This window comes from Gymnoscopelus microlampas (genome assembly GCF_963454915.1).
Source record: "Gymnoscopelus microlampas genome assembly, chromosome: 24".
Lineage (NCBI taxonomy): Eukaryota > Metazoa > Chordata > Actinopteri > Myctophiformes > Myctophidae > Gymnoscopelus > Gymnoscopelus microlampas.
In genome coordinates this window covers 8,098,731-8,242,909 of record NC_139961.1, presented here as the reverse complement: position 1 = coordinate 8,242,909, position 144,179 = coordinate 8,098,731, and the positions used below count along the sequence as shown (strand labels likewise).

Here is a 144,179-nt window from a genome sequence, read left to right as displayed (position 1 = left end):
AGTTTTCATCAGCTCAAATGTTTATTTCACTATTCTTGTTAGGTACCACTCAATAACCGAGGCAGCTAAATGGATTGCCTTCCAAAGGAAGCCATGGAAGGCAGAAGCGCCGGAGCTGCATCCTCCGGCCTCAATCTTGTTGCGCACCCGAGGGCGAAAAGCAAAGTGTGGAAATATTTTGGCTTTGACACGGATGCGGATGGGTGCATATTGCACTGGAAGAGGATATACTGTCGCATATGCATGAGCCAGATCGCGTACTCGGGGAACACCTCCAATCTGTCCTACCACCTCGAAAAGAACCACCCTGTCGAGTTCAGCGAGTTCGTGAAGAGCAACACGGATCACATGCGCGAGGTGTTCGGCACGTCATTCCCCAGGATCAAGCCCGAGCCCTCGGGCCTTTCTCTTAAGCCACTGCCGGACACAAACCTGAGGCAGAGCTTAGGCTATGAAAACAGACGACACAACGATCTGACGCTCGCCGTGATCAACTTCGTCTGCGAGGGCATGTATCCGGTGTCCGTCGTCGAAGAGCGCACGTTCCGGACCTTGCTGAGAACCGCCGATCCGAGGTACTCGCCCCCGAGCAAAAGCGACCTAGCCGTCAAAATGCTTCCACAGATGTACTTTCACGCCCGCGACGCCGTCCTGACCGAGGTGGCCGGGGTGATGAACTGTGGCGTCACCACGGATCTCTGGCAAAGCCAGACCCAGAACAGAACGTACATCTCCCTTGCCCTGCATGCTGTTAATCATAATAGTGCGACTGGCTTCTCCGTGACCAGCAAGTGCCTCAAGACCTTCGAAGTGCGCGAGGACAACGCGGCCGAGAACATCACGAGAGCCATGTACGAAGCCTTCGTCGAGTGGGGGATAACCCACAAGGTCAGCGGCGCCACCACCGACGGCTCCCTGGACGTCGCAAAAGCGTGTTCCCTTCTGGAGCTCTCGGTGCAGATGCCCTGCCTCGGGCATGCCGTCAACCGCGGAATGGACGAAGCCTTCGAGCTGCCGCGCATAGACGGCTTTCTGGGACGCTGCCGCAAGCTCGTCAATCATTTCCGAGAGACGGCCGTGGCGATGTATCTGCTGAAAGAGAAGCAGAGGCAGCACGGCCTCGCTCAGGTCGCGCTCGTCAAGGACAGGAGCCGGTGTTGGCTGTCGACGCTGGCGATGCTCCGGCGACTCAAAGAGCAGCAGCTCGCCGTGACCTCGACGCTCGTGGAGTGCGCCGAGAACCTCCACTTCGTCTTCGGCGCCGGCGACTGGGCCATGGCGGAGGGCTTGATTGAAGTCCTCCAGCCTTTCAAGGTCGTGGCCGACATGATGACGTCCTGCAAGTATCCCACCATCAGCATGGTGCGGCCCGTGCTCCACATGCTGCTCAACACCACGCTCAAGCCCAAAGACGGGGACCTCAAAGAGGTCGGCATGACCAAAGAGGTCGTTTCCAAGGTGCTGTCGGGCACCTACTCGCAGACGCAGGAGATCTCCACGTTCCTCAACATCGCCACGTTCCTGGATCCCCGCTACAAGAGGCTGCCCTTCCTGTCGCCGCAGGAGCGCTCCCGCGTCGAGAGCAACGTCATCGAGGAGGCGAAGGCGATCCTGGAGAAGCAGAGCTCCGAGCAGCCCTGCCCCGACGAGTTCTCCCTGTCGTCCGACGAGCCGCCCAGCAAAAAGCAGGCCGGGGCAGAACACGCGAGCGGCGGCGGCGGCGGTAGCAGCGCGGCCCCGGACAACCCGCTGGCCGCTATATTCTGCCAGTCGGACTCGGACCAGAGCCAGGCGGAGCTGCACGCCCAGGTGGTGGAGGAGCTGAGCAACTACAAATCCCAGCGGATCCTGGGGCTGAACGAGGACCCTCTCCTGTGGTGGTCCAATCACGCGGCCTTGTTCCCCACGCTGCCCAAGGTGCTGCAGAAGTACTGGTGCGTTCCCGCCACCAGCGTCCCCTGCCACCGGCTCTTCAGCTCCTCGGGGACGGTCCTGTGCGGGAAGAGGAACCGCATAGCGCCGGCCCTCGTGGACCAGCAGGTCTTTCTGTACGAGAACTCGCGCAGCTATTACGAGCCGGAGCCCACCGAGGACGATTTGGAGGACAGTGTGTGGGACTGTAACTACATTCTGGGTCAGCCATTGGAGTGACTGTGTGCGTAACCGTCACATTAACCCATTAATACCTGGAACGCGTCGGTGTCACTTTAGATTTCTTTGGGCTATTCAAAAATAGCAGATCTACAAGCTCATAGCGCGGCACCGAGTGCCGCGCTATGAGCTTGTAGATCTGCTATTTTTGAAAAATCTTGAGAACATTTTTTTGGGTTAAGATCTTAGGACATTACGAGGGGGATTCCACTTTTCTTTGCATGGGGGGAGGGGGGGGTTAAAAAGACCCATGTCGTAAAATCTGCACATCCTCCCATCTCCACAATGTTCATGTATGACAGGGGTCTTCAATGTTTTTTTCAGGCCAAGGACCCCTTAGCTAAGAGGCAGATGAATCAGGGACCACCATCCCCCCCCCACCCACAACATATTGGATTCATGTTAAATGTGTTTTTTAAGACATTTAACCACTTAATCCCTCGATGCTTTGTAAACTTGACCTTTGGCTCGGTACTTGGTCTGCTCTTTTTCCCTGTACACCAAACCTCTTTGCCGAAAATAGCAGAGCTTCAAGCTCGCAACGAGTCAGACGTGTTGTTAGCTTGTAGATCTGCTATTTTCGGCTAATGTTCGGGGTCCCCTCCCATAATAGGGATGTGAGGGTTCAAGTGGTTAATGTAAAAACACACAAAGATTTGGGGTCCCCCCTGCAGTATCTCTGAGGACCCCCTAGGGGCCCCGGACCCCCTGTTAAAGACCCCTGATGTATGATATCACTTAACTGCAGATAGATGGATACAGTAGACGGATAGATACCTTTATTGGTCCTGCTGCGGGAAATTCAAGCGCCAGTGACAGCACAGCAGTAAAAACGTTACAGCTACAGGGCAAAGAATGTACAATAGGTGTAGAAGAATAACCTCACAATAAAGACACCCACAAAAAATACAAATTATGGTTAAGTATACAGATGTATACACCCTATACAATCATCCTGCCTGGTGCAGAACAAGAGACACCGTCAATAAATATAAAAGTATATTACAGACGCATATACACTCTATACAATCCTCCTGTCTGATGCAGAACCTGAAAAGAAGTAGCACGGTAAAGCCTTTGATGTTAAGTTTGACGTTAAGAAGTAAGAAGAACCTTTTCCATTGGTGTGAGGCACATGAAAACGGGCATGTCCTAATCATGTAAAACATGATTAAAAACTAGGGATGGGGCAATAATCGTTATCGTTTACAAAACACTCAAAAATAATCATACCGCAGAGATTTGAATTGATTATGAAATTGTCCTCCGTCTATACCCTAGGATAAATTAGCTTTTGTTGAGCTGTAAATTCAGTACCACTTAAACCCCTCTATACTTGATAAAACTGACCTGTAAAGAGAGCATTTGGTACGCTCTTATTTCACTCAACCAATCGATTCGCCAAAAATTCGACAATAAATTGATTCGCCAAAAATAGCAGATCTACAAGCTCACAACGTGTTGCGTTGCAACACGTGAGCTTGTAGATCGGCTATTTTTGGCGAACATCCCCCCCAGAATAGGGATGCTGGGGTTTAAGTGGTTAACAAAATTTGAAGTTTGAAGCATAGTTTTGATTATTGCGATAAGATCGTTAATCGCACTTATTTTTGCCACAATAATCGTGACATGTCATTTTCACATCATCCCATCCCTAGGTGTGAGGCACATTAAAAACAGGCATGACCTTTCATGTAAAACGTATGATTAAAAAACATGTTTTGTTATTAGATCGAAGAGATGCGTACTGTAATCTCGGGACTGAAATAATGCTAGCTATAATGTACAGGTGTCATTTGTTGCTCTTTCTTTATCGCTATAGGCCTTCGTCCAATGGTGGTTTATGTCTACAATGTGTATGCTTCATCATGCTTATATGTGTTTTGTTTAAAGGAGTAGTTCACCCAAAAAAATGACTTATTTTCTATCAATTACACACCCCATGAAGCCTTGAATTCATGGAGATGTTTTAGTTTTTGTCGCATTCCTGAGCCAATAATTTGATGACCAGGTGTATTTCCGGTAGGAGACACAAAGAGTCTATTTTGTGTCTCCTACCGGATACATTAGCATCTTTCCGCCGGCAATCAAATGATAGGCTCAGGAATGCGACAAAAACAAAAACAAATCCATGAATCCAAGGCTTCATGTGGTGTTCAATTGATAGAACATAAGTCATTTTGTGGGTGAACTGCTCCTTTAATGTGCACATAAGAAAATTGTTATTTTGATTTAGATATTATATTTTACATTTTTGAAGTGTGGAATATTTGTTATTAACAAATTGTAAAATGCATCCACAATAATATAAAGACATTATTATTTGCGTTTCTGTTCATAGTGTCCCAGACATAATTACAGATATTGATAATCACTGAATTGCCTGCTTCCATTTTGGTGTCTTATTTCAATGCTGCATGCAGATGAATAAGGTCTTTACTCACCAGGAGCGTGACAAATTAAAATGCGTCTGCAAATATTTTTTGCATCAAACTATTCATACGGTTAGTGCCTCATTCATACAGGTGGATCATGCTTTTATTTGTGGTGAAAAAACTACTTTGTTCGCTCCGTGATATTAGTGACAATATTAGTGACTAATAAATAACAAATATATATATATATATATATATATATATATATATATATATATATATATATATATATATATATATATATATATTGTTTTTGAGGGGTATTAATTACATGGGGAAATAAAATGCTCCTGGTGTCTAAGGACCTTTTTATATTAGAAAAAAACAAGGTCTTTAATCCCCAAAGAGTTAACAAACATGTTGCACCATGATACGTTGTTAGCTTGTAGATCTCTTCTTTTTTTGTTGTTGTCACGTGCCATCTCATGAGTCAGTCTTGGGGGCATTGATATAGCACACTGGTGTAAGAGCCGCCATTATTGCACCATATGATTGCTAAAGGCCTGGACATGGGGTAAAAAAAAATACTTTGGAAAGGTTTTGCAAATTCATTGGTATAGAAAATGTGGGAAACCCTCGTTGAACTTGGAAAGGCAACTTTGTGGACGTTCTCCCCTCTCTCTTCTCACACAGCTTTGCCCAAGCAAAATGGAAGGGTTGCCATAGTGACAGGGGGTGCCCGTGGCATGGGCTTTGAGACGGCGAGACACCTGGCAGGCCTGGGCATGCATGTTGTACTAGGTAGGCTGTTTTTTTTAAGAACAACACTGATCAATGAATTTCTGCTCCACTAAAGATTATAGGGCTGTCACGGTCGTCGTGACATTTTACTATTAATTGTCACTACAAATTATTGTGATTTAACGGTTTTAACGGGGGGGGGGGGGGGGGGCATTAAAGGTAGGCTAAGTGATATTTTGGGGTATTTTTTTTGTTGAAAGGTTAAAGTACTATAGTCTGATAGTAATCATTGCTACAGAGCGTTTGTTTGGTCACAGGAGTCTCTCAAGCTCTTAAACACAATATAGTACATTTTCAGATAGGTGACAACATTTAAGCCAATCAGGAAGGAGGACTGAAAATGTATTTTCTGTTTAATAAAGAGCTGGAGAGACATGATAGACTCCTTTTACTGAACAAACACTCTATAGCAATGAGTACTATCACAATATAGAGCTATTTAACACTTATTTTGACCAAAGTAAATCACTTACCCTACCTTAAAATATTGGAACATTTACAAATCTTTTAGGCTTCGTACACAAATTATTTTGTTCCAGGGACCCCCAGAAGCAAAGATTTGAGTTAAAAAATGTTAGCTGTTAAAAATAGAAATATATATATACAGTATATTCAAAGATTTGCACACATTTTCATTATTTTTCAATAATAGCTGATCTACAAGCTCATAGCGTGGCACGAAGTGGCGCGCTATGAACTTGTAGATCTGCTATTTTTGAATAGCCAACCAATGTGCTATAGCTAAAATCTAATGCTTTCCCGATTTTAATGGGTTAAAACAACACTGATCAATTAAGTTCTGCTCCGCTAAAGTATAGATTAGATGTTTGAGAGTATGTTCAATATATTTATAATTAAAAAAAAGTATGCTTTCCCCACCCCTCCTTTTGCTCACACCTGGCTCGACCCTACTATAATAGTGCTTATATTTCTATTTATATTAGCATTTTTATGTTTTACCTTTTTATTCCTCGTTCTTATATTTTATACCGTCTCAATTTCTGCTGTAGCTTAATTGTTTTTGTTCTGTGTCTGAGAGCAATGCATCGAGTCAAATTACTTGTGTGTTTAGCGCACCGTACTCGGCCCATAAACAGACTCTTGATTCTCACTAATCATTTCAAGTGGAGCAGAAAATAATTGAATCACAAAACGCACCTTTGTAACTCCTGGTTTTTCAGATGATTTGTAAAAATTCCATGCCCCCCCACGTCTCCTCAAATCGTTTGTTGTTTTCCAGACTCCACTCAGTAACATTGAATTAAATGATTAATAATTTGTCCTTTTTTAATCACATTATAATTTACTAATCAATATTACTAAAGAGAGAGCTACCATCTGATTGTTTACTTAATGGATTATTATGTCAATTACTATTGCTTAAAGATTATGAAATGACTATCTGAGTAATTTAGAATATTCATGGTTATTTTTTTGGCAGCGGTTACGGTAGGAGATACAAAGGAGACTTTTTGTGTCTCCTACCGGAACCCCTGCCGGTCACTAAATTATTGTCTTAGGAATGTGACAAAAAACAAAAAAATATCCATGAATTCAAGTCTCCACGGCGTGACTAATCGATAGAAAACAAGTCATTTTGGGGGTGAACTATCCCTTTTTAATATGACGTTCAAATACAAAACATGCTCCATCACAAGCTATTTGAACTATTTGCTTAAAGGTGCTGTAAATGAAAATGTACAGCACCTGGGGTTAATTGACCCCATGGCTTTATACTCATTTATCAACCCATTAAGGCCTGAGGCGATTCTTTAAAACATTCTAAATCCTAACCGTTTTTGGAAAAAAATCCCCCAAAAAAATCCCAAGATTTTTCAAAAATAGCAGATCTACAAGCTCATGACATGAGCTTGTATATCTGCTATTTTTCAGTAGCCAAATCAATCTTAAATTGACACAGATGCGTTCCAGGTCTTAATGGGTTAAAACAAATGTCTTGTCAGACACAAACATGTGTCTGAAAATAGCCGATCTACAAGCTCGCAACGTGGTGCGACGTGTTGTGATCATGTAGATAGACTATTTTCACCACATGTTTGCCCCAGAATAGGGCCGCTAGGGTTCAGGTGGTTAAAAAGTTACGTTAAAGTTCTGCATTCTGATAGTAATCATCACTATAGAGTGTTTGTTCATTGGCAGGGGTCTCCCTGTCTCTGCTGCTCTTAAGTAAACAGAAAATACATTTTCAGGTCGGGACACCACCAGGCTATTTCATCCAATCAGGAGCTTGGATTTTATAGTGTTCCAGTCAGCTCAATTATTTCTGTTTCTTTTTTTTCGTGTTTGTTTCATCACTTTCTTTTTCATGTGTATATCCTGTACGTCATTGGTTCTCAAAGTGGGGTCCGGAGACCCCCAGGGGTCCTTGAGGGAGTTCCAGGGGGTCCCCAGCTAAATGATAGAACCAAATGGATCCTAACGGGTCCGTAAAAATCTACTCTTATGGGGGTCCCTGGCTTATCTTTTGATATGGGGGTCCGTGGGCTAATAAGTGTCAATTTGGGGGTCCTTGACATGAAAATGTTTGAGAACCACTGCTGTACGTGTTCTGTCTCCTGATTGGATCAAATTGATATCCCTACCTGAAATGTGTTTTTCTTTTTACTAAAGAGCTGGAGAGACGAGGAGACCCCATAGTTACTGAACAAACACGCAATTCATTTTGGACTAAAGAACTATTTAACACTTATTTTCACAAAGAAATATCACTTAGGCACAGCATCTTTCGATATGTTCACCCAGCAGCAGTCAAAAACGTATAGCTTCACATATCGGTGAAGTTGCCACATATTTGATTTATTCACATGATAATATCACTAAACCGATTATTAAAGCAGCACTACGTAGCTTGGGGTATCAGTGGGCACTTTGGACGCAAATACCATGGCAGCCAACGTCTTTGACTACATTACCCAAGATCCTCTGCAAGCATGTCCGGCGAGGACACACTGTGATTGGCCAGTCGTTGCTTTGACTGGCAGTTCTGCCTTGGTCAAGCCCCTAGCAGGGACCCCCCTGAGTCTATACATTTATGGAAGGATTATTGTTATTGCCTAAACATGTAACTTTATAATGTTGTGGGACATAATATGCGATGTAGTTAAAAAAGGTTGCATAGTGCTGCTTTAAATTAAAACAAAATTGCATGGCGTTTCATGCCTATTATAATACCGCTTCAAAAACACAATGAGCGTTAGTGCTGTGATTGGTCGAGGCGTTTTGATTGGAGGGTGGGGGCTGTGTCTTGCTGGACGTCCCGCCCACCCCGGCTCTCTGGTCTTCATCATCTTTAGCTGGGAACGAGGAAGAGGAGGGACTGGCCGCCGTCAGCAAGATCCGCGAGGAAGGCAGCCAGCAGGGGAAAGGTAATGATGATCTCTCTGTTTTTGTCTTTTTCTCCCTCACTTGCCTCTTTACTCTAATAAAGGACGTCTTCACCCATTTTCAACCTATCTTCATATAATAGGTCCTCACTAAAACTAATGATAAAATGGTGCTATTCTTTTCTACTCAGTCTGTCTCATAGGAGGGCTGTGGACAGTCCAGAAATCCGTCTACCAGTGACATCATCGTTAGGCAGGATTTTTTTTTCCAACAAGATTAAAATTTTCTTATTTAGATTTTTATTAACGGGAGAACAATGGCTTCTATTATTGAATTGCAACTTTCAAGGAATAGAAAGCCTGCCGTTTCCATTAGCTTGGATCCCCCATCGATGATGTCACTGGTAGACGGGTTTCTGAACTGTCCACAGCCCTCCTCTGAGACACAGAGTAAGTAGAAAAAAATGGTACCATTTTATCATGAGCTTTAGTGAGGACCAATTATATGAAGATAGGTTGAAAAATGGGTGAAGTCGTCCTTGGGTGAAGCCATTAAGACCTAAGGTTCCATTTCTACAAAATATTTAGAATAGTTTTTTTTAATAAATTGAAGAAATATATATATATTCAAATATTTGCACAGATGTTCCTAAAATAGCCAAAGAAATCTGAAATGACACAGATGCGTTCGTGGTCTTAACCCATTGAGACCTGAAGCCGATTCTACATGTCTCCTAAATCCCAACAGTTTTCTAAAAAAACGTATGTTTCTATATCAGTGGTGCTCAATCTTTTTCATGTCAAGGACCCCCAAAATGATTTGTATTTGGCCGCTGACCCCCATCAAAATATTTTGTTCCAGGGACCCCCCAGAAGCAAAGATTTGAGTTAAAAATGTTCGCGAATTTTCAAAAAGCGCTATGAGCTTGTAGATCTGCTATTTTTGAATAGCCCGAAGTGTAAAATAATGCTTTTTTAACTCAAATCTAAAAATGACACAGTTCCAGGTCTTAATGGGTTAAGACCTAGCCTTGGATTCTTTATTCTTTATTCGGATCCCCATTAGCTTCCGCTGCCGCGGTCGCTAGTCTTCCTGGGGTCCACATAAAACATCACAACATAAAACAACATACAATACCTTTTTCTGGGTGTGTGATCCGGTCAGGAGCGGAAGCGACCCTATATGCCTCACCCCCAAATATAACCCCGGCCGCGATCGAAGGGCATTGTCATTCTAGGGCCTACCTAATAAAATCCTTGATGCGGCGTAGTTTAGCTTCTTTTTGAAATACAAAATAAATATAAATGTAAGTGTACTTTTTCCGGAGACTATTTAGACTAGTCTACCTTTTGTAATCAATTCAGCATTTAAATTGGGGAACCAAAACAAAGCGGCTCCGCAAAACCGGAAGCAGCAAAAAAAAATGAAGCCGAAAGCTATTTATTTTCTCTTTTTTTGTTGTTTTTTGACCCCCCCCATCTCAAAATGTTTTGTTCCAGGGACCCCCCAGAAGCAAAAGATTTGAGTTACAAATGTTCACTTTAAAATAAAAAATGTATATATTCAAAGATTTGCACATGTTATGAGCTTGTAGATCTGCTATTTTTGAATAGCACAAAGAAATCAAAAAATGACACGGATGCGTTCCCGGATTGAATGGGTTAAATGAATATCCCCTCTATAGTCTCAACAGTCTGCACAGAAAACAAAAGTTGACCAAAGTTCATGGCCAGCCTGGGGAGAGTAATCTGTCTCTCAAAGCACAAACATGTCTTTGTCTCGGTATGGTTGTGTTTAGCTTGACCGCAGCAGTGGTTCTTAACCTTTTCAGGCCGCGACCCCCCCAAAAATAATCATATTTGAAATGGTGACCCCCCAAAATAATCATATTTGAACTGGGGACCCCCCAAAATAATCATATTTGAACTGGGGACCCCCCCAAAATAAATATATTTGAACTGCATGGACCCCCCCACCCTGACAAGCACTTGGAATTGTAGGAGTTTAGTTCGTTAGATTTAGTTTGACTCTGTTCCTCAGATAAATATTGTGGAAATAGCCATAACGCCTCATAACGCGAGGCTTGTAGATCGTCTATTTTATTGTTTTGGTCAATGTTTGACCAGTTTTTATATAGTATAGTTTGTTGATTACTTTTGATGCAGTAATGGTCTTTTTTCCATTTCATTTATTTATTTATAGGTATTAGAAAGTCTTAAAATCCTTACATTGTAACTTTACTGTCATCTGGGGACCCAAAAAAAAAAATCTCGAGTTACCACAGGTTGAGAACCACCTGGACTACATCACTGTGAGTTGCTGAGTGAGGCTTTAGTAATTCAAACGTAATTCCGTTGAAGCTCCGTGCATCATGTGTTGCGGTCTACAGCTCGTGTCTTGTTTGAATGTGGGAATGTGTCTGTCTGAATGAATTGACTGCCGCGCTATGAGCTTTTAGATCTGCTATTTTTTTTGCAAATCTTTGAATATATATATTTTAAAGCGAACATTTTCAACTAAAATCTTTGCTTCTGGGGGATTCTACAAATGTCTTCTGAATCCTAACAGTTTTTTGAAAAGACGTATTCTGCTATAATCAGTGGTTCTCAAACGTTTTCATGTCAAGGACCCCAAAATGATATGCATATGGCTGTGGATCTTTTTCTTTCACAGCTGAGTTTCTGTTCCTGGACTTGGCCTCCCAGAAATCCATTCGACAGTTTGTTCAGAAGTTCAAAGACAGAGGGCTGCCTCTCCATGTCCTGGTTAATAACGGTAGGCTGGTTCGTTACGTCAACTCCTAAATGTCTTGTGTATTCTAGCTGAGCGAGCCTAAACGTTTGCACTCTGTTTTGGTCAAGCGTGTTATCATCATCAGTAGACCAGTGGCTCCCATACAGTGGTGGAAAAATTACTCAAATTCTTTACTTAAGTAAAAGTATCAATACTGCAATATAAAAATACTCTGTTACAAGTAAAAGTTCAGAATAAAAAAATTACTTGCGTAAAAGTACAAAAGTATTGGCATCAAAATGTACTTAAAGTACCAAAAAGTAAAAAGCTCACAACGCGTCGCGACGCGTTGTGAGCTTTTAGATCTGCTATATTCAAATAGCCTATGTATAAAATAGGGCTAAAGTGGTTAATGTAAGTTTCATTATATCATCATTTATATCTGAAAAGTAACTTGTAACTAAAGTTTTCAAATAATTGTAGTGGAGTAAAAGTACAATATTTGCCCCTGAGATGTAGTGGAGTAGAAGTAAAAGTATTGGAAATTGGAAATACTCAAGTAAAGTACAAATACCTCAAAATTAAAGGTTACTTAAGTACATTACTTAAGTAAATGTACTTAGTTACGTTCCACCACTGCTCCCATATATACATATATATGGGAGCACTTGGACTTTTGGGGTAAGAAAAATATAAGCCGGTTTGTACACTCCATTGATAAATGAGGGCCACTGTGTTGTGTGTGTGTGTGCGTGTGTGCGCGCGCCGTGTGTGTGTGTGTGTGTGTGTGTGTGTTTGCGCGCACGCAGCCGGCGTCATGCTCGTCCCCGAGCGGCAGACGGAGGACGGCCTGGAGCTGCAGTTTGGTCTCAACTACCTGGGTCACTTTCTGCTGACCGGCCTGCTGCTGGACGCGCTGAAGAAGACGGGCCGGCCGGGCGGCTGCGCCCGCGTGGTCACCATGTCCTCGGCCACGCACCGCGGCGCCGTCCTCAACATGGACGACCTGCTGAGCCGGTAGGGGAGAGAGAGAGAGAGCGTAAACCAGGGGTCTTCAACGTTTTCAGGCCAAGGGACCCCTTGGCTGAGAGCGAGATAAAGAAGGGACCCCCCCCCCCCCATTATATATTGTATAGAATATTTATTTTTTCATAGATTTCATAGGCAACTTCAAAGACTTGTTTCACAGCACTATCATGTTGGATTCATGTTAACGTGTGTTTCCAGACATTTAACCATGCACTTAAACAATGCTTAGTATACCTGACCTTTCACTCTGTACTTAGCCTGCTCTTTTTCCCCCCCTATACTAAACCACTTTACCGAAAATTGCAGATATACAAGCGCACAACGCCTCGCAGCGCGAGGCGTTGTGTGCTTGTAGATCTGCTATTTTTGGCTAAAGTTCTCCTCAGAGTAGGGATGCTTGGTTGAAGTGGTTAATGTAAAAATCACACAAAGATTTGGCGGACCCCCTGTAGTAACTCTGAGGACCCCCTGTTGAAGACCTCTGGCGTAAACAATTTACAGTTTTAGTCGTCTGGCAGACGCTCTCAACCCATTCAATCCGACAGCGCGTCTCTGTCATTTTATACATTTCTTTGGCTATTCAAAAATAGCAGATATACAAGCTCATAGCGCCACAGAGCCTAGTCCCTCCACGTGCCAGAGCCTTTCCTCTCCCCCAGTCCCGGCAGAGTAGTTCCGGAGAAGCGGACTGAGGGGCACTGTCTTGTCCTAAAAGGACTGACCGTGGGTAGCTACCTGGGACGTAAGTCGGGGGCTTGATCAACCCCGGCTGGGTCACCTGGGCGAGGGTGTATGTTGTTGCGAGACCCAAAACACCTGTCGACCACAGATCTGCTGTTTTTTGAAAAATGTGTGCAAATCTTTGAATATATGTAATATATTTAACCTCTTTGCTTCTGGGGGGTCCCTGGAACAAAACATTCAGTTTGGGGGTCTGCGCGGCCAAATGTATAGCATTTTGGGCGTCCTTGGCACGGAAAGGTTTTGTATCTACTCTGCCGTACAAAGCCAAAGTGCAGTAACTACGTTTTTTGGACACCGACTTTTTTTTGTATCCCAAAGGTCAAAATAGCCATCGTGATTTTGGGGGATAAACAATTACCTCAAGAACAGATACCGTTGTGATCAAAAGTTTACAAACATTTGTAGAGAACATGTATGTCGTGGCAGTTTTGACTTTTCAATCATTTCTAAAATTCTTATTTTTCTGTGATGGGTTGATCAGAGCAAATACTTCTTTCGTCGCACAAAAAAATCACAAAGTTTATTTTATTTTCATGAATTTATTATGGGTTTTCTGAAAATGTGACCAAATCTGCTGGGACAAAAATATACATACAGCAATGCTAATATTTGGTTGCATGTCCCTTGGCAATGTAGAACGTTTTGTCAATCAAATAGCAACGGTGCAGCAATAGTTTGTAAGTATAGACCGTATACTTGAGAACCAACCCACTGCCTTATCTGATGCCCTAACCTTTTACACAATAATTCCCCCTGTGGCCTCTAGGCGGTGCTACAGTGCGCACGGCGCCTACTCCCAGAGCAAGCTGGCGCTGGTGCTGTTCACCTACCGCCTGCAGGAGCGGCTGACGGCCGGGGGCTGGGCGGTGACGGCCAACGCCGTGGACCCCGGCATGGTGGACACGGCGCTCTACGACAACCTCTGCAGCCCGGCGCAGGCGGCCAAGACGCCCGTGGCCAAGCTGCTCTTCAGGGTACGTCAAGTGACACGTTTTTTAACACACATAAAACACGGCTTTTAGCAAAAGGAATGCTGCTCCATGTCAAAGTGCTTTATTCACGCCGTTTTGACCATCACGGTATCTTCTTCTTCAGGGTCACTTTTTGTACTGTAGAACTGTAGGGGTCTTCAATGTTTTTTAAGGCCGAGGACCCCTTAGCTGAGAGAGAGAGATTAAGCAGGGACCCCCCCACTTTATATTGTGTTGCAGATTAATCCATTAATCCAAGACCGGGAATGAATCTGTGTCATTTTAAGATTTTCTTTGGCTATTCAAAAACAGCAGATCTACAAGCTCATAGCATGGCACAGAGTGGCGTGCTACAAGCTTGTATTGATTGATCTGATATTTGGAAAAATCGTGAAAATGTGTGAACATTTTTGAATATATATGTTTTTTAAAGCAAATCTTTGCTTCTGGGGGAGGGGGGGCGGGGGGTCCCTGGAACAACATATTTTGAGATGGGGGTCCGCGGGCCAAACTCATATCTAAAAATGTTTTCTAAATCCTAACCCAGGGGTCTTCAACGTTTTCAGGCCAAGGACCCCCTAGCTGAGAGAGAGATGAAGCAGGGACCCCCTCTATATTGTATAAAATTGTGTTTCAGATAAACGTTTGCTGCTTTTTTCCCTCTACAACCTATAACTCTTTGCCAAAAATAGCCGATCTACAAGCTCACAACGCCTCGCGCTGCGAGGCTAACCCTAACCCTCTCATCAGAAAAGGGATGCTAGGGTCCAAGTGGTTAATGTAAAAAATATATATATATCACAAAGATTTGGCGGACCCCCTGTAGTAACTCTGAGGAACCCCTAGGGGTCCCGGACCCCCTGTTAAAGACCCCTGTCCTAACCGTATGTTGCTATATCAGTGGTGATCCAACGTTTCCATGTCAAGGACCCCCCCCAACCAAACTGATATACATTTGGCCACTGACCTAACTCCATTGGATCCTCAAACTGTCGTTCAAACCACCTAACTCCAACTTTTGGAGTCGTTTTTTCCTCCAAAAAAACTCCACTTGAGCTGTATTTGTGTGAAGTGATGATAATATATGGACACATCAACATACAAACTTTGATGAGGCAGTGTTTGTGTTGTTCTAAAAAAAAATCATTTCCTGAAAAGTTCATTTTTTGGGACATTTTCTGCCCGACAGCAGAGATATATAAAATATACATGATACATACATAATACATCATGAAAAGCTTACTTAATACAATAATTCATGTGTTATCTTTCAGGATTATCATTTTTAGCTCCCCTTTAACCGATTAAGACCTGAGGCTTATTCTAAAACTTTTGACTGTGTGTGTGTGTGTGTGTGTGTGTGTGTGTGTGTGTGTGTGTGTGTGTGTGTGTGTGTGTGTGTGTGTGTGTGTGTGTGTGTGTGTGTGTGTGTGTGTGTGTGTGTGTGTGTGTGTGTGTGTGTGTGTGTGTGTGTGTGTGTGATTGTTTTCATAGACCTGATTACTTGTTTTTTGGAATAAAAAAAATGTGCACAAACTTTCATGATTTTTCAAAAATAGCAGATCTACAAGCCCATAGATCTATGCATCTTTAACTCTTGAGACTGTGGCTGCTGTGTTGTTGTTTTTTAGCGCACAATGAATTTCACCTGCCTTTTTGCTTTGTAATTGGTATTGCTGACAAACAAAGTTGAACCTTGCACCTTGACAGTGGTGGAAAGTAACTAAGTACATTTACTTAAGTACAATTTTGAGGTATTTGTACTTTACTTGAGAGTATTTCCAATTTCCAATACTTTGACTTCTACTCCGCTACATCTCAGAGGCAGATATTGTAAAAAACAGCATTGTTCTTTGTGTGTGCATCGCCCCGCAGACGCCAGCAGAGGGCGCCTCCACGGCCATCTACGCGGCCGTGGCCCCCGCGCTGGAGGGCGTGGGCGGCTGCTACCTCTACAACGGCGCGAGGACGGCGTCCGCCGACCTCACGTACGACGCCGACCTGCAAGGCGAGCTGTGGAGACGGAGCTGCGCGCTGGTCGGACTGCCGGAGGCGCCGTGAGGTACCCGGGGGGAGGGGAAGCGGGGGGGGGGGGGGGGTCGTCAGCGAGGGGGGGTCCTGAACTGGAGCGCCCCTTTGACGCGTGGAAATGGAACTAAATGGACTTGTGTAGATTAGGGGCATTGGTTCTCTTAAAGTGGGGGTCCGGGGCCCTCCAGGGGTCATTGTGGGGGGTCCCCAGGAAAATGTGTTAATATAGGATCACAATCATTCTAACCACTTTAACCTTTAATACATTTGGCTATTCAAAAATAGCAGATATACAAGCTCATATCGCGGCACCGAGTGCCGCGATATGAGCTTGTAGATCTGCTATTTTTTTTGAAAAATCGTGAAAATTTGTGAGAACTAACCCTTTTTTGAATATATATATATGTTTTTTAAGCAAACATTTGTAACTCAAATCTGTACTTCTGGGGGGGGTTCCTGAAACAACATATTTTGAGATGGGGGGTCGGTGGCCTTTTTTTTTGCACAAATCGGGGGGTCCCTAGCACAAAAACATTTTCAGATCCCTATCTGAAAATGGTGCTTAAAAACAATGCCAAATACATATGAATTTGGGGGTCCTTGGCACGAAGGGGGGCTCTTTGTTTCTCCTACCGGAACCGCTGCCGGTCGTCAGATTATTGGCTTAGGAATGCTACAAAAAAAAAAGAATATCCATGAATTCAAGTCTCCATGGGGTGACTAATTGATAGAAAAAAGTCCTTTTGGGGGTGAACTATCCCTTTTTTTATGGGTTCAAATGGAAACGTGTGCGTTTCAGTGACGGGAGATGCGTGATTATGGCGACCTCACCAGCACGCCAAGCGGCTCGCAGACCGTCCATCACGTTTCCATTACAGGTGAAAACTGTCGAGAGGTTTTCAGACCATTTCAAAACATTTCAAAATGTTTCGATAATGGCTCGTTGAGCTAGTAGATCGCTGTGTTCGCTGTTCATCGTGCAACAAGGTTTATAGGGCTTAAGACAGTGGTTAAGTCAAGGAAAGAGAGGAAGAAATATTTTCGCTGTAGTGATGATTGAAGATAAATGGTAATACCTGGGTGTCTGTTAACAGAATGGACAGTTACACCATACCCAACCATCCATAACTCTAAGATTTGGAGTACAGTTCAAGAGTGAATTAATATAAAGGTTTCTATAGTGTATGTCTGCAGAGCAACAACTGCAGTCAATAGTGATGAGCGGGCCGACCTGTAACCCGCGGTGCGGGTGGTCGAGTCAGGATTTCAGAGGCAATTATGCGGGCTGCGGGTGAGCGGGTCAACCGCTCTCACACGCAAAAAACAACAACAACATGCTTGTTTATTTAGCCCATGACAATGTTGTGCTACTGTAGACATTTAAAGCGACTTTGGGTACTTAAAAGAGCGCAATATAAATATGAGCTATTATGATGATGATTATCTTTTTTTTCCTCACAGAGGGTCACGGGGCGGGTTGAGCCATAGATTTATATATGGGTTCGCGGGGCAGGTTGAGGCGGGTTGGGTTCCGAGGCGGGTCATGAAAAAACCCGACCCGCACATCATTAGCAGACAATCTCAGTGATTGCAGAGCCAAAACAGATGGTCAGTTTTCTGTGGTCTCGACAACTGGCATCTGGTATCTGTCTTTTTTTGTCATGCCAGACCTACAATTGTGCCCAAATTGTGGCGAGTGCACACAGACCCACCTCCCCTGCCAACCCCCCCCCCCCCCCACACACACACACACACACACACACACACACACACACACACACACACACACACAGCTTGCCATGCCAAGGCTAGCCATTATGATACAATAACACATGTTGTAATAACTCAAGCTCGAAACTAGCTGCTCTATTTTAATGTGGCTAATAATTATGGACAATCTTAAGCACATATCGATGTGGCCTTTGCAGTGCCTATAGTTAAAGAAATGTTTTGGTCTGTAGAACCTTGAGCTGTGTAGCTACATGGGTGTATGTATGTCCATGGCATTGGAATTGGGGGTTTGTTTGTTTTCTTTGCATTCATGTGCATTCTTTAAGCTTCAACATCTTAAAGAGCGTCCTTGCCTTACAGTGCAGTGAGAAAATGTGTTCTCTTAAACCCATCCTTAACCTTAAATTTGCGTTGGCTATTCAAAAAAAACTTCGTGCCACGCTGTGCTGAGCTTGTATATCTGCTATTTTTGAACATTAAAAAAAAAGGTCTTAATGGGTAAAGAGATAGTTGAAACATCGGCCCGATTCACTAAGCTGGTCGTAAATATCAGTGTAAATATGGGTGTAAATAAAATATCTAAAGGAGGGTGTATTTTCTCTAAGCAAAAACCGACGTGCCATTCACAGCGGGGTGTGTAAATCCCTGATATGTGCGGATCACAGTTGTTCCTCATTTTTGCCTGAAGGTCAGAGGCGCGTTCATATGGAAGATCCTTTGCATTGCTCCATGCCCACATTTAAGACCACATTTACGACCACAGTTAAGACCACGTTTAAGACCAAAAAGCTGGTTACACTCAAAATATGGGTGTACACAGCTTAGTGAATCGGGCCCATTGTCTCTGTCTTTATGTTCTAAACCGTCCTGATTGGAGCTTATAGTACATGACTGTAATACAATGAGGTTTCCTGTAAGTTCCAGGCTCCCTCTCCAGCCTCCCATGTATATTTTTCTACTTCTAAAACACTGTGTATACAGTACATTGCAGTATTAACGGTATCTACAGTAGCATGCTGGGTAATTGTTGCCAAAAGGATGTGTGTGTGCCCTCCTCTGCCATTCACTGTGATTGGAAAAGCAATTATATTCTTATTTCCTGATTTAAATAATCAACAAGGTATTGTGTTTACATGCGTATGAGATATTATTTAGATGTTCAGTCACTTGTGAAATTTCAATCTGTATATCATAGAGAAAAAAAAACAATGAATGTATTGTGGGTCATCTTGTATGCTGTGGCTCAATGATTTGCTTAATTATATATGTTTTGATCATTTGTATTTTTTTACATTAACTGTAGAAACCACTTTTTTTTTTTTGCACATTCTTTGATTTATCTAAGTGGCCTCGGCCCACCCTGTAATTAATTGACGCCTCAGACAGGAAAGATATTGTTCTGCTCTCAATAATGTTGTCCAATTTATTGTTGATTTAAATTGGGCGTTAAAATGGTTTACCGATATCCCTGTAAGTGATGCCTTTGCCCTGTCATGTGTCTTTGTTCGCACTGAGTTTGTGTTAAATCTGAGCACGCTGATCTTAAACAAAGATGTACCACACTATGTGAATGATGAATAAAACTGATTTTTATGCTGTACCTTTGATCTTCCCTGCAGGCATTTTGTCACGTCAAATCTGTGTGTTTTCTCATAATGCAAAATGTCAACCTTACAGAAAGAACACGCCCAAAGTCGCTTATAATAAGCGGACCTGGCAACACTGGTCATTGGATGTGTTGTTTACACTGCATGTGTAGTTTACCATGGGGACTGGGGAGAGCCAGGTTTGAGTCCACGTGGTGATGGATGCCCCATCCAAGAAACTCAAACTTTCTCAAATAATGACTTATAAGTATCTCTTGTGCTTGTCAGGTGGATGGGGGGAGGGTCCCCAGGTCAAATATGATTATTTTGGGCGGTCCCCAGGTCAAATATGATTATTATGGGGGGGTCCCCAGCTCAAATATGGTTATTTTGAGGTGTCCCCAGGTCAAATATGATTATTATGGGGGGGTCACCAGCTCAAATATGGTTATTATGGGGGGGTCACCAGCTCAAATATGGTTATTATGGGGGGGTCACCAGCTCAAATATGGTTATTATGGGGGGTTGCGCGGGCCTGAAAAGGTTGTGAACCACTGGGCTACAGGCAAAAGCAGAATGACAGTTGGTAGTTGATCACTGGCTTATAGTGCCATCTAGTGGACTCTCTGGCAACATGTTTGATTGATTGAATACATTAGCAGTTTGGCAAAAACAAAACACAGGAAAGTACAGTTCAATACAAGGTCTGCTGAGAGGACTTTAAACCCAAGAAAGTCATTGGGGTCCATTGTACTCTATTCATCGAAAAGTTACAATTTAATGACTTTTAAGGCCTTTTTAATACCAAATTGGCCACTGATGTTCACTAAATATGTTACTACTTTTTTTTTTGTCTCATGCATCATGAGAAACATTAAAATTGTACTTCCATTTATGTCATAAGCACAGTGAGAGAATGCAGAGGAACACTTCTTCATAACTATTGATGTCTGCAGGTTGAAACAGGCATACAATTAATTCTGCAAACGAGACGTATAAAACAAAAGTCTCAACGGCTTTATTTCTCATGTGGAAATTGAGTTTTAATGGACTGAGACATTCTTTATCAAAGGTTAATACATTACTGCAGGCTTTTATGTTTATTTTTTTGCAATGAAATTCAGTCACTTTCAAAATTCAAGACAAAGGAACATTATTTCAACCGATTCTTTCGGGTGATGTAATTAGTTGCACTCATTATCACATAATAGTTCTATTTGCAGTGGTGGAAAGTAACTAAGTTCATTTACTTAAGTACTGTTTACTTTACTTAAGTACAATCTTGAGGTATTTGTACTTTACTTGAGTATTTCCAATTTCCAATACTTTTACTTCTACTCCACTACATCTCAGAGGCAAATATTGTATTTTTACTCCACTACATTTATTTGGAAACTTTAGTTACTAGTTACTTTTCAGATATAAATTATTACATTATAAAACATACTTTAACCATTTTAGCCCTATTTTATGCATAGTCTATTTGAAAATAGCCGATCTACAAGCTCACAACGCTTCGCAGCGCGACGCGTTGTGAGCTTGTAGAGCTGCTATTTTCAAATATTTTGTACTTTTACTTTTGATACTTCAAGTACATTTTGATGCCAATACTTTTGTACTTTTACTCAAGTAAATTTTGAATTCTGGACTTTTACTTGTAACAGAGTATTTTTTATATTGCAGCATTGATACTTTTACTTAAGTAAAGAATTTGAGTACTTTTTCCACCACTGCATAATAGTTCTATTTGTAGCAGTAGACCTCTTATAATCAGCCTTCGCCGGTGTTGCAGCATGTATTCTGTAGCCTTCACAAGGAGCAAAGTTCACATCCCAATGAGGATTTGGATGAATGGGGGGGAAAACGAAACAAAAACAGACCCTGTGACTTCCATAGAAGAACCTACCCACCCTGATAAGAAGCTGATAAGCACCGACAGGCTGTACTGTCATCTTGTCTCAAGATATCCAGGAGAAATGATGTGCAAACGGACAGGAAATCAACCAGGTCATAATGGCAAACCACCCTACTGTGTAGTCTCTATAGCAGGGGTCTTTTGCAGACCCCTTAGCTGAGAGACGGATGAACCCCACTACATATTGTATGACATTGTGTTGAAGATTAAACATTTTCATAGATTTCATAGATAGTTTTGTAGACTTGTTTGACAGCACTGCCTTCAGTGCCTGTTGCATTCATGTTAATGTGTTTTCAGGCATTTAAAACCGTCACTACTTAGTAAACGTGACCTTTCACTCTGTACTTAGACCACTCTTTTTTTTCCCCCTCTACACCAAACGTCTTTGCCGAAAATAGCCGAGTGTGAGCTTGTAGATCGGCTAATTTTGGCTAAAGTTCTCCTCATAATACGGATGCTATAGGCCGGGTTCAAGTGGTTAATGTAAAACAAAAAAGAAAGAAATCCTATGACACAAAGATTTGGCGGTCCCTCCTGTAGTAACTCTTGAGGAACGCATAGGGGTCCCCGGACCGCCTGTTGAAGACCCCTGGTCTACAGTATTGTCTGTGATAGCCTATACTCATCCCTGAGTTTAGAAGATCTAAATGAGAAAAGGATATTCAGCCTGATAAATATATTTCCATACTGTATCTGCTGCCTCTATTTATGTAAAGGTACAGAGATATGATATCATGTGGTAGGCCTACATATTGACCATGTGCGACCATAGACTGTATAAATGAGAGTGTGCGACGTCCCAAAGTGAAAACCTGTGAATAATCAACTCGTAGTACGTCGTACGACGGTGTATTAGACGACAACTCAGACAACAGACAACAGAAACAGTAGTAGCAGCAGACGCATGTTATTCTCTAGGGCTGAGAAAAACTTTAACCCATTAAGACCTGAGGGCGATTCTTAGCTAATGTCTTCCAAATCCCAACAGTTTTGTGTTGGTTTTCATGTTTCTATATCAGTGGTTCTCAAACTTTTTCATGTCAAGGACCCCCAAAATGATATGTATTTGGCCGCCGACCCCCACCTCAAAATATTTTGTTCCAGGGACCCCCCAGAAGCAAAGATTTGAGTTAAAAAAAAATCACTTTAAAAGAATATAAATATATTAATTTGCACACATTTTCTCGATTTTTCAGGGGTGCCGCGCTATGAGCTTGTAGATCTGCTATTTTTGAATAGCCAAAAGTGTAAAATAATGCTTTTTAGCTCGAATCTAAAAATGACACAGATGCGTTCCAGGTCTTAATGGGTCTAAAAAAGTCAAATTTAACACCTTGTTTGAACATGTATTGTGTGTTAATGCACATCATCATCATGATTAGCCTTTAGCCTACTGTGAGCTATCACATATGTACATATATGTACATGATAGGAGCACAGCCTACTAGCAAATATATGTGTACATTTATGAAGGCGACACTTATTGGTGTGGAAAAAAAAGTACAATATTTGGATCTGAGATGTAGTGGAGTAGAGGTAAAAGTATTGGAAATTGGAAATAATCAAGTAAAGTACAAATACCTCAAAAGTGTGCTTATGTACAGCACTTAAGTAAATGTACTTAGTTACTTTCCACCACTGGTTAAATGACAGTGTTGAGAGCTTGAGGCTACACTGTAATGAGCTGAGACAGAGAGAGCCGTAATTATAGAGCTCCTTCTTTACACAGCAGACTGAAAATAGTGTTGTGTAGTTAGAGTTAAAGAAAACGCACTCTACCAAAGTCCCCTCACAAACAATGACAATGACGGGGGAAGAAAACTGTTATGTGGAAATAATGAGTCAACACGATACTGCCTGACAATAATACAATGGCAGAACATAGTTGAAGTATACTGCCGATTAAAGTATTTTGACAAACGCTAATCTGTTTACGACGTGTCAAGGAAATTCGGAATGAGACTCTTATCATTTAGATAACTCTGCAGTATGAATGTGAGCTGTGCGTGTGGAGCTATTTTGGAAAATATATTCTTGACCAGAATTCTTTGGCTATTAAAAAATAGCAGATATACGAGCTCATAGCGCCACTTTGTGCCGCACCATGAGCTTGTAGATCTGCTATTTTTGAAAAATCGTGAAAATATGTGCAAATCTTTCAATATATATATTTTTTTAAAGCGAACATTTTTTACTCAAATCTTTACTTCTGGGGGAAACAAAATATTTTGAGATGGGGGTCCGCGGCCAAATACATATCATTTTGAGGGGTCCTTGACATGACAAAATTTGAGAACCACTTATTTAGCAACATAGGTTTTTCAGAAAGCTGTTGGGATTTAGAAGACATAATGTAGAATGAGTTCTTAATGGGTTAATATGTGTTTTCTTTTCTTTTCTTACCACCCATTGTTCAAACAAGTCTCTTCCCATCATTTCCTGGTAAAACATTGACAAGAAACAGCATGTCACACTGCTTTAAAGAATGTGTTTGCAGGAGCTCTAAATGCACTTAGCTTGGCCTCAGCCAGTAAGCTTTGGTCTTGTGACACAGAAATCCTTCCTACGGTGATCCAGATTACTGCAGTGGTGGAAAGTAACTAAGTGCATTTACTTAAGTACTTTTGTACAATTTTGTACAATTTTGAGGGATTTTTTTACTTTACTGGAGTATTTCCAATTTTCAGTACTTTTACTTCTACAATCTACTCCACTACATCTCAGAGGCAAATATTGCACTTCTACTCCACTACAATTATTTGAAAACATTAGTTACTAGTTACTTTTCAGATATAAATTATGATATTGTGAAACATACATTAACCACTTTAGCCCTATTTCATACCTAGGCTATTTTCAAATATGTTAGTACTTTTACTTTTGGTACATTTTGATGCCAATACTTCTGTACTTTTACCCAAGTATTTTTTTTATTCTAGACTTTTACTTGTAACAGAGTATTTCTATATTACGGTATTGGTAATTTTACTTAAGTAAAACATTTGAGTACTTTTCCCACTACTGTTTGTGACACAAATCTTCCTATACAGTGATCCATAACAGATTACAGACTCAGGGACAAGAAGCTTTGCTTAGTGCCGTCCAACCAGAAACACACACAGCGTTTTCTGTCGCGTCACTCCCCACATTCACTGCATGAAAGAATGTTGCCGTCCAAGATTACACAAGTGTTGTTTTTGGAAAACAGGTTTAGGCAAACAACGCATTTTGCCTTCCACTTTAACTCTGGCATGTTGGGCATGTCGATAGGCTAATAGCTGAAAGTTTTAGAAAATGTAAAAAAAAGATCTACAAGCTCACAATGAGATTATTGATCAGTTTTGTCCCCTGAAAAAAATTAAATGAAATAAAAGTCGGCCAACAAAACAGGCCTATGACTGGCCACAGTGTTCGTGACATGCACACTTGACCAGTGGTGACCAAGTAAATGTACTCAAGTACTGTACAATTCTGAGGCTTCTATTTTTACTTTACTAGAGTATTTCCAATTTGCCATTTTAACTTCTACTCCACTACATCTCAGGGGCAAATATTGTACTTTTTACTCCACTACAATTATTTCACAGCTTTAGTTGCTAGTTACTTTGCAGATTTAGATGATTATTACAGAACGCACATTAACCACTTAAGCCTTATACTGCATATATGCCGGCTATTTGAAAATAGCAGATCTACAAGTGCACAATGTGTCGCGATGCAATGCGTTGTGAGCTTGTAGATCTGCCATTTTGAAAATACTTTTTAATACATTTTTGAACTTGTGAAATGGGGCATTCTGCAGTATGAGTATAATTGTGTAAGTATATTTTGATGTCAATACTTTTGTACTTTTACTCAAGTACATTTTTAACACCGGACTTCTACATTGTGGTATTGATACTTTTACTTGAGTAAAAAGTGCGAGTACTTCTTCCATCACTGCACTTAACACTATATCAATAACATTGTCTAGAGGTCATGATCACATCTTCTTTTTGCACCGTCATGTTTACATTCTAGGTAACGGTCTAATGACACACCAGTGGCTCCCAGTTGTGACATTAAGAGACATTCATTGTTTGGGTTCTGGATAGTTTTGACTTGAGTAAGCTTAATCATAATAAAGAGCAATGTTCATGTTTTCAACAACAGACATCACTTGCGTCATGCCATGCCATCCATGCTTGACCTCGAACCTCATATTCAAACTCAAATCTCATCCACTGTGTAATGCCAGTAGTGCATCAAAGACCCCAAACTATTATTCTATCTAACAGTATAGGCTAGATTTACTGCTAATGTGAATTTGCATTCGCATCTTTGCGTAAAGGCCGGGTACTGTTAAGGTCAGTGGTCTTTTCAGGCCACGGCCCCCCCAAAATGATCATATTTGAACTGGGGACCCCCCAAAATAATCATATTTGAACTGGGGAGGTGAGGCGTTACATTTAGTTTGACTCGGTTCCACAGATGCACATTGTGAAAATAGCAGATCTACAAGTCAAAAAGAAAGAGAAAGAAGCGCTGCAGGGATCATTCGAGTGGCTCTGAGATAGGTGCTCTTTGGTGACACAGGTAGGATCATATAAGTAAAAAGGATTTCCAAAGAAGTACTGCTTGCCAAAAAGGTGTGAAATGCAGACTTAAAAAGAAAAGAATTCCAAGGAACTCCGTCTCATGTGAAAAGATGTATGAATCTATTTAGAGCAAGGCAAATGTTTGCCTTGCTCTAAATAAATTCATACATCTTTTCACGTGAGACGGAGTGCCTTGGAATTCTTTTCTTTTTAAGTCTTCTTTTCTTTTTAAGTCTTGGCAAGCAGTACTTCTTTGGAAACCCTTTTTACTTAGCAGATCTGCAAGCTCACTAGGCGGTGTAGGTCGGCTATTTTCAAACATTTTCTTATATTATTTGACAATTTGGCCAATGTTTCACCAGTTTGTATAGCATAGTTTGTTGATTACTTTTGATGCAGTGATGGTCTTTTTTTTTTTTGTATTAAAAAGGTCTTAAAAGTCCTTAAATTGTACCTTCACAGCCATCTGGGGAACCCCCGCCTCGCCAAGCCCCGCCCCGCCCCAAATCAATGGAGAACCACCGCCGTAGGGTTTAACCGACGGCTCTGTTCAGCAAACGACTCCGGTGACGTTAAATGTCTCTCACCCTAAAAAGTTGGACTTGGGTCTACTACTACTACTGGACTTGAACGAGCCTCTGCTACGGCTCGCACGGAGGTCCTCGGCGTCGTGGAACGACACGCTGTGGACGATCTGCGACGTGCGGTCCCTGAGCCGCTGCAGCTTGGGCCTCATCCTGTCGCCGAGGGACGACTTCCTGCGGACGGGTTTGCTGCGCCTCTGTCCGTCCGTCGGCGTCCCGTTGTCGCCGTCGCCCTCGTTTTCGTGGTGGTGGTGGTGGTGCAGGTGGAGTTTAAGGGGGTTCAGGTGCGGGTGGAGGAGAGCGTTGGAGAACCTCCGGCGGGCGCCGGCGCCGGTGGCGGTGGTGGTCCCGGCCGCTCCGTTGACCGCGTTCTCCGAGTCGGGGTCCCCGGCGCCGCCGCTTGACGACGCTCCGGCGATTTCTCGTATGTCTATGGTGGAGTTGCCGGTCAGATACTGACAGGCCTTTTAGGAGGAAGAAATGATATTGTGTTATTATGATTGGTTATATTAGTGTATGCAAGCCTTTTATTTCCAGTACATTATGTTATCCATCTTTGTGCCTTTATGATACGTTATATTTTACACAGCATTAAGAGCCAAGATGTCTCCCTTAGGCCTGATAGCTATTGTTTATGGTACAGCTTGTCCTTGTAACATGACAGTATAACTATGGTCTGATTCCTCGTGGCATAACTACTGTACTGTATTAAAGCAGTGGTTCTCAACGTGTACAGTACATGTTTTTCTTTTTTTGTGGGGGGGGAGATGACAGTGAAGTGACAATTTAAAGACATTTTTAATACCTTTTTTTTTCTTTTTAAGAAAAAGAAAAGGAAAAAGGCAGCTAATTCATCAAAAGTAGTCAACAAACTAAAAACTGTTCCCCAGTTCAAATGTGATTATTTTGGGGGTTGCGTCCTGAAAAGGTTGAGAACCACTGTATCAACCCTTTAAGACCAGGAACGCATCTGTGTCATTTTAAGATTTCTTTGGCTATATGAAAATAGCAGATCTACAAGCTCATAGCGCGGCACTCGAGCTTGTAGATCTGCTTCTTCTTTTTTTAATCGTGACAATGTGTGCAAATCTTTAGTTTGAATATATATATACTTTTTTAAAGCAAAAGTTCAAATCTTTGCTTGATTTTACAAATGTCTTCTAAATCCTAACAGTTCTTTTTTCCTAAAGTGTTTTTTGTATTTCTTTTTTTTTTAACTATATATATACTATTTTTTGCTATATTATCAATGGTTTTCAAACCTTTTTCATGTCAAGTACCCCCAAAAAATAATGTATTTGACCACGGACCCCCTCCCATCTAAAAATATTTTGTTCCAGGGACCCCCAGAAGCAAAGATTTGAGTTCAAAATGTATATAAAGGATTTGCACAAATGTTCACAATTTTTCTAAAAATAGCAGATCTACAAGCTCATAGCGCGGCACTCGGTGCCGCGCTATGTGCTTGTAGATCTGCTATTTTTGAATAGCCAAAGACATCTTAAAATGACCCACCTGCGTTCCCTTCCCGGCCTTAAAGGGTTAGTTAAAGCACCAACAACATCACCGCCTTCTATCTAAAGTAGCGCCTCTGACCCCGTTCATTTCCTATGCAACCGATTCCTATTATACCTTCTTCCCGCTGTAGTCCCTGACCTCCACGTCGGCGTCGTAGGCGCCCACCAGCAGCTTCACCACGTCGGCTTGGCCGTGCATGGCGGCCAGGTGCAGCGGCGTGTACCCGCCGGCGCCCGAGCGCACGTCCACGTCCACGGCCACGCCGTGCCGCTTGGCGAAGTTGACGAGGAGCGCCAGCAGCTCGGGCCGGCCGTGCTTGGCGGCCCAGTGGAGGCACGTGAAGCCCGTGACGAAGTCCCGCCGCAGCAGCAGGGCGGGCTCGTCGGCCAGCAGGTGCTGCAGGCCGCCCCATTCGCCGTCCGACGCGCACATCATCCAGGCGTGCTCCAGCGGGTCCAGGGCCACGGACGCCCGGTCCTCGTCCGCCATGGAGGACGCCAGGGAGGCGGAGTCGTCGCCGTCGCTTCTCGACGAGTCCTTGCACCTTTTATGGACGTGAGGCGTGTTATGGACAAAATGATATCACATACCACGATTATTTTTGACTAAATACCTCTATCGATGTTGCGATAATATATCATTGTGAAGATAATACACAGAGATCATATCTCGGTACCTTTTAGATCAGTGTTTTTCAAGCTGTAACTCCCCAAAATAATCATATTTGAACTGGGGACGCCCAAAAATAATGATATTTGAACTGGGGACGCCCAAAAATAATCATATTTGAACTGGGGACGCCCAAAAATAATGATATTTGAACTGGGGACGCCCAAAAATAATCATATTTGAACTGGGGACGCCCAAAGATAATCATATTTGAACTGGGGACGCCCAAAAATAATCATATTTGAACTGGGGACGCCCAAAGATAATCATATTTGAACTGGGGACACCCAAAGATAATCATATTTGAACTGGGGACGCCCAAAAATAATCATATTTGAACTGGGGACGCTCAAAAATAATCATATTTGAACAGGGGTCCCCCCACCCTGACAAGCACTTGGAATGTAGGAGTTGAGGCATAACATTCCACAGATACATATTATGAAAATAGCAGATCTACAAGCTCGCATCGCCTCTTGTTGCGAGGCGTTGTGAGCTTGCAGATCTAATATTTTCACAATTTTCGCCTCTTATATTATTTGACAATTTGGCCAATGTTTGACCAGTTTTTATAGTATATAAAAACTGTAGTTTGTTGATTACTTTTTAGGTATTAAAAAAGGTCTTAAAGGGTCTTAAAATCATGTGCCGACCCACAGATTGAGAACCCCCTGCTTTAAATAACGTTTTCAAACATAGCAAAAACATATATTTCTATTATATATCATTATTAATATTTGGCTGCAATTTTTTGACATTTTGGACAATTTCTAAAAGACCCAGACCTTATCACGTCTCATATCACAATTAAATAATAGATACCCAGCAGCCGCTTTACCGTGACAGGTGAACAGAGTTTCTCAGCGCCATGCTCCGGCGCACCTGCGGCGAGCTGTTCATCATGAGCTCGATGAAGTTCTGGCGGCTGGCTCTCGGCGTGGCGTTGTCGTCGCTGCCCGACAGGCTGCCGCGGGACGGGGACTCGTCGTCCTCATCGGACGGGTGACTGGACCGCAGGCTGCGCAGGGACCCCGTGGAGTTCCGCCGGCGCGAGCCCTGCTGTGGTACAACGACACCGTTATATAGGGCAGTGGTTCTCAAACTTTTTCATGTCAAGGACCCCCAAATTGACTCTTGTTACCCCACGGACCCCCATTTGAAAAAATAAGCCAGGGACCCCAATAAGAGAAGTTTTTTTTTTACGGCTCTAGCAGTGATTCTCAATCATTGTAATTTAAGGACCCCCCCAGTTTGACGTGCATTAGGGCTACAGACCCCCATTTAATGGCATTTCTATCTCTGGGACCCCAATTCATATTGTAAAATCAATGTTAATTTATATCCGAGAGTACCCCTGGGGGTCCCCGGACCCCACTTTGAGAACCAATGCTATAGGGCAGTGGTGTAAAGTAACTAAGTGTACCAGTGATGGAAGAAGTGGTATGTTTTTTTTGTTTTAACTTGAGTAAAAGTATCAATACCACAATGTAGAAATACTCTGTTACAAGTAGGCCAACACGTCCGGTATTCAAGATTTACTTGAGTGAAAGTACGCCAAAATATACTAAAGTACCAACAGTAAAAGTATTCATTATGCAGAATGTCTCATTTCACAAGTTACATTCACATTGTATAAAAAGCCTGTGAAAATTGCAGATCTACAAGCTCACAAGGCGTTGCAGGCTTTCATGCATGAAATGCAGCTCACAGCGCTTTACTGAGGAAGAATACAATTACAGAAAAAAATACAAATAATTTAACAATAAAGCAAAAAAAGCATAAAACAACATTAAAAGAAAAGTAAAAAAAGACAGTGAATCAGGCAAAACAGTGAGGACACGAATATCAACACATGAGATTTAAAAAATCAACTAAAAGCAAGAGTGAAGAACTAGGTCTTGTGCTGTGCTTTAAAGCAGTGGTTTTCAACCAGTGGTCCGGGGACCACCAGTGGTCCTTGAGGGAGTACCAGGGGGTCCCCATGCAGCAAAATTAGTTAACACAGCGTCACAATCATTTTTTAACCACTTAGCTTTGGCTATTCCAAAATAGCAGATATACAAGCTCGTAGCATGACACCAAGTGCCGCTTTATGAGCTTGTAGAATAGATCTGCTATTTTTGAAAAACCTTGAAAAAGTGTGCACATCTTTGAATAAAAAAACAGATGGGGGTCCGCAGCAAAATATATATCAATTTAGGGGTCCAGCTAAGCAGTGGTGTAAACTAACTACATTCACTCAAGTACTGTACTTAAGTACAACTTTGAGGTACTTTTACTTTACTGGATTATTTCCAATTGTCTATACTTTTACTTTTACCCCACTACATCTCAGAGGCAAATATTGTACTTTTACTCCACTACAATTATTTGGAAACTTTAGTTACTTTGCAGATATAAATGATTACATTATAAAACATACATCAACCACTTTAGCCCTGACGCGTCATGACGCGTTGTGAGCTTGTAGATCTGCTATTTTCAAACACTTTAGTACTTTGACTTTTGGTACTTTAAGTACATTTTGATACCAATACTTTGGTACTTTTACTCAAGTAAATTTTGAATTCCGGACTTTTACTTGTAACAGAGTAGCCTATACTAATGACACTTTTACAGTTTACTTAAGTAAAACATGCGAGTACTTTTCTGGCCAAGCACCAACCTGTTCTGGCGTGGTGCCACTGTGGACATCACCACCACCACCACCATGCCCATGGTGCTGATGAAGATGTCCGGGCAAGTCGAACATAGATCCATCAGCAGCGGCCGGCAGAGGCGAGGCTTCGATGATGGCGATCTGCGGGATGTCAGGCGCGGGTTCCCGGTCCGCCCGGACGCGTCTCTCCGCTGACGCTCCGCCGCTGCCGCCGCCGCTCTTCTCACTTTTATTAAACCCCAACGCGTTCCCCATGTCGTCGAATCCTACTCCACTCGCGACCCCCTCCTCCTCCTCCTCAACTACAGCCACAGGTTGTTGTTGTTGTTGTTGGGGGCCGTTTAGGTTCTCCTCTTTGCTACTGTCAACCAAAATGGTTCCAGGAGAAATGTGTGTCTCGCCTCTTCTTCTCGCCTGTGTGTCGTTTCCGTAACCTGAGCCTACAGGTGATAGTTGTGCTGCTTGTTGTTGCTGCTGGAGGTGCGCCTCCTCGCCGCTTGTGACGCTTTCCCCTCCGGAGCGCTCCGTGCGCTCGGAACGCGTCTCTGTGGCGCACGGCTGCTGCTGCTGCTGTTTCCCCATGATCTCCACCGCGTTGTCGCACCTAAATGCAGTGGTGGGGGAAAAATAAACGTTTTTTACTAGCCCCTATACGGAACCTCTCCGTCCGCTGTACAGCTCAGTCCGAGATGAGGTTCCTCTTTTCCCTCTGCCGTTTGAGCAGGACATTGTCGCACATTTCCCACTTTACATGTTTCTTACCCCTTTCTGCACATCGTATCCAAAAAGTAAAGCTTTCCCGCCATTCCCTCAGATGTTTTAAGTTCTAGCGCACCATAAAATCTACCCAACAAGTTGAAGAAAGTATTTAATTTGCCTCGGTCTTCATCCGGTTCCATAATATTTTGCATTAGAAGATGCAATTCAACATTTGACCAGTAGGGGAATCAGTAATGTTATCTCTACGGGCGCAACTCTTGCGCAATGTCTTAAAAACATGTAACCGGATGAAGACCGAGGCAAATTAAATACTTTCTTCAACTCGTTGGATAGCTTTTATGGTGCGCTAGAACTTAAAACATCTGAGAGAATGGCGGAAAAACTTTACTTTTTGGATACGATTCGTATCCAAAAAGTAAAGTTTTTCATACGATGTGCAGAAAGGGGTAAGAAACATGTAAAGTGGAAATGTGCGACAATGTCCTGCTCAAACGGCAGAGGGAAACGAGGAACCTCATCTCGGAGCTGTACAGCGGAGGGAAAGGTTCCGTAGGAGGTAGTTTTTTACTAGTTCACCCAAAAAAAACGTTTCTTTTTTGTTCACACCAAAACAAAATCGATTAGTCACCCCATGGAGACTTGAATTCATGGATATTTTTCTGTTTTTGTCGCATTCCTAAGACAATAATGTGATGACCAGCGGGCCAGTAGGCAGCGGTCGGTCATCAAATTATTGGCTTAGGAATGCGACAAAAACTTCCATGAATTCGTCTCCATGGGGTGACTAATCGATAGGGAAAAAAACATTTTAGGACTGAAGTGGGTAATGTAGGCTACGTTTTGTGAAAATAATATCCATCAAGTAACTAAAGCTGTCAAATAATTGTAGTGGAGTAAAAAAAAAAAGGACAATATTTGCCTCATGAGATGTAGAGGAGTATAAGTAAAAAGTATTGGAAATTAGACAGGTTACTGAAGTGAAGAACGTTTTTTTTTTTTAATAACCTCATGTACTTACTTTGCACCACTGCCTAGATCATTGGTTCTCAAAGTGGGGTCTGGGGACCCCCCCAGCAAATCATAGTTACATAGCATCACAATTGTTTTAACCACTTTATCCATTTATATGTTGGCTATTCAAAAATAGCAGAAGTAAATGCTCAAGCTGTGAGCTTGTATCTGCTATTTTTGAAAACATTTGAAAACTATCGAAAATGTTTGGAATTCTTGGAGTATTTTTTTTTTTTTTTTTTTTTAAACAAATGTCTTCTGGGGATCATGGCACAAAAAAAAAATCAGATGGGGGTCTGCCTCCAAATATATATCAATTTGGGGGTCCCCTTGGCATGAAAAAGTTTGAGAACTATACTGGCCTAGATGCGTCCTCCTCCTGTCCCGGTACTGTCACCACCTCCTGTCCCTGTCCCGGTACTGTCACCTCCTCCTGTCCCGGTACTGTCACCTCCTCCTGTCCCTGTCCCGGTACTGTCACCTCCTCCTGTCCCGGTACTGTCACCTCCGTCCCCGCAGCACCTGCCCCGCTTGTCCCGGGGACGTTACCGTTCTCTTTGACTACTAAACGGCGATACTTCTTCTTCAGACAGACGCACTTGACGCCGTTGTCGTCGGTTTTGACGAACGCGACGTTGTCGACGAAGCCCTTGAACGTCTCCCGGACGGTGGCCCTCCTCTTCTGGCGGTCCCCAGCCCCGGGGACCGACGACAACGACAGCACGGGTTTAAAGTGCTCCAGTAAATCCTTGTTTGTCGCCCTGCCACCCCGTCCCGTTAGAAAGTGGAGGATCGCGTCCTGTGTGCACTCTGTCGCCATCGTGATCGGCCCTCTTTTTTAGCCTGTATAATGAATGAGTGCTCACTGCTTCCTTTAAACCGCTTCACTCCCCGATCGCGATCTATAATCGTGGACGGTGGACTTTATAGTTCGATAATCGTCGCTGTCTGTCTGTCTGTCTGTCCCAATCACGTTACAGTTTGACTCTGCATCCCCGCTGCTCTGCATTGAGAAGGTTATTCACTGAGCTGCACATAGAGCTGCGCGACATAGATCCGTTCTGATTCATTTGCAGGCTACTTATTTTAATCCCACAATGGAGTCGTTTCAAAATAGTTTTTCAAATAAAGCCTAGAATTAGCTATTACCATCAGGCAGGAGGCTTAGGATCCCAACAAATAATAATAATAATGATAATACTAATAAAGGACAACTCTGAATTTGTGCTATCTGCTGTGATTAGATTGAATTGATTGAATACTTTATTAGTAGTTTGCAAAAAAAAAAAAAAAACACAGGAAAGTACAGTTCAATACAAGGATTTTAAACCCAAGAAAGCTTTGGCTTGTTTCCATTGGGGTCCTTGTGTACTCAATTCATCGAAACATTTAATGACAGACAAATATACACTACTATGCAAAACATCATATAAACAGTTAGAAATAAAAAAAATAATATGTACAGTAAACAATTCGTATATTATGTAGGCATATATAGCCTATATTTGAAGTAAAAATACTTTAGCCTATACTATTCCCCTTTCCCCTCCCACCCAACCCATACACAGCCCATCACTGTTGCGGTTATTATGGGAATGTATTGCATTTGTGTTTTATTGCATTTGTTGTATTTTATGTAGGCCTATTAGTTGTGTTCTTACTGTTTAGGGGAAAAAAAAATCCATGTCATGTTAAATGTAATGGACAACATACAACAAAGTTGTCTTTATCTTTATAAGATTTACTAGGCTGCAGCAAGAAATTGAAAACCAGGTTTACAAACATAAACCTCAAGGTGAATGACACTCTCATTTCATCCAAACGGGAAGTGAGTAAAATCCTCAACATATTCTTCACGACCGTGGCCTCAGAGTTAGTTGAAAAACTACCCCCTCACTCTGGGAGTCATGGTGGAGAGTATGTTGATTCATTTTACGATAAACAGGGTGTACGCAAAGACGATTTTAAACTCTCCCCTGTGTCAACAGATGAGGTGTTTAAAAAATTGAGTGCACTCCAACAACACAGAGCCACAGGTCCCGACAACATCCCCGCTAAATTTCTAAAAGACTCAGCCGCCTCCATTGCCCCAATCATTACCCACATAATAAACCTCTCCATCATACAGGGACGGGTCCCTAACGACTTCAAAAAAGCAAGAGTGACCCCTCTGTACAAAAAAGGAAACCAATTAGACCCTGGCAACTACCGCCCTATTTCTATTCTTAGCTCCATCTCGAAAGTCATGGAAAAAATAGTCTATGAACAGGTTGAAAAGTACCTTGCCGAAAAAAATCTAATTTACGAATTCCAATCTGGTTTCAGAACAAACCACTCCACTGACACATGCCTTCTCTATTTGAACGACTCTATCAAACAAGATGTCGACAAGGGCAAATATTGCGGCATGGTCATGCTGGACCTCCAGAAGGCTTTTGACACCGTTAATCACCCAATTATGATCAATAAGCTCAAAGCAATAGGCTTTGATGACACGTCGGTGAACTGGATGAGATCCTACCTGGAAGGGAGGGAGCAAGTGGTGGAAGTAAACGGCACCCAGTCCCCTCCCCTCCCAGTGACTTGTGGTGTTCCTCAAGGAAGCATACTAGGACCACTACTGTTCCTGATATATGTGAATGATATGTCCTCAGCTTGCGACTGCAAACTGTTCCTGTTCGCAGATGACTCGGCTCTGCTGGTCTCGGACAGGGACAGGCTGCAGGTTGAGAAAACTCTCAGCACTGAACTCAACAAGATCTGCATCTGGCTCTCCGACAACAAACTCTCATTACACCTGGGTAAAACTGAATCCATCCTCTTTGGGTCCAACCCTAACCTTAGAAAGGCTGAGAGTTTCACGATCAAAGTGGGTGAAAATGTTATCACAAGAAAGGAGGAAATTACCTACCTGGGTTCCATCTTGGAGGCAAACCTCTCAGGTGACAAAAACGCTGAAAAGACGATCAAAAAGGTCCACAAAATAACACGGAGGATGTGGAGGCTTGTTCGTAAAGTCAGTAAGAATACTCTGAAGATTCTTGTAGGGGCCCTCATACAAGGTCATTATGATTATGCATGCACTTCATGGTATCACAACACCTCCAAGGCCCTAAAAACAAGGCTCCAAACATCCCAAAACAAACTTGTAAGGCTACTTCTTGGCCTCAATTACAAAGCCCATCTAACCCATGCCCATTTTGCTAGGCTTGGATGGCTTAGGGTTGAGGACAGAGTACAGCAACTTGCTATGGGCCTGGTCTTCAAGATACACCACAACATTGGGATCCCCCTGTATTTGTCAAAATACTTCCAAAATGTTAATCAAGTCCATGATCATAACACCAGAGGCAGCTCCACAAACCATGTTCAACCCAGATTTGGCACAACAAAGGGAATGAACTCTTTCTCATGCTATTCATCTAAAATGTGGAATGCCCTACCAAAAGGAGTAAAGGAGTGTAAAACCCTACTCACTTTCAAAAATGCCCTAAAGATACACCTTCAGGAGGCTGCAATTCAAAAATGGCCCCTGTCCAAGTCCTAACCTACCCCATGTCCTAACCTAACCTACCCCATGTCCTAACCTAACCTACCCCCCCCCCCCTCTCTTTCTTTTTGTACATATTTTTCACCCTTCATACTTCATACCAGTAACCTGTAAACTGATTGTATGACATTCTGTATAGTAGTGTGTATATCTGTCTGTCTCTTATATGTCAACATGATTTGTGTGCATGGGGATCTCATCTTAAACAAGCTACGTGCTTAACTGAGCTATCCAGTTTAGTAGACCTTGTATTGCGAATTTGTACTTCCATGTACTGTTATGTACTGCCATGTACTGTTCTCATGTCTTACTAAATAAAGTACATCAATCAATCAATCAAACAGCTTGTAGGACATTGGTTATTTTCGGCTGAGCGCCTATCTATGCGTCTCATCTCTATCCACCAGGCGGCGTTCTCCGCCTCCTAGCAACCTGATGACGGCCGCGAAACTGCCACACATGGACCGCCATTTTGGATCTAGTTCGGTCAATACGTAGACGAAGAAAGGCGCTCTCGTAGGAGCCACAATGGCGTCCGGTTTCAAACAAACCATGGAGTTATAATATATCTAGAGGGCGGACTGTCCCGCCCCCCACCCATTCATTTCAATGAAAGTTGCTCACGAGCGCACGAAGCACCCGGAAGTACCTCTTGCTCCAATATTGGAGCCAATAGAGCAGGCGCACTAGCGTTTCAGACCATGGAAGCATGCGCAGTAAGGTTTTAAACGCGGAAGTGTTGATATCCTAGATTTGACCACCAGGCGACGATAGCTTCACTCTTCTACCGCGGCTCTCGGGGCTTGAAACGAACCCTGGAATTAGACCGTACCATTATCGTATGAAAGCTCTGCTCCACTTTGTTTTTAAACAAACGGTTTGAAAAGGAAACACGAAACAAGAAACTGATACCGTGCGCATTCATTATTTAAAAAACAAAAGGCAAACGTAGAACAAATGTTGAGATGTGTGTCGTTTATAAAACTGTTAACAAGTCATGATTGTACAAACACCCCCCTGCTGTGGAAGTGAACTCGCCCGCATAAGTGGGGGTGAGAAAAAAAAGTTTCAATCTTGTGTAGAAGTTTTTAAGACGAGAATCATCCACTTCTCTTCTACTGAGACACTTTAATAACACATTAAAGGATGATTTCAACGGACAGCGCGCAGGGCCAGGGGGTAAACAACACAACACAATGCTTTGTTAGGCTTTTGTTGTTATTATTTTAAAGCTGGGTTGTTGTTAATTATTATCAGAGTTGCTGTTAGTATAGCCACATACCTGGCTAACAGTGGTGTAAATTAACTTAAGTACATTTACTCAACAGTGGTGTACTAACTAAGTACTTTTACTCAACAGTCGTGTATAGTAACTATAAGTACATTTACTTAAGTACTGTACTGTACTGAAGTACAATTGTGGTACATGTACTCAAGTACTGTACTTAAGTACAATTTTGTAGTAAGTACATTTACTCAAGTACTGTACTTAAGTACACTTTTGTATTAAGTACATTTACTCAATTACTGTACTTAAGTGCAATTTTGTAGTGTACAATCTTTTGAAAATAGCAGATCTACTAGCTCACGATGCCACGCGTTGTGAGCTTGTAGATCATCTATTTTCAAAAGATTTGTATACTGAACTTGTGAATTGGGGACATTGTGCACAATGAGTACTTTTACTTTTGGTACTTAAAAGCATTGTTGCCAATACTTTTGTACTTTTTACTCGAGTACATTGTAAATAGCGGTACTTTGACTTGTAACTGAGTATAGTTCTAGATTGTGGCATTGATACTTTTACTCAAGTACAAAATGTCAGTACGTTTTTTTCCACCACTGCTGGCTAGAGCAACATAGAAAGTGTCGTGTGATTTATTCTCAGTCGTACGACGGTGTCTGTCTAGTAGACTCTCAATGTGAGGTTTTGCACAGTCTAGAGTAGTGGTTCTCAAACTTTTTCGTGCCAAGGAGGGGGGGGGGGGGGGGTATTTTTTGGGCTCCCCAGTGTCTCTTGTACCCCAAAAAATATTTGTTTTTAACATTCAGTCATTCATTCTCATTTCAGAGATTTTCAGAATGGGCGTGTCTGAACAGGCCATCTCAGAATGGCAATGTTGCTTACATCACTTGCATTTCTGCCCATGTATTTTGACAGACAGAATTGCTTTTGGTGTTGCAGCTGAAAGTGCTTTATAAGCCAGAGAGAAGTTAGTTGGAATGAGTATATCTGAGGCTTGATTTAGGCTCAAACCCTTTGAAAAACGTTTGAGGGACATAAGCAATATGATATTAAATATTATTATTATTTTTTTTAATTCATGGTGTAGTACCTTTAACTCTGAGAGTGTACAAATGGAACCAAATGGACCCGTTTGGGTCCATTTGGTTCGATTTGTACACTCTCAGAGTTACAGACCTGTAGGGGTCCATTTGTTTGTTTTTTAACTATCCATCATTTAGCTGGGGACATATCATTTTGGGGGTCCTTGACATGAAAAAGTTTGAGAACCACTGGTCTAGACCACTGGTTCCCAAACAGTGGGCCGGGACCCATTTTTGGGTCGCGGACACATTTTTATGGATCACAAGTAAATGCATATCCCTTTATTCTTTTTGGTTTCCTACAGTTTGTTTTCAATTATTAGTGTTTCAAAACATTTTAAAAAATAAAAATAATAATCAAAGAAATTCCATAGAAAACTAATGTTTAAGAAGTCGTGAAAATAGCAGATCTACCAGCTCACAACGCGGCACAAAGCATAATAAATAAGTTTTGCATTGCATTGCAGCCATCATGTATACTTTACATTACTATTATTATTATTATTATTATTATTATTATTATTATAATGATATACCTGCATGTTCACAATCATCATGTATACTTTACATTACTATTTGTTATCATTATTACATGGCAACAGTGTTGATTTTGACAGCACATTTTTATTTAGTTTTAGTCATAGTCTTTTGAATAAAATTCCATTTAGTTTTTGTCATGTATTTTAATCATCTGAAATGTTTTACTTTTTGTCTAGTTTTAGCCGTCTAAACATAAGATTATAGTCGACTAAATCTACAGTTGATTTAGTTGACTAATGGCCTTGATGGCGTCATAATGGCTGATTTTACACTTGGTTGCATGTTGAAAATAGCGGATCTACACCTAAGCGCAACCAAACATAAAATGACTTGTCTTTTAGTTCTAATGGATCTCTCCTCCACTCGTCCCTCACTAACATTTTAGTTTAGTTTGTATTTGTTGACGAAATTGTTATTATATTTAGTCTCAGTTTTAGTGATCGTAGCTTAGTTTGGTTTCTTTTTCATCAGTGAAAAAAGGTAGTAGACAAAAACATGTTGTCATATGGTTTTAGTCGAGGAAATCAACACTGCATGGAAACACTGATTGTAACGCACATCATTGTGTTCATGTCTCTGTGAACAGGGTGCCCGCCCCCTGTCCTTGTCGGGTCATGTGGGCTTTGACGGTCTCCCCCATCAACTGGTCAACAAGTCAACATGTCAGGGCTTCTGTTTCAACATCCTTTGCATTGGTGAGTAGTGAGTACTGAGTAGATTGTGTGTGACTGTGTGTTGAAACCAATAAGAACGAGGGGTAAGCACGCACGTCCTAAAACAATGAATCGGGTGCTGGACAACAATACGTACATCAGGAAAAAGAGGGGAAGTCCGCACTCCGTTTCAGCTCCCAGTAGAAAAAAGTTTGAATAAGTTAGGCAACGTTTCGACCATGAATGGTCTTCATCAAACCATTGAAACCAATAACCCATTAAAGGTCCTATGACATGGCCCCCGAAAATATCATATTTGATACCGTACATCACGTGGTCTCTCTGAAAATAGTCTGAAAACAGGGCGGGACGTATCACAGATTGATTTGGTATTTGTATTGGTATTTGTTAATCTGTGTGTATAAAATATATACCCCCCCCCCCCCGTAGTTTCTTTATGCTTCTTTATTGAAATGATAAAAAGCACTATAGTTTGAACGCTGCGTGGCAGTGGCGTACCCACTGTAGAGGCAGGGCAGGCGGCCGCCTGCCTAACTAAGATCTGGACTTGGACCTTCTGTTCCAGAGATAATGGCCAAAACATCTTGAAAACGTGTCGCCGCTTTTTGATCGCTTTTTGATTTCAGATTGAGTTGAAATTTATTTTTTGGGGGTAATGGGGGGGGGGGGGGGGGGGGTAATCTCGCTTGCCCTAAATGTAAATCCTGGGAACGCCACTGCTGCGTGGGTCTCCATCTCTCCGAGGCGGCTCTGAGAGCTCCCTAGAGCCGCTTCTGTGTCCCCGCTGGTCTTCTATGCAGTTTTCCAGTCATGGAAAAGTTACGGAAAATGACACAAAAAATAGTAATAATTCAAATGTGCTGGAAAATGCTGGCCTGGAATCGCGTACACACACATACCCATTACCCACCCCTATAGATACCTAATGCATGACCTACAGACTAAGTCATTCTACAAAACTATATGCGTTTTCAAAAATCAAAACAAGGAAACCCGCTATAAAAACTATTTATGTATACATCTAATTAGAAAAAATATGAATCAAAACGAACTAAAACTAAAGTAAACTCCAAAACTATTCTAACCTTGCTCTGTAACCCCCCATGCAGGTGAAACCGGCATCGGCAAATCCACCCTGATGGACACGCTGTTTAGCACCAACTTTGAGAACTCAGAGTCGTCTCACTTCGAGTCCAAGGTGAAGCTGTCGGCGAAGACCTACGACCTGCAGGAGGGCAACGTGCGCCTGAAGCTCACCATCGTCAACACCGTGGGCTTCGGAGATCAGATGAACAAGCAGGAGAGGTAACGGTGTATAATGGTGATCACCGGGAACGCATCTGTGTCATTTTAGATTTCTTTGGGCAAAAGTAATCGACAGACTATTCTATAAAAACTGGTCAAACATTGTCAAATAGCATAAGAAACAGGAAATAATTGTGAAAACAGCCGATCCACAAGCTCACAACGCCTCGCAGCACGGGGCGTTGTGAGCGCGTAGATCTGCTATTTTAACAATATTTATCTGTGGAACCGAGTCAAACAAAAATGTAATGCCTCAACTCCTACAATTCCAAGTGCGTATCAGGGTGGGGGGTCCCCAGTTCAAATGTGATTAGTTTGGCGGGTCCCCGGTTCAAATAATGAGATGAGGAGATGAGATGAGATGACATATGATATGATTAATTTGGGGGGTCACTCACAGCCTTAAAAGGTTGAGAACCACTGCTTTAACGGATGGTGTCAGCCTGTCAGGACATTCCACATTTTGGTGGCAGAGTTGTAGAATGAGAATATTCCCACGTTTGTTCTATATTTAGGTGTTACCAGATCATGGTCGCTCCCTCTAGTGTTGTGGCTGTGGGTGCCACTCACTTTGGAGAAGTAGTTTGACAGGTATGAGGGTATCGAGGGCACCACTGAGGGCACTGTCTGTGTTTTTCTTAGAGGACCACAATGGAAATAGGCCTTCAGGTTTTATTGTGTTTTTTATCCTCTGTGATATATATTTTTTGCTGTATGTTGTGGAAGTGCTCTCTCTTTTTATAACCAAATAAATTCACTCATTCATTCATTGTTTCCCATGCAGTTACCAGCACATCGTGGACTACATCGACACCCAGTTCGAGTCCTACCTTCAGGAGGAGCTGAAGATCAAGCGGTCGCTGCACAACTACCACGACTCTCGCATCCACGCCTGTCTGTACTTCATCGCCCCGTCGGGACACTCCCTCAAGTCTCTGGACCTGGTGACCATGAAGAAACTAGACAGCAAGGTGAGACGCGCGCACGCACAGACACACGCACACACACACACACACACACACACACACACACACACACACACACACACACACACACACGCAGACACACACACACACACACACGTTTGTCTGTCGAACCGCACTCCCTTTTGTACCCGGTTTGTGTGACCCATGATGAAACCTCAGTTGATTTGAACCCTTTAAGACCGGGAACGCGCCTGTGTCATTTTCAGATTACTTGAGGCTATTGAAAAATAGCAGATCTACAAGCTCATAGCGCGGCACCAAGTGCCGCGCTATGAGCTTGTAGATCTGCTATTTTTTTTAGAGTAAAAAAAATCGGGAAAATGTGTGCAAATCTTTGTTGTAATATACATTTTTTTACTAAAATCTTTGATTAGATTTAGAAGGCATTTGTTGAATCGGCCTCAGGTCTTAACTCATTTAGTGCCTATGACGTCTGAGACGTCACGTTTTTCATAAGCCCAGAGTGCCAATGACGTCTGAGACGTCACGTTTTTCATAAGCCCAGAGTGCCAATGACGTCTGAGACGTCATGAATAAAAAAATAATAAAAAATTTAAAAAAAATGTTTTTTTTTCTTTTTTAAATGTTCAGAACCCAATATATCATGGTTTGAAGATTTGCTGCTCCATTCACTTCTTGTTTAACATCTTACTGAAAAAAGCTGTATCTCGCTTCCTAAGCACTTTTTTTTTTACAATGTATTTTTGGCTCTGGCACAGGGGTGATATAGCCAGAAATATTTTTGGCACTGAATGAGTTAATGGGTTAAGGTTCCGAACAGCTTCAGTGGTGAACTATTTGGGCATCGTCCAGTGGCAGTTAAAACCAGGCACTTGTTGCTTTGTAATTATGGGTGTCGAAGAAAAAAAACAGGACTGAGCATGTCCTGACATAGTGGAGGGTTGAGTCAGCACGGGCTCCTCACAGCTGGAGACGTTCCAGAGGTGGTAAAAATACCCACTTTCTTTTTACTTAAGTAAAAGTATCAATACCGCAATGTAGAAACACTCTGTCTACAAGTAAAAGTCCAAAATTGAACTTAAAGTACCAAAATTAAAAGTACCCATTATTATGCAGAATATCCCATACCATTTGAAAATGGCAGATCTAAAAGCTCACAGTGCGTCGCATCGCACATCGCGACGTGTTGTGAGCTTGTTGATCTGCCTTTTCTGGCTTGTTGATCTGTCCTGTGTGCTTGTAGATCGGCCATTTTCAAATAGCCAAAGTCTAAATAGGGCTGAAGTGGTTAATTTATGTTTTGTAATGATAATAAAAAATCCACAAAGTAACTAGTAACTAAAGTTTTCCAGTAGTTGTAGTGGAGTAAAAAGTACAATATTTGACTCTTGAGATGTAGCGGAATAGAAGCAAAATCTATTTAAAATTTTGGAAATACTCCAGTAAAGTAAAAGTACCTAAAACAATTACTTAAGTGCATACAGTACTTGAGTAAATGTACTTAAGCTACTTTCCACCACTGAGACGTTCCTACAGAGTTACTTTAGACTGACGCTTCTCTCTGGCATTCTGTGGGAAGACAGACAGCAGAGGGTGCGTGAGGGATTATGTCACCGGGGTTCGCTGAAGGGATAGCGGACGCGTTGGGTTCCTTTACGCGTCCTACGTGTCGTCGTGCCTCCTTTGAGGAGTGGCGCTTATACTGAAACTCAACATGTGACATTCTGGTTCCTCAGAAACTGTCAGTGATCAGCTGTCCTACTTTATGAACTGCTGTTTTGTGGTTCCCCTTAAAGGAGTAATGACTTATTTTCTATCAATTGCACACCCCATGAAGCCTTGAATTCATGGATTTATTTTAGTTTTTGTCGCATTCCTAAGCCAATAATTTGATGACCGACGGAAAGATGCTATTGCATCCGGTAGGAGACACAAAGTAGACTCTTTCAAAAACAAAACTAAATCCATGAATTCAAGGCTTCATGGGGTGTGCAATTGATAGAAAATGAGTCATTTTTTGGGTGAACTACTCCTTTTCTGTGTCATTTTTAGATTTCATGATTTGAAAAAAAAAATAGCAGATATACAAGCTCACAGTGCAGCACCTAGTGCCGGGATATGAACTTGTAGATCTGCTATTTTTTGAAAAATCGTGAAAATGTGTGCACATCTTTGAATATATATATATTTTTAAAGCGAACATTTGTAACTCAAATCTTTGATTCTGGGGGGGGGGTCCCTGAAACAACATATTTTGAGATGGGGGTCCGTGCCCAAATACATGTCATTTTGGGGGCCCTTGACATGAAAAAAGTTTGAGAACAACTGATTATAGCAACATACGTTTTTTCCCCAGAAGCCTTAAAAAATATGTAGATATTCACACATTTTCACGATTTAGAAATGAATAAATAGCAGATCTACAAGCTCGTAGCGCGGCACCGAGTGCCGCGCTACGAGCTTGTATATCTGCTATTTTTGAAGAGCCAAAGAAATCTTAAAATGACAAGGTGCGTTCCCGGTATAAAAGGGTTAACAACACATGTACAGTACGTGACATTAGTCATTCTCCACACCTTGATATTCGTCTAACTTGGGTTCAAACCCACTGTACAATACAGTATATAAACATGTGTGGCTCGTATGTTTAAAATCGAGCTCTTCTCGAGTGAAATGGGGAAAGAAAAATGTGCTGTTTCAGTGATTTGGGTGACATACTGTGTACCGTGTACCAAACAGTGTGCAAAGGTGTGCCGTGAGACAAGTTCCACGTGTCTTTGGATTTTGTGAGAACCACACATTATTAATAGGATTGTATTATTGCAAAATGCTGTATACAACTATGCAGAAGGTTCTGCATTATTATGTTTTCTTTACTATAACAGTACATTGTGCTGTGATGGCTTGCCTGTCATGTCATGTCACACTCCTCCTCAGTTCATTCACCAAACACCCACTCATGTCCACTCCTAATACAGAGGCACAGTCTATATCCCAGACGCGGTGCTAGGTCTCTACTAGGGTGGGGGCTTAGCCCCCCAGGCAACAGACAAATGCACGTGCGCGCAACGCGCGTGCGTTTGTCCCCTGCGTGTGCGCGAAAATATTTGGTTTGTGGGCGGATTTGGGTACTTTTTTTCCAGTTTTTTGTTACTTTATTTCGGTGTTAGGGATAGGTTAGGATTATAGATATATAATGCAAAAAAAACTTTTAAAAATTATTATTTTATTATATTATTTGTATTGGTGGCTTTGGATAAAACATTGGTGGCCACCGAAGCCCCTGCGCAACGCCGCCCCTGCTATAGCCTAAGGCAGTGGTTCGCAACCTGTGGGTCGGGACACCCAGGGGCATCGCCACATGATTTTGCTGGGTCCCCAGATTACAGTAAAGTGACAATTTAAGGACCTTTTTAATACCTAAAAAAAAAAGAGGAATAACATGAAAAAAGACCATTACTGCATCAAAAGTAACCAACAGACTAGACTATACTATAAAAACTGGTCAAATAATGGACAAATTGTCAAATTATTAAGGAGGAAATTTTGAAAACAGCTGATCTACAAGCTCACAACGTTCACAGCTATTTTTGCAATATGTATCTGTTGAACCGAGTCAAACAGAATTGTATGCCTCACCTCCTACAATTCCAAGTGCTTGTCAGGGTGGGGGTCCACAGTTCAAATATGATTACTTTGGGGGGTTTGAGGCCTGAAAAGGTTTAGAACCACTGGGCTAAGGAAAAAGACTTCAACCCTGGTGTCCATATTTCGGCCATGTCATTTTAAACACTTTTACACAAAATCTTCCAAAATAGCGAAGTGACGCACTGTGAGCTTGTAGATTGATTTTGCCATTTTTATTAGGAAGGACTTGATTTTACTCAAATAGTAAAATCAACAAGAAGTTAACATTTTTATATAATACAAAATAAAATCAGTCCTGGGTTTTGTGATGTTCTATATTGTCTGAATCAACTTTGTTTGTGTTCGTTTATGTGCTAAAAGAGTGACTTTGAGAGCTGTCTCAGCGTACAATATAAGTCAATGAGGAGCATATTTTGAGTTATCAATTTCTAATCATTAATCAATGGAGCAATTATTTTTAATTTCTTGTCCACCTTTTGGAGTGAAGTGGTCTTGGCCTTTAACACTGTTTCACAAATCTCACATTATTAGGACTTGTCCATATACAATATTTTCCAGTCGTGATACTGATATCTTATTTTTGCTTTAGTCCATGAAGCCGACTGACCACAACGCTGTTTGGGTTTGTGTACAGTTTCTATGAAAAAGTAAACTGGGATCTCTCCTGTTCAGGTCACCATCATACCGGTCATAAAGATGTCTTTAAACTGGGATCTCTCCTGTTCAGGTCAACATCATACCGGTCATCGCCAAAGCCGACACCATCTCCAAGAGCGAGCTCCACAAGTTCAAGCTGAAGATCATGAGTGAGCTGGTCAGCAACGGCGTCCAGATCTATCAGTTCCCCACGGACGACGAGACCGTGTCCAGCATCAACTCCACCATGAATGTGAGTGTCAGGCTGCACGGTCATCATGTGGGGACCCCCAGGGGTCCACAACAAAATTAGTTAAAAGGATAGTTCACCCAAAACAAAACCTTTTTTCTATCACCCCATGGAGACTTGAATTCATGGATATTTTTTTGTTTTTGTTGCATTCCTAAGACAATAATTTGATGAGCAGCGAACCGGTAGGCAGCGGTTCCGGTAGGAGAAACAAAGGAGACTCTTTGTGTCTCCTACCGGAACCGCTGCCGGTCATCAAATTATTGTCTTAGGAATGCGACAAAAACAAAAAATATCCTTGAATTCAAGTCTCCATGGGGTGACTAATCGATAGGAAAAAAGTTATTTTGAGGGTGAACTATCACTATCACTAGCATCACAATCATTTTAACCACTTTATCCATTTATTGGATATTCAGAAATAGCTATTCAAAGATAGCAGATCTACAAGCTCACAGCGCGTCACTTCATGCCACGCTGCGAGCCTGTACATCTGCTATTTTTCCTTTTGTCCATTCTCCCATACATTAGATTACTGTTTCCAACACTGGGGCGGGACCCATGTTTGGGGCACGGACCATTTTGTATGGGTCGCGACAAAGTAACCCCCCCCCCCCTTTTTTTTCTACATTTTATTTGAAAAGATTTCCAAAAAGTTTCAAAGGAATTTAATGAATCCACAAATGGAAACTTTTAAGCTGAAGTGAATATAGACGATCTACAAGCTCAGATCGGCTATTTTCACTATTTGGGGTCCCGGGGAGACATATGACATTTCTCTTTTGGGTCACGGGCTAAAAACTTTGGGAACCGCTGCATTAGATTACGTTGTTCTTTGACACTAAAGCTCTGATTTCTCAGGGTTCCGTGCCGTGACGTGATGTAAGTCTGTAAAAGAGCACAGAGGCCTATTTACTGACAATGGTCTTTTGTTTAAACTCTCTCGATAACGGGTCGGCTCCAAATCTCAAATTAATCTCTCCCGTCTCAGCAAGCCACTGGTCCCAACGCTCTCTGGCTCCAGTAAATAGAGACGGCCATCGTATTCAAATGCTAAATCCTCATCTACTATATGCTGGAACTCAGGTGAATATTCTGAGTAGGCTAAACGCTAAACGGCTAAACAAGCCCATGTAAGCCTTACCATGTAAACACCCGGCCGCTGCTAATGCGTACAGAATTACATTTGCCTCACATCACACATTTGTGTGATTGACTGAAAGGGACTTATTTTGAGAGAGGACTTGGGCTGTCCTGCTTGGTCCAGGGAAAAAATGAATGGTTGATGCATTCAAATGTGGCAGAAAATGATCCAACAGAAATGTTGTCCTTCTTGCCAAATGTCATCCCTGTGATAGTGTGATGAGTGAGTAACAAGCAGGCTAAGAAAAAACAAACAAATCTTAATCCATGGAATGGTGCATGAACCCCCCACCGCTATTGACACAATAGTGGTGGTCCCCAGGTTGCTCTTAGTCAGGATGGTGGTCCCTGGGTCAAAATCAGTTGAAAACCCCTGCCCTATATCAGCTCATTTGCCATAACTATGTTTGCGTGTGTTTTTGTTTGTGTGTTAGATGTGGGCACATGTCTGACTGTACTTACACTGTGTTTCGTGTGGCCTGTCGCATTTCTCTTGGTCTCCTCTTAGTCTGCTAAAATGTGTGTCTTATTGCTCATTATTGCGAATAATGCAAATCTAATTGCTGTTCAGCACTTTGTAACTCCTGTTTTTAAAAGTGCTATACAAATCAAGTTATTCTCTCCGCCAGGAGAGTTTGTTTTCACTTTCTGAAACTGGGACTAACATTGGTCAAGCCTCACGTGACACGTGACAATACGGTGAAATAGTGTGATCCGATTGGCTAGTGACGTATAGTGGCCTATAAAATACATGCGTCACTTTGAAAGAGTCTGTGCCTCTTTCAAAGTGAGGTAAGACAGTTCCAACAATCCTGCATGCAAAGCAGATACTTTAATTAAGCTAAAGCCTCTCTAGATGGGAAGGCCTCGATCCTACAAATGCTTAGTTAACAGCTAAGCGCCCAAACCAGCGAGCATGATTTCGAGTTGACATGGCTGAGAAATGGACAGATAGGACACTTACACAGACAGGAGGGATAGGACACTTACATAGACAGGACGGATAGGACACTTATACAGACAAGACGGATAGGACACTTATACAGACAGGACGGATAGGACACTTATAGTTTTACTTTTGGGTCAATGTCTTTGAGTTATGTCCCCTCATATAAATACTTAGGTTTTGTTTTTCATGAATTTATGAGTTTTTCTGAGGGGAGGAAAGTATTGGCTGACTCAGCAGGTAGAGCATTAGGTGCCATATTAAGTAAAGTGAAAATGTGCCCTGATTTAGGTTTTGCTACATTTACCAAGCTTTTTGACTCTATGGTTTCTTCCATTTTATTTTATGCAGCAGGTGTATGGGGCTTTGAGGAGGCCACCGAATGTAAAAATATTCAGAGTAGAGCTTTAAGGTGTTTTCTCGGGGTGCACAAGTATACCACTAAGTTGGCCATTGAAGGTGACACAGGTTGGGAAAGCTGCCTCATAAGGCAGAGATGTGAAATGATTAGACTGTGGAACCGCCTTACCCAACTGCCAGAAGAGAGGCTTACGAAAAGTATATTTAATTGGAATAGAAGATGTAATCATCCATGGACAAGAGAGGTCTCTTCAATATTTTCACTCTCTGATTTAAATGCATATTTTATGAACAACCTTCATTGTAACATAAATACTGTCAAACATAAATTATCAATATTACATCAGGAGCAATGGAGGGTGGACATTTGGAAAAAAGCAAAGTTAAGAAATTATGTTCAATATAAAGAGAATTATATCACTGAACCTTATGTTGCATTCAATCTAAAGAGAGGACAGAGGTCTCTCTGTGCGCAGTTAAGATCTGGTGCATTGCCTCTGGCAGTTGAGGTGGGTAGATATACTGGCATTCCTGAGGAGCAGCGATTGTGTGTTCTGTGTGACCTGGGAGTTGTGGAGGATGAGGTTCATTTTGTTTTTCACTGTCCACTGTACAATGATGTACGAAATTCTTTATTTGAAAAAATGCAGGATAAGAATCCAGATTTGTTTTGGATGTATGAATGTTATATGTTAAGTTGGCTGTTCAATAAGGAAGTTTTTGTTTTAGGAAAATTCATAGAGAAAGCATGGCAGTTGAGATGGAGGACGATGTACCCGTAACTTGGACAATCAAAATGTTTATGTATTCTGTCTGTGGTGTATCTTGGTGTATATGTACATTGTGTGAGTGTCTTATAAGCCTGTGCGGGCTGGGCATCATGTGGTGCAGGACACTATAATAAAAATCTATCTATCTATCTATCTATCTATCTATACAGACAGGATGGATAGGACAGTTAGAACATAAGAATTAGAACATTCCCAACACAAGTCTGCTGGCGGAGACTTGTGCTCCGAGGAGCTCCGAGGAGCACAAGTCACTTTTTCCGACAAGAGAGTTTGTTTTCACTTTCCGTCAACCAAGCAAACATTGGTCAGGACGAATAGGACACTTATATAGACAGGACGGATAGGACACTTATACAGACAGGACGGATAGGACACTTATACAGACAGGACGGATAGGACACTTATACAGACAGGACGGATTTTTTGTAAGAATTAGAACATAAGAGAACATGTTCTAATGTTCTCTTATGTTCGGTATAACGGCCTATAAATACGTGTGTCACTTTGAAAGAGTCTTTGCCTCTTTCAAAGTGAGGTAAGACAGGAACAATCACGAAATGGCTGAGAAATGGCGGATACTGTAACAATTGGATAGGACACTTACACAGACAGGACAGATAGGACACTTACACAGACAGGACAGACAGGACACTTACATAGACAGGACGGATAGGACACTTATACAGACAGGAGGGATAGGACACTTATACAGACAGGACGGATAGGACACTTATACAGACAGAACATTCCCAACATTACCAACACAAGTCTTCTGGTGGAGAGTTGTGCTCCGAGGAGCACTTTTTCTAGTTATTATTACATTTTACACCCACCGTTTTTTGTAACATTCCACAATAAATGAAACGGGTTCAACATGATTATGTGTGTTCAACTTGTTCCAGGGGATCCTGCCCTTTGCTGTGGTCGGCAGCACAGAGGAGGTGAAGATTGGCAACAAGATGGTGAAAGCTCGCCAGTACCCCTGGGGCGTGGTGCAAGGTAAACCCCTCCCCCCCTGACCTCCTGACCTCCTTCATCCAGGACGCAGTGAGACACTGATTCCTGTACTCTAACACAGTGGTTCTCAACCTTTACAGGCCGTGACCCCCCAAAATAATCATATTTGAACTGGGGACTCCCCGCCCAAATAGCTGATCTATAAGCTCACAACGCGAGGCGTTGTGAGCTTGTACATCGGCTATTTTCACAATATTTTCAGGGGGTCCCCAGCTAAAGTATAGCACACAATCATTTTAACCACTTTAAACATTATTTTATACTTTGGCTATTCAAATATAGCAGACATACAAGCTCATAGCACATCACTTTGTGCCGGGCTATGAGCTTGTAGATCCGCATTTGTTTTGAAAAATCACAGCTAAACTAAAAACAAAGTTTGAGCAGCACTGATATTATTGGGGAAAACTGTTAGGATTTACAAGACATTTAAAAGAATGGGCCTCAGCTCTACATGGGTTTAATGTGATCATGTCTGCACTGTTATTCAACTTTAACACCGTGTGCACAGGGAGGAGCAGGCCGTTACAACAACACTTTGTTTGGTGTTCCTCCCCTCTACAACAGTGGGTCGCGGATGCATTTTTATAGGTCGCTAGTACCAGTAAATATGCTGCATTTCTTTTTTGTTTACCCACATTTTCTTTTTAATTATTATAATTTCAAAACATTTCTCAAAACAATTCCCTCCAAAATTCCTCAATACTTTCATGGATTTAAGTCAATACAATTTCATAAATGAACGAAAGAAAACCTAAGAAATTCCATGAATCAGAAAAAGGTTTAGGGTTAGGCCAAACATGTTTAAGAAGTAGTGAAAATAGCAGATCTACAAGCTCACAACGCATCGCGACGCGTTGTGAGCTTGTAGATCTGCTATTTTCACTATAGTGTGGGTCCCGGGGAGACATAAAATTCCTCTTTTGGGTCTCGGGGGTAAAAGGTTTGGGAACCACTGCTCTACAACTGTGTGTGTGTCCTCCGGGCTATGGTCGATGCTTACACCCCTGCCCGACCGCTTCGGTCTGCCGCCACGGGGCGACTGGTTGCCTCGTCACTCAGTGGTCCTTCTGGCCGATCGACACGGTCACAGCTTTTTTCTGTTCTGGCCCCACAGTGGTGGAATGAACTCCCCACTGATGTCAGGACAGCTGAGTCAATGCCCATCTTTCACCACAGGCTGAAAACCCACCTCTTCAGGAAACACTACCCTTCCTCTTCGCCTTGCATACTTGTTAACTAGTTGTGCGAACTCTTGTTTTATTGTTTTATTGGATCTTGTTATTTGTCTCATCTGTTTAAGAAAATAGGTAGCTGATATATTGCACTTTTACCTTAGCGCTAGGTATACTCTTGGTTGCTTGTTTTAGAAGAGAATGCACTTAAGACTTCTGGTGATTAGTAGTTTCGTTCCCTACCTATGTTGAATGCACTTATTGTAAGTCGCTTTGGATAAAAGCGTCTGCTAAATGACTTGTGTGTGTGTGTGTGTGTGTGTGTGTGTGTGTGTGTGTGTGTGTGCTCAGTGGAGAACGAGAACCACTGTGACTTTGTGAAGCTGAGAGAGATGCTGATCTGTGTGAACATGGAGGACCTACGTGAGCAGACGCACACGCAGCACTACGAGCTGTACCGCCGCTGTAAGCTGGAGGAGATGGGCTTCAGAGACACGGACCCCGAGAGCAAACCAGTCAGGTAACCGTCATGATGTGTGTGTGTGTGTGTGTGTGTGCACACGTGTAGATCAGCTTTAATTACATCCCTACAAAAGGAGCTCTGGTGGTAAAGTGGCAAAGTGCCTGCCCGCCACCGCGGAGGTTGAGGGTTCGAATCCACCGTGGTTGCATCTGGCTTTGTCGAGCGTCCATTTACTACATTGGCTCTCGTTATGGCTATGGGCCTTCTTGATTTTGAATTGCCGATGCGACCTGGTTTATGTTAAGACCTCTCATATCACCCGGTTGTACACAAACACAAGAACTTTGTCATTTCTCAACAAAGATATAACTTTACCAGTTAGTGATGATGTTGCTGGCATAGCCCCTTGGTTCTCTGTTTGGCCATGCAACGAGCTGTGCTTAACCCAACTTCACAAGTTCCACAAGAAAAACACCACAGACACGGGTAACAGAATAATTCACAGTAACTTACAGAACAAACAAACACACACATATAGCAGGTTGCTCTCAGTAATAAACAGGCTTACAGCAACAGCATGAACGTAAACAGACAGCACTTCTATTCTCACAGGAGCCAATAGGACACAGTCACAGATGAACATAATCCACCATCCACACAGGATAGGCTGAGGGGAGTGAGATGAGGTGGGATTGAATGTGGGAGTGGCTGGAGAAGAGTCACAGACACGGGTAGACAGAGACAGAGAGAGAGACAGAGAGAGAGACAGACAGACAAGGAGACAGAGAGACAGGAAGACAGAAAGAGACAGGGAGACAGACAAAGAGAGAGAGAAAGAGAGACAGAGAAGGAGACAGGGAGACAGAGAAGGAGACAGAGAGACAGGGAGACAGAGAAAGAGACGGAGAGACAGACAAAGAGAGACAGAGAAGGAGACAGGGAGACAGAGAAGGAGACAGAGAGACAGGGAGACAGAGAAAGAGACGGAGAGACAGACAAAGAGAGACAGAGACAGAGACAGGGAGACAGACAGACATAGACAGGGAGACTTCAGGTGGAGCTGGTCTGTTCTGCCCTTCATAGAGAAGGACACGCGTTCATACTGTATGTTGTTTCTTAGCGCTATAGGGATGTTCACAAAGTTTGGAACGTTCAGGGAAGCTGCGTTATCGATGGCACAGCCTATATTTTTTTGATTGACGATCCATCCATCCGTCCACATGGATTAAAGATTTCAGTCGTTTGGATTGGATTGGATATATTCAGCATAACTTATATGGAAGTGTGTCACTGAACGGAAATAGGCGATCTACAAAGCGTCTGTGACATGTTGTAAGCTTAGCTTGTAGATGGCCTATTATTTTCGGTTATTACTTATTTTAAGATTAAAAGAGTGTTTGAAGTGGTCAAACCCTAATGATTTTGTAATGTATTAGACCTGATGAAGACCCTTTGCGGTCGAAACGTTGTACTAACTATTTAACCCTTTAAGACCGGGGAAGCATCAGATTTTGTCATTTTTAGATTTTTTGGCTATTAAAAAATAGCAGATCTACAAGCTCATAGCGCTGCACCGAGTGCCGCGCTACGAGCTTGTAGATCTGCTATTTATTTATTTTTTATCGTGAAAATGTGTGCAATCTTGGAATATTATATACATTTTATTTTTTTTGTAACCCAAATCTTTGCTTCTGGGGGTCCCTGGAACTAAATATTTTGAGATGGGGGTCCGCGGCCAACTACATATAATTTTGGGGGTCCTTGACATGAAAAGGTTTGGAACCACTTGACATTATAGCAACATACGTTTTTGTTGTTGTTAGGATTTAGAAGACATTTGTAGAATCCCCAGAAGCAAAGATTTGAGTTACAAATGTTCGCTTAAAAAAAATTAGATTCAAAGATTTGCACACATTTTCATGGTTTTTCAATTAATAGCAGATCTCCAAGCTCATAGCGCTGCACTCTGTGCCTCGCTATGAGCTTGTAGATCTGCTATTTTTGAATAGCCAAAGAAATCGTGTGTTCCCGGTCTTAAAGGGTTATTACATTTTCTACTGGGAGCCACCAGTGTGCAGACTTCCTCTTCCTTTTCTCTAATGTATGTATTGTGGTTCAGCACATGAAAGTTTTTTTTTGGGGATGTGCGTGATTCCTTCCAAACCTTAATGATCTCTGATATTTCATAAAAACAAAGGTTAAAAGCCTCAGGGACATATTTTTGCCGGTGCCTTACCCATTATCCCTAAACGTCTTTACTATTTTTAAAAACATTTTCAAATAGTTCAAAATAGCCAATCTACAAGCTCACAACGTGTCAATGTGGCAAAGAAGTTTAGGGATAATGTAAGGCACAGGCGAGAATATGGCCCTAAATATGCAGTTTCTTCAACTGGCCGATGGATCCTTTCACGCTGTTTCACAAAATGTCAGATTTAGGACATGGCCTAATAGTCCATGAGACAGACAAGCTTTCATTATCGAAAGAGTGGGCAAAACCATACCTATATTGAATTGTTTATAGGGTCAATATAAGTAAATAAATATATGATAACCTTTCCACAGGAGCAGCTTTTTCATATTTATCACACATTTTGTTATTTTGAAAAAATAGTTATTATAATGAAACTTCCCCAGTTTATTACTTGCATGAAGACAATGATTTATCGTATTACAAGTTTTCTGAAATGTATATTTAAATATGCAAATTATGCATTAGGAAAATATGCCTGAATTTGCATAACTTTCCAGAATCAACACTGGAACATTGGACAAAGCCAGAGTCAACATTCTTATTTCATTTTGTTAAGATGTTGGAGTCAAAGGTTTTTAACGAGGGAATATTCAATATCTGGCTCAATTTTGGGGCTCTGGCTCATGGACTAAATGCCTAATTTGCATATTTAAATATACAATTTCAGAAAACTTGTAATACGATAAATCATTGTTTTCATGTAAGTAATCAACTGGGGAAGTTTCATTGTGATAACTATTTTTTAAATGTCATTTTTTTCACCTGTAATGTACGTATGGGGAAAATAACAATATGTGATAAATATGAAAAAGCTGCTCCTGTGGAAAGGTTATCATATATGTATTTACTTATATTGACCCTATAAACAATTTAATATAGGTATGGTTTTGCCCACTCTTTCGATAATCATTGCTCAATTTTGGGGCTCTGGCTCATGGACTATAACACAACGTTGTTTTATATTTTTTTGCTTTAACCCATGATCATCCATCCATCCACCAGCCTGCAGGAGACCTACGAGTCCAAGCGCCTGGAGTTCCAGGGCGAGCTGCAGCACCGCGAGGAGGAGATGAGGCAGTCGTTCGTCCAGCGCGTGAAGGAGAAAGAGACGGAACTCAAGGAGAAGGAGAGGGAGGTAAAGAGAGGACGCCTCGGCTCACCCGACCAGCAGCCGCGCACACGCCATGTACAAACACCATGCGGGCCGTGATGTAAAGTAACTAAGTACATGTACTCAAGTACTGTACTGTAAACACATTCAGCCCTACACGCACTTCAGCTATCTGAAAATAGCAGATCTACAAGCTCGCATCGCGACGCAAGCTTGTAGATTTGAAAATGTACGGACATTTTTCAACATGGAAATCGATTATGACGATTATGGAAAAGAATTGTGATTATTTCAAATAATTGCCGATTAGACGATTATGTCATAATTTTGACAGGCCTACGCGTAGTAGCACAGCGCTTCACCAGGCTGCACAAATAAGCGCCTCACCGCACGTTGTTTGAATTGTGACCCTCTGGCGTGGTCAGTGAAAACCACACCCCCTGCTTTGTGTCTGACGCGTCTAGCTGGCGGGATACGGTGAGAGACACTTATGAGCCACTGATTGTAATGGACGCTACGGTGAGACACTGTAAGACACTGTAACCTGTGCCGTTGCTTTTTCCTGTACAGCGTAGGACGAGCGGCGACACACTGCTGTTGTCCTGCATAGTGCAGGACAGTTGTAGAGGCTTTACTTCTGTATACTGTCGCTTGTTGATGCTTCTTGTTTTTGTTTTTTGGCCTTGTATTGCTGTTCACGACAGTACTTTAGCTGTAACTCTGTAACCTTTAACTCTGTGATACGCAAACTCAGGCCAAAAAATATATATATATTTTTAATATCACTATGAATTGAGTACAAAGGACCCCAATTGAAACGAGCCATAGGCTTTTTTTAATCCTATTTAGTTGACCTTGTATTTCAACTGTACTTTCATGTGCTTTTTTTCTGCAAACTTCTAAATACAGTATTCAATCAATCAAAAAAGTTTTTGTCGTATTCCTAAAACAATCATTTGATGACCGTCAGCGGTTCGGGTAGGAGACACAAAAAGTCTCCTTTGTGTCTCCTACCGGAATCATCAAATCATGCGACAAAAACAAAAAAATATCCAATGAATTCAAGTCTCCATGGTGTGACTATTGATAGAAAAAAAGTATTTTTTGGGGGGTGAACTGTCCCTTTAATGTTGTCATTTGCCATTTTTGTAATGTGGCCCACAGGTTCAGCTATTTGAGTATCCCTGCTTTAACTGCTGAATTTCCCCCGCGGGATCAATAAAGGTATCTATCTCTCTCTCTCTCTCTCTCTATCTCTCTCTCTCTCAGCTGCAGAGCAAGTTTGAGCAGCTGAAGCGCATGCACCAGGAGGAGAGGGCGAAGCTGGACGAGAAGAGGCGGAGCCTGGAGGACGAGGTCAACGCCTTCAGCAACAGGAAGGAGGCGGCAGAGCTGCTGCTGCAGGGCCAGTCCTTCAACAGCAACAACCTGAAGAAAGACAAGGACCGCAAGAAGTAAGACAGACACACACACACACACACACACACACACACACACACACACACACACACACACACACACACACACACACACACACACACACACACACACACACACACACACACACACACACACACACAGGGTCAGTCCTTTAAGACCTGGAACGCATCTGTGTCACTTTAGATTTCTTTGGCTATTCAAAAATAGCAGATCTACAAGCTCATACAAGCACATGTGTGTGTGTGTGTGTGTGTGTGTGTGTGTGTGTGTCAGAGCATGTGAGCGGAGCGGTGAGCGGAGCGATGCGATTTTGACGTGAGCGCAGAGCTGGTTATAAAAAGGTTGGAGCGTTACTCAGAGCGAGGACCGCCTCCCGCTCCAGGCCGCCCTCGCGGGGGCCGCGCACCGAATGTTTGAGCATGCCCGGTCGCACGGACTCAGAGACACACAGACATCCGCAGTGCACAGCGCACCGAGATTTCATTAGAATTTCTACTTTCTTTTTCCTTTCTTTTTTTTTTACTGTTGAGCGACCCGGTTTGAGCGGAGCGTGGAGCGAGATTTGCGCAAATCAACGTGAGCGAGGAGCGACGGGGAGCGGAGCGCGGGGGGAGTTGGCGTGAGCGAATAGCGAGCGTGAAACCGGCCCCCTGGAGCGCCGAGCGGCATTTCCACCCGCTCCGCTCACGTGCTCTGCTGTGTGTGTGTGGCAACATACGTTTTTCAGAAAACTCTTAGGATTTAGAAGGCATTTCGTTGTTGTCGGGCAGAAACCTCTTATCTCCATATTCTAACTTCTAGTGTTTTTTATTTATTAAATTAACGCCCTACTTGATCACACAAATGCAACAGAAGTAGCAGCTGGAGACGTGTTTTGAGCTTGTGCAGTAGCTCTGCCACTTTAGCCGTTTTGGAGAGGTTTCCACCCGACAGAGATGATTTGTAGTCACTAAAGCATCAATAGTAGCAGATATACAAGCTCGACACGATCTTAGCTTGTAGATCTGCTATTTTTGAATCCTGAAAAGATTTGGTTTCCACCCGACAGAGGCGATATATAGCGACATAATTCGGTTTTCCTTTTGGACTTTTTTTCAGAAAGGTTAGGATGTAGAAGCTTTTTTTTTTAGAATCGGCCTCAGGTCTTAATGGGTTAAACAACATACAAATGTTTCCTTTAACACATTCCCTGCCAGAGGGTTTTTTTTTTTTTACTTCCCCCACTGCCAGCATTACATTCAATGTTAAAAAAACATTTTTTAAGTAGTCACAAAATATTTTCAGTGATCACCGTCCTCATGGTGATCCCCTCATTACACACACAGGAGTCTCGTAGAATCGTGGAAAAAAAATATCCGATTGCGATTTTAAAGTAATAAGTTAACCAAGGAGTGAATGGAGCTAGAAATCTTTGGATCACGATATCTGTGTGGATAAATTGAAAAAAAAAAATATATATATTTAGAAAAACGGTTATACTCGTTGATTGGCAGATAACGGGGTATTTTTTCCAACAACAAGTATAACCGTTGTTGGTAGGTAATGTGTTAATGATTTAACTTTTGTCTTTGGTCCTCTCCTTAGCGCTGGATTCATGTGAAGAAATGAAGACGACAGAAGAAACCTGCTGCCAGACCACGATCCAACATTGCACAGTCATCAGTGTTGTGCAAGTCAAGTAAAGTCATGTAAAACATGTTGAATGATATTGAATCAGCCGTACCTTTTGAGATGACCTGATCAGTGTGAAGTCATCACTCCTGTTCTAGCTGGTCCAGATCAGTCAGTGGCACCACCTCACACTAAGTTCAAGCTTAGCCTAGTTATAGCTTAACCCATTCAATCCGTGGACGTATCTCTGTCATTTTAGATTTATTTGGCTATTAAAAAATAGCAGATATACAGATGTAGATCTGCTATTTTTTTTTTATCGTGAAAATGTGTGCAAATCTTTGAATATATATATATATATATATATATATATATATATATATATATATATATATATATATATATATATATATAACTCAAATCTTTGCTTCTGGGGGTCCCTGGAACAAAAATATGTTACAAATGTAAAAAAAAATATATATTTAAAGATTTTCACAAATTTTCATGATTTTTCTAAAAATAGCCAAATAAATCTAAAAATGACAGATACTTTCCTGGTCTAAATGTTTAAAAAAAAAAGCCATTTAAGCTATAACTAGGCTAAGTTTGAACTTAGTGTGGGGGTGGTGCAACTGGGTCCAGATGTTTTCTTTTGTGTGTTTGGTCAACTAGCCGTTATGACCTATACTGGCCAAGATGTTCGTCCGCATTTTGTCTCCTTCACAAATCCTCTGCGTCTATAGTTCTCACAGCACCAGAGGTCCTTTATTCAGAGCATGATGATCAGATTAGTGCCTTACTTTATCTCAAGTGTCTTTGTTCTGCGACCGGTTGATGTAATGTGCGTTCGGACGGAAATGCGCACCAGGGGCGCACTCACGTATATTAGTTTGTATTGGCCAGAGCGCTCAGTGCTATATATCCGAACGCACCCAATGTATACGTGTTTTTCTTGCTGTGCTTCTGTGTCAAACAAGGAGGACTTTTTCTTTTTTTTTGTCACAAAAAGTGCCCATCCCTCATAGATTTACAAAACACCTAAAGTACAGTCAAACTTCTTCTTACTCAATGCAACTTATTTTACAGCTCAACCCTAAAACGAAACATTCAGTATTCTCTCCAAAGCCCGGCAAATAAAACTGCTAAAAAGAAAGGTCCATCACTGAAACATAACTCGTTTTTTTCCCACATAAATGGAGGACATTTGACTAAACAGTACATCCTGTATGCCCTCGTAGATGAAAAATAAAACAACAAATGAACCTCATCCTCAATTTCACCTTTTGCTTATACACAACAAAGTCTGTCGTAATCAGTCTATGTGTTGGATCACCGTGATGTGAAAATGCCATCCATAACAATAATCAGAACCCCCAGCAATATGGCTGCTTATGATCTATCTATACTATTTAATATCTATGGCCACGCTTTTATTCCTTGCTGCCATTAATGTCTGATCAAAGTTTTATGCAGTATTTTGTACACTTTATGAAACAGTACAACGATAGGTGTCGATTGGGAAGATGTTTTATTTTTAGTATGAGAAATAAAGTGACTTTGCAATATTATCGGAGATATGATTATTCCTCTGACTTTTGGGTCCAGTATTATTTCACCCTTTGGTGTATGGTTTGTTTATTCTGCATCGTTACAGGTCCCATGGCATGAACATATTGTATGTTGCGATTATTGATGCACTTGTGACCACATCGTAAAATGTCGCTTCATGGCCCTACATGCTACAGAGAGATGGGGGATACATGATGAGAGAGTGAGTGCAGTCAAGTGCCATGCATGATATATGAGAGAGAGAGAGAGAGAGAGAGAGAGAGAGAGAGAGAGAGAGAGAGAGAGAGAGAGAGAGAGAGAGAGAGAGAGAGAGAGAGAGAGAGAGAGAGAGAGAGAGAGAGAGAGAGAGAGAGAGAGAGAGAGAGAGAGAGAGAGAGAGAGAGAGAGAGAGAGAGAGAGAGAGAGAGAGAGAGAGAGAGAGAGAGAGAGAGAGAGAGAGAGAGAGAGAGAGAGAGAGAGAGAGAGAGAGAGAGAGAGAGAGAGAGATGTAGGTCATATGTTAAATGTACCAATGTGCAGTGAATGTCTGTTTGTCTCCATCACTGAAAATCACATTACAAATGTAAACGGACATAAAACTGAACCATTACACTCATAATAAGACACATGGGGAAGCTTGTAAATCTGCTATTTTTAAACATTTTAGTACTTTTACTTTTGGTAAAATAATGCCATTAAACACCAGTCAGTGTCTGTTGATGTAAATAGGATTCACTACAGTAACTCTGCCTGACTCAACACAAAGCATCATAATTATGGGAGATTTGGTAATATAGTCTGGTGTCTAGTGACCTCTAGTGGTTTTTGTGGGTCATTGCATGGAATTGGGTGTATAGTTTTTGCATAAGTTCTTAAGTTGTTTGGAGACGCATCAGTCTGCCCAGACAAATACAGATGGAAGAAAAGGTAAGCTTTTAAATCATCTCTGTCCTGTGGAAACCTCATGGCCAAAGATGATACGTTGTCAGAGCTGGGATTTGATCTTGGAACGTTCTGCTTGTCAGGCAGTCACTTTACCCATTGAGCTAGAGCCATGGCGATTTTTTCGGTTATTGGATGGATATTTTACTTTTTTTGGGGTGTTTTGTAACTCTATTTCGGTTAATTCGGTTCATTTACCTTGCCCCTATATGCACCAACAACAAATACAATTATAGCATTATAATGTCTTTAATGTAATGTCGGCATTGCATCTCCACAGGCACAGACTCCACAGCGGGAGAAAAAAAAGGCAGGCTATACTGCGCTGCTTAATTATTTTTTTTTAAATTAAAAAATCTGGCCAATCTGAACTGGGGGGGGCACAAAATCTAATCTGGGGGGGCATTGCCCCCCATAGGGCCGACACTGATGTATTATACTGGCATCAACCTTTAGTATGTATCACAATGTAGACCTTTAACTTTTTAACTTACCTAAAACCTTCCTCAACATTAGAACTGTGTTAATATGGGGGAAAAAACGAAAATCAAACTTATTCATACTCATTTTTCTAGCCACAGTCACATAATGTGAAATGTGTCCTCATCACTATAACAACTAGCAGCCTCAAATCACTCTTAAGCATACACCATATTGCAGGCCCACTAACCACTCAGCTATGGCACTTTCATTAAGATGTAATGTTACAAATTGAAAGGAAAAGCTTTACAAAATGTAAGTTGTAAAACATAAAAAAAAGTCAGGCTATACTAATTTAAAAGGTGTTAAATAATCATTTTTATCCCCCCCATAAGCTCTAAATTCTGGATTTGTGATCTAATCATTGCTATAGTTTTGTAGGGTAGTGACAGTCTGTGGCCAACTACAGTGGTTGAGCCTTGAACCTGTAACCTATGGTGCACCAGGCAGTCACACTAACCATTCACCTACAGCTTACCTTGGAACCTGTGAAACATGTTCTTGTCAAGGACCCCCAAATTGACATTAATGGCAGTGGACCTCATTGTGAAAAGAGAAAAAGTAGTGTCAGGGTCCCCATGACAAAACTTTTAAAGAATATATATATTTATTCCAAATGTGTTCATATTGTCAGAGTTAAGAATCAAACTCATAACCTTTGGTTTCTCAGGCAGGCTCTTAATCCAGTGGACCACTGTGCTGTGCTAAGGATTGAAGGCCAAATAGAAAAGCCAAAGGCTTCGTTTCCATTGGGGTTCATTAACATTCAAACATCTAGACAAGCAACAGCACTACAAACCATAGACAAAATATTATGCTGTTAAGATCCTTTTTTTTGGTATTGTGTGTTGTTTGTCAAAGACGAATGGAGACCTTATCACAGTCAGGTAGTTGATGGCTCAGTGTGTAAGACACTGCCTGCATAATCCAGAGGCTGTGGGTTCAAGCCCCGCTCGCTCTTTACCAGGAATCTTTCCTTTACAAGGAAAGGTTCAGGGTAAGGAGTGAGTGAGGTTTGAACTCACACACCCAGAAAGCCTTAAAAGCAACACAGAAAGCAGTGAATTTCAGCCGGTACTGATGGCCTAGCGGACTAAATTCAAGTCACAAGGACTGGCATTGCCATGCCAGATACTAGTCGAAATAAGTTGCGGCAGTGTCGAGTACCGAAGATCATCTCATCCGTGCGTGAGCGGGGTGAGCCCGGGGGATCATTCCCCCGTGGTTTCCAGACAGTACAGCGGAGGGGGTTATAGGAAAAATATAAACGGGCAGCTGAAATATTACAGAGAGATGGATGAAGGGGCGTAGCTAGAGAGAGAGGGGCAGAGCTAGGGAGTGAGGGGCAGAGCTAGAGACAGGGGTGGAGCTAGGGAGGAATGGGTTGAGCTAGGGGGTGGAGTGTAGTAGTATATTCTAGTAAGTAAGTATAGTAGTTATAGTAGTAAGTATGTTATATAGTAGTAAGTATGTTATATAGTAGTAAGTATAGTAGTTATAGTAGTAAGTATGTTATATAGTAGTAAGTATGTTATATAGTAGTAAGTATAGTAGTTATAGTAGTAAGTATGTTATATAGTAGTAAGTATGTTATATAGTAGTACGTATATTAGTTAGTTATATAGTAGTAAGTATATTAGTTATGTTATATAGTAGTAAGTATGTTAGTTATATAGTAGTAAGTATATATAGTACTAAGTATATTAGTTAGTTATATAGTAGTATGTTAGTTAGTTATATAGTAGTATGTTAGTTAGTTATATAGTAGTAAGTATGTTATATAGTAGTAAGTATATTAGTTAGTTATAGTAGTACGTATATTAGTTAGTTATATAGTAGTAAGTATATTAGTTATGTTATATAGTAGTAAGTATGTTAGTTATATAGTAGTAAGTATATATAGTACTAAGTATATTAGTTAGTTATATAGTAGTATGTTAGTTAGTTATATAGTAGTATGTTAGTTAGTTATATAGTAGTAAGTATGTTATATAGTAGTAAGTATATTAGTTAGTTATATAGTAGTAAGTATATTAGTTAGTTATATAGTAGTATGTTAGTTATATAGTAGTAAGTATGTTAGTTAGTTATATAGTAGTAAGTATATTAGTTATATAGTAGTAAGTATATTAGTTAGTTATATAGTATAGTAGTAAGTATATTAGTTAGTTATATAGTAGTATGTTAGTTAGTTATATAGTAGTAAGTATGTTATATAGTAGTATATAATAGTGTAGTAAGTAATAGTAAGTATATTAGTTAGTTATATAGTAGTAAGTATGTTAGTTAGTTATATAGTAGTAAGTATATTAGTTAGTTATATAGTATAGTAGTAAGTATATTAGTTAGTTATATAGTAGTATGTTAGTTATATAGTAGTAAGTATGTTAGTTAGTTAGTTATATAGTAGTAAGTATATTAGTTAGTTATATAGTACTAAGTATATTAGTTAGTTATATAGTAGTATGTTAGTTAGTTATATAGTAGTATGTTAGTTAGTTATATAGTAGTAAGTATATTAGTTAGTTATATAGTAGTATGTATAGTTATATAGTAGTAAGTATGTTAGTTAGTTATATAGTAGTAAGTATATTAGTTATATAGTAGTAAGTATATTAGTTAGTTATATAGTATAGTAGTAAGTATATTAGTTAGTTATATAGTAGTATGTTAGTTAGTTATATAGTAGTAAGTATGTTATATAGTAGTATATAATAGTGTAGTAAGTAATAGTAGTAAGTATATTAGTTAGTTATATAGTAGTAAGTATGTTAGTTAGTTATATAGTAGTAAGTATATTAGTTAGTTATATAGTATAGTAGTAAGTATATTAGTTAGTTATATAGTAGTATGTTAGTTATATAGTAGTAAGTATGTTAGTTAGTTAGTTATATAGTAGTAAGTATATTAGTTAGTTATATAGTACTAAGTATATTAGTTAGTTATATAGTAGTATGTTAGTTAGTTATATAGTAGTATAGTAGTAAGTATGTTATATAGTAGTAAGTATATTAGTTAGTTATATAGTATAGTAGTAAGTATATTAGTTAGTTATATAGTAGTATGTTAGTTATATAGTAGTAAGTATGTTAGTTAGTTATATAGTAGTAAGTATATTAGTTATATAGTAGTAAGTATATTAGTTAGTTATATAGTATAGTAGTAAGTATATTAGTTAGTTATATAGTAGTATGTTAGTTAGTTATATAGTAGTAAGTATGTTATATAGTAGTATATGATAGTGTAGTAAGTAATATAGTGTAGTAGTAATATAGTATACTAGTGTAGTAGTAAGTATGTTATATAATAGTGTAGTAAGTAATATAGTGTAGTAGTAGTAATATAGTATACTAGTGTAGTAGTAAGTAATATAATAGTGTAGTAGGACACTGTAGAGAATTGAACCTAACGAAACATTAATACTCTGGTCGTTTCGGTAAGCCTGGAACCGAAACACTAGTGTTTCCTTTTTTTAAATATCCAATTTGAATGATCTGATCATAACGTTACAGCCAATACCTTTAATGATGTTGATGGACTGGCATTATTCCAGGGCACTTACACCACCCAGAGAATACCATATGATGCACAATACACATTGAATACCGACCACAGGTTATTAATAAGAGGCAGAGACGTGGGTTTCCAGTTTAAAAATGATGTTTGTTTTTATTTATAATTCAAGGCAGAATAAGCATCTAAAAATGGAAAGTTCATGAAGTTTAGGAAATATATTTATTTAGCAGCAATTTCACAACTAATGAAAACATAGTACAAATATCTATCAAAAAGGGGCATTAGCTAAGATACCAGTAGCCGGGGGGTATAGGTGGGAAAGAGGGGTTTCACTGCCATCAAAAGCGCACACAAGCACTTCACTCACTGTAAGACAAGAGAGAAATATATTAAAATACACACAACACTGGATTATTGATCATGCACTAAAGCTAAATACAAAACCCCAATACTACACCCGTGACCACCCACCTATCGGCCTTCTAATTATCAGTGAGAACAGCTGGTTTGCACAAACAATAAACCAAAAATAATAAGGACAAAAACAGCAGAGGCAAACGGAGCTTCTAACTAAACAAAGGGACATAATAACCTGATCAATGACTTAAAACAAAAACTACTATGTGCGCAGCGACCTCCATAAAGTGGCACAGACTGGACGGACACCGGGAGCACCTCCGTTTACAAGGAGGTCGGGGGAGCAGTTAGGACAACATTAGGTTTCTCCAAGCTCACACATCAATACATAGTTATGGTACCTTAAGAAAGACACGGAAACGGTGCCACGACCAGCCAGACAAACTAACTAGCGGCCACGTACAGCTGCCTGTTGATTACGGGGGGCGTGGCGTTGCGTTGCTAGCGGCAACCAGTATAAAGCTCAACCCACTACAATCTGAAAAGTTGAAGTGGGACATTCTGCATAATGAGTACTTTTGGTACTTGGATAACAATGACATGAGTGAAAATGTAGGCTATTTTATTAGTTAGGGAACAGGAGTTCGTCACATTATATATACCTAGAGAGACGTTAATACAATGAATTGGCGTCTGATATAAACTATTCACCCTGGGAACGAGAATGCGTTGATCTTGAGCTGCAAAGTGTAGAGACGCTGCCTTCATGATCTGACCTAAACTCCGCTCATTCTTTACCCTCTACTGCCCTCTAGGGGCTACAGAAGCACTAGTCAAAAGCAACACAGAAAGCATCAGGTTTAGCCGGTACCAATAGCGTGGCGGACTAAGTCATAGCACAAGGCCTCGCAGTTCCACCAACAGGCTAGGGCTCGTCGCACTAAGGGCCGCGGGTTCGAATCCTAGTTTGCCAAGTCAAATCCAGCTAAGTCCCGTGAAGCAAGGTACTGAAGATTGTCCTGACCATGCGAGAGCGGGGACGGCGGGGGGGTTTATTCCCCCTGGTTTCCAGACAATAAAGTGGAGGGGTTATAGAAAAAATATGAATGGACAGCTGAAATTTTACATAAAAATTGAGAGGAAAGAAGGGCTACAAAAAAAAAAGAGGTGGGGTTATGTTTAGTTTTTGAATGTTACACCACTAATAGTTGCAATCACGACAGTTATACAATAATAATGTACTGTAGTTAATGACCACATTTAGACATGTCTTTCTTTGAACTATTCCATAAATATGATCTAATGGCCAATAATGAACCAAACTAGGCACCACAATTACAACAAGTACAGATCCTGTACAGTTACACGGCACATGTTTAAACCAGTTGAATTAAAGGTAATTCAATGTTTGTAAGTGTCCCCATTCACTGCTGTCTGAAGCGTTCCTGAATGGCTGGGGAGGAAAAGAGGGACCGACAGACAAAGCCTCCTTGGGTCAAACATGTGACACAGATACAAAACAAACCCATAAAAAAATACAAACAACATGTTATCAACAGCAACATGGTCATGGTCATAGGGCTGGGGGTTAATCTACTTGATTTAATCAATTAGACAAAAAGTCAATTCGAATTTGTTGATTTGTAGATTTAAAAAAATGTAAAAAATATATATAAATGTGTAATCGATAAGAGTTTTGAAAATAATGGATAGCTGCAGCCCTAGTTTGAAGTGTCTGCTGTTGATTGTATTGGAATCTTGTCATTTAAGTATACTTGATTCAAAAGCTGCACAATGTGTCCAAAGAATTAGTGCACTTACAAATGCCCATGTTTACTAATTATGAGGTTTTGTTCAAGGAGGTCATAAAAAAGGATTTGGAAGGAAATAAAGCCTGTGAGAAATGGGAGTATATATCCTTGACATGAAAAGGTTTGAGAACCACTGCTGTAAGTATACAGCAGTGGTTCTCAAACCTTTTCGTGCCAAGGACCCCCAAAATGAAATGTATTTGGCCGTGGACAAATCTGTTGTTCCAGGGACCTGTGATTGTGATGCTATATTAACACATTCCCTTACACCTTACACCATACAGTTTGTAAACCTGGTTTAAACGGAATGTGTTGTCTTCTGTGTAGTCTATGCCTATGTCTATTAACCTATTCAATCCAGGAACACATCTCTGTCATTTTTAGATTAATTTGGCTATTCAAAAATAGCAGATCTACAAGCTCATAGCGCGGATCATAGCGTAGATCTGCTATTTTCTTTTTTGAAAAATCGTGACAATTTGTGCAAATCTTTGAATGTATACTGTATATACTTTTGAAGCGAACATTTGTAGAATCCCCCAGAAGCAAGCAAAAATGTTTGCTTTAAAAACATAAATATTCAACGATTTGCACACATATTTCACGATTTTTCAAAAATAGCAGATCTAAAAGCTCATAGCGCTTGGTGCCGTGCTATGAGCTGAATAGCCAAAGAAATCTAAAATGATACAGATGCGTTCCCGGTCTTAATGGGTTAACCTCCTGCAGCCCAGGTTGCTGGTCATGGTCATGGTGTCCAGTATCACTGGCACCATGCTGTGATCACGAGCACGGCCACGTTGTGCCACCATCAGCTTCACCGTGCCAGTAGCCCAGGTTCCCGTCGATGAGCATGCCGGGGAAGGGTGGTGGCCAGGACCTGTGGTACAGTCAGGCTTTATTTCTGTTGCATTAGCATTAGTTTAGGGGTTTATAATAACAATACATCAATTTAAACATTTTTGCAGTAAAATATGTCTGCATTTGATCCATTTGATGTATGGAAGACCTTAGAGATGTTGTGTGGTTGTAGCTCCTCTCCAGTAGGGGGAGCTGTTTGTCACTGCTGGGGAAAAAACCTGACCCTGAAACATGACAGTCATACCATGACAGTCATGGAACCACTTGTTCCTGGTTCGCGAATGTTTTACATTTACAACTGCCACATCTACATTAACGTTCACATTTCAAATATAAAGTGCTTAGCCCCAAGGCACGGATGTTACGTGCCTTGGTTAAAGCGCACCGGTCTAAGTACCCGTATCTTCCGTATTGTTCAATAAAACGCATTTTAATCCGATCGGCGGCCATTCTCCATTTTATTTTTTGTAATGTATTAGGGTGCAATACATCTTCCAACCAATAGGGTCACGTGGTTGAAAGTATCAGTGAAAATTCTGAGAAAATGGCCACCAATCGGATTAAAGGCTTCTTATTGAACAATACGGAAGACACAAGCACTTAGACCAGGGGCGCTTTAACTTGAAACATCCGTGGCCGTGGGTTCAGCACTTTATATTTGAAATCTGAACGTTTATGTAGATGTACAAGTTGTAAATGTACAAACCTCGCAAACCAGGAACAAGTGGTTCCATGACGCTTGTAACAGACAAGCATCATGTGAACCATGTCTACACTGGCTTCAAGCATGTCCTGTTTAAATCCTCTCATTGCGATTCACAAGATTAGCATTAGTTTAGGGGTGTATAATAACAATACATCAATTTAAACACTTTTGCAGTAAAATATTTTGACATAAGAATCCATTTGATGTATGGAAGATCTTAGAGATGTTGTGTGGTTGTAGCTCCTCTTAAAAAGGTTAAAAACATACATTTTTAACCATTTTGTACCAAACCAACGTAAACAAAGCTGTGACAATGTGACTCACCGCTCAGTGTGTTTACAGATCTGATATGTAATATGTAAAGGACTTGTCTCTCTGGCAGCAAAACAAACACACTGACTGTTGACCTGGATGTGACATCATACACAACACCCTGAGCCCACAAACCCAAAAGACAGCGCGCGAGCGCCATCTAGTGGACTGGTTGTATTCCATCACATGTGTGAATAGATAAGTTTAGTTTGACACAAAAAACAAACTGAACTCAACACAACACAACACAACACCAAACAGTGATAGGATTGAGGAGTGCAGTTCAGGAAGTGACTTCACCTAGTTGACATTGTTACCTTGGTTATGTAAAAGGTCAGGTGGGTGTTATTTGTGTTGCCATAACCCCTCGTTGTTACTGTGTGCTAAACACAATAGAAAATAGAAAAATCGTGAAAATTTGTACAAATCTGAATATAATATTTTTTAAAGCGAACATTTCTAACTCAAATCTTTGCGTCTGGGGGTCCCTGGAACTAAAATATTTGGACATGGGGGTCCGTGGCCAAATACATATCCCAGCCACCCCGCCCCCACCCATACCTGCCAACCTAATTGTAGAATAGCTCACAACACGTTGCAATCTGTTGCGAGTGATGGTGTAATGGTCTAATTGTCAGGCTTTCAGCTTGGAGATTCCATGTTCAAATTCCAGTCCTCCAACAATTGATGGAGTGCTTTAAATTTTCGAAGGCTAAAATACAAAAGAACAACTCAAAAGCACTATAAGTCAAATCTGGGGTTGAACAGGAAAGTTACAATATTATGCAGCTTTAAATGCTGAAGTATTCAACTTTACTAACTGAAGGCTAACATACAACAGAATGTTTCAACAATACTTGGAGACATCTGCTGTGAGTCACTGAGCAATGGTTGTTCTTCTGGAAGTCAGCCTGCAAAGGAAAGCCTTAGGTTAAAGAGTAGAGTGGGATTTGAACCCACATCCTCTGGTTCATGTAGACAGGGTCTTAACAGGCTGAGCTATTTGCTGCCTCTCTGTACTACAGTGTTCTTACAGTCTTTACTCTGCTTTGATTAACAACAAAAAAGAAGGTTCCTTGACAATTTCTCTAAAAAAAATTAAATATAAATCTGTCTGGCACTACATCTTTTCCACAACTGAATGTTACAGTTTGTACATTTTGCTATAGTTACTTGGTTTTTGCTTTAACTTACATTTGACTTTAAGGTTTACATGGCTTTTCATATAACTTAAGGTAGATTGTTAGTGCTTTTAACTAAGGGATATTGTTCTATTGTTTGACAATTGTCTGATTCTTCTATCTAATTCATGTACTAGTGTTAGTGAGACATGAGCTACGCTCACAATCAGCATTCAAAAGTCCACAGTCTGCAACCAGAATATGGATGATTACAAATATAAGTTAACTGACTGTATTGTTATGATCTAGAGGTTAGGTGTAGGATGTGCTGCGTGACTTGGATCTCATAAAGGCTTCAATTAATGCAGTCAATCGATGTGCGGCATTACGAATTATATGAGCAAGACTATGCAAAGTTATGTGACACCGTGTGTCTGGAGACGTAATATATCCACACAGACAGTGTAGGATGGTGAACTACAACTAAATCCTGATTATTAACCTAAGGTGGGGGGGGGGGGCAGGCTGGGGGAGAGAGGAGAGGAGAAGGGTCTGGGGGAGAGGCCTGTACTGGTACCTGTACTGGCACCATAGCTGGGCGGGAAGGGGAACTCCTGGTGCATGGACTTGATCATCTGCTGCTGCGCCTGCTGACTCACTACTGGAAACCTGTGATGTGACAATAAAACATACAGATTCAGATTCTATTCCCCCGGGTTATGGGACTGTGGTAAAATGCATTCATCTGTGGGACTATTTGCCCTTGTTTAAGGAGAATGAAGGAGTCCAGGCATGGCTTCTACTTGGTTACTTTATTCAAGGAGAGTAAAGAGTTAACATCACATGGCAGCTTCAGCAGGAAAGAGACAGAATTCAACTTTAGAGTAGATATTTATACCCAGTGTGTATGCATATGCATTGCTGTTTTCTATAGGTTTGTGCACGAGGTGTATGTGTTCTGATCCAGATGCCTAACTGTGTGTGTCCTGTGTGTGTATGTATGTGGGCATGTATGGATGTACTTCAGTGTGCACGTAGGTGTGTGTGTGTTACAAATACTGAGAGATGTGTGTAAATGTGTATGTGCTAAATTAAGTAGTTTGGTGTGTGTGTAAGTCTATTGTGAGAGTCGGTTAAAACAATATAGTGGTCAGCTAAGGTCAGGGTTTAAGTGGTTAAATGTCTGAAAATACACATGAACATGAATCCAACACAACACTGATGACAGTGCTGTCAAACAAGCTATCTATGAAATCTATGAGAAAGTTTGATCTGCAACATAATTGTGTCTGTACATTAAAACTATACAGTAGGATACAAACAATGAAGCTAGCTTCTGTCTAAATAACATGCTATCTAAATGACATGTTTAACATTGTGGTCAAGGAAAACAAGCCTAAGTAACAAACACATGAGAACAAATGACCAGGGTATGTCTGCATGGTCGTCATATCTAGGTCAGTCGCTAACATCAATGGAGCAGAATGTGAAGGGTCTCACACACTCTCTTCACCTCCAGGATAGTGTGTTAGGCCAGTGGTTCTCAACCTTTTCAGACCGTGACCCCCCAAAATACTCATATTTGATCTAGGGACCCCCCAAAATACTCATATTTGAACAGGGGACCCCCACCCTGATAAGCATTTGGAATTGTAGGAGTTGAGGCGTTAGATTTAGTTTGACTCGGTTCCACTGATAAATATGAAAATAGCTGATCTACAAGCTCTCAACGCAAGGCAAGCTTATAGATCGGCTATTTTCACGATTTTTGCTTCTTTCTTATATTATTTGACAATTTGGCCAATGTTTGACCAGTCCTTATAGTATAGTTTGTTGATTAATTTTGATGGAGTATGGTCTTTTTCTTTCTTTCTTTTTTGCGAATAAAAAGGTCTCAAAAGTCCTTAAATTGTCACTTCATTGTCATCTGGGGACCTCCCCCCCAAAAAAAGATCATGGAAGGACCCCCCTGGGGATCCCGACCCATAGGTTGAGAACCACTGTGTTAGTCAACCAGCCACAGCCCACTTTATAGTTACTAATGTCAGCTGGTTGACATTGGAGTATGGGGAGAGAGTGAAGTGCTAAGGGCTGAGGTTCAGTCTGAAGAGATGAGTCTTCAGATTACGGCGGAACATTGGGAGTGACTCTGCAGTTCTGACTGCAATGGGGAGTTTGTTCCACAGTTTGGGAGCCAGAAGGGAGAAGAGTCTGGGACGTGTGGAGCGTTGTCCAGGATGTTTTAGCGAAGGTTCTGACAGCTTCCCTGTGTTACTGTAGCTGATCTGAGTGAGCAGCAGGGGTTAAAGGGTTGGATTAGTGTTTTGTGTACTCTGTACAGGCAGTAACTGGGAGCCAATGGAGGGAGGGGAAAAGGGGGGAGACGTGAAAAATTTGGCTGGTTGAAGACCAAGCGTACTGCTGCATTCTGGATCATCAGTACACATGCCGGTAGGCCAGTAAGTACTGTAGGGAGTTAAAGTAGTCAAGTTTTGATATGACTGAGATCTGGATAAGGAGCTGGGCTGACTCCTGGGTGAGGGATGTTATAGAAAAAATAATAATCAGGATTCCAATTCAAAAAGTTGCAAAAATAGCAGATCTACAAGCTCAAAAGCTTGTAGATCTGCTATTTTTGCAACTTTTGTGTGACAATAGCCCGACAGTATATGCAACGTGGCCCTCTGGAGTGAGTGTGGAAATACAGTGGCCCTCTCCATCATCAAAGTTGCATCACCCCTGGTCCAGGACAACACCAAGGCTCTTGGCCGTTGGAACAGAAGTCACCAGGGAGTTGTCTATGGTTTAGATCCTGCGTGGGCCAGGACTTACATGGGAAGAAGAGAAGCTCAGTCTTGTCCGTGTTCAGCTTGAGGTGGTGAGAAGACAAGACATGATCCACTGTGAGATGTCAGCCTGTCATGCAGCGATGCACTCTTCAACCTGAGTGGCAGGGGGTGGAGAGAGAGAAACACAGTGTTTACAATGGTTACAATCAACCAATAGTAAGGAGTATAAGGATCAGATCCTAGATCAGTTCAGATCACTAGTAGGGCTGTCACCATCATGAAATTACACTTGACCATTAAATCTCTTACAAATAAACGCGATTAACAATTGAATTGTCTTTTTCCATTGAACATTGGAATGTAGCTTTAGGCTTTGTGGACAAAAAATGCATATGGTAAATAACTTAAATATACGAAGAAATTAATAAGTATTAAGTAAGTACATTTTATTTATATAGCACTTCTCACAGAGAAAACTCACAAAGTGCTTTACATACCAACAAATGTAACAAAAAACAGCAGCAAAACAGTACAATATAATGCAAAAACAGAAGACATATTACAAGGAAGAAATAAAAAGAAAATCAAAGATATTCTGCAAAAGCATGACCAAACAGAAGTGTTCTCAAGTGGTTCTTAAAAATGCCCACAGACGCTGCAGCTCTCAGGGCCTGTGGTAGGGCATTCCAGATTCTGGGAGTCTGTCTAGCAGGTCGGTTAAATATGCTGGTGCTTGACCATGTAGAGCTCTATACGAAAGTACAAGGACCTTGAATTTAACCCTGAAGGCAACAGGAAGCCAATGCAGGGAGGCCAGGATAGTCTGGCAGCAGCATTTTGGATTAATTGGAGGCGGTCTATGGATGCTTTACTGAGGCAGGTGAAAAGGGAGTTGCAATCGTCCAGACGAGAGGATACAAAGGCATGAATAATCATTTCTAACTCATTGTGTGAGACAATAGACCTTAGCTTAACAATGTTCCTGAGGTGGAAAAAGCGAGTGCGGGTCACAGACTTTATGTGTGTGTGTCGAGATGCATGGCCTGATCAAAAATGACACAAAGGATCCTAATGTTAGGGCGCACGTTAGTTTTGAGAGACCCAATGCAATCAGCCACCCGAGGAGCGATGCTGTCGGACGCAACAATGAGCACCTCAGTTTTGGCTTCATTGAGCTGAAGGAAATTATTAGCCAACCAGTCCTTAATGGCAGACAGACACTTCTGCAATAGATTAAAATTTAAATGAATGATACCAATAATCAAAATAAATAATATACTATGGCCAAAATAGGCCATATTTAATCATTTTATCTTTTTTTAATTTTTTATATATGTATATATATATATATATTTGCGCATCTGTGTGTCATTTTTAGATTTCTTTGGCTATTCAAAAATAGCAGATCTACAAGCTCATAGTGCGGCACCGAGTGCCGCGCTATGAGCTTGTAGATCTGCTATCTTTGCAAAATCTTGAAAATTTGTGGCAAAATCTTGGATTATATATTCTTCAAAGCAAACATTTGGAAAATATTTAGTTCCAGGAACCCGCAGAAGCAAAGATTTGAGTTACAAATGTCTGCCAATTTAAAAAAAAATATTTGCACAACTTTTCATGATTTTTCAAAAATAGCAGATCTACAAGCTCATAGCGCGGCACCGAGTGCCGTGCTATGAGCTTGTATATTAGCTATTTTTGAATAGGCCAACGACATCTAAAAATGACACACAGATGCGTTCCCCGTGTGCTGGAAAACCCACTACCCCACCTGTCTGTGTGCTGGAGAACCCAGTACCCCACCTGTCTGTCTGTGAGCTGGAGGGGTTCTCCAGCTCACAGACAGACAGACAGGTGGGTACTGTGTACCCAATGGTGTAAAGTAACAAAGTACATGTACTCAAGTACTGTACTTAAGTACAATTTTAGGTATTTTTTACTATATTTAGTATTTCCAATTTTCAATTCTCAGAGCTTGTAGATCTGCTATTTTCAAACATTTAATAGTACTTTTACTTTTGGTACTTTAAGTATATCTGTCTGTCTGTCTGTCTGTCAGTCAGTCACCACAACACTATTAAAGGTCCTATCCATAGAATGGCTGTGACATTACATTCATTCCATGTATTCCATATACAAAGCCATAGATCACTCCTATGGCCTCCTGTGTCAGTGAAATGTATCACAGCCTTCTAGGGCTATAAAGGTCAGTTCTCAGAGAGCGTCCATACTCACTCAGAAACGTGTTGAAATGTCTCACACACTCTCTTCTCCTCCAGCCTAGTGTGTTAGTTGACCAGCCACAGCCCATCTTGTTATTATTAATGTCAGCTGGTTATGGTAGAAATACTGAGTGAAAACCCAGCTCCAAACACACAAACATACTGATATATCCACACTGATATTAATCCCTGGCTCTTCATTAACCACATTATTGAACATCTCTGTTTTCACCTGTTTCTCTCACTCTCACACTGTCTTCCTTCCTCCTTTTTAGTCCCGCCCCCTGTCAGAACCTGCTAGGTTGACTAGAGTTGATTGACACCTGGATGGCCAATGACATTGCTTCCATGAGCTTGGTATAAATGTAACATAATGCAGAGTGTCAACAGAGAGTAAATGGTGTCATTCTAATGGCAAACATCACAGTACATTCATCTTACAGAGCTTTATATTGCTATAAAACTAACATTTTCAATCAGTGTGGCAGCCCCCACCCTGTGGAACTCTCTCCCAATAGGGATTCACCATGATCCAACACTGGCCTCTTTTAAGGCTGCCTTGAAAAGACACCTATTCTCTCAGGTTTATGGCATATAGTTGTTTGTTGTTTTGTTTGGTTGTTTGTTTGTTGATTGTTCATATAGTGTATTGTTCACACTATAGCTATTGTCACTATGTATGTATTCTCTCCCAAAAGTATGGCACCTAACTACCCCCGCATACTTTCACTTAGAAACTCCATTCAAACTGTAAAAAATCCAGCTTACTGTGGACATGTGTGCTTGTACTTTTCTTTTTGAAATAATTTGTAGTTTTTGAAACATTTAACTTTAAACACCCCAAAAAGTCTATGGGAACGTCAATGTTATTTCAACTGAAAACCCCATTTTCTTTCACTTGAGATGAGAAATGCCCCTAATGTACTGTTTGTTCCATTCTGGTCAAACAGAGTCAGGGTGCTGATATATTGTGCATGTTGGCTCACTGGAAACACTCTGCTACACCAGTGGGTCTCAACGTGTGGTTCAGGGACCCTCATGGTGCTTTGAGGGGGTTCCAAATGGCCGTTTACGGGTGTGTAACTCTGAGTGTCCAAATTGAACCCTTACGGGTCCATTTGGTTCCATTTGTACACTCACAGAGTTATGGGGGTCCTTGAAATGTTAAAGCTTGAGAACCACACTATGCAAGGCGCAGCCGAGGTGGTTAATCGCCCTGAAGGGCTTTAAATTTCAATAATGACTACCTCCCCATGCATTATCCCGCTTATTACACGGCTACTTAATAAATACATAAATACATTTACCCAAAAGTAACAACAAAACGAAGTATTTCCTTGCTTACGGCAATGAAAGTATTCCATAAGTATTGGGCTGGGCGGACAAGTTCGCCTCGCAAAAACAAATGACGAAATGGAAAAAAACTCGCCCCAAAACACACTCGCCCCCCATTCTATTTACTGCCGATTTGCCTGTAATACCGCCGGATTTGCCCCGGGGCGACTGTGTTTTGGGGCGAGCGATTTGGTATTCCCCCGTTGTTGTGCCACGATAAACAAGGAAGCGCAGTGGATCAAATAGAATGACTTCTCGGTTATTGCATCGTCTATTTCTCACTTCAAATGTTTTCAAAAACATTCTTGAGAGCAACGTTTAGTTGTAAATGACATTGTTTGTTTGTTTACATGGCTGTCATGTTGGATAAAGCATATAACCAAGCAGCACAGGTTGACATGAGCAGGTGTTCTGAGTCTCTGATTACACAGCGGTCCGTTATAGAGCTCATCGGTCATTATCCAGAAATAATGACCGATGACTGACCAATCAGAATCGAGCATTCAACCAAGCCGTGTAATAAGCTACACTAATATGTCTGCTGTGCATAGAGCCTATTCTCAACAGTCTCATCATAATATGATCATTGTATTGATTGTAATAAAAATGACATCTACACGTGTTGTGTGGTTGCAGATTGAACACCAGGGGGCACCAGGACAACATCATTAAATGTAAAACTATGTGGTTTACTTTAGTTTGGATGTTGGAAAAGATGAAGGTCCAAATAAATTGCACTTAAGCTAATGTAAGTGCAGTACTTGAGTAAATTAACCTTACTATGTTACTTTTCCCCACTGTTGATCCCACCTTAAGTCAGGGGTCTTCAAGGTTTTCCAGACAAAGGACCCCTTAGCTGAGAGAGAAATACATATTGTATAACATTATGTTGCAGATTAAACTTTTTAATAGATTACATAGATAGTTTCAGACTTATTTGACAGCACTATCATCAGTGTTTGATTGTTTGTTTGTTTGTTTGTTTGTTTACACATTATCTTTTCTATTAAATATGTTGGATTCATGTTAATGAGTACTTTTAAACAGTTAACCACTTAAACTCTCAAAACTTGTATTTAGTCTGCTCTTTTCCCCCCCCATACCAAACCTATTTGCCCGAAAATAGCAGATCTACAACCTCACACCGCCTCGCAGCGCAAGGCAGTGTGAGCTTATAGATCTGCTATTTTCGGCTAATGTTCCCATCAGAATAGAGATCCTAGGGTTCAAGTGGTTAATGTTAAACAAAGTTCCAATCACACAAAGATTTGGATGTATTATTATTATTATTATTATTACCCTTATTATTAAAGATTGAAGCAAAACAAGGTGACTTTCTTACAGTATGTGTTTATTAGAAAGCATGTCACATACCGCCTCCCCCATGACAGCCGGGGCGCCTGATGGAGGGGAAGGGAACTGGTTGGAATAACGTGTTCCTTCCACGCGCTACGTCCAACCAGGGAAATTCCCCCCTGTCAGGTGACAAGAAGGTCAGTTGGCTCTCATGCACTGAAGGAAGTATGAGCTCGGCCCTGGCCTCCCCATGCTGTGGGGGACTGGTGTAGCGCTGATAGGTCAGGTGTAGTGCCCAGGATCACTTAGGAAATTGGCACCGGGTGAAAAAATGGGTTACAAAAATCGCGGGATAAAAAATTAAGAATAAAAAAAAGAAAGCATGTCACACATGATACACAGGTTACTATAACATAAGAGTTAATAAGCACAACATTGTAAAACCCATCTCAATGTCCCATACAATGAATTCATAGGTCATTACAGACCATTTGACCAAACACATGGCTTTGATAAGCACAATAAATCGATACAATCATAGGTCATTACATTACATTAAGAAAAGGCTGAGACTAAGGAATAAAATCAATAGAAACAGTGGAATGATGAGAAAAGGAGGATGTGGGGTTGATGTTTATTCTTCTCTCTCTGTATGTATGTTTCCTTTCTCTTTGTAGAACCATTTGTATATTTATACCCATGTTACTTTGATGTGTTTCTCCTTTGCTATAATGTGGAATGAACTACCAAAACCCATTAAAGATCTGGACTCTCTACCCAAACTCAGAGCTAAACTAAAAGAATGTCTGACCTCAAAATACAAAGTGAGCATAGTTTAACTCCTTGAACACCTGGCAGTGGTGGGAAAAGTACTCTCCCATTTTTTACTTAATACTAAATAAAAGTATCAATACTGCAATGTAGAAATACTTATATACTTATAATAGTTACAAGTAAATGTCTGGAAATCAAAATTTACTTGAGTAAAAGTACAAAAGTATTGGTATCAAAATGTACTTAGAGTAACAAAAGTAGAAAGTACTCATTATGCAGAATGTCCAATTGAATACGTTTTCAATAAAATGTATACAAATATTTGAAAATAGCAGATCTACAAGCTCACAATGCGTCGCAACGCATTGTGAGCTTGTAGATCTGCTATTTTCAAATGGCCGAAATGTATATAGGGCTGAAGTGGTTAATGTGTGTTCTGTAATAATAATCAAAATCTACAAAGTAACTAGTAACTAAAGTTTTCAAATAATTGTAGTGGAGTAAAAGTACAATATTTGCCTCTGTGATGTAGTGGAGTAGAAGTAAAAGTATAAAAAAAATACTCCAGTAAAGTAAAAAATACCTCAAAATTGTACTTAAGTACAGTACTTGAGTAAATGTAATTAGTTACTTTACACCACTGACACCTTGGTAGTAGCATCCTCTGTATAACCTTGTACGTCCAAAACTGTTACTTTTTAGATTTCAAGTTCAAAAATATATAAAAAGTATCAGATCTACAAGCTCTAAACACACCGCTTTGCGCCGCGTTTAGAGCTTGTAGATCTGCTACAAGCTACTTTTGATGCTTTTGTGTGATGCTGCAGTGTGATCAAGTAGGGGTTAATTTATGAAAAGCAACACAAAGAGTCAGAATATGGAGATCAGAGGTTTCTGCCCGACAGCAACGATATGTATTACTGATGAATTGAGTACAATGGACCACAATGGAGACAAGATGATCTGCAAGCTCACAACACGTCAACGTCCGAGCTGCATAACTGTGTGTGTGTGTGTGTGTGTGTGTGTGTGTGTGTGTGTGTGTGTGTGTGTGTGTGTGTGTGTGTGTGTGTGTGTGTGTGTGTGTGTGTGTGTGTATGGGTGAGAGAATGTGTGAGCAGTGTCTCCAGGACACATGACGTTAATGTACCTCCTAGATCTGACACAGAGACACTGAGTTACCATAATACCAGCACCTGAACCCAGCACAGAGTGGTTCAGTGAAAGTGCACTGGTAGGTGTGTAGGTGTGTCAGTGTGTTAGATAACACTTTGTAAAAAGACAGACTTCCAGCTGGACAGTCTACATACACGGCTACTCTGTTGGAGCGACGGAGACGGAGGACAGAGTCAGAGGGACGGACAGAGAGTTTAGTCTGCTCCCCATTGTGACAGACATAGTAATAGTTGGCATCATCATCACATATCAGACTCCAGGATTTGTCATTGAATCCTAACGCACAGTCATTACCCCGTCCTCTCCTGTTGATTCCTCTGTGTGTCACTGATATATAAACACATCTACTCCACTCTACCTCCCAGTAACAGCGGTCAGGCAGACTCTCTCTACACAGAACCTGGTCAATGGAGTCAAATCTGTCTGGATGGTCAGGATATGGTTGCTGCCGTCCCACAGACGTCGCCTTCTTGTTGTCCTCAGACAGAGAGAGGTGTCTGTTTGCTGTGTTTGGATCCAGTGTGAGTTCACACACATCTGATGAGAGAACAACACACAACACAACACCAGTTTACTATCATATAGAACTTCATAATAATGTACAAATGTAACTTATTAACCACTATGAACACTGTTCAAAAATGGTAGAAAATGGCAGATCTACAAGATCACAACGCATCACGGGAGAGCTCTGTCATTTTCCGTATAATGTTCAGCTACTGTATAAATACCAGTGGTGGAAAGTAACTAAGTACATTTACTTAAGTAGAGTACGTAAGTAAAATTTTGAGGTACTTTACTTGAGTATTTCCAATGTCCAATACTTTTACATCTACTCCACTACATCTCAGAGGCAAGTATTGTACTTTTACTCCACTACAATTATTTGAAAACTTTAGTTACTAGTTACTTTTCGGATATAAATTACGATATTATGAAACGTACATTAACCACTTTAGCGCTATTTTATACCTAGGCTGTTTGAAAATAGCAGATCTACAAGCTGACAGCGCATCGCATCGCGACACGTTGTGAGCTTCTAGATCTGCCATTTTCAAACATTTTAGTACTCTTGGTACTTTAAGTACATTTTGATGCCAATACTTTTGGACTTTTACTCAAGTAAATTTTGAATTCTGGACTTTTACTTGTAACAGAGTATTTCTATATTGCAGTATTGGTACTTTTACTTAAGTAAAGAATTAAAGTACTTTTTCCACCACTGATAATTACCCCGAAGAGTTAATCTGGTTAATAATAATAATAATAAAAATATAGTAATATATAATAAATGAGATCTACAAGTTCAAAGCACCAGTGGTGGAAAAAGTACTAACGTTTCTTACTTAAGTAAAAGTATCAATACTACATTGTACAAATACTCTGTTAGTAAGTAAAAGTCCGGAATTCAAAATGTACTTCGAAAGTAGCAGATCTACAAGCTCACAACGTGCCGTGTCGGGACACGTGGCTCAAATGGTTCAGAAACCACTTGGGCTTTATTTCAAAAACATCAAAATGACAGATCTATGTGTTGTGAGCTTGTAGATCTTCTATTTTCAGTAAAATGTTCACCTACAATGACGTGTCCAGAATAAAAATATAATAATAATACATATATATAATAAATACGATCTACAAGTTCACAACACATCGTCATGCAGAACACACGTGCGCACACACACAAACACACACACACACACACACACACACACACACACACACACACACACACACACACACACACACACACACACACACACACACACACACACACACACACACACACACACACACACACACACACACACATGTTTTGTAATGTAGTAACCCAATGTCAAGGACCCAAAAATGTATATGTATTTGGCCGCGCACCCCCATCTCAAAATATTTTGTTCCAGGGACCCCCAGAAGCAAAGATTTGAGTTACAAATGTTCGCTCTAAAATATATAAATTCAAATATTTGCACAAATGTTCATGATTTTTCAAAAATAACAAATCTACAAGCTCGTAGCGCGGCACTCGGTGCCGCGCTATGAGCTTTTATATCTGCTATTTTTGAATAGACAAAGTGTAATATAATGCTTTTTAGCTCAAATCTAAAAATGACACAGATGCGTTCCAGGTCTTAATGGGTTAAGTACATTTATAATGTCACAAAAATATAATAAATAAGATCTACAAGTTCACAACACATCGTCATGCAGGACACACAAGCACACGCACGCACGCACGCACGCACGCACACACGCACACACACACACACACACACACACACACACACACACACACACACACACACACACACACACACACACACACACAGGTTTTGTAATGGCTTCCTAATTTGCAATTTGTAAAACAGTGTGAAAGGACCCCCCCCCTCACACTAGCACTGTGTTTCATAATCAAGCAAAATATGTAAAATATTCATAATGTTTTGGTAGCCATACAGTACAACCAGGCCATTTGAAGACATTTTATGAAATATCTGAGATCATTAGGATTTTCTGGAAGATTGAACATGTATTCTATATAGTTTGACCACTTCAAATACTCTTTCATCTTAAAATAACTAATAACCGAACATAGCGGATCTAAAAGCTTACAACGTGTCTTTGACGCCTTGCAAGCTTGAAGATAACCTTTGAGTGACACACTTAATGAGTGGTGACTGAGAACTTTAATCCATGAGAAGCAGATATACAAGCTCACATTGTGTCACTTTTTTTCCAATATACTTTTTGACTGTGTGTGTAACACGCAGTCTAGTCCAGTACATCTCAGAGGCAAACATTATACTTTTACTCCACTACAAGTGGATAGTGGGATCTACAATCCCACTATGCTTCACGATGCGACACATTGTGAGCTTGTAGATCGGCTATTTTCAAATGGCCGAAATGTATATAGGGCATTAACTGGTTTTGTAATTTAATCAAAATCTACAAAGTAACTAAAGTTTTCAGATAATTGTAGTGGAGTAAAAGTACAATATTTGCCTCTGAGATGTAGTGGAGTAGAAGTAAAAGTACTGAAAATTTAAAATACTGCTATTTTCAAAAGATTTTTATACATTTGAAACCTTGTGAAGAGGGACGTTCTGCATAATGAGTACGTTTTACTTTTAGTACTTTAACCCATTAAGGCTTTTTTGAAAAAACTTATGTTGCTATGTCAGTGGTTCTCAAACTTTTTCATGTCAAGGACCCCAGAATGTACAGTATATGTATTTGGCCGCGGACCTCCATCTCAAACTATTTTGTTCCAGGGACCCCCAGAAGCAAATATTTGAGTTTCAAATTTTCGCTTTAAAATATATATATTCAAAGATTTGCACAAATGTTCTTGATTTTTCAAAAATAGCAAATCTACAAGCTCGTGGCGCGGCACTCGGTGCCGCGCTATGAGCTTGTAGATTGAAATGACACAGATGCGTTCCAGGTCTTAATGGGTTAAGTACATTTTGATACCAATATTGTTGTACTTTTACTCAAGTCAATTTTGAATTCCTGACTTTTACTTGTAACAGAGTATTTCTACATTGCAGTATTGGTACTTTTCACTTGTAACAGAGTATTTCTACATTGCAGTATTGGTACTTTTACTTAAGTAAAACATTTGAGTACTTTTTCCACCACTGCTGATAGCCTAGTGATAGTAAATAAAATTCGCTCTGGTCAAACCCCATTCAGCAATCAATTAATTCTGCAGTTTAAAGGTGGCCTTACACTACGAGATAATCGGGGTCTTAAACAACCCTCCCGAGTATCGGTGGAGCGTGCCCTACCCCAGCCTATAGGTCGGGAGTGAATCTCGGGCATAAATATCATCTAGTGTGAGGGTTCAAAGATCCAATCTTAACCCTCCTGAGTTGCTCACAGGACGGTCGGGGCCGCCTGACCGTTTTCAAACATGTTTATTTATCTGGATCGCTACTGTATGGAACAGCACAGCGGGGGACCGAGAGAAACACGGCCGGTGTTCAGATGCAAAGGACGGGGGCCGATGTGCCGACAGCCCGCTAATCTCACGCACGTGTGTGGGAGCACACACACACACACACACACACACACACACACAATCAGGTTGGTTGTTTATGTAGGCCTTTATACAAGGCCTACCTTTATATCTTATCTCAGATACTCTTGTTAGATCCCCTTTCCCACTTGCCCCCCCCCCCTCTTCTTCTTTTTTTTCTTTGGAAATAACGACACAATGGGAACCATGCACAAAAAACGAATTTCACCCACTTTTTTACTTCTGTAAACCTGTGATGTGACAATAAAGCTGATTCTGATTCTGATTCTGATTCTAATTCTGTATCCAATATATGGATACTGTAGCAATATGTTCTTTTTAGCAAGTGACATCCTGCATGATCGACGAGTAGATAAAGTATGCTTTATGAAACTATGGACTGACGCAGGAACAGTGCAGACACTGCATGATGCAGTGGTGGAAAAAGTACCCAAATGTTTCACTTAAGTAAAAGCATCAATACTGCAATGTAGAAATACGTTAAAAGTTAAAGTCTGGAATTCAAAATGTACTTGAGTAAAAGTACAAAAGTATTGGTATCAAAATGTACTTAAAATAATAAAAGTAGAAAGTATACTCGTTATGCAGAATGTCCCATTTCACAAGTTTTCAAATGTTTAAAATGTATGAACATCTTTTGAAAATAGCAGATCTACAAGCTCACAATGCATCGCATCTTAACACATTGTGAGCTTGTACATTTTTCAATTTTTGGCTATTTTCAAATTGCCAAAATGTATGTAGGGCTGAAGTGGTTTTGTAATAATAATCAAAACTTACAAAGTGACTAGTAACTAAAGTTAGTTATGTCGTAAGTTCCAGAATGGTACTTACTATGGGATATCATCGCCCTCTAGCGATGCCACAGAGCAAACACACCGATCTCCCGAGCTACAATCCTCACAGATGATTGGAAAAGGGTCAGTGTGACGTAAAAAAACGGCGACCGGTTGGAGTATAAATACTCTTACGTCATATGAGCTCGACCTCTTCTTCTACTCTGCAGTGGCTGCATGCACTCGGAGCTGAACGAAAACATCGGAGAAACTTAGTGAATTCCAACACAACAAAGCGAGGGCACAAGTTGTTCCTTCACGGGTGCTTCGTGAAAAATAAGTTTCGTTATTATAACTCTCCCGAGTTCTCAACTTTATTCAACTTTGCTATCCTCTCTGTTTTCACGCCACGAGCGGCAAAGCTAAAGTGCTAGGCTAGGTTAGCTAGCCCTTTGTTTGACCACCTCGTGTCGAAAACAACAACAACAAAATGGAGTCTCCTCGTCCCTGCGGCAAGAGGCAATGTCGATTCCTCATCGCAGCGGAGGACGAGCACACTCTGTGTTTGTCCTGCTTGGGGCTGACCCACGCCTGGTTCTCGCGCCATAAAGAGGAGGCGGAGCACGGCTGCGCCCCCTGCGGCGCTTTGTCCCCGACCCAGCTGGAGAGACGTCTCGTGAGGGCCGGAGACTTAGCCGTGGCAGCTAACGGCAGTGCTAGCCCCGAGGCGCCGCCCGCCAAAGCACCCAGAGCGCAGGCGGCTAGCACTAGCAAGGGGGCTATGGGCCCTCCGCTCCACTCGGCTCCACATGCCAGTGGAGCAATCTCCAAGCGGACTGGGGAGGCCAGACTGGCTCCTCAGTCCCCCGGGAGCGTCGTCGACGAGGCCATCGGACCTTCCCAGGGTAGCGATGACTTCACCTTCTCCCCCACCTCATCCGTCGCCAACTGGGGAGACACGGAACTCCCAGGCGGATACGACGGCAGCGAGGAGGACGAGCCTCTCGTTCCGGAGACGGAGGAGGATGACGACGCCATCACCTCTTACCAGGAGCAGGAGGTGACTATGACCAGTCCGGGTCCTCCTGTCCTGGAGCCAGAAGAGGCGACGACCTCCCCGGAGCCTAGCCAGGAGGCCAAGGTGTCCGGGGAGGCCGTTATCATCGTGCTCCGTCGAGCGATGATTAGGTGCGGCCTTGCACAGCCGACGGAGCCTGCGAGGTCGTCGGTCGGGGTCCCCATCCCGGGGTTCCAAGGACTTGCGCCCCTCCCCCATCGAGTGGTGGACTCTAAGCTGCTCCCGGAGGCCTGCGGCGTCAGGGGGTCGACTTGGGGGTGGCAGGTCTCCCGCCCATGGATAAGGACCTGGCCACCGCCATCGAGAAGGCCAAATCGGGTCGGGTAGGGAAAGACCGCAGGAGTGGACACCCCTTTTCACCAACCCGAGGATGAAGGCCCTCTCCCACGCACACGCCGTGCTCTACAAAGCCTCTGCGTCTGCTGTGAAGGCGTTGAACGTGGGGTCGATGCTCCAGGGGTCGGCCGCGGAGAAGCTCAAGGAGCTGGTAGCCCGGCCTTTACTGGAGTCGGACACCTGCACACCACCCTTATCGACGACGCAGTGGAGCTCGCCAAGCTGGTCCAGTTGGCCATCCTCTGCAGCTGCAACGCGATAATGTGGTCGGGTCGGGCCATGGCCCTCACGGCGGACCTGGAGAGGGTCCAGTGGCTCGACCTGGCGTCGGAGTCCAAGGCCATCGTGACGACGGGTCTCAAGAGCCTTCCTCTGACGCCCAAGAACCTGTTTCACACCAAAGCGGACCTCATCGCCAAGGCCCAAGCCGCGGAGAAACAGCTGGAGGAGACAGCCGCAGGACTCCTCTCCACCCCCGCCGCCTCCTCCTCCTCGGCGAGGCCTCAGCAGCAGGGGGCAGCGGGTGATAAACGCCAGTCTGGACGCAAACGTGGAGCGTCCAGGGCATCCAGCACCAGAGCCAGCTCCTGGGACTGTACAGAGGGCTCCTTCGATGCTACAGATGTCAGGCTGAAGGATAAGGAGCACGCTCCTCCTCCCCCTCCTTCGCCCAAGGCCCAGCGGAAGGACAGCGGCCCTGGTCGCAAAGGTAGGCAGCAGAAGTGACACTTACCGCCCGTTTTGGTCGGGCGCTCAGCCCCCCCTCGGCTCCACCGAAATCATGGGGGGGCGGCCCCCCCCCAAAAGGGGTCAAACTGGTGCTTTCCTTGCCCAACCGGACAGAGTCGAGGACGAGTCCACCGGTGCAAAGAGACTAAGAAAGACGCTTTCGGCAATGGATGCGGTTCAGAGCCATGTGTGTCCTCTAAAAATTATGTCACCATTACCTGTAAAAGAAAAAATGTGTGTGTGTGTGCCGCCTGTGTGTGGAATAAATCCATTGCTGAAAACACAAATGCTCATTTTTTCCCATGCCATGAAATGCAAAGGAGACATGCTTCCCGGTGGGAACCGTTGTCGTCCGATACAATTCATGAGTCCTCAGTGTCCGCCATGTACCCCAGAGAGACGGGGAAACATTCCGAACACTGCAGGAACAAACACTGTGCATGCGGTACATATTTTGAACCAATCGCAGGTAAAGAGACCCTTGCTAATGAATCAAATGTGTCAAATGTCTTGTGTAGAACAGGGGTTCAATGTAGTCAAAACATTAATTCCATCTGCGACTTCACAGTACCTTCTTCCGTCCAGTAGAGGGCGTCCAAACGCCTCTGCAGTTCGGAAGAAGCACAAAATGGACGCCTCTCTCTCCCCTCGCAAGATGGCGGAGGAGAGGCGGATGTTGTCGACTCTGAGAACCCCGGTGTTACACCGGCGAAACTCCCCAGGGGGAACGAAAGTTTCGCTCAAGGTAAACACGTCTCACAAAATGACGAGACGAGACGGAACTTACAGCAACGAACCCCGGTGCTACCCTATCAACGCTCCCCGAGGGGTGTCGCGATCCGAGTAGGTACCACACCGCAGAAAGGTTCCGGTGTCTCGCCACACAGTACGACGAGGCCTCGAGTTCCCATGGGAACAGGCGCTCGCTCAGTGGCGAAGGCGACATTAGCCCGGCTAACGCTAGCATGCGATACTACAGGGCGGATGTCGACGGCGTGTGGGAATCCCCGTCTACGTCACGGGCTTCCCTCGCCAGCGTACGATCAGAACCCGACAGGGCAGATGACGTCAGCAGCCCCCACTTCCCCGGCGAATCCTCTCGCTCGTTGTCTTTCCAAATGGAAAGCTTGCAATCCACATCCTTGGGTGTTACGCACCGTGCGAAAAGGATACAGATTACAATTCTCGAGCACACCTCCACTAACTACCACAGTAGTGTTCTCCCGAGCGTCAGGCCAGGCGGCCATCACGCTGCGGGACGAGGTGTCGGCTCTCTTGAGCAAGGGTGCTATCAGAGAACTATTACCGGATCAAAACCGACTGGGTTTCTACTCGGAATATTTCCTGGTGAAAAAGAAGGAGGGGGGGGCGTAAGACCTATTCTGAACCTCAATGGCCTGAACAGGTTCCTGATGGTTTTCAAGTTTCGTATGCTCACGACGAAAACGCTGCTGGAGCAGGTTCGTCAGGGAGATTGGTGGACGAGTATAGATCTCAAAGATGCTTACTTCCACGTCCCAATCTATCCACCGCACCGCAAATTCCTTCGCTTAGGCTTCGAAGGCAGAGTGTACGAGTACACGGTGCTCCCGTTTGGCATGTGACTGAGCCCCAGGGTGTTCGTGAAATGCACGGAGGCGGCTATAGCCCCGCTGCGGCAGCAGGGTCTACGTCTGGCGACGTATATAGACGACTGGCTGCTGTCAGCGGATTCAAGGGAAGAGGTGGCACGCCACACCGAGGTGGCCATTGCTGATAGATTGCTTTATCATTTTACAAACACCTTAGGCTCAGATCACACATTGGAATAAGATAGACACAGACACAGCGGAGATCTCCTTCACTTTTTACTTGCCGCAAGGAGTAAATGTACAGCTTGACCTGAATCATTTCTGAAGTACAAAATACTTTACATTGATATATATACAGCAACATGAGAAGGGGAGACAGTTAAGCAGGAGGCAGGGCTTAGGAAGTACTCAAAAGTATTAGACTACTATGAGTACTCAGTACTTGAAGTTAGCAGGCAGAGCAGAGAAAGAAAGACACAGCAATCTCTGCTGGACTTAGAGATAAGGAAACTATGTAAACATCTGTAGCTTACAGGAGCTTTGTAACAATAACAAAACCACCTAATATGCAGTCTTTGGCTCCTGCACACATAAGGAGAAGAATATACTTCATCTATTCAATTGAATGATTAATTAGTTGAACACATTAACAATATGAATAGAACTTATAAACCCACATTACATAGAACTGAGAATCGGCTCTGTCAATTGCGCACCTACAGTCCCTGGGCTTCACAATCAACGTTCAGAAGAGCGTTTTGGTTCCGTCCCAACAAACCACCTCCTGGGGATATCCTTGGATTCCACCAGGATGGTAGCGCGTCTGTCTCAGGACAGAATAGCGGGCTTTCTGGCTTGCGTGAGGTCCATGCGCCTGGGGCGCACGGTCACGTACAGAACATGCATGCAGGCTGCCGGACTCATGGCCTCGGCCGTGAGCCTGATTCAGCTAGGCAGGCTCAACATGAGACCTTTCCAGAGATGGATGCGGTCTCTCAGGATTCCGCACTCCATGGGCTCTCGGAAGGTGGTAGTGTCAGCACAGTGTGTGTCGTCACTCCAACCGTGGGCGCAGGCAACCTTCTTGTCCGAGGGGGTCAAGATAGGCGCCATAACATCTTGGAAAGTGATTACCACAGACGCCAGCCTCTCAGGTTGGGGGGGTTGTTCACGAAGGCTACTCAGCCCGGGGTGTGTGGGACTCCTCCCAGAGGGGAGCACACATCAACTACCTGGAGCTGCTGGGGGTCTTCCTCGCTCTCAAACACTTCGAGAGCCGCATCAGAGGTTGTCATGTTCTGGTCAGAACGGACAACAGGGTTAACCCTGACATGTGTTATGTCAACAAACAAGGAGGATTGGGTTCCCTTGTATTGGACGGACTAGCCAGCAAAATGACGCTCTGGAGCGTACAACGCTTGGCGCACTTGCGCGCCGTTCATGTACCGGGCCATCTGAACAGCGGGGCGGACCTGCTGTCCAGGGGGGGGCCCCGGTGCGGGGAATGGTCGCTCTGCCAGAGGGCAGTGGATCTGATCTGGGCCCGGTTTGGCCGGGCGCAGATCGATCTGTTTGCATCCAGGGAGAACGTGAAGAGTCAGTGATTCTTCTCACTCAGGATGCAGAGCCAGTCCCTGGGAATAGACGCTCTAGCCCACGCTTGGCCAAGCGCGCTGCTTTACGCGTTTCCACCCCTGGAGCTGATCCGTCCAACTCCGGAACGGATCAGGACTCAGGGGGGGAGGGTTCTGCTGGTGGCATCAGCGTGGGGCGCGTGGAGGTCGAGACTTGGTGCCTGGAGCAGTCTCCTCAAGTGGAGGCTTCCCAGGCGTCAGTGGTGGCCGTTCTGACTTATCTGCAAGACAGATTGGATCAGGGGTTGGCCTTCTCCACGATAAAGGTGTACCTGGCTGCCATCTCCGCGTGCCATGACGGTTACCATGGCGAGTCGGTGGGCAAGCACCAGTTGGTGCGCCGTTTTATGAACGGTGCCAAGCGGGCTAGGCCAGTGAACAGACCTTTATTTCCTAGATGGGACCTAGCCTTGGTGCTGGAGGCACTGTGTAGGCCGCCATTTGAGCCTCTTGAGACGGCGTGTCTGCGCATTGTTAGTCTCAAGACGGCGCTCCTTTTGGCCCTTTGCACGGCGAAACGTGTTCCGACATGCAAGCGCTCTCTGTGAGTGAGGATTGCATGCGGTTCTCGGATGATGGCCAGAGGGTTTTGTTGAAACCCAATTTGGCATATGTGTCCAAAACCGGTGTGGTCGCCAGAGCTCCTGTGGAGCTGGGGGCTTTTCATCCTCCACCGTTTGCCTCAGAAGAGGATAAACGGTTGCATTGTCTCTGCCCAGTGAGAGCGTTAAAGCTCTACTGTCAGATGACGGTGGCTGGTCGTGAGTCGCCTCAGCTTTTCGTCTCCTACGGCCGAGGCCGCAGGGCGGCGGTGGCTAGACCGACTCTGTCCAGATGGATCGTGGAAGCGATTCGGTTGGCGTATGGGAGTAGTGGCACTGCTGTCCCGGTGGGACTGAGAGCACATTCTACTCGGGGCATGTCTGCATCGTGGGCCCTTTACAAAGGGGTGTCGCTGCAGGACGTGTGCTCGGCTGCCAACTGGTCGTCACCATTGACATTTGTGTCTTTCTACGTGGCGGCATCTGAGATGGCACACACGGTCTTGGGTGTGGCGTCTGCGCCGAGGTAGGTTGTGAATGCAGGGCCTGAGGGCGTGCATTCTTCACCACTTTTACGCAGTGGCTGGTTCCAGACATACAGATGGTGAGACAGGCCTAGGGGCTTGTTCTCTCTGTGTGAGTCTGACTGGCATTTCTTGCCCTCTCGGGACCTGATAGACAAGGTCCTAGGAGGAGGAGGCCTTGGTTTCCCTGCCACTTATCAGTCAGACTGGAGTTGTCTGGGCTGGTGGCTAGGGTCCATGATCCTGTGGGGTCATGGGCTGCCTGTAGGCCATGGTCAAGTCGAGGATTTGACCTGTGGCCTTGGGTGGCATTGGGTGGGGTTGGTGTGACTATGGGCTCCCCCGGGGGACGTGTATGTGTCCCATAGTAAGTACCATTCTGGAACTTACGACATAACTAACACTAGGTTACAACTGTAACCCAGGTTTTATTAGTAATGTAAGAATGGTACTTACGTTAAACCCCCTCTGAGTGCAAGCTAGCATGCAGAGTAGAAGGTTCCGAGGTCGAGCTTGTATGACGTAAGAGTATTTATACTCCAACCGGTCGTCGTTTTTTTAAGTCACACTGACCCTTTTCCAATCATCTGTGAAGATTGTAGCTCGGGAGATCGGTGTGTTTGCTCTGTGGCATCGCTAGAGGGCGATGATATCCCATAGTAAGTACCATTCTTACATTACTAATAAAACCTGGGTTACAGTTGTAACCTAGGGTTTTCAAATAATTGTAGTGGAGCAAAAGTACAATATCTGAGATGTAGTGGAGTAGAAGTAAAAGTACTGGAAATTGGAAGTACTCCAGTAAAGTACAAATATCTAATAATTGTACTCAAGTACAGTACTTGAGTACACATACTTAGTTACTTTACACCATGGGTTCCCAAACTTTTCAGCCCGCGACCCCAAAATAAGGCCGTTATTGACTCGCGACCCCGACACGGGACACATGCACGCGCGCGCAGCGCGCGTGCGATTTTTTTCGGGTCTCCCGCGGATAAAGTTACTTTTTTTGTTACTTTATTTCGGTTTTATGTTTGTGTTGTCACCTTGCAAGGACAGATTAAGTCCATTCAGTTTATCAAATATGATTTTTTTTCGGGTCTCCCGCGGATAAAGTTACTTTTTTTGTGACTTTATTTCGGTTTTATGTTTGTGTTGTCACCTTGCAAGGACAGATTAAGTCCATTCAGTTTATCAAATATGCAGTATAGAAGTTTTGACATTTATGAACATAAACTTAAACACGTTTGGTGCGCATTTGAGCGCACATGTAAGCCTAGGGCTATTCTCAACACATAGGCATAATGACACAAACAAAAATAGCACACATAACCAAAATATTTTTACAGTATATAAGTAATTTATTTACTATTAACCAAGTACAACAGTGAACAGACCACAATGATTTTTTTATGTGTAAATTGTGTTATACTTTTAGTTTGACGTTTCAGTACAGCTGCAGCTTGTACTGTTAATAATCTTGTTAATATTATAGATAGAATTCAATCAATCACATTTACAGTACCTAATGAGATGGGTGGGCACTATGCTGGGAGCACAACAAGTCCATTCTGGGTTTAATTTGAGAGACGGCCACTCGGAGATCATCTTCCACGTTTAATTTCGACCTGTACTTATTTTTAATGTAAGTCAGTGCTGAGAAAGTCTTTTCACATAAGTACGTAGATCCAAACTGTATCAGTACGTCCATTGCAGCCTTGTATAGCTGTGGGTATTCCCTCTCGACTGAAATCCAAAACTCGGCAAGCGGCATAGTACCAAACGCTGTCTTTAAGGTCCGATCACTTGACAGCTCATCAAGTGCGTCCTCCACGTCGGATGACAGGTGCTGCGCAGCGGTCACAGTGAATGGTGATCTTATCCAGTCATGTTGTTCTGGTGCTGTTTCCTTTGGGAAATATTTGTGAAAACGTTCCTGGAGGGCTCGCAGGTGAGCAGTGATAGAGCGCTTCACAATGTTAACACTTAGTTCATTTTCCTCCATGAATTCATGAAGCTCAGAAAACATATCAATCGTGCCCATTTCAACTCGCGCAGTCCACCGCTCGAGTTTCCTTGTGAATCCATGGATTTTGTCACTCAGGGAAAGGATGTTTGTGTTGTCACCTTGCAAGGACAGATTAAGTCCATTCAGTTTATCAAATATGCAAGATAAATACGCCAGCCTTGCTACCCATTCAGGTTTAGTCAGGTGCTCAGCCAGCTCTGGTGCTTTCTCCATCAGAAATAAGCGCACCTCATCCCGCAGCTCAAACACGCGGGTGAGAACATTTCCCCTGGACAGCCATCTCACCTCAGTATGGAACAGCAGGCCTTCGTGCTCCGAGCCCAGTTCGTTGCAGAGAGTTGCAAATAGCCTGGTGTTGAGTGGACGTGATTTTATAAAGTTGACCATTTTCGTCGCAGTATCAAGAACACTTTTAAGCTCTGGTTCGAGTGTTTTGCTTGCAAGAGCCTCTCTGTGAATAATGCAGTGCGTAAACTTTATGTGAGGAGCCACTTTTAAGACTCTAGCTTTCAGTCCCGTCCTATTCCCCATCATGGCCCCCGCACCGTCTGTACAAACCCCGATGCAATCATCCCAAGACAGTCCCTCTTCTTTTAGCTTGTTGTCAAGTTTTGTGAAAATGTCCTCGCCTGTACACGTTCCCTCCAGCGTAGTGCAAGTGAGCAGCTCCTCTTCCAGTTTTCCTTCAAAACGGTATCTCACAAATACAAGCAGCTGGGCACAGTTTGCAATATCTGTGGACTCATCTAACTGCAAAGCATATTTTGATTTCTTCACTCTGTCAGTCAGTTGACACTTAACGTCCTGTGCCATGTCAGTGATGCGCCTGCTAATGGTGTTATCAGACAGGGGCACTGTATCCAGCTCCTTGGCAAATTTATCACCATGCATAATCCGACTCATAACTATAGCAGAGGGTTTAATAAGGATTTCCCCAATTGTATGTGGCTTTTTTGTCTGTGCAATTAAGTATGCAACCTCATATGATGCCATTTGGGCTTTGGCCGAGATTTTAGTTTGTTTTGTCATGGTCTCCTTTTCGCCGAGCAACGCTCGTTGTTTTCGGCGAAAGAATTCCACTGGTTTATCAGCGTACTCGGCATGAGTAGTTGTTAAATGTCGTAGCATTTTTGTAGGCTTCATGCTTTCATGTGCAAGCAAATAATTACAAATAACACATTGGGGCTGTTGTTCTTTTTGGTTGTATGTGAATCCATATTTGATATAGTCCTCTCGATATACTCTTTTCCTCTGTGAGGAAGACTGGAGAGGCTGCTGTCTTTTTCTTATCTTTTTGGAGGAAGGCTTGTCAGGGGGCTGCTTCTCCTTTGTTTTACCCACACCCCGGTCTCCTCCCTGGGGTGTGCTCTCTTCTGCTGGGCTGGGGCTGGGGCTGGGGCTGTTTGACGGTGGAATTGTTTCGCCACTCTCCTCTTGTGGCTTCTCTTTATCTTTGGCCGGTATTAACCAACGTTTCATTTTTATCACAACTATGCTGGCTTAAAGCCTTTTGATTTGTGTTAATTGCGTACACAAAATCACTCCGCAACAACACAACGTGAGCTGACCTCCGCACTCGCTCTCTGTGCCTTGTTGCAGCTGCGGCCTGTCGCTCCTTAATTACCTCACAGGTTGCGGGGAAAAAAAGAAAGACAACACGACTTTTTTCCTTTCATGTTGATTCCACACATTCTACATTGCATCATCTTAACCTTACATTCTTTATTTAAAACTTTGTAACAGTTATGGTTAATATATACTATTTCAGTGTAAAATATTTTTAATTAACAAAAATAATTTCGCGACCCCATTGTCAGTGTCTCGCGACCCCAAATGGGGTCGCGACCAAAATAATTTCGCGACCCCACGGTCAGTGTCCCGCGACCCCACTTGGGGTCGCGACCCCGACTTTGGGAACCCCTGCTTTACACCACTGGCATGGTGTCAATGTGCACCCTTCATAGTTCTTAAATCCATCGATTTTGCAAAATGTTGCAAGGGAAGCCTTTCCGAGCCTGTGCCATGCCAACCTGGTTTATTTTTCGTTGCGTGATAGTGTCGAGCGGATAACATTATGCGATATACAAGACCACAATGACCCACATCAACATTTGTTTAATTAGAGAGAGGCTATCTTTAATTGAATCACTCCTATTTGGTGTGCTCTTACAGGCTAGAGAGTTTACATTCAGATAGGAAATGCTGAAAGCTCTGAGAAGTACAGTAGGTACTTAGTGTATAATTCTAGAATCCTGGACACCATTGCTAGGCAGGGTTCATCCAAAACTAGATTGTGTTATGTAATAAACCCCAGGTAATATAATGAATGTTTTTGTTAATATAAAAACATTACAGTTATGTTAAGTGAAAGTCACATGCTGCTGTTTATGTGAGCTGTTCTACATATGTGTGCTGCTTTGATTTCATGATTGAAACAGAGTAAACACTTACACTTCCGCACACCTGGTTGCAGCCTGCACTCTCCGCCATGGTGAACACTGGGGGTGAAGGAGAGACAAAGTCAAGCCTGTATATTCTATTTGATAATAGAAACAATGATAGATAATGAAGATTTATGCCATTAAACATTAAATACTACTATAATGCGTGGCAACGTGTCGTCAGCAAGGGGGCGTGGCACATGCAAGCTATGTAAGTGCACTGTGGTTGGGGACCGGAAGTTGAGAGTTGGGTAAGTTCCGGGAAAGACGCGCTGTGATCGGCCAGTAGTCACTTTGAGTGGCAGTTGGAGCAAACGCAGTCCCCACAACATCATTTACTATTCTGAGTCTATCGGTAAATAACTCGGACGGGGCTGAGTAGGCACAAGCGAACTTTGCAACGTTCGGCACGTGCCTCTAGTGGCTCAAGTTCGCTTGAGACTGCAGCCATGTTGGGGGTCAGAGAGTATATAAAGATGCACTTTAGACTAGGGGGTATGATGGTGGTCTGTGTTTGTAAACATTTACTTATTTGCCGACTACATAGTGAACGGGATGGATAAAAATGACCTCACGCTCAACATATTATGGCAACTAAATGTACGGCAAGCTACCTAGTAATTTTTGCGAATGTGCTGGGAGAATAACATTTTCCCTAAAGTAAAAACACATAGTAATTTTACCGGATAGCGCCATGACGTTGAGCATTGATTTCAACCAGAGAGAGTCAGTCCGTCACTTTGGATAGCAGCAGCTGCCAGGCAGCATATGCTTAGATTAATGTGGTGCTTAATATCGAGACAAGAGAGAGCGTGTGACAGTCAGCCCGTAGCCTAAAACTGTTCAGTGACAAAATGCTTCAGAGCAATGTTGACAATGGTCTGAGAAAGGTGAAACTTAAATGTGTTGCATGAAGAATATGGCTTATCCTAAGATGTAAGTTAAAGCTGTTTATAGGGAGAGGGGGTGACAGAGAAAAGAGAAAAGCAGGCATACTGAATTAAATGAAGGGATTGCGATTGCTTTTTATTTGTTGTGAGCTTGTATGCATAAAGGTGCATATAGGTTTAAAGTGCTCATGTGGCCTATAATAGTCACTTCTTTTCATAGACCTGGTTGCTTATTTCTCTCGCAAAATCCGGCAACACTGTTCACGACACATGTCTTGTATGATGAATTAATGTGGCCGTTTAAAAAAACGAACAATGTTGATATTTCAAGATATGTCGTCTGTTATGGGATTTATAAACTGAGCAAGTCTGCACCATCGTAATTCAATAAAGTATGTAATAGCTCGGAAGAGTCACTGTTTAAACCTCCGTCAAAAAACAGGTGATCCACGTCTATCTGTAAGAATAGCATCATTATTATGTAGTCTCTGACCCCCTACATAACCTCCGCTACCAAGTGACACATGTTGACGCCCCCTTTTGTTTTTTTTTGCCAGGCCCTATACAGCATCACAGTGTGATTTCACTACTCTTAAACAACTAAGAACTTTTGCACTGACTGGCAGCAAGTCTCTCCCTACCTGAGGGTCTGCAGTTGTCCAGCAGAGCGCAGCGTGTCTTCTGATTTCCCTGGGTGATTGTAGCTTATATCCAACACTTTTAGATGGGGGTTGGATCTCAGAGCTGTGGCCAGATAAGAACAGCCTTTCTCTGAGACCATACAGCCTGACAACCTACACAGAGAGAGAGAGAGAGAGAGAGAGAGAGAGAGAGAGAGAGAGAGAGAGCGCCAGGGGTCCATTTACGTTTTTAAGTTGCTTGATTTAGTATATATATACTAGAGTTGCGGGGGGCTACACCCCAGCCGCGCACGGGGCCCAGCGTGGGCGCGTGTATATTGGGGTACCCAAATCGTCGGAGTAAAAGTGTGGGAAAGTAAAAAAAAAAAAAAAAAAAAAAACTGTCTAGGATTGTGTCAATGGCTAGCAAAATCATTGGCAAGCCCCAAAAGGCCTTGAGCCTATTGTACAGGGAGAGAGTGAGGAGGAAAGCTCTGAGCATCACAGCCGATGGCTCCCATCCTCTTTCTAGAGAGTTTGAGCTTCTGAACTCTGGCAGGCGCTACAGAGTTCCCCTAGCGACCAAAAATATTTATAAGAAGTCTTTTGTCCCCAGAGCAGTCAGCATTCTTAACTCGACAGAATGACCTGCTGCATGGTGGTGATGATGATGATGATGATGATGATGATAATGATGAAATGAGGGCGATGATGATCATGAAACAGGTTCCTAATGTGGGTCTACTCTCCTTTTCTTTCTTTTATTAGCGATGGTGTTTTGTGTATTTCTATGATGTGATCCTCACTGCTGTGCTGTACCTCTAATGTTGTTTGTCTATGTCTGTATAGTGTCTGGTGAGCCAAAGACAAATTTCCACTTGTGGACAATAAAGATCTATTATTATTATTATCGCTTATTTCTAGCTTAAATGTTTTCAGATACATATTTTAGATTGTTTAAGTTTAAAACTAGTAATAAACCATCTGGACGTCATCTTGAATGAGATTCAAAAAGGAGTAGCCCTGTAATTAAAATCAGGTGTGTTTGGAGGAACATGCAGCCTATGGGAATCACACAGGTGAATGAAAGCAAGATGTATTCATAAGTTCTTGCTTATATCATGATGACGTTTGCGTTTGACAGGAAGTAATTAAAATGGGTACATAAAATGGCTTTATATAAAAGGTTAAGGAATACTGACCTGAGGGTCTCTAGTCTACAGTTTGGACTCGCCAGTCCAACACAAATCTTCATTATGCCTAAATCCTGCAGCTCATTATTAGACAAGTCCAATTCTATAAGACTAGAGTTGGAGGTGAGAACTGACGATAACTCCTCACAGCATCTCTCGGAGAGGTTGCAGCCACTCAGCCTAAAGAAAAAATAGCGCTACAATTAGATGTTTCTATTTTCTTTCCTTTAAAAGAAAAATGATATAATATTTATTCATGTGTTAGTTCACCTACAGAACTCTTTTGGAGGCTTTGACCACTGGCAGCATTCTTAGAAGAGCCTCTTCTGAAGCAGAGTATTTCTTCAGGTCAAACACGTCCAGCTCCTTTCCTGATGACAGCAACATGAATACCAAAGCTGACCACTGAGCAGGAGAAAGTTTGTCTGTGGAGATACTTCCCGAGGTCATGTACTGTTGGATCTCCTCCTGTAGAGAATGATCATTCAGCTCATTCAGACAGTGGAGCAGACCGATTGCTTTCTCTTGAGAGAGATTCTCCCTGATCTTCTTCTTGATGTACTTGACTGTTTCATGGTTGGTCTGTGAACTATTATCTTGCTGTTTGAACAGAACTTTTAAGAGAGTTTGATTGGTTTCCACTGAGAGGCCCAGCAGGAAACGTAGGAACAAGTCCAGGTGTCCATTTGGACTCTTTAAGGCCTCATCTACAGCACTCTGGTAAAGGTTCTTCTTAAATCTAAATGGATTGGACAACTTGGAGGTTGTTTGTGACATTAGGTTGAGACCATCATTCTTGAATGAGAGAAAGACATATAGAGCAGCCAGAAACTCCTGAACACTCAGATGAACAAAGCTGAACACTTTGACGTTGTGCAACCCACACTCCTTTTTGAACATCTGTGTGAACACTCCTGAGTACTCTGAGGCATCTTTGATATCAATGCCACACTCTTTCAGGTCTGATTCATAGAATATGGGGTTGCCTTTCTTCAGCTGTTCAAACGCCAGTTTTCCCAGAGCCAGAATAGCCTTAATATTCTCTGGATTCAAGTCCAAATTTCTCTGATCTCCGTCCATCCTGGCATTCTGATGATTGAACTGAACCACTATGAAGTGGATGTACATCGCAGTCAGGGTCTCCGGCAGTGCACCATCCTTCTCTATTCTCAAGATATTCTCTAGAACTGTCGCAGCGATCCAACAGAAGACTGGAAGGTAACACATGATGTGGAGGCTTTGTGATTTTTTGATGTGTGAGGAGATTGTTGTGGCCTTGTACTCATCATCAATAAATCTCTTTTTGAAGTACTCCTCCTTCTGGGGGTCAGTGAACCCTCTCAGCTCTGTCACCCTGTCAACAGAAGGGATCAGTTTGGCGGCTGCAGGTCTTGTGGTTATCCAGATGCGGGCAGAGGGAAGCAGGTTTCCCACAAAGAGGTTTGTAAGTAGCACGTCCACTGATGTTGGCTTCGTGACATCAGTCCAGATGGCATTCTTCCGGAAGTGTAGAGGGTACCTACTCTCATCTAATCCATCAAAGATGAACACAGTTTGGGTCTCTTTGTTGCAGATTCTTGCTGTGTTGATTTCACCAAAAAAGTGTTGAAGAAGTTCCATCAAACTGTACTTCACATCCTTCACCAAATTCAACCTTCGGAAAGTGAATGGAAACACAAAGTGGATATTCTGGTTGGTTTTATCTTCTGCCCAGTCCAGAGTGAACTTCTGAGTTGAGACTGTTTTACCAGTGCCAGCCACTCCCTTCGTCATCACTGTTCTGATTTTATCTTCTCCAGGTAAAGGCTTAAAGATGTCTTCAAGTTTGATTGGTGCTTCTGGTCTGAATGGTTTCCTAAATGCTGTTTCAATCTGACTGACCTCATGTTCATTACTGACCTCGCCACTCTCTTCCTTTGTGATATAGACCTCTGTGAAGATTTGATTAAGAGGTTTGTTTTGAGTTTGACTGATTTCATTCCACTCTTCCAAACACTTGGACTCCTGCTGAAGATTAGACTTGAGTTGTTGAGTTTCTAAATGACATAAAAAAAAAGAAAGAAAAAAAAGAAAAAAACAGACAGCCTCAGTAAGTGCATCTTATGGTATATGTGGTCCTCAAAAGAGAGGACTTGATCATTCTGAAAAATGGACTAAAAACCTACCTTTTAAAGCATTTTTCTAAAATTTCATGGACTTTGTTTTTCGTATTGAGTTTTAAGTTCTAAATGTTGGCCCTTTAGTTTAGCCTGGTTGGGTCTATTGTAATTATTTTGTTGCCTATGCTGTTTTTATGCTCTGCTTTTAATCTGTAGCACTCTGAGATTCGTGAGAATGTTAAGTGCGTTATAAATAAAATGTATTATTATTATTATAAAGTTAAAAGGACGATTGTTTGTCTGCGCTTGTTACCATTTAACAGTGGTAGGATTATGTAGTAATCTTCCATTTGAGATCAGATGAATTATTGACATATTTAAACAACAGTTCTAAAACCGCAGATCGGATATTTGTGCTACTTTTGTGTGACATAGAATGGTGATTCATTTACGGAAAAAGTTAAAATACGGAGATAAGAGGTGTCTGCCTGACAGTATATGCAATGTGGCCCTCTGGAGTGAGTGTTGAAATATAGTTTATATAAATATACCCTCTCCATCATCAAAGTTGCCCACCCCTGCTCTGTAGGCTCACACACCCTGACCTAATTTTTTTTTAAATGTTGTATTGAAAAAATACACTGACAAGAAATGGCTAATTATTTTTACATACAATATAACAATCAAACATTGCAGGAGGTGGAACGTTTTGTCATAGATAGGTTATTTGGTGCATAGCAAAACAAGGTAAGGGGAGTGCTTGCTTTACTTATAAGCCCTGGCCGCTCTATGCACCGCCCGCATGACTGTGAGTGACTGTCAGCTTTGGGCGGGGTTGTATCTCTAATCTACCACATTTAATGCGCGTGATGTGTTGAATTTGGATGGATTTTGATAGTGGAAAGTGTGCTCCATAATAGGTCACTTTCTCCCATGGTGCACATATGGGTGCAAGTACATTTGGTACTGGATGTGGAAATGACAACTGCGTCGGATGTAGACTAGCAGTGACACTGACGCTTTGTGCCGTTAAAACTTGTATTAAGTTAATATAACTTATTAAATCATATATGTTTTTGTTAAAAATTGGGTAAACTCAATATACATTAAAGCCTTAAATTACATTGCATGTATGTGATGAATGTAACCATATTGTTCAAAGGGCCGATATACAACCCCACGTTAAAATTAATGAATCAATCAATCAATTAATAAATGAATTAGATTGTAATGGTAAAAAATTTCCTATTTTTAAAAGGTCTGTACTGCCAGACGTTGCTTAATAAATTATATCACATCGGATCAAGTCCACGTCCATCGCTTCTTTTCATCAGAATGCTTAAGAGGTTTTGTCTTAGGCCTTTTAAGCAAGTGTTGGTGTACGTTCCAGACTATTTTCAGTCCATAGTCAAGAATGCTTCCATTTAGACCCTAGATGACCAGAGTCCCTCAGGGGATCTACAATTGTTCCCCTCCCCCTTTCCCTCTACACCAAATTACCTCTACAACACAAACCGCGAGGGGGCTCCGTGGCTCACCATCTTCAGCTGCGCTGCGTCTTTCGGTTGAACTCTGTGACTCTCTCTACCGTGTTCCGTCACCGAGAGGATCTACGGTACATTCAATTATGGTTGACTGTGTTGATCTCCGAAGGTGAAATAACCCACTCATTGTGTTAGCGAATAACAATGGCAATCCTGTATCCCTATTTTCTCACTATATTGTAAATAATTGTATCTAAGTAGGACGAGATGAATAGTTAAAAAATACAACGTCATTAATGTGTCTTAGTTTTCACCATAGATGATGATGCCACCTCAGACATCAAGGACAGCGTTGGAGCGGAACCGGAGACTCCACGTGGAAAAAAGGCTAGACTGGAGAGTGACTTTGTAGAGCTGTTTGGACCTCATTACGAAAGCACAGAGCAAAGGAGAGCCAAAGCGGCTGCAGATGAGGTACAGGATTACGCACAATCACCCCAAATACTACGATGCAAAACTCACTGGCATGGTGGGCACGTAATGAGGAGTGTTTCCCCGGTCAAATCTGCATCCTTCCCACATTGATGCACCAACGTCTTTCTTAACGCTAACCAAAAAGAAGGCAGGGTGAACATAATAAATGAGGAGGACAATGACAGCGAGAGCGAGTAGTCTAGCCTTGTGTTATTGACCAACAGCTGGATTTATTGTTGTTTATTTTGTTTAACGAGAGACACGGCAGATACAGTCATTTTGGTAAGTCCGGTTTTCATTTTTTATTATTGTAGCAGCTAAAATGGATGTGGATTGTATGGCAATTGTGAAATGCTGTTGTTGGTTGTAGTACGTTCTCACACATGTGCGTTTGTTTATATATCCGTTGTTATTGCAACCTAGCTGCTACGGAATGCCGTGCCCCAGATGAGTCGTTAACTCATTTGTTAACTGCTTATATCTTGTTAACTGTTTCTATTTTATTACTATTTATTTGTGTTTGATGTTCAGAAACTGTGATAATTTTTACGTAAAATCCTATTTTTGACCGACAATTGACTTTCAGTGCAGTTTCCTCTCAGAACAATTGATTATGTTTTTGTTTTTGTTCCGGCTCCTGGTAAGATGTTACCAGCTTTCAATTCCATTCATCAAACCAGTTTGGAGGCCTGCTGTCCATTATCGCAAAGCTGTGACTAAAGCCTTTCTTTCTTACTGCTCTCCATTATGTTAAAGCTGTTAATAAATACTTTCTTACTGCTCTGCATCATGTTAAAGCTGCTCATTAAGACTTTCTTACTGCTCTGCATCATGTTAAAGCTGTTAATAAATACTTTCTTACTGCTCTCCATCATGTTAAAGCTGTTAATAAAGACTTTCTTACTGCTTTCCATCATGTTAAAACTCTTAATAAAGACTTTCTTACTGCTCTCCATCATGTTAAAACTCTTAATAAAGACTTTCTTACTTCTCTCCATCATGTTTAAGCTGTAACTTTCATACTACTCTCTAGAAGGTTGGCAGTTAAATCAAATGTTTCATAACTCACCACTGTTAGCTGAGTCTTCTGATGGAAGTACAGCTCCTGCATAAGAAGAGGGGTAATGAAGTGAGTTGATATAATCTTGGATTATCTTGGATATCCTGGACCACTAAAGTGACATTACTTCAAAATTAGATGATTTCTATTCATTTATTTGAGAACAGACGCTCCAAATAAGGGCAACAATATTGCACCCAGATCATATTTTAATTTAGTTGAGGACATAATACTGTAAACATGATGTTTTTTTGTGTTCTGATATTTTGAACATGATTTCCTCAACTATGACATAATAGTACAGAATGTCAGTTCTTTCTGGACTACAGCCCATGTTTCCTGTAGTTCCAGTCAGACCTTCCCCTCCAGTCAATCACCTTGTTAAAGGTCCGGTCACACATATGCGTTTGGTGGGCGGAGGTTCCATCCACTCCTATTATATGGGAAAAAAACGGGAAGACCGTCCCGATGCGTTGACGGAGCTGATGCGCGTGCACTAGCGTGAAGTCAGACGCATCGGGTTCAACTACAGTATGAACTATGACCGGCAGTGATAGGCACCAACCAATGGGACAGATGCGTCATGCATTCACTCCACTGGGCGGGTTTTCACTTGTAGTTTTCTTTTAGTGATCCAGCGCTCCATATGCAGGGTGAATACAAGGCAGACGATCCCAAACAAACGGCCACACACATGCGCTTGTATTTCAATGCAAACATTGTTATTGTTGTTGAATGGCCTGAATAATTTGTACAGTTTACTCATCTGAATATCTTATGTGAGCATAATATAGAATAGCAGAATGAAAAAGTATTAATCCCAAATAAATTAGAAGTTTGTATTAATTATTCAGTTTCACATACAAACGTGGGCTACAAAAAACAAAACATCTCATGCAGTGCTTTATTTGTCATAAATTGCACCCTTCTACCATATGAATCTGCCATTCATAATTATTGATGTCATTCACATGCACTTGTCTTAAACCCTCTATTCTCAGTAAAAATGGACCAACGTTTTCTTGGACGCTTTTTTCTGCCAACACCAAATCTCTTTGAGAAAAATAGACAATCTGCAAGCTCACCACACGTTGCGTTGTGAGCTTGTAGATCGGCTATTTTTGGCGAATGTTCTCCCCAGAATAGGCATAGCTGGGGTTAAATTTTGTTGATACTATTCATAATGATGTAATGATGATTGTTAAGGTGTGCTAATGTTTTCAAATTGCAGGATAATATGGATAATCTTATTTTGCACGTGCATATGTTTCCATGTTGCTAGAGTAAATTCCTCTGTCCTCACTTCTACAAATAGCACTAGTCAAAAACCAGGACTTTGTTGGCACTGCCCTGCACCAGTTTCTCAAAGTCCCGGAAGATGACAAAGAAAGAGACGGAAATGGGAGGAATAGAAGTGCCACATGGACTGATCAGATGTGGCATTCTGCCGTGACTGTGTGACTGTACCTTTCAACTGTCAAATACCAAGTCATCAGGGAAGAGAGAGGGGTGAGACGGAAGGGTTTTTGTTAGTTTGGCTTTTGTTTTGAATTTATTTAGTTCATTATGTGTTTTAACCTGTATTAGGTTAAATAATATTTTTTATCATGTGTGCAAATATCAATGATGTTAGATGGTGTTTACATATCGTCATAAGTTATTGTGGGAGTGTCATGGTGCCCTTCACTGTGGAGGTGCTGCTAGATAAGGTAACTGACACCTTAGAGCACTTTTAACATGGTGTGTTCTGGCTGATAGTGATCCCCATTAAATTGATCAGCCGGCAGACTAAGCCTGGGAGATAGAAACTTGTATGACGCGCGAACTAAAAGGACTCAAGTCCAAACGAAAGCTCAAGTTTAAAAATGCTTTACTTCAGTGTCACCAAATATTACAATATAATGTCCAATAAATATGTAATAAATATGTGCAAATATATTAATTAAATGGTGAGCAAAATGCGGTCAACAAAAAAATATCTGTCTGACCTCACCCTACCCTCACGGTCAAACCAGACTTCAGGTGAGAGGACCATTATTTGTAACCTGCTGAAGGCCACCCACAGAGACCATCAAAGTGCCTACATCTATCACAAATCAATAATCCAATCCAGTGCAGGAATACAAATATAAACCCCATTTGGCTCCTACAAGGTGATTGACATCAGCTGGAGGGGCCAGTCTGACTGGAGCTACATGAAACATGGGCTGTAGTACATTGTAGTCCAGGAAGACTGTTATTCTGTCCTGTGATGTCATAGTCGAGGAAATCATGTTCAAAATACCAAAACACAGAAAAAACACAAACATAGTGCAACATCATGTTTATTATGTCCTCGACTTCATTAAAATATGATTTGGGCTAAACATCTGTAAATATTGATGAAATATTGTTGAACTGACTGCATCAAAATTACTCCTTGTTACCAGGTGTGTCTAGTAATGTACCTGATAGTAACTAAAGTATGAATGATAAAAAGGGTGGGGGTCAAAGTAATTCAGTTACATCTGTTCTTACCAAGGCTCTCCAACAGGTGGGGCTCATGTTGTTCAAGGGCACTGTAAAACGCTGCTCTGGTATTAGTTCCACCTGGATCTAGCCTGGCTGTGTACAGTTCCCTCATTTGCGCCATGCTTGTCTTCTCAGCTTTAATCGTGGCATAGAGCTCAGGAGGGACCATTTTTCCTAGTCTGTCTACTATAGGCATGACCATAGAAACCTTTTGAATCAAGTCTGCCCTGTTCTGGATCACAAAATGTGCTGTTTGCAAGAGAAAAAGACAGTTGAGTTAAATGCATCACAGGCAATTATGTCATATCAAACAAACATAAAGCTGTCTACATTGCTACATCCCAACCTGAATAGTACTGTAACAACTGTATTTATATTTTGGGATAAGATATTGATGTACACACTAGCAAACAAAAGGTTTGACCAGTCAACAACCTACACACTGTTTGAATTGTACCACGGACAGAAAAAGCTCACCTTTTTTTTCTGCATCCTTTTTTCCTGAAGTCAAGCTGTCAACAGCCTCCTGTTGTACATAATCATATGTAAATAATATCATACAATTAAAGCAGCACTATGTAACTTTAACCTTCTACCTTTTTTTGTTTTACCATTGAGCTAATAGAACCTGCCTGCTTGCTCAGGGGATACATTGAATCTTGACCTTCAGGTCAAAATTTGTGTCAGAGAGACATGACCTTTGACACAATCTAAATGTCTCAATAGAAGAGCAGGAAGACAAAATACAACCACCCTAATTGTATAAGATATAGTGTATTCACATACTCTACCATACAGATTGGATATATTCATTACAAAAAAGGTACATAGTGCAGCTTTAAACAACATTATGTCTTGTATGTTATTGGCTACATTAGTGGTTTTCAACCTAAAACCAACCACCTGGGATGTTTTGATGTTATATTTTATATAGAATAATCCCCCATTTTTTTCAGTGTTTCAGTATCCTTTCAATACAACAGGTCATTGGTCCTTAAACCCATCAATTTATACATGAGGGTAAATGGTGTGTGAGCCTATAGAGACACACACCATGGTGCACATCCAGAATAAATCATTAAATACATGTCACCACAGGGCGATGCAGAGGCTGCAGACACAACTGGACTAGAGAGCATTGAGGTGGAATGTGGGTCACATAAAGCCTCCTCAAATAGAATACCAAGTTTAAGCAGCAGCAACAATTAACTTTTGATGTTGCTTTTCCAAGACATTTATGAATATTCAACAGTTTAAGTAGCTATAGTTAATACCAAGAAAATATATCGAGGGCCAATGTGAAAACAAAATGTATAAAGTTTGACCTGTTCCCTAGCTCTTTTTGAAGAACAACACTTGGTGTGTAAGCTGTAATGGACATAACATGAGCTTGTACTTGATATAATGTGCAATATTTTTGACAAATACATAATAATAATAAATGTATTTGGTAGATTGCAACATCAAACGTTGTAAAGTGATCAGATCAGTCGTACATTGCACATTGGGTTAAATTGCAGAGTTTTAATTCATGTTACTGTATATAGAAAGCGGTTAGGAAGTACACGTCCAAACATTTCAATGGGTCATGTATCCGACTAAATACAGTGTGAACAAAATGAAAGGGCCCGCACACGTCTTGATGCTCCCAATAATTTAATGAATGAGCGTTTCGGCCGATGTGGCCTTTTCAGGTATACTGAGCTGAGTGAGGAGACAGTCTATGACAGATCCATAGATAAGCCACTATTATTCCTATGTGTCCATCAGGAAAAAAAGTCAACACAGTCAGATGTATACACTAAAGAAAATGCAATAAAGCAATATAAAAAGACAAGACTAGTATATATGTTGCAGGAAAGGCTTGATGTCGAATTCCTCGTTTAGACCATGAGGAGCCATAGAATTAAGATAGTAAATATGAAATATTTCTTGTTGTAGTAGGCGGCGCTCCTGATTGCCTCCTCTGGGGGGCTGTGTCACCTTTTCAATGCCTACATAACGGAATGAGCTGTGGCCTGCCTGTTGAAAATGCAGAGACACAGGATTTCCTTCATCCCCGCATCTAATATTAAAGCGGTGCTCGCTGATGCGGGTGTGAAGGGGTCTGTTGGTCTTTCCTACGTACCCCAAGCCACAGGGACATTTAATAAGGTACACCACATTTTTGGTACTACAGGTAATTACACCGCGGATCTTCACAGATTTTCCACTGTGGGGGTGTGTGTAAGTCTTACACTTGGTCGTGAAGCTGCATTGGGCACAACTACTTCACCTGTTGTTCCCATCGGGAATGTTATACAAAAAGGTGCTTTGCTTCTGTTCGGGTGTATAAGATCTCACCAACTGGTCCCTCAAATTGGAAGGGCATTTAAAGACCACAGCTGGGGCTTCTTTAAAAACAGTATTGAGTCTTGGGTCTGATTGAATTATATGCCAGTGTTTTGCTTTTTTTTTTTTATCAAACCCCATGGGTGAGTACCTGAGGACACAAGAGGGGGAATTTGCCTTTTGAGGTCAAATTTTAGGTATGAGGCATTCCTCTTGCGTCATGGCTTTAAAACAATCAGAAGCGACATCAACCCATTCCTGTTTGTACCCTCTTTCTATGAATCTATTGGCCAAATCAGTAGCCTGTGCATTATAGATAGCGTCAGTGCCCTGTGAAACTGACTGATGGGCAGACTTCGACATCAAGCCAGCCTTTCCTGTAACATTCTCTCTGCTTTGAGGTTTCTGGTTCAACAAGGTTGTATAAGATATGCCCCCTTGCTGCCTAAAGCATTGTACCCAGTCACATATACTAGTCTTGTCTTTTTATATTGCTTTATTGCATTTTACATTTTTGTATACATCTAACTGTGTTGACTCTCTGTATATACTGTAGCTCAGGGAGCTTTATTTCCATACATTGTGGACAGGTATTTTGTATAGGGTATGGACACCTTTTTTTCCTGATGGCCACATAGGAATAATAATGGCTTATCAATAGATCTGTCATAGACTCTGAATTCCAAATAGGGACGTTGTCTCCGGGTGCCTTCACTCAGTGATTTGTGAATTCTGCCCTCTTTTGTCTCTTTATATACCTGTCTCCTCACTCAGCTCAGTATACCTGACGAAGGCCACATCGGCCGAAACGTTGTTGTTTTTTTGACCGTTCATTCATTAAATTATTGGGAGCATCAAGACGGTGTGCGGACCCTTTCCTTTTGTTCACACTGTATATAGAAAACACAGACAGTAAACCTACAGTCATGATGTGTGTGGTCATCTGAAAGCTGTCTGAGGAAAAAGGTTGAAGCTGTTTACCTGCTCTGAGGAACCTTTAGTTGTTTTACAATCACCATCATCCACTCTGGACTCCATCTCTTTACACTGCTGAAAGAGATTATTCAGTATTGAAGAAACTGTGTGTGTGTGTGTGTGTGTGTGTGTGTGTGTGTGTGTGTGTGTGTGTGTGTGTGTGTGTGTGTGTGTGTGTGTGTGTGTGTGTGTGTGTGTGTGTACAGCAGTCAACCAATCAGCACAAGCTTATCACAGTCTCCATTCATAAAAAACATAGAGGGTGATATCTGATAAGCCCTTGACTGATACCTAACAACTGATAAGGGCCGATAGGACAGGTATAACTGACCAATCAGTGCAAGATAAAATATCAAAGTGACAACATGGTGGCCATGGTTACAAAAAAACATCAACATAAAACTGCAAAGCCCCATTTTCAGCAGTTATTACTTTATTGTCCTAATTATAAACTGCTGATTAAATGCTAATTGGTTATTTAATTGATACACCATTGCAATTGTGTTAACACACCTGAAATCTGAATCACACCTGAATTATTCTGTTCAATACATTAATTAATTGTCTTTCCTTGGGTTGCAAATTAGTGGCACTCTTAAAGTTCAATCATGGGTTTAAAAAGGGCGTTAAAAACACATTTCTAAAGCTAACATCTATATCTAAATGGTAAATGGTGCATTTATATAGTGCCTTTCCCCAAAGCGCTTTACTATGTACTTCACATTCACCCATTCACACACACATTCATGCATCGATGGCGGAGGAAACTATGCAAGGCATCAACCTGCTCATCAGGAGCAATATGGGGTTCCGTGTCTCGAGTTTCCTCCCACAATTTTCAAATGCTTCCATCATACGGTCTGGAGCAACGGAGGCTCTGAAAATGATCAGAGGATGAAGCGGATGTGACGCCTCCTCTCCGCTTCCGTTTTGTCTTTACAGTGCCACAAATGTGTCCTAATATAAATAAAAAATAATCAAAGCATATATAGCTTGCTGCTTATCAGAAATGGACATTCTGAAATAAAATGTAAGATAATTTTTTTTATATATTTTTTTATATTTTAAGTATATTTTTGTGAACGGAAATGGTGTAGTTCTATAGTCTAGAACCATATATGGGCGACTGGTGTCCCAGGGGCCACATGCGACCCCCACCTTCACTTAAAGGGGCTACACCATGAATTTAAAAAATATATATTATATATAAATATTGCCCCCTAATACGTTTTAAACAGGTTGTAAGCCTAAAAAACATCCAGATATCTTTTCTCACAATCTGACTGTCTGTCATTCCAAGCTTTTTCAGCTGCAATACCAAAATGTCCTTTTGGGCAGGGGGGGGCTACTGAGCAATTCTGTCTGGCCATCATCAATGCAAAGTCAAGGCAAGTGATGTCACTTGCCTTGCCATTCTGAAATGGCCTGTTCAGACACGCCCATTCCAGTGTTGTGTTCTAGTTTTTTTCGGAAGGTGTACGCTACGATACGATGCGCGTGGTCGTGGGTATACGCTCTCGCGTTTTCAATGGATGAAACAGTTTTTGAAGGTATACGGTAGTGACGAAAAAAAAATCTCAAGGTATACGCCGTACACAGCATCTGACGGTAGAACACACCACTGGCCCATTCTGAAAATCTCTGAAATGAGAATGAATGACTGAATGTTAAAAAAAAAAAAATTTTGGGGTACAAGAGACACTGGGGAGCCCAAAAAATACTAAAAACCTAAAAAAAAATGAAATTCATGGTGTATCCCCTTTATTGCGGCCCACAGGTTAATATCAGAATACTGATATATTATTTCAGCTGTTACAATTCCAAACATGCAAACATGACCCGCTTTAATTACTTCAGTCTATTATATTGTCTTTTTTATGTCCAACGTATTTGTATTTAAGTTCATAAAGTTAACATATGTGTAACTAAATGCATTTGAAATTAAATAAAAATGTTACTTTTCAGGATTCCAATAAAAAAATTGCTGATCTACAAGCTCGTCGCACTGCGACACGTTTTGATCTTGCAGATTGGCTATTTTTGTCACTTTTGTGTGACATAGAATGGCGAAGTGCGGCATTAATTGACGAAAAAAGTTAAAATACGGAGATAAGAGGTGTCTGCCCAACAGTATACTGTATGCAATGTAGTCCTCTGGAGTGAGTGTAGAAATATAGTGGCCTTCTCATCATCAAAGTTGCATCACCCCTAGCCAGGAGGAGCCAAGAATTGAACCTGGAACCTTCAGATTCCAAGCCTCCTGAGCCACCGTGGCCCTATATCTAATATTAAATAATTTCCTATTAGTAAGCATACGCATACGCACGCACACACACACACACACACACACACACACACACACACACACACACACACACACACACACACACACACACACACACACACACACACACACACACACACACACACACACACACATCAGAATGTTTTACTCCCTAACATGGGTATATTGTAGTATGGTTTGGGCTCTAGATCAAAGTAACACCCAGAGACAGTAGCAACCATCACTGTGACTTCCACTCTGGACTTTACAAATGACATGGACAGGAACAGCAGGGAGCACAGAAGCACCAATAATACACAATAACATCATAAAGTCATCAGTGAGAGAGGGAAAATAAATGACATAACCATAGTTTTAACCACTTTCAGACATGCACTGTATTATGGAAGTTTTCCAGAGTTCTGTTTGTCATTTCCGTTCATTAAAATATATGTTACATTTAACGTTTTTATTTCCATTTCTGCTAAGCAGCAAGCTATATATGCTTAAATAATTTGTATTTATATTAGGATAAATGTGCGCGACTGTAAAGACGAAACGGAAGTGGTGAGGAGGCTTCACATCTGCTTGTTCATGATCAGAGCGTCCGTGCTCCAGACTGTATGACCAGAAGCATTTGAAAACTGTGGGAGGCAACAGTTTGGCCACGAGAGACTACAACGGGTGTAGCCTCCCCTCCTCCTGAGGTGTTTGGAGAGAGAGAACTGAAAACCAGTTTAATCATTCTGCTTTTTATTAGCGTTCGAGTAATATTCACCGATCGAACATAAATGTCTAGTTTTAAGGTAGTTTCAATTCATGTTACTGTATATACTTATAGAAAACACAGACACTAAACCTAAAGTCATGATGTGTGTGGTCATCTGAAAGCTGTCTGAGGACAAAGGTTGAAGCTGTTTACCTGCTCTGAGGAACCTCCACAATCACCATCCTCCACTCTGGACTCCATCTCCTTACACTGTTTACGCTGTTGAAAGAGGTGTTGATTTCATTATCATTATTGAAACTGTGTGTGTGTGTGTGTGTGTGTGTGTGTGTGTGTGTGTGTGTGTGCGCGCGCGTGCGTGTGTGTGTTTCACCGATCGAACATAAACGTCTCTTTACTACTGCAGTAGCCTAATTGTAGACAATAAGCTACACCTGCACTAAATTCCTGAAATAATGAGCTACACCTGCACTAAATTCCTGAATTAATTCATTTTTACTTCCTTTTATTTAACACAATATAATGCATAATTAATCCTTACTTATTCATTTGATGTTTTTTTTTTTTTCAAACTGCTGTTGTAATCTGGACAGACATCATATGACTTTTCAGTTTTAATTCATGTTACTGTATGGAAAACAGGCAGTAAACCTACAGTCATGATGTGTGGTCATCTGAAAGCTGTCTGAGGACAAAAGTTGAAGCTGTTTACCTGCTCTGAGGAACCTTTAGTTTCTCCAGAATCACCATCCTCCACTCTGGACTCCATCTCTTTACACTGCTGCTGAAAGAGGTGTTTAAAGTATAATAGGGCAAAAGTGGTTTTGACAACAAGGTGTCACTGCTGAACTATTGTTCAGGGATTGTGAGACAGTGTGGGGAGAGAGTTTTACAGTTTTACAATGACTAATGCACAGTATTGCACTTTTCAAAACAATCAAACATCATTACTTGTAATTCTTTTCAAAATGGCATTGTAATGTGTGCAGGCATCACGACTTTCAGGACCAAAAAGTGTGGTCTTACAGGATAGAAGACCCCATTATATCCACTGCTGTCATGAAGGCCAGAGACCAGATTAACAAAGAACTTTAAAGACAATTGAAACTCTGTACTGATAACAAGTGCTTTATTTTCTACATCCAGCCTGTGTTAACAGTGGATAAAATACAATGGAGTCAAACCTAGCTAAGTGGTTTAAAACGCTACAGCAGAGAAATCAGAGATCAGGTGGTAGTTGTACAATGAGTCCACTAGATGGTGCACATTAACCACATTCAATAACAAAGACTCATTAAGGAAGTGCGGGTGTTTTGTTCACTAGGAAATGTTTATCTGTAAAACTCATTCACACTGTCATACTGTGAGACGTCATGCATGACTCACCAATGTGGTTTAGTAACAATCTATTGTTGCCTGGTGTTGATCTATCAGACTATCACTGAAAACAAATAACATAAATCAGTATTATATACATTTTTGACCTACAGTTAGAACACAATTGTTAGAATCTTACAATTAATTGAATTCATGTACGCAAATTCAATATGTGTGCATATGCACAGTGGCAAATTCAAGCAACAATTAAAAGGGAGATACTGTACATGTAATTAGTATTTGGCATTTTACTATAGAATGACATAACCTTCACCTACTCATCTGTTGTAAACATACAGATCATCAAATCCATCCCATTTCTATATTAAAATTGCCTAATGGGAGGGTGGGTGGGCGGACCACAGCCATGATGTCACTCTGACATCACAATAAACAAAACCGGTACGCCCATATATAGGCAGGACCACGGCCACTTCACTCTGACTCAGACATAACCATAAATAAACCCATACGCCCATATAGGCATGTCACTATGACTCAGACATAACCATAAACAAACCCATAGGCCCATACATAGGCATGTCACTATGACTCAGACATAACCATAAACAAACCCATACGCCCATACATAGGCATGTCACTATGACTCAGACATAACCATAAACAAACCCATACACCCATACATAGGCATATGACTCAGACATAACCATAAACAAACCTGATATGCCCAGGCATATATAGAGATGCGGCTGTCTTGAGCCATAGATCCAACCTGGCCTCATGGTCCCGTGCATATGAGACTGACTGACTTCAAACTCGGCGCACATCAGCAAGGATCCGCCAATCCAACCAATACGCCCATATATGGGCGTGCCAATATACAGGGTATGGCCACGTACTAATGACATCAGGGATGTCCTTATATGGGCATGCCAATATACAGGGTATGGCCACATATTATAGTAGGGGGGATTAAGAAAAATGGTCAAATCGTTACGTGGCGGATAAAATCATGAAATTTGATACAGATGTCCCTTAGGTCATCCTAAAACATCCTAGAAGGGGTGCCCAAATTTTTTTTTTTCTCTCTACAAACTAGTTGTATATTGAGTCGATAGACAACACTGTAGGCGGCTATTTTTTATTTTGTCCATAACTCACTTCCTGTTTTCAGATTCTTTTGGGCACCCTTTCTAGGATGTCTTCGGATGACCCAAGGGACATATGTGCCAAATTGTATGCTTCTATGAGATTCTATAGGCTTTTTGAGTCAATCACCGCAACACTGTAGGCGCCCATTTTCAATTTAGTCAACAATTCACTTCCTGTTTCAGATTTCTTTGGGCACCCCCTCTAGGATGTCTTAGGATGACCCAAGGGACATGTGTGCCAAATGTTATGCTTTTTGGAGATTCTTATGGAGTCTTTTGAGTCAACTGTCAACAGTTTAGGTGGCCATTTTGAATTTTGTCCATAACTAAGATTTTTTTGGGCACCCCTTCTAGGATGTTTTAGTATCAAATGTCATGCTTTTATCCGACGTGTAACTATTTTTCACATAATCCCCCTACTATAATGACACCAAGGAAGCATGGGCATAAAAGGGACAATGTCTGACAGATACAGAGCTCTCCTTATATGGGCATAAAGGGACACAGGTAGACAGACAGATACAGAGCTCTCACTATATGGGCATAAAAGGTAGACAGACAGATACAGAGGGCCGGTGGACTACATCGTCACGCTCATGTCACCATGACTCAGCCATAACCATATAAGGAGTTCCCAATACAGCTATGCCCAAATATGGAGTGTGTTGTCTAACCTCAATGTGTCGTCATGGCATCAGGCACAAACAAATCAGTCAGCTCCATATATGGGCACAAAAGGGGCTATGCCCATATATGGTCATATATTGATGACATCAGCGATCTCCATATATGGGAATAATAGGGACAAGGACTGACAGATACAGAGATCTCCATAGGCATACAAGGGACACAGGTAGACAAACAGAAACAGACATCTCCATATATGGGCACAAAAGGTACACAGACAGACGGGTACAACAACAAGCCCCCAGCACTATGACTCAGACATATTGGTCGGATCGGCAGTGAAACGAGGGCCGAACCTCTAGTATTCTGAAATGCTACTGTTTGCAGAAACAAACAGATAATTGTTCTTTATAAAAGGAACAGTCACTGTTTTACAATACTGTACACTGACATGCACATTCACACACCTCAAATGAAAACAAACCCATGTTGGTTTGATAATTGTCTGTTTATCCATCAGCCACAACAATCACATCATCCTTTACTAATAAAAGCCACAAGTCATTTATATTATAACAAGGCAGGTTTTGTAGAGCTTCACCTGCAGACAATACTTTACAGGACTCACACTACTGAGACACACACAACTCCACAACACTGTTTATGTTTAAATTAAACACCATGTAAGACTGGAGCTTTGTTCTGACCTTATGTATTAATCATGCTTTCAGTTGTATCAATGCAATACAATTCAATCTGTTCGTATAGTCTGTAAGCTTGAAATATGGATTTTAGAAGAACATAGCCGTTATATTAGTAATTAAGTACAAAAGCATTTCACACATGATACAGTCACATAATACAATGTGATTATACTTACTACATAAACTACTTATCAAACATGTAATGATTTCTGCTAGGAAGGTGATTTAACGTTCAGATAAAGAGTGCGTTCGGAAATTGCGCACCGGAGTGCACTCGCCTATTAGTTTGTATTGGCCAGTGCACTCAGTGCTGTATTTCCGAACATACCCATGTAAAAGAGACTTTTTACCTTCATCTGCAGAGGAGACGCTCAAAGAAAAGACGCTATTTCTTCACATCCATCAATGTCGAGTGTCTGAGTTCATCTGAGGGTGTTTTCTCTTCCTCAAACTCAGCTACAAAAACATCTGTGACGTCAAACTGTTCTATGCTGAAACTATGTGTCAGGTTACATTTAGTAGTTGACACATTCATCTTTAAATTACGGAGCCTGGAGCGGCCATATAATCTGTATTAAATGGTTCTGTATTGTTGTACAAAACACTACAGTATTCAACATGTACATCATTGCTGTTGAGCAGAAACCTTGTATCTACAGATTTTAAACTTTTTATAAGGTTACAGGTTTTGACCTGACAGCCACGCAATAGTAATGGAAGTTCCAAATGTATAAAATTATACAAGTTGTATGTATAGTTATTAATGTGTTTTACTGCAGACATCACAAGTCTGATCGATAGTATTAGATGTTCTACATGTATAAAATTATACAAGTTGTATGTATGGTTAATGAATAAAAGTTAATGTTTTACTGCAGACATCACAAGTCTGATCATGTCAGGAACCCTCCCACACCTCTGCTTCCACATCACTGCACAGTGTCTCACGTTGCTGGCGATGTTGTTACCTGTCGTTTCTCCCTCTCTCACTGAAAACTAAGAAATCATAATCATAAGACAACAATCATCAGCCTGGTGGAGATAATGTACCAGTTATGTCGTTCATTGTTATTGTGCGTGCGTGCGTGCGTGCGTGCGTGCGTGCGTGCGTGCGGCCCACTGATGACTGATTGAGGGCACCTAAGTGAGGATGTGGGCCGGGTCTCTATACTATGTGAAGACATGGACCCTTAGCTGGAGCTATGTGGAACTGAAGTGGAAATAGAAACAGATATGCGCCTTGCGGGAAACCTGTCATCAGATTTTCAGAGCAATCTGTACAGAGTTTACCACTGCCTTATAGGATGACTTTGAGGTTTGCATTTCCCAGGTGAGAGGAATTTAACTGGCAGCCTCAGATTAAAATGATAGTGTGCATTCAGCATTGTGCTCTTGCTGCATGTCAGAGTCCAGGGGGCGTGGCTGCACACCATTGAGCTGTACATAATGATGACCATGCACAGAAGATTGATAGTGTAGGCCTGGGCCACGGCGTGGCGGTTCAGGCACCCTGGGCTGCAATGCCAGCCGGACAGCGTGTCGCTGTCCAGATGCCGACCACCTTTGCTGCGTGTCACTCCCCATCTCTCTCCCCATTTCCTATCAGTCTACTGTCTATACATAAAGGCATGAAAGCCCGAAAATAGATCTTTAAAAAAGAATGATAGTGTATGTTGTCTCTTTCGGGTGGAAACTGAAACTGTTATACTTTTCAGGATTCAATTCAAAAGCATCAAAAGTAACAGATCTACAAGCTCAAAACACTATGCTTGTTGATCTGCTACTTTTAATGCTTGTGATGCCGTAGTGTGATCAAGTAGGGTGTTCATTTGTGGAAAAAACACAAAAAGAAAAACAAATGGAGATAAGAGGTTTCTGCACGACAGCAACAATATAGGCTACTGTATCATCATGAGCTGTCCACTTAAAACTATGTTGTTAAAATCATAGTGTATATACTGTACACAGTATTATGAATTATGTCGGTAAAATCATAGTGTACATACTGTACACAGTATTATGAATTGGTTGGTAAAATCATAGTGTACATACTGTACACAGTATTATGAATTGGTTGGTAAAATCATAGTGTATGTATTGTATACAGTATTATGAATTGTGTTCTATGAAATCATAGTGTTCACGCAGAATCCTGGGTGTCTGAGTTCATCTGAGGTTGTTGTCACTCAAGCTCAACTGATAAACTGGTCTAACCTGAAACTATGAGTCAGGTTACTGTACAGTACACTGGGTTCTTGAGACACTCATCTTTTATAGTAATTCTTCTGTGGGTTTTTCTGCCTTTATTGATAGTACAGTGGAGAGAGACAGGAAACAGGGACAGAGAGTATATAGAGGAGTGACATCATGCAGCAAATGATCTGAACGGCCCAGGAATCAAACCAGGGACTCTCTGTCAGGCATTAGAGCCCATGTGACACACACACACCAACCACACTTCCACCAGGCACCCAATCAGGTATCCAAACTAACACAACAACCGTTGTTGACAAATTCAACTTCAACACAACCAAATGCATCAGCAACAAGCACATACCATAGTTGTGTTCTTGATACACAAATTAGAATGACATCATGTTACCCATCTATTATTAATTATTGATGAATTAAATTTGGAACATACAGCAGGGGCGCCGATATTTATAAGCTGTAGCGGGTGCCCAACAAGGCACACATGTGTGCCCCGTTTTGCGGGTTTTGGCCGGATAATTTACTTTTTGGGGGGGGTTTTGTAACTTTATTTCGGTTAATTCGGTTGTTCAGTGGCAATCTGAACCAGGCGATCTGATTGGGAAAAAATATATATATATTTATTTTTTGACCAGCACCCAGTGGGTGCTCCTCACCCACAGTGGGTGCTTTAGCCCCGGGGCACCCACGGTATCGGCGCCCTTGACATACAGTATTCCTGTTGATTTGTCACTTGTAGTGAATCAGTGATCACAGAGGTCACCTGCTGTTAACTCCTAAAAACAGCAAAGGCAACAAACAACAACATGTGACCCTACTCCTATTGTACTAGGGATAAAAAATACAAAAAACGGAAAGTTGAATAAAGAAATTGGTAAAATCAGAGCATTGAAAAAAAGGCCCAAGAATAACTAAGAAAACTCCATGTTAAAAAGGTTTAGTCCATTTTTAAAAGTGTCAGTGGACTGTGGTGTTTCAGGAGGGCCTGTAGTACTACTAGTATGAAAATGTAAAGTGCGTTACAAATACAATGTATCATTAATATTATTATTATTATTATTATTATCCTTATGTGTACCAATTTGTGCACATGGAGCACAGGGAGGGAGTGTATGTGGTTAGAAACAGAGATGACAGGATTCAACAAACAGCAGAAAACAACAGAGACAGAACAGCCTGAGGCAGGTGTTTCCAAGCATATATACAGTGTAACTGCTGATGCCAGCATTGACTGGGAGGGGTCAGGGGTGCAGATATTATGCAAAGTTAGCTGGCTGTGTCTCCTACACTGGGTGTGTGGTTACCTTAGTAATGCAGACATGCTAGTCTGTTCACACGACACACACACGCACACACGCTTGCTTGCTTGCCTACCTGCCTGCCAAGTTTCATGGAATTCTGCCATTGTCAATCCATTCTCAAGTTGTATTACTATCACACCCCCTCTCTCTTTATCTCTCACTCACACGTGCACCCACGTGCACATGTAAGCATGCATGCCATGCACACACACACACACACACACACACACACACACACACACACACACACACACACACACACACACACACACACACACACAAATTGTCTTTGACGTAAAGGGTAAGACCACTTTGGTAGAGGTTTGGGTTGTGTAGTTACCTTGCCATGATGTAACTCCAAAGGCGGGCAAGAAATTTAAAAAAATTGCTCCATTGATTAGAAATTGATAATTCAAAATATGCTCCTCATTGACTTACATTGTACGGTAAAACAGCTCTCAAAGTCACTCTTTTAGCACATAAATGAACCCAAACAAAGCTGATTCAGACAATATAGAGCATCACCAAACCCAGTACTGTTTTTTTTTTAAATAAAAATGTCAACTTCCTGTTGATTTTACTATTTGAAGATCTGGATCCGGATCCACGGATCCAGTTCAGGTTTTCTACTTATTAAAAATGGCAAAATCAACAGGAAGTTGACATCTTTATTTAAAAAAGAAACAGTACTGGGTTTGGTGATGTTCTATATTGTCTGAATCAACTTTGTTTGCGTTCGTTTATGTGCTAAAAGAGTGACTTTAAGAGCTGTTTTACCATACTATGTAAGTCAATGAGGAGCATATTTTGAATTATCAATTTCTAATCAATGGAGCAATTATTTTTTATTTCTTGCCCACCTTTGGAGTTACATCATGGCAAGGTAACTACACAACCCAAACCTCTACCAAAGTGGTCTTGCCCTTTAAGTTTAATTTATCCCACATACCTGTGCACAATAATATTTAAACATGCTCTATCGTTTGAAAAATACATAGTCCCACAGCTTTTACAAAACACCTATAAGCCTGCAAAGTAAGACCAGAGCCATTAACACGTTTGGACAAATAATACAATTTTGCACAGTTTTTGCTTAGTTTTTCTAAAATAGATAAATTATTAAATGAATACCGGTATATTTTAACTCTATATAGGCTAATATAAAAATGTCCAAATTATTCAACATTAAACATAATGGAGCTGGCCTGCAGAGCTAAAGCACTGAAACTGCATCCACCAAACGTTGTCTGTGTAGGACTGTGGGTTCACAGAGGTTCACAGTTTACCAGCACTGTGGTGTAAACGACAACAAACCATTATCACATTTAGTGATTTGTCAAATCGGAAGGACTCACTCCTTAGCCCCACCTCCGAACCGGGGACTCGCTGTCAGACATTAGAGCCAATGTGATACACATACCCTAACCACACTGCTATCAGGCACCCAAAGGTATTCATCTATAAATGGTTCTGTATTCTTGTCAAAAACACAACACTATTCAACATGTATATACACTACAATAGTAATGGATGTTCTACATGTATAAAAGCATACAAGCGGTATGTATGATTAATGCGCTCTGGCCTGCAGTGTCTCAGCAATGTGTTTTACTGCAGACATCACAGGTCTGATTATGTCAGGAATTCATCCAAACGAACACAACAACCTTTGCTTACAAATTCAACTTCAACACAACCTAAAAGGCAGCCCCCCTCCTCTCAGCAACAAGCAAACACTATAGTTGTGCTCTTTATACGGAAATAAATAGCCAATACAGCCATACAAATGAGTTGAATGACACAATTATATCATGTTACTCATGAATTATGAATTCTTGATTAATTAGCTTTTGAAACATACTGTATTCCTGTTGATTTGTCACTTGCAGTGAATCAGTGATGATAGATAAACAAACTGCATCACAGAGGTCACCTTCAGAACAGCTTACTACTGATCAGTCACACCAATTTACATAAAACCAACCCATCTACTTCATTTGGACCTTGACCTTTAAATATAGTCTTTGGTCTTATAGTCTTTAGTTGTGTTCATGTAATAATTATCAGTGTTTGTGTTTCATACTGCCCCCATCAATGTTCACTTGTTGTTCATTACAATGTAAAAGCTACTGAATAAGTTGTCTCTATTCAGTTGTTAGATAATAATAAAAGCTACAATAAAACATGAATGAGCTGTCTCTATTCAGTTGTTAGATAATAATAAAAGCTACAATAAAACATGAATGAGCTGTCTCTATTCAGTTGTTAGATAGGCTCCATTCTGCCTATCATGAGAGTGATCTAAGCAGTGCATGAGTATGTGTTATCTTTATGTTTATCTGCTCTGCTGCTCCCTGTCTGTGGAATGTCCTCTGTCATGATGATCCGTGTCATGGTCTGCCCCTTCTTAGTTGGGTCATTTATGGCACTTCCGTGACCGCGGAGAGCGAAGGTCCGTTTCTCAATGGATTTGTCATCTAGGAGGGTTATTAAACAAATTTAGCCGGGGTGTCTTTTTTAAAACGGCGGGGAAAATTTGTGGGAGACCAAAATCCAAAATGGCTGCCGTGAAAATGAACTTTTTAATGGTTTGACCTACAATGATGCACAATACATGGTTTCAGAGCTTATTTTGGTCAAGGAATACATATATGGTGTTTATATAATGATTTGACCTATTGTCGACCTTCAAATGCAAGATGGCTGCCAATTATGAGCTCCAAAAGGGAGTTTTTTCAAAATCGTCACAGAGCCTTCATATTAGGCTCAAATGAAAGCTCTGCTCATGATGAGTTGAATAATATACAGTATAAGTACACAGAAGTAATCTCTGAGGTCAATAAAGTCAATGTTTGTGTGTAAACAGCAGTTGCTGATTTGCGGTTTCCCATTAAATAGGGTAGGCTACTGAGAATATGGTGTCCAGTTCATCCCATCACATTTTCATAATGAACCAAAAATAAATGAGCTCTATTATAGCCTAACATAAAATAGTATTCTGTATGCAAAGCTAGAAAGGTTAGTTGCTTGAGGTGAATTTAAAGGTCAACTCATTTGTCACCCTTATTTTGTAGTATTGCTCCCAGTGTTTCCTGTCCGTCTTCCTTGCCTTGTCTAACCAGTCTTGTGATTTTGTCAGTGTTTCCACCTGTGTCCTCCTAGTCCCCCAGCCTATCCCAGTGTTGATTGTCAGTTGAGTTCACCTGTGTCCTGTTAATCCCTGTCTATTTAAGCCCTGTGATTGCATTGTGTTCTTATTGGTCTGTAGACCTTTGTCATGTGAGGTTTTTAGTCGTTGTTCTTTGCGCTCAAGAATCTTGGAAGTGATTTTGGATAAGAACCTCTCGCCAGAGCAGGATGCAGAGTACGCCCTGTCTGTAGTGCTTTCCTCGTAGTGCTCGGTCTACCAACCCCTCCACTACTACCCCTGCTGTAACCAGAGTGTCTGCCATTCCAGAGGCCTTGAATCGCTTGTAGATGGCATAGATGTACTGTAGGACATCAGCTGGTGGAAAGGTACGAGGATTGGGAGGATGTCCTTGAACATTTCTGGATTCTCTGCCTTGAGCTCAGTGAGCATCTTGTAGGTGGGCAGGTCACCAACAAGAAAGGAGAATGGAATATTCTTCTGCCACATGGCCTCCACATGTTCCACCATGATGTCATTCACCACTGACTGACTTGAAGGTTCATTGTATGTTGTGTGGTAATAAGGCTTGCTCTTGTTGGGTGGTGGATGACAGCAGGACTGGGCACCACTGTATCCTGGAACTCGCTGCTCTTCAGGTGGTGGTCTTGTACCATGATTGTCTACACGAGACAGTGCATGTATCACAGAGCGAGCACACTGCGGAGCTCTGCTATCAACCTGGGAGTAAATGTCCATGGCATGACAAGGAGTAAAGATCTGGTAGACACTCTGCACAAGAGCGGTGTCTGCATCAGCTTTGCAGACACACTGCTCCTCTATGACCATTGGGCTCTGATGGATGTGGAGGCATCAGCAACCTGCCCACACGAGATCGCAGACAGCAAGCCAGCTATCGTGATCATCGACAATGACGACTTCAAGATTGACACTATGACAGGTGACTCTACAGCAGTCCATCGAACAAATGTCATGTACATGCAGCCAGAGAGCTATGAAAAGAAACCAGGCAAAGAGACTGCTGAAACGCTCACCAAGAAGAAGGAAATCTCTGCACAGCTAAAGCAGAAGTGTGCGGAACTGACAAAGGTTTGCCAGTACAGATGCCCCCCCTGGTAGCAAGAGTGAGTCACCTGCTTGTCCCAGGGTAGATCCACCAGTGGATGGGTCAGCTCCGCAGCGTGCTCGCTCTGTAATACATGCACTGTCTCGTGTAGACAATCATGGCAGAAGACCACCACCTGAAGAGCAGCGAGTTCCAGGATACAGTGGTGCCCAGTCCTGCTGTCATCCACCACCCAACAAGAGCATGCCTAATTACCACACAACATACAATGAACCTCCAAGCAAGTCAGTGGTGAATGACATAATGGTGAAACATGTGGAGGCCATGCGGCAGAAGAATATTCCATTCTCCTTTCTTGTTGGTCACCTGCCCACCTACAAGACGTTCACTCAGCTCAAGGCGGAGAATCCATTAATGTTCAAGGACATCCTCCCAATCCTCGTAACTTTCCACCAGCTGATGTCCTACATCTATGCCATCTACAAGCGATTCAAGGGCTCTGGAATGGCAGACGCTCTAATGTCCAAGATTCTTGAGCACAAAGAACAACAACTAAAAACCTCACCTCGCATGACAACAGACCAACAAGACCACAGTGCAAACACAGGGCTTAAATATACAGGGACTAACAGGACACAGGTGAACTCAACTGACAATCAACACTGGGATAGGCTGGGGGACTAGGAGGACACAGGTGGAAACACTGACAAAATCACAAGACTGGTTAGACAAGGCAAGGAAGACAGACAGGAAACACTGGGAGCAATACTACAAAATAAGGGTGACAAATGAGTTGACCTTTAAATTCACCTCAAGCAACTAACCTTTCTAGCTTTGCATACAGAATACTATTTTATGTTAGGCTATAGAGCTCATTTATTTTTGGTTCATTATGAAAATGTGATGGGATGAACTGGACACCATATTCTCAGTAGCCTACCCTATTTAATGGGAAACCGCAAATCAGCAACTGCTGTTTACACACAAACATTGACTTTATTGACCTCAGAGATTACTTCTGTGTACTTATACTGTATATTATTCAACTCATCATGAGCAGAGCTTTCATTTGAGCCTAATATGAAGGCTCTGTGACGATTTTGAAAAAACTCCCTTTTGGAGCTCATAATTGGCAGCCATCTTGCATTTGAAGGTCGACAATAGGTCAAATCATTATATAAACACCATATATGTATTCCTTGACCAAAATAAGCTCTGAAACCATGTATTGTGCATCATTGTAGGTCAAACCATTAAAAAGTTCATTTTCACGGCAGCCATTTTGGATTTTGGTCTCCCACAAATTTTCCCCGCCGTTTTAAAAAAGACACCCCGGCTAAATTTGTTTAATAACCCTCCTAGATGACAAATCCATTGAGAAACGGACCTTCGCTCTCCGCGGTCACGGAAGTGCCATAAATGACCCAACTATCTGGCCCTGTTTACAACCCCTGGACATGTATGGTTTCCTCTCAGTTGTGGCCTTATTCTTCAGTCCTTGGACATTTAGTTGCATGCTCTGTTCTTGTTCTTTGTTCGGATTATCTTTAGTCTTGTTTCCCTGGTTGGTCTTGTATTATGTATTGTATTTTGTATGTTCTGCCTAGTTTCTGTAGTTCTATATGTTTTGGTCTTTGTACTAGTTTTCCCTGGTGTTATGCTTATCTTGTTTTGCAGTATTGTTCCTAGTAGTGATGCGCGGGTCGGGTTTTTTCATGCCCCGCCCCGCCACGGAACCCAACCCGCCCCGCAAAACCATATATAAATCTATGGTACAACCCGCCCCGTGACCCGCGGGCCGGGTTGAGCCCCGCAGGTCGTACCTATAATTCTGTAAAATCATGGTTAGAAAATAATCCCCAAGTGTATTCAAACTGTTTTATTGTTATTATTCTTACTCTTATTAGGAATAAAGACAAAACAAGAGCATGTGATTATTATTATTGTTTTTGCGTGTAAGAGCGGCTGACCCGCTCACCCGCAGCCCGCATAATTGCCTCTGAAATTCTGACTCGACCCACCCGCGCTGCGGGTTGACCCGCGGGTCACGGGTCAACCCGCGCATCACTAGTTCCTAGTGTTTCCTGTTCTCATTGGTAATCTGTACCAGGTAATGTACCTTTGGTATATTATGGTCCCATTTATTTTTTAATTAATGATAAAGTAGGGTATATTTCTAGGGTTTCTACTGGTTCTACCGAGTGAAGACCCGCCCTCACTGCGGTTTCAGCCAATACCATTGATTGCCGTTTGCATTTCGGACCGGATATCAACCGGATATATAAAGATGGCAGATTTGAAATGGCTGCAAAATAGTCTTCATTTACGGTCTGTAGAAACCAATGGTGTGACACTTTCCATATTATTTTTTACGGTCTATGGTTTCCACCTGTGTCCTCTTAGTCCCCCAGCCTATCCCAGTGTTGATTGTCAGTTGTGTTCACCTGTGTCTAGTTGGTCATTGTCTATGTAAATGCCCTTGTGTTTTCTGTTCCTTGTTCGTTCCTAAATGTATGTCACAGTGTTAATTCCTAGCTCCTATAGTGTATTTCCTAGTATTATCTCTTTGCTCCTAGTTCTGTATTTCTAGTCTCCTCGTGTACAGGACGCTTTTAAAACCTACCTTTTTAGCAAAGTGTTTTCCTTATTATTGGGCCTTTTTTTATGTCCTTTAAAAAAAATCCTTATAGGGTCTCATGTTGTTTGTTGCCTTTTCTGTTTGTATGCCAATGTTTTTAATCCCTGTAGCATTTTCTATGAAAATGCAAAGTGTCCTAGACATAAAATGTATTATTATCATCATCTTTACGTGTACCTTTGTGCATATGGAGCACAGAGAGGGAGTGTACTGTACATGGTTAGAAACAGAGATGACCAGATTCAACAAACAGCAGAAAGCATCTCTGTCATTTTAGATTGTAGCTTGGAGCTTGTAGATCTGCTATTTCTTTTTTAAATGTGAAAATGTGTGCAAATCTTAAATATATATATATTTTTTTAAACAACATATATTCAAAGATTTGCACACATTTTCACGATTCTTAAAAAAAATAGCAGATCTACAAGCTCATAGTGCAGCACTCGGTGCCACGCTGTGAGCTTGTATATCTGCTATTTTTCAATAGCCAAAGAAATCTAAAATGACAGAGATGCGTCCACGGATTGAATGGGCCAAGCTATAACTAGGCTAAGTTTGAACTTAGTGTGAGGTGGTGCAACTGGCCCCTGGTACCTTCTGATGCCCACATTAACTGAGAGGTGTACAGACATGCAAACTTGGCTCTCTGTGTCTCCTGTGCTGGGTGTGTCTCTCTCTCTCTCTCTCTCTCTCTCTCTCTCTCTCTCTCTCTCTCTCTTGATGATATTAAACAAGAAATGGTGTGTATTCGTGGCAAACAACTGTGTTTATAGAAGTTGTCAAAAACCTATTTTTTTGGTAATGGTTATAGTGAAAAATATACCAGTAAAAACATTATGGCAAAATAAGTTTTGTTTAAAAGTGGAAATGTTACACAGTATGACTTTAACCAGACTTTGCTAAAACAGCTTTTAATCTAACAAGTGGAATAAAATATTATTCTGTGGTTTCAGAGAGTGCTTTATATTGAAGTCTGATTCCTCAGGGCCTCACGTTGTTTTAAAGCTCCCCTGTAAACTGTGTCAACACAATGTTATGTGACTGTTGGTGGATGGCTGCTGAACACACTGCAAGTGTCAACACGCTCTGGAGTAAGAAATGTGCAACTGGAGGAGAAATAACTATGTGTGTGTGTGTGTGTGTGTGTGTGTGTGTGTGTGTGTGTGTGTGTGTGTGTGTGTGTGTGTGTGTGTGTGTGTGTGTGTGTGTGTGTGTGTGTGTGTGTGTGTGTGTGTGTGTGTGTGTGGCCTGTGGAGGCCCTATTCTAGCCAGCTAGATTGTCCCTCGTGCTGAGTCACCCATGCTTCTCCTCCTACAGAATGTTGAAACTAACCTCACTCTCTCAGTTCCTGTTAGCGTGCAGAATGCACTTCCTCTTCTCTATATGTAAGAGGAAGCAGCTTCTCTCCTGCACTGACCACACTTTCAACCAGACAGAAGCCTTTAGTTAGGCTAAAGTTACTGTACCTCTAAGATAAGCAATAACTTTATCTGTCTGTTTTAACTCCATAACACTGTGTGTGTGTGTGTGTGTGTGTGTGTGTGTGTGTGTGTGTGTGTGTGTGTGTGTGTGTGTGTGTGTGTGTGTGTGTGTGTGTGTGTGTGTGTGTGTGTGTGTGTGTGATTAGTCTTAATTATCTTTAAAGTTTTATGTAAAGTGCATGGATTATTTGCTAGCTTCCTTGCTGGCTTTCTTTCTTTCTTTCTTTCTTGCATTCTTTATACTTTATACTCTACACATAGATATACCCACATGACCCGACACTGTGAGCTATTAATGAAGTTTGAGTTTTTTCAAAGAATGTGGAAGTAGGATGAAACGTGCACGATCTTTAAAGAAATATTATACGTTTACTGTGTGGCTGTGTGTGCGCGTGCGTGCATGAGAGAGATAACACAATACTGTGTGGTTTATTTTCCTCTCAGTGTGATGTCAGTAAAATCAAACTGTATTTCAGTAGTTGTACCGCCTGTTATAAAATATATGCAATGTAACAAAAATGGTATACTGTAGAACATGAAAACAGTTCATTATGAAACCACAAATGATGTAATAAGCATATCAGAGTAGGACTGCTGATCTATTATCTTATCATTACTTATAATGAAGAGTAGGCATGAACATTGTGTGATTATTGATGAATGAGTCTTGAGACCACATGCTACAGAGAGATGGAAAGAGGAAGTGAGTCATATCTGTCAGACACATCCTTTCACAGGAGCTCTGTGCACGTGTGTGTGTGTGTGTGTGTGTGTGTGTGTGTGTGTGTGTGTGTGTGTGTGTGTGTGTGTGTGTGTGTGTGTGTGTGTGTGTGTGTGTGTGTGTGTGTGTGTGTGGCCTGTGGAGCGAGAAATGTTGTTTTCACTGCTTTTCTAGCAGGCAGAAACTAGAAGTTATAATGTAGGCTATAGTAAAACATGTATATTTGTGACAATACATCACACTGAGAGGAACATATATCTATGTATGAATATTCAGTTTTATTTATTTTCAGTCAGTCAAAACTGTATCTATATGGTAATTGACATCTTATTACTCCTACTATGTACAGCTAAAAATATAAACCAAATGGAACATTACTGTCTTATGTGAGGCCTGCATTTATACTGACTATTCATTTATGTTGTACAACAGACTGACTATATCCTGCTTAGATCAACTGAAAGGCAAGTTCTCTTATGAATATTAACAGAAAGTTATAGTTTCAGCAAAACTCAAACCCCTCAAACATTGTCTTATATCTGCACGTGTGATATGCTAGACTCTAGAATAACACACATGCATCATCATCACATGCAATCATATTATTGTGATTCATTCATTGATATTTTCCTTACTTCATCACTTCAATAAAAAAGACTGAGTTTGATAGTTTGAAGCACTCAGGCCTACATAAATAAGGTTGAGGGCCAATTTACAAATTTGTAGTGATAGTGGACAGTATTTGAAATAGAATGTTTCTATTTTCAAATGGTTTATCCCATTTAGACCTGTTGTAACCTATACGTTGTTATACCTTTCAATCCGGGAGCCACCTCTGTGTCTCATTAGTTTTTATATTTTTTTTCAATTCACTTTTCAGAAAACGTAGGTTAGGTTTTAGAAGGTGTTTTTAGAATGGGCCTCAGGTCTAAGGGTTATTGGGTCTTTTTTCACCTCTCATACCAAATGTCTCGTAGCCTACAACTGTAATACTTAATCATTTAAGTATATATTCTTAATAATGAACAAAATGTGTAAAGTGACATAGGCTACTGTTGTTAATAGCAGTGACTGACACAACAGGCTGAAAAACAAAGCCAAGTGACAACTGTGTAAGTGAACACAAGTGAGCTTTAACTGGTCACAGCCCTCATCAGGTCACTTTTCACACAATGCGGCCCAGACCCTAAAATGAGTTCAACAAGCCTGTTCTAGAGAGTCTATGGTTGGGTTTCCATTTGAACCCATTTAGACCTGAGGCTGATTCTACAAACCGTCTGTCTGGTGGAAACCTCATATCTCCAAAACTGTTACTTTTCAGGATTCAAACTCAACAGTAGCAGATCTACAAGCTCGAAACGCGTCGCTTCGCGCCGCGTTTCGAGCTTGTAGATCTGCTACTTTAGGTACTTTTGTGTGACGCTGTAGTGTGATATAGTAGGGCGTTAATTTACGAAAAAACACAACAAGTTAGAATATGGAGATAAGAGGGTTATGCTAGACAGCAACAAAATGCCTTATAAATCCTAAGAGTTTTATATACTAGACCATACCCGTCGGGGTATATGAGCACCCAAAGTGCGTCATGGTCCGCTTGTTTCACGGATGTGGCAGCACCGGCGCTTGTTTCACGCACATGATTTGGCAACCCGGGAGTCAACGAACTCAAAAACGCTAATAAACAGCTGACATTTGGGGAAAGCGAAAAAACGGGCTTGGGTGTTCAGTGCACATGGTAATGGTCAATGGCTGTGTGCAAACGCAGAGCAATTGCTCCAGCCACTGAGGAGAACCGGGCAGAAGAGTTTTGGGGATGCACGCAGCACGCACAGAGCCACAGAGCTTTGTAGAATTATAGGATGATGATAAAGATCAAATGTAAAATGACACATAATGCTTTCCAGGTCTGAATGGGTTAATGAATGTGGTGTCCCCATTATGAACATCAAAGGATTGGTCCTGCTGCTACAGAGTCATTTTGAACTGTAAAATGGTCATTCTGGTTCCATTGTAATCTCTCTCAGATCAACATTGTGTTGGTGTGGGTGATTGTCAGTGTAACTGCATGTATCCTCTGGACTACAAGTCATTTTATGAGCTTTACACTCTTCTGTCTGTTCATGAAAAAGTGAATATAGGCTACAGTGTGTCAACAGAGAATGAATGGTGTCATTCTGATGGAAAACAACACAGTACATTCATCTTACAGAGCATATTGCTATAAAACTAACATTTTCAATGTTTTAAACTTGTATGTGTTCAATAATCTTTGTGCTTTATTATACGTCACTCTGGATAAGAGTGTCTGCTAAGTGTGTAAATCAGGGGTCTTCAACAGGGGGTCCGGGACCCCTAGGGGTCCTCAGAGTTGCTACAGGGGGTCCGCCAAATCTTTGTGTGATATGTTTTATTTTTACCGAAACCCACTTGAACCCTATAGCATCCCTTTTCTGAGGAGAACTTTAGCCAAAAATAGCAGATCTACAAGCTCACAACGCCTCACGCTGCGAGGCGTTGTGAGCTTGTAGATCTGCTATTTTTGGCAAAGAGGTTTAGGTGTAGAGGGAAAAAAGAGCAGGCCACGTAAACAAAAAAAAGTTGAATCTGAAAGACAATTTTATACAATATAGAGGAGGGGGTCCCTGCTTCATCTCTCTCTCAGCTAGGGGGTCCTTGGCCTGAAAACATTGAAGACACCATGGTGTAAATTACAATAGAGAATATTGTAAAATAACATGATGGTGGTGAATTGTCAATGTAATAGTAATATGTATATATATTTCAATGGTATGTTCCCTTTTTAATCATGTTATTGGTATATTGGAATATGCACCAAAATATGGATTTTAATATTCCATATTTTCTGCCTATAAGCTCAAGATGGGACTTGTTGCTGAACAATGATAAAAACAATGTCCTCTTGTCAATGTCATCTTTTCTTTAGTCCTGTTCCCTTTATCATTGAACATTCTGAACTGTAAAAAGGGATACTGTATGTACTCCAGTGGTTCTACAACTTTTTCATGTCAAGGACCCCCAACATGATATGTATTTGGCTGTGGACCCCCCCATCTAAAAAAATATTTTGTGCCAGGGATTTTTCAAAAATAGCATATATACAAGCTCATAGTGCGGCACTCGGTGCCGCGCTATGAGCTTGTAGATCTGCTATTTTTGAATAGCCAAAGTATAAAATTTGGTTACACCCCCCAAGGACCCCCCAAAGACCCCTGGGGGTCCCCGGACCCCACTTTGAGAACCATTGCGGTACTCTAAGGCATTTGCAGACTCTTCGTGTACGCCTATGGTTAAATAATAATTTATGGACTTAAAGTACCAAGAGTAAAAGTACTAAAATGTTTGAAAATAGCCGATCTACAAGCTCACAACGCGTCGCACCGCGACGCGTTGTGAGCAGATCTACAAGCTCGAGACGCTTGTAGATCTGCTACTTTTGCTTTTGAATCCTGAAAAGTAACAGTTTTGGAGATATGAGTTTTCCACCCGACAGAGACGATATATAGCAACAAAAGTTTTTCATAAAATTGTTAGGATTTAGAAGGCATTTGTAGAATGGGCCTCAAGTCTTAATGGGTCAAGAACGGCCCTTTGTGAGTGATTCAGATTGCACCTCTAAAGTACGCCTGTGTTCAAAGAAGTTAACAACTCACATTCAATTATAATCAGTGTCCTGCTGCCATTTGCTATACAGTATATACCCTTGAAAACACAAATCCAGCACAACCATGGTTTATTTGTTTTAGTGAAATAGGCTGATAACAAAATGAGATGCAACATTTGGGGCAGAAGTTCTTCCTTGACCTAATGGGAGAGTGCATGCAAAGTTTGAGCTAGCTGACACACACACACACAGACACACACACACACACACACACACACACACACACACACACACACACACACACACACACACACACACACACACACACACACACACACACACACACACACACACACACACACACACACACACACACACACAAGCTATAAAAACACATCTGTCCTAAATATCCTGCTCTGGGGCCGTAACTACACTACACACCACTCATAAATATAACATCACAATCAACCAATAGTAAGACGTACAAGGATCAGATCCTAGATCTGTCACATTACAATGTAGGCATTTAGCAGACTCTATTATCCAGAGTGACTTACAATAAGCAAGGTAAACACACACACACATACATCATGTTTTACATTAACCACATGAACCCCAGCATCCCTATTCTGGTGGGAACATTCGCAGAAAATTGTGAGCTTGCAGATCGGCGATTTTTGGCAAAAACATTTGGTGTCGAGGGAAAAAAGAACAGACCAAGTACAGAGTGTGTATATCACACACAGAATCCATTCTTTTCAGGTCCAAACATACCCTTAGTAATACAAATGATTTCAAGAGTCAGAGTTGACGATATAGTAATCTCAAGGAAAGAAGAGGTTACCTATTTGGGCAGTATTCTTGATAATAAACTGACAGGTTTTATTTAATCAAAAGTGATTAAGAAAGTCAATCAAAGAACAAGATCTTTGGGCAGGATTTCCTCTATTGTCAACAATTTTGCACTAAATTTGCACAGACAGACAGACAGACAGACAGACAGACAGACAGAAATACAGACAGACAGACAGACAGACAGACAGACAGACAGACAGACAGACAGACGAAAGAAAGAAAGAAAAAGAGGAATACTGGCCATGAGGAATAGGCCTGTATAGACAGAGGTGTTGCTAAGCCAGCCAGCTTGTCCTTCAACACCAGCAGGAACGCAGCAGATATTCATGTACAGCAGTGGTTCTAAACCTGTGTGTCGGGACGATTTTTCAAAAATAGCAGATCTACAAGCTCGTAGCGCGGCACTCGGTGCCGCGCTACGAGCTTGTATATCTGCTATTTTTTAATAGCCAAAGTGTAAAATAATGCTTTTTTAGCTCAAATCAAGCTTTACTTGAAACGAAAGTTGGGAAACTACCTTCAACATCAGAAACAACATGACAGACACCCACTAAAGATTCACATCACTTTTCAATTCCTGAAACAAGCCAGAAAACCGTCAGTGAACATGATACATGCCACCCAGTCACTGGGACATAACATGATGACAGCAATGCAACACCATGCAACACAATGGTGACAGCAATAGAGCAACAGTCTGAATCATGTCAGTATCCACACAGCCAGACAACACAAGCAGCAGCAGCAAAGAAAAAAAACAACAAGGTTCTTACCTTGAGCAGTCTTCTACATGACTTCATCAGTTGTGTGAGTCAGTGGTTCAATGGAATACAATCTAAAAATGATTACAAATAGTACATTTTACCCATCTCGTTAGGTACTGTAAATGTGATTGATTGAATTCTATATGAACAAGATTATTGACAGTACAAGGAGTAGGCCTACAGTCAAAAGTCATACTAAAAGTATAACACAATTTACACGTAAAAATGTTGTTTCCGTTGTGGTCCGTTGTACTTATGATTAATATAGTAAATATATTACTTATATACTGTAAATATTTTGGTTGTTATGTGTCATTATGTCTATGTGTTGAATAGCCCTAGGCTTAATACACCGAATGTGCAAGTTTATGTGCATAAATTACCTCCAGGGTTAGGTGGGGTCGCGAGTCAATGGCCGTATTATTTTGGGGTCGCGGGCTGAAAGGTTTGGGAACCCATGTTCTAGGTGATAACCTTGGTTTTCTTGGCATTTATCGCATAAGACCAACCTTGGCATTTGGCACACTCTGACAGCACTCTGGTCAGGAAGCACCTGTGTCTTCTCTCTACATGATCACATTAGAAGGCAGATGTTATCTGTAAAGCCTGGGTCTGTTAACACACTCAGGGAACGCATCTGTGTAATTTTAAGATTTTTCTGGCTATTCAAATAAATAGCAGATCTACAAGCTCATAGCGAGCTTGTATATCTGCTATTTTTTGAAAAATCTTGAAAATGTGTGCAAATCTTTGAATATATATGTTTTTAAAGCGAACATTTGTAACAGCATTTTGCTTTATCAGTGGTGCTCCAACCTGTCCATGTCAAGGTCATGTATTTGGCCGCAGACCCCCATCTCAAAATGTTTTGTTCCAGGGACCCCCCAGAAGCACAGATCGGAAAAATGTTCGCTTTAAAAGAGATATATATTCAAATATTTGCACATTTTTTTCACGGCACTCGGTGCCGCGCTATGAGCTTGTATATCTGCTATTTTTGAATAGCCAAAGAAATGTTAAAATGACACAGATGCTTTCCCGCTCTTAATGGATTAAGAGCAGTGAAGCCAAGTTCCTGCTCCCCTCCACTGATGGCCTGCATAAGTACTGTATATGGTCCAGGACTATAATGAAGAGGAAGAGGGTGCTCTCCTGCAACACCCCTTCCAGGATGTCAAACTCCTCACGGTTGTCGTCTGGGTTCAAATCACCGTGGCTCTTGTACAGTGGTGTAATGGGGATTTTTTCCCCCCCAGCCCAACGGTATTTTAATGACGTCACGAGCATACATTAAGCTCTAATGACCTTAATGTATGTGATTAATTTTAGGTTTATGTTAGGTTTTAATATTTATGTTTATGAAATACTTTTTACGGGTGTATAAATAGTAGTAGGAAACATGTTTGTATAGTAAAGGACTAGTTTTTTTTTTAAATTAGTTTTAGTCTTTGTAAATCTTCTCAAGGAATGCCTTGAATTATAGGAGCTGAAAAGGTGTAGGCTGTAATAGAGACACACTGCAGATGTAATGGTGGGAATGGTGAGCGCCATAAGGGGTGTGCGTACCGTGGGTGCGCGTGAAAAATGTACCTGCCAGACGCGTCCTACTCCGTGGCCCCCATGACACCACTGCTCTAGTACCTGTGTACATGGCTCCTATCTATAGCCCTGAAAGAAAGAAAGAAAGAAAGAAAGAAAGAAAGAAAGAAAGAAAATGTATTTTCAATTCATAAAAATATTTAAAATATTTAAAAAATCACACCCAGTGTGAAGTGGGCGGTGTGGTGGTCATCACAGTGGTCATCACAGACCCATGACTCACTTAAAAAGAAACATAAATGTGTTTTATTAAAGTGCATTATCCTATTTATAGGACTGCATGTGTCATGTGTCTCGCTAGCCTATCACAGTGCTGAATAGACATGATGACATGTGGTCATCACAGAGATGACCACATCACAGTGATGACCACACTTGAAGAAAAGTATAGATTTGCATTGAATTTGTAGGGGTTAGGGGTGTTCGATGGGTGGCCAATCACGGTGCAGGATTAGCGGTGTACTGTGGTGGCCAACCTCACGGGCGGTTACACCGCCCAAAAATAAGAATATTGTAATTTTAATTATTAATGCAAATTGTCATAATCACCACCAACATGGTAGAACTGTACTTACAAAAGGAGTCTGTCTGTCTCTCACTCACTCTCTCTCCCCTGTCTGTCTGTCTCTCTCTTACTCACTCTCTCTCCCCTGTCTGTCTGTCTGTCTGTCTGTCTGTCTCTCACTCACTCACTCACTCACTCTCTCTCTCTCCCCTGTCTGTCTGTCTGTCTCTCACTCACTCTCTCTCTCTCCCCTGTCTGTCTGTCTCTAACTCTCTCTCTCCCCTGTTTGTCTGTCTGTCTGTCTCTCACTCACTCTCTCTCCCCTGTCAGCCTGTCTGTCTGTCTGTCTGTCAACAACATCACACAAACAACGCTTCATTCAGCCTGACTTTTCTCTACCAAGTAAAATAACAACAAGAGTAAAATTAAACGCAGTTAAAGTGTGTAAATGTAATATTGCTAAAGCAACCTACTGTACTGGCCCATATTAGCAAATTAGCTCACTTGCTCAGTTGAAAGGGACCGACGCAGTTTCATTTGTAATGAAGAAATAATGATGTAACTTTAACATACATGTGTGTCTACTGTCACAGCTAGGCAACATGTTATCTAGCAGCTTACACTCCTTGACAACTCAAGTCTACTCAACCTACATGTGCTGTAAACGTTACATTAATGGTTGTTTATTGCACTGTTTTACTTACAAACACAGCGAGTTCAGTTCAGTTTGTCTGTCTCGCTCGCAGGTAGGTGTGTGTGTGTGTGTGTGTGTGTGTGGGTGTGTGTGTGTTTGGGAGGGGGAGGGGAGGGGAGGGGGGACTGCAGGATTTAAAGAGCCAGCTGTCCATTTCTTCTATGATACATACTATGATAATACAACTAAGAGAAAGACTTTTAACTGATTGAACAATGTTTGTAACATTCTAGGAAACAAAGATAATTCAGTCAAAGTAAAATTAGACAACATGTTATATTTAAATATATTTAAATACTGTATATAAAATGCAAGTCAATGGAACAGTAGGTCTGATATATATATATATATATATATATATATATATATATATATATATATATATATATATATATATATATATATATATATATATATATATATACACACACACACACACACACAATTGTAGTGGAGTAAAAGTAATATTTGCCTGAGATGTAGTGGAGTATAAGTAAAAGTGATGACAATTGGAAATACAAAAAAAAATATTGTACTTAAGTACAGTACTTAAATAAATGTACTTAGTTACTTTCCACCACTGCATATTATTATGCATAGGCTTCAGTTGAGGGTGTTTTGTGAATATACTTGGCACAGAAATCAATGCTGTAGCGCTAAGTATCACTTTTAAGCCATTAAGACCGGGGGCATTCTGTCCAGTGGCTAAATAGGCCTTTTTTACACAATAAAAAATGTCCTGTCGTATTTGATGGCCAAATGTGAGTTATTGGGGGCTAGAAGAGCTACTGTAAATAATAACAAAGAAAACGCCGGGTTATTGTGTAAAAAAAAATACATATTTAGCCTATTTTTTTGCATATTTAGCCCCCCCCCCCCACTGTAAAAAAAAGATTGCGAAAATTGCTAAAACTATAGAAAGCAGTAAATTAAAATGTTTTAACACTCATCTCTTATTTACTTCAATTACAATCTAAAACATAAACCTTTGTTGTAAAAAAAACAAAGTTGTCCTTTAATACCATGGTCTTGCACTGCCACCTATTGACCAAGGTTATTATTGTTTTTAGGTGAAAACAATATCTTAGCGTCATGCGGCCATAACTCCCTCCACTGAGGTAGCTGGTTTCTTTGGCGCAGGGGGTTGTTGGCCGGACTATTGAGCCAAGGGTCATGGGTTCGACTTCAGCTTGAGGCGATGCAATTCTTGGCCTTTATAATATAATGACATAACGTATAGGTCTAAAAGGAAGGAACCATCTCGCCAGAAGGAAATGTTTGGATCGGGGCGGTGCAGCGGATCTGGCGCAGCGCTCAGGTCCTGGACCTGGTGAGACGAAGGAGGAGCCCGGCCAGGAGACAACCCACAGAGCCTAGTCCCTCCACGTGCCAGAGCCTCCCCGAGTCCCGGCAGAGTACTTCCGGAGAAGCGGACTGAGTGGTCCTGTCTTGCCCTATAGGACTGACCGTGGGTAGCTACTGGGACGTAAGTCGGGGCTTGATCAACCCTGGCTGGGTCACCTGGGCGAGGGTGTATGTTGTATGTTGCGAGACCCGAAACACCCTATGACCCCAGGCTACAACACTGATGATACGTCCCAGTTGCATCCATGTGATGTTTTTCGTTATTAGTAATTCTATTTATAGTGGCTCATAGGAATAGACTATGTGACAACCAGGAATAGTTTGGTGACCACAGGAGAGACTGGTGACAGCCGGAATGTAGACGGCATCCCGGGAGCAGTATGGGTTAGCGCCCCAGGCTGTGTCTTCCGTGAGGAAGAAGCCCAACAAACCCGCGGTGAGGCCTTTAGGAGGGCCATTCAATCAATCCGCAAGTGGAGCCTGCAGTACCACCACGGCCCAAGGAACCATCTCGCCAGAAGGAAATGTTTGGATCGGGGCGGTGCAGCGGATCTGGCGCAGCGCTCAGGTCCTGGACCTGGTGAGACGAAGGAGGAGCCCGGCCAGGAGACAACCCACAGAGCCTAGTCCCTCCACGTGCCAGAGCCTCCCCGAGTCCCGGCAGAGTACTTCCGGAGAAGCGGACTGAGTGGTCCTGTCTTGCCCTATAGGACTGACCGTGGGTAGCTACTGGGACGTAAGTCGGGGCTTGATCAACCCTGGCTGGGTCACCTGGGCGAGGGTGTATGTTGTATGTTGCGAGACCCGAAACACCCTATGACCCCAGGCTACAACACTGATGATACGTCCCAGTTGCATCCATGTGATGTTTTTCGTTATTAAAAGGAAAATAAATTACGATCTCTTCTGAAAACAGTGACAAATAAAATGATCACACTTGTGGGCATCACATCACATCATTTTAGATGTATTGGGCTATTCAAAAATAGCGGATATACAAGATCATAGCGCGGCACTTGTAGATCTGCTATTTTTTTTAAATCATGAAAATGTGTGCAAATCTTTGAATATATATTTTTAAAGCGAACATTTGTCAAATATTTTGTTCCAGGGACCTTCAGAAGCAAAGATTTGAGTTACAAAATGTTGTTTAAAAAAATATATGTATTCAATGATTTGCACACATTTTTCAAAAAATAGCTGATCTACAAGCTCATACCGTGGCACTCAGTGCTATGAGCTTGTATATCTGCTATTTTTAATAGCCCAAAGTATGAAATAATGGTTATAGCCTATAGCTAAAAATGACACAGATGCGTTCCCGGTCATATTGGGTTAATTTGAAAGTAATCATCTTAGAAATGTGATGTTTTTCAGCCACATGCAGGGCTTGCTGTCATTCTCAATAGAACTGCATTCACGGCATGAGCTTAGTAAGAACAAAGCAAGTCAGGTTACATTTCTCCTGCAGTATCAACTTCAATGTGATTAAACATCAGCCTTGAACATCTGATGCAATTCAGTCATATCCCTAATTCACAGTGAGGGTTTAGTTACTGTAGGTACAGTCACACAAGTTCTATGAAGGCTGTGTAATTATGCTCGTAAATCTTCCAGAATATGCTACAAACATGTTTTGAACCTGTGGCATTATTGAAGAGCCTGTAGGGATTTGTGTTCTGATACTGTACGTACCCCATTTATATTGTTCTACAAATACTTCATCACTATTCATATGACATACACACAGTAAAATCCTCAGCGTTCATTTATTTATTTGTAGCTGGGAAAGTGTAACCCAATTGATCCTTTTCGGCCAGTTCTGTGTCCGGGTAGCTCAATCGGTAGAGCTCTCCCCTTTGGACCACAAGGTCATGGATTCAATCCCGGGCACCGCCAACTCAGTGTATGAGTGGCTTGGGTACAGTAAGTTGTGTGGTAAGTACTGGGAGCTGATGGTAGGTGTGGTGCTCCACCTCAGCGTTTCATCTCCTAGTTGTCTAGCGCATTGTAACGGGGACAGGCTCCCGCATTATCGGCTGATACTGACCAAAAGCCTTTCCAGCTTCCCTAATTTCTACTTGGATATATTTATATATACATTATATTGGGTAAAATATACCCAACGTTAGTGGTGGTGTGATAATATTCAACGTTAGTGTGTTCAATTTAATGCCTTAATGTATTGTGACATTAAAGGAAGTGTGCGTTTTTCCCTGAATTTCTTTCAGAAAAAAACTTTGGAAAGAACCTTGAAATGCATCTAGGATGCACATTGCAATGGAAGGCCTTTTGCATAAAATAATGATTCATAAAGATATATGATATTTATGATTCCTCTACAACAAGTCGTACACTTTTAGGTCTCATAAGAATATCATAAGTGGATATTAATGATTAATGTGATGTCAATACACAACATTCCTGGATGTCCTCCAGAGTGACTGAATGGGTGTGGGTTGCATTTTCAAAAAATAATCTATAAAGATGTACAAAACTAGGCTATTTATATATTTTTAGCTATACTATGATAACATCAATCAAATGACAAAAGTACAGGCACGTATAAGATATCAGGCAGCCTACGGATGCAGCGCTTAATGAAAACACACCTTGGATGCCTGTAAAAATCAAGTGTGTTTGTGCTTCAGTCACTTATCTGAGGCTGGCTTGTAGTTGGAAACAGCGTTGCCAGATTGTGTGAGATAAATAAGCAACCAGGTCTATGAAAACAAGGCCCAATTATGTGACTAGAGGGCCACACGAGCACTTATGAGCACTGTATACATCAGCTATTTGAAAATAGCAGACCTACAACCTCACACGTGACGCTTTGTGAGCTTGTAGATCTGCTATTTTCAAAAGAACAACCACCATAACAATCAACCACAAAGGGATTTGAACTCTCAATCTCCTGATTCATAGTCAGGCGCCTTATCCATTGGGCCACGCAGACTTTATATGGAACTTTTGTATTATTTCTGCAAGAAATAATACAAAAGTTGGCTGAAATGTCCATCAGGCATTATGGCTCTGTGTTTGGTGGCATAATGCTGCACAACTCCGGACAATTTCTCTCTAATGGCACCTTTCTTGGACTTGAAGATAGTGACCAATTGTGGTGTGTTAGCGATCCAGAGCATCTAAGAAGTCTGTCTCTAGGTGTGTGGTGGTGGTGATCCTGTTAAACTCAGCATAAACCTACAACACAGCAAACCACAGAACAAAATACAGTGACTAAACCAGTGTGTAAATTAGGAAAACATTTGGTTAATGGTGCAAGCCCAAAATGTAATGCATGTTATTATAGGGCAAAACAAAAAAGCCTAAGAATATCAGCACTTGTCTCTCTTTTAAAAAAGCTGGCCACCGCTCCTTCATCGTTGCCACTGGAGGTTCGTCCACCACAAGCTCCCGTCTCCGCAGTGCAAAGGTCTGGTCCATCATTACTGCAATGCCACTTGGACTGGGGTTCCGTTTTTTCATTTCTTCCACTAGGTAATTTCTCTGCTCCTCTAGCGTAGCTTCATCCTTCCCGTCAGGGAGATCCGGTAAGTAATTTGCCTCATTCCTTTTTGGTCTTTTGAGGCCTCTGGCTGCAGTGGCACCTCTTCTCCCCCCATTTATAGCAACCTCCAAAAAACGTCCTACTTTTCTCTGTTTATGCTGTTGTTAAGCCGTGACGTTGCGCCCCGTCAGAACAACTTCTGGGTCCAAGTGTGTATTTTGTTCCTTGTTCCTCCCGTTTGTATGCGAGAGCTGGCGAACACTTCTGGTTCCTTTTGGACCCAGAAGTGATGTCGGACTACAAAATGACGTCAGACCTAAAAAGCAAATTGCGGTAGTTCCCCATTTTGTAGCCCAAATGAGTTGTCCAGGAAGAACATCCATCTGGAGAGCCTGGTTCTGTCAGGCAGGGATGCGTATGAGCGCTACAGCTACAGCCACAGCATGGACTTGTGGTGGTGTTGGATACGCCACATATATTTGAACATCTCTAAAGTGGATTCAGGTATTTTTGCTCTTGTAGATACACAGCATTAGCCTGTCTCAGTTGGTGTTCCACCTCAACTGGGAACATTGGAATGTCAAAAACATCTGGCCAATGATCTTGTCTTGTTGTTGCTGAAGATGATGTGGAGGACGGAATCTCTAGATCTCCTGAGGCACCAGGTTGAGTGTCAACAATGGAATGACCTTCACAGTAGCTCTTCCATCTGGCAGGTCTTCAATGTCATCAAGGTCACTGAAGGGGGAATTATGGATTTCAGTGTCTTCGTACTGAAGTTTGAAGTCATCCTGCAGCTGGTATTTTTCTGTTACTTTTATCGTCAGCTCTTCAAGTGTTTCTGGTTTTCTATTCAGTGACACTTTCCTTATGTCATGTTCATTGATGATGATTCTCAACGTATAGGTGTCCATGGTCCTACAGAGTGAATACAAATATAATTAGTGCCCTTTCCATATACTGTCATTCAACATAATATGTAACGCTTTAGTGCCACATACACATTTCCTTTCACTTGATAGGAGGATAAGGGGAAAACCTCATTCAGCTCAGACAGCTGTGTGACTATGAGAGACCCTGCCCCACTGGTGCACAACTCGTACGCACGTAAATGCTCTTCATACCATGCTGTCAAAAGCCTGCAGACGAACAGTGTCTGTGTGTTGATGATGACAATATGAGTTATTTTCTGGAACTCTGGAAGAAATGAGCAACTGCCAACTGAAATGATCATGTCTGCACTGTATTTAATACCATGACTTTTAGGCTTTGTAAACAAAATAAAACAACAACAACATACAGTGGGGCAAAAAAGTATTTAGTCAGACATCATTGTGCAAGTTCTCCCACTTAAAAAGATGAGAGAGGCCTGTAATTTTCATCATAGTTATACATCAACTATGAGAGACAAAATTAGGAAAGAAAATGCAGAAAATCACATTGTCTGATTTTTAAAGAATTTATTTGCAAATTATGAGGAAAATAAGTATTTGGTCAATAACAAAAGTTCATCTCAATACTTTGTTATATACCCTTTGTTGGCAATGACAGAGGTCAAACGTTTTCTGTAAGTCTTCACAAGGTTACCACACACTGTTGCTGGTATGTTGGCCCATTCCTCCATGCAGATCTCCTCTAGAGCAGTGATGTTTCGGGGCTGCCGCTGGGCAACACAGACTTTCAACTCCCTCCAAAGATTTTCTATGGGGTTGAGATCTGGAGACTGGCTAGGCCACTCCAGGACCTTGAAATGCTTCTTACGAAGCCACTCCTTCAGCCCCGAAACATCACTGCTCTAGAGGAGATCTGCATGGAGGAATGGGCCAACATACCAGCAACAGTGCGTGGTAACCTTGTGAAGACTTACAGAAAACGTTTGACCTCTGTCATTGCCAACAAAGGGTATATAACAAAGTATTGAGATGAACTTTTGTTATTGACC

The 144,179-nt window shown here is 41.6% G+C and overlaps 4 protein-coding genes across 14 annotated transcripts in view; 2 read left to right on the top strand and 2 right to left on the bottom strand.

Annotated features, from left to right (window-relative positions):
- The window catches only part of LOC311041123 (polyprenol dehydrogenase-like), a 19,177-nt gene extending 2,963 nt beyond the window's left edge, over positions 1-16,214 (top strand). Inside the window, exons 2-7 of one of the 2 annotated variants that reach the window (XM_084051626.1) lie at positions 5,220-5,327; positions 8,642-8,713; positions 11,346-11,447; positions 12,215-12,422; positions 13,945-14,152; positions 16,025-16,214. In XM_084051626.1, the coding sequence (XP_083907752.1) occupies positions 5,220-5,327; positions 8,642-8,713; positions 11,346-11,447; positions 12,215-12,422; positions 13,945-14,152; positions 16,025-16,210 (884 nt within the window). In that variant the 3' untranslated portion in view covers positions 16,211-16,214. Of the gene's footprint in view, positions 1-42; positions 2,215-5,219; positions 5,328-8,641; positions 8,714-11,345; positions 11,448-12,214; positions 12,423-13,944; positions 14,153-16,024 lie in introns of those variants that run through there. The other variant, XM_084051625.1, reaches the window with a different exon arrangement.
- A 10,348-nt stretch (positions 16,215-26,562) lies between these two features.
- Positions 26,563-34,177, bottom strand: LOC311040493 (uncharacterized protein). Of its 2 annotated transcripts, none has more exons than XM_084050806.1 (5): positions 33,516-34,177; positions 31,429-32,026; positions 29,602-29,822; positions 28,209-28,638; positions 26,563-27,040 (listed from the first exon to the last, which is right to left on the bottom strand). In XM_084050806.1, the coding sequence occupies exons 1-5, from the start codon at positions 33,971-33,973 to the stop codon at positions 26,576-26,578; spliced, it is 2,172 nt and encodes a 723-aa protein (XP_083906932.1). In that variant the 5' UTR covers positions 33,974-34,177; the 3' UTR covers positions 26,563-26,575. The 2 variants fall into 2 exon arrangements, with proteins under 2 accessions (XP_083906932.1, XP_083906933.1); XM_084050807.1 differs by having other exon boundaries at positions 29,602-29,819.
- Positions 34,178-37,761: 3,584 nt separating this feature from the next.
- Positions 37,762-59,692, top strand: LOC311040407 (septin-8-A-like). Of its 2 annotated transcripts, none has more exons than XM_084050673.1 (10): positions 37,762-37,882; positions 40,158-40,266; positions 41,355-41,550; positions 42,335-42,521; positions 46,873-47,034; positions 51,174-51,270; positions 52,815-52,983; positions 56,183-56,315; positions 57,561-57,745; positions 59,316-59,692. In XM_084050673.1, exons 1-10 carry the CDS (start codon positions 37,850-37,852, stop codon positions 59,329-59,331), a joined length of 1,287 nt encoding a protein of 428 aa, XP_083906799.1. In that variant the 5' UTR covers positions 37,762-37,849; the 3' UTR covers positions 59,332-59,692. The 2 variants fall into 2 exon arrangements, with proteins under 2 accessions (XP_083906799.1, XP_083906800.1); XM_084050674.1 differs by having other exon boundaries at positions 42,335-42,523; positions 46,890-47,034.
- A 20,095-nt stretch (positions 59,693-79,787) lies between these two features.
- On the bottom strand, positions 79,788-117,169 carry LOC311040405 (protein NLRC3-like). Of its 8 annotated transcripts, none has more exons than XM_084050665.1 (13): positions 117,109-117,169; positions 114,325-114,379; positions 113,651-113,722; positions 113,134-113,199; positions 109,934-110,002; positions 107,099-107,147; positions 106,628-106,870; positions 104,120-104,155; positions 99,268-101,029; positions 99,003-99,173; positions 97,822-97,974; positions 96,301-96,347; positions 79,788-81,125 (listed from the first exon to the last, which is right to left on the bottom strand). In XM_084050665.1, the coding sequence occupies exons 3-13, from the start codon at positions 113,705-113,707 to the stop codon at positions 80,566-80,568; spliced, it is 3,213 nt and encodes a 1,070-aa protein (XP_083906791.1). In that variant the 5' UTR covers positions 113,708-113,722; positions 114,325-114,379; positions 117,109-117,169; the 3' UTR covers positions 79,788-80,565. The 8 variants fall into 8 exon arrangements, with proteins under 8 accessions (XP_083906791.1, XP_083906790.1, XP_083906792.1 ...); XM_084050664.1 differs by having other exon boundaries at positions 113,651-113,719; positions 117,109-117,155; XM_084050666.1 differs by having other exon boundaries at positions 109,934-109,999; positions 113,651-113,719; positions 117,109-117,155.
- Between the last annotated feature and the right edge of the window lie 27,010 nt (positions 117,170-144,179).

What these genes read in the sequence shown, in the direction of transcription:
- LOC311040405 (XM_084050665.1), bottom strand. Translation starts at nt 113,707, where the DNA reads ATGGAGTCCAGAGTGGAGGATGGTGATTCTGGAGAAACTAAAGGTTCC. An exon ending in CTAAAGGTTCCTCAGAGCAG is followed by an intron (nt 107,148 to 109,933) that starts GTAAACAGCTTC and finishes TATGTACAACAG; the next exon opens with GAGGCTGTTGACAGCTTGAC. An exon ending in GCAACCAGGTGTGCGGAAGT is followed by an intron (nt 81,126 to 96,300) that starts GTAAGTGTTTAC and finishes TTCTCTCATCAG; the next exon opens with ATGTGTGTGAACTCACACTG.
- LOC311040407 (XM_084050673.1), top strand. Translation starts at nt 37,850, where the DNA reads ATGATTTCAACGGACAGCGCGCAGGGCCAGGGG. An exon ending in GCATCAACTCCACCATGAAT is followed by an intron (nt 47,035 to 51,173) that starts GTGAGTGTCAGG and finishes AACTTGTTCCAG; the next exon opens with GGGATCCTGCCCTTTGCTGT. An exon ending in CCCGAGAGCAAACCAGTCAG is followed by an intron (nt 52,984 to 56,182) that starts GTAACCGTCATG and finishes TCCATCCACCAG; the next exon opens with CCTGCAGGAGACCTACGAGT.
- LOC311040493 (XM_084050806.1), bottom strand. Translation starts at nt 33,973, where the DNA reads ATGGCGACAGAGTGCACACAGGACGCGATCCTCCACTTTCTAACGGGA. An exon ending in CAGGAGGAGGACGCATCTAG is followed by an intron (nt 32,027 to 33,515) that starts GCCAGTATAGTT and finishes CACTGCATTTAG; the next exon opens with GTGCGACAACGCGGTGGAGA. An exon ending in AACTCTGTTCACCTGTCACG is followed by an intron (nt 28,639 to 29,601) that starts GTAAAGCGGCTG and finishes CGTCCATAAAAG; the next exon opens with GTGCAAGGACTCGTCGAGAA.